At 37.9% G+C, this 144179-nt stretch overlaps 1 protein-coding gene across 1 annotated transcript; it reads left to right on the top strand.

The window, feature by feature from the left end:
* The first annotated feature begins 54904 nt into the window (after positions 1-54904).
* CHD6 (chromodomain helicase DNA binding protein 6) lies at positions 54905-142264 on the top strand. The gene is given in 39 exon segments (XM_087959048.1): positions 54905-55005; positions 63470-63519; positions 67402-67529; positions 69309-69364; positions 80886-81403; positions 90631-90778; positions 92969-93118; positions 94854-94919; positions 96383-96441; positions 96914-97031; positions 98822-98908; positions 100954-101088; positions 102353-102474; positions 103660-103903; positions 105892-106068; positions 106605-106748; positions 107506-107761; positions 108251-108461; positions 110267-110462; positions 111651-111815; positions 111969-112148; positions 113284-113394; positions 117378-117580; positions 117969-118168; positions 122133-122292; positions 123411-123500; positions 125212-125315; positions 126961-127090; positions 127969-128029; positions 128435-128489; positions 129628-129847; positions 132438-132646; positions 133571-135157; positions 137018-137166; positions 138309-138515; positions 139092-139458; positions 139461-139534; positions 141832-142014; positions 142094-142264. Coding segments are annotated over 36 exon segments (7290 nt in total). The 5' UTR covers positions 54905-55005; positions 63470-63519; positions 67402-67529; positions 69309-69331.
* Positions 142265-144179: the final 1915 nt, after the last annotated feature.

Here is a 144179-nt window from a genome sequence, read left to right as displayed (position 1 = left end):
ATCTGGTCACGTTGCCAACTTCAAAAGCTGATACAAAAATTTATACCACCAGATAAAAACTGCACCAATTATCACATTAAACAAGAGGAAAACCTTCTATGCACCAATTCCACCCCCGCTTTCTAAAATTTGGTAAACAACAAACTAAAAGACTCAAGGTCCATCCCACCCCCTGAAAGGACCTAATGGTAAAGACTGCAATGACAACGCTATTAAAGCCAACCTCTTTAACACATTCTTTGGCTCAGTATTTGTAAACAGCAATGGATCATGCTCAGTATTTCCTAGTCGAACCACAGACAACTACAATGATCTAATATATATCAATTTTACAGTATACAATGTTGAAAAAGCACTACGCAATCTAAAACCATCGCTATCTATTGGACCGGATGGAGTATGTGCCTACTTCTTAAAAAAGCTATCCACTGCCATAGCCGAACTTCTAAGCATAATCTTTGAAAAATCTTTCAGGACCAGCTCCTTGCCAAAACTATGGTTACAAGCCACAGTCATCCCCATCTTCAAAAAGGGAGACCCCAGCCTAGTTGAAAATTACAGACCAATCTCTTTATGCTGCGTCACCTGTAAAGTCATGGAATCAATTATTAACCAATCCATTATCCTCCACTTAAGAGACAAACAACCTACTCTCTAATAAACAATTTGGTTTCGGAAAAAAACTATCCTGCAATCTGCAACTCTTACATTGCAAAAACATATGGACTATACAACTTGATTAGGGCAAAGCAATAGACGCAATCTACATAGACTTCTGTAAAGCCTTTGATTCAGTGGTACACGACAAACTACTCATAAAACTAAAATCTTATGGTATCTCTGGAGACCTGCATAACTGGATAGAACATTCCTGTCAAACAGACAACAAATGGTCAAAACTGGGTGCGTCTTATCAAATTCTGTACCTGTCAACAGTGGTGTCCCCCAAGGCAGTGTTCTAGGACCAACTCTCTTCATATTCTACATAAATTACCTCTGTGATCATATTAAGAGCAACTGCGTTCTCTTCGCTGACGATGTAAAGCTATTCAACACCACAGACAATACTGCTACCCTTCAAAAAGACCTCGACTATGTATCAGAATAGTCAAACAAATGGCAACTTCAAATCTCAACAAATAGATGCTGTCTTACATATTGGCAAAAAAAATCAGAAAATAAAATACAGGCTGAATAGTCAAGACCTTGTTGATGATCCAAACTCTGTCAAGGATCTTGGAGTACTCATCTCTAATGATCTAAGTGCTGGAGCCCACTGTAACTACACAGCCAAAAAGGCATTAAGAGTTGTTAACCTAATCTTACGTAGCGTTTTCTCTGGTAATATTACACCACTAACTAGAGTATACAAAACATTTGCTAGACCAATACTCAAATGCAGCTCATCAGTCTGGAACTCACATTACGTATCTGATATTAACACGGTTGAGAAAGTCCAGAAATATTTCACAAGAATTCTCCACTCCTCTTCTCATTGCAGAATACCTTATGCCACCAGACTTGAAACTCTAGACCTAGAAAACCTAGAATGACGCCTTCAGTCCGATCTAAGTATAGTATATAAAATCATACATTGCAATGTCCTACCTGTCAATGAATACTTCAGCTTTCACCATAACAACACAAGAGCAAACAATAGATACAAACTCAAGGTTAATCGCACCAAACTTGATTGCAGGAAATACGACTTCAGAAACAGAGTGGTCAATGTCTGGAATACTTTACCTGACTCTGTGGTTTCTTCCCCAAGCCTCAAAAACTTTAACCTTAGACTTTCTACTATTGACCTCATCCCTTTCCTAAGAGGTCTGTAGGGGGCGTGCATAAGCGCACCAATGTGCCTACCGTCCCTGTCCTATTGTTTCTTTTATTTTTCTTATATGTATCCATGTATTCATAACTATGTTTTTACTTATACCTATTATCTTGTAAGCAATTGACAAACCAAATAAAATAAATAAATAAATAAAATAAATAGCACAGCATGTGAATCTAATAGTTGTGGATTTATCCACTAAGCCATGCTTAAACTATGGCTCAGTACAAGATGAGCCTCTTGATGCATCAGGTCTGTATGAAAGTTCCCTTTTTATTTTTTCTGGATCCCCCTCTGACTCAAAATTGGGGTTTTGAAATAGAAAATTCACAAAATTTATAAATAAGCAAAAATTTGCAAAATAATTGTTATTATAACTCAAACAATATCCTTCCCAGAAAGAGGAGGGAAAGGAACTCGCCACTAGTGTAATCTAACCCCATCCTCCAGAAATGTGGATTGCAGCTTCTAGTTATCAACTTCTGGCTTACTAGGATATATAAAACCAGGATTAAGCATAGACGATTCTTCTATCACTAACATATGGGACTTTCTTATTTGTTTGTTTTTATTCTTTCTCTGTTTCTTTAATCACAAAACAAGAAGAAGTTATGGAGAAGAAATCTGAATTTTTGGCTGATATATCACAATATGCCTGAACTACATGGAGATCAGAATATTCAATTAACCAATTTTATCTTGGTTAATTAGAACCAAAGCTGAATTTTTCAAGTAGTTTATCAACCAAATGGATTCTTGCTTTTAAATTTTATTTTTAATTGTAAGCACATATGCATTTATTGAGAACTATGTCATTGTATTCAATGGGTCATACTTCTTCAGTGTGTTTAGTATCTCAGAATTAGTCAATATCTGTATTAGCCTCCAGAACAATTGAGAATTGCATGGATTTCTGGAAGTGAAAGCAAAAGGAACTGAAGTAGATTTCTGGATAGCCAATGCCCAATACTTTCATCAGCTAGAATGACAAAATGAACTCCATTTAGTTATCTTAAGTATGTTTGGATAGTTGCCACAACAAAGTTCAAGAATTCTTTCCAAGATCTATCTATCTATCTATCTATCTATCTATCTATCTATCTATCTATCTATCTATCTATCATCTATCTATCTATCTATCTATCGGCTATATACAGTCCCCTTAAGAACTGCAAAGCTTCTGAATATGTGGAATGCAAGGTATTTAGATGAAATAATAAAATTAGGCTGAAATGCATATAGTATTAAATTTTTCAGCAATTTTTACTTACCATAGAGAAACATATACTAAATACAGTATCTCAAATAGACAGATCTCTAAATGTAATTTACATTTTTATTTTCAGTAGCCCTTTATTAAGGGATAAATTCTGCAAATCAAGTGGTCCAGTATATGACCATTTTTCAGGACAGATATATAAATTTAACTGAATATTTGAAGCTATATCATTCCAAATCTTAGACCCAACTCTGATTGTGCCCCGTGTTATGCATTATGCATGCCTATCATATAAGATGCTTCCTTGTTTTCTGACTAAAGTAATGTTAAATCCCAAAGAGGAATAATTTCAGTGATTTTCTAAGATTTATTTTGAGGTTCCAAGCTGTCTGGCTCTATTCACATGATGCACAGACTAGCCAACCATATTTCAGCCAATCATCTTATGTAAATTCAAGTCATGTAGTCATTTATGTTTCAGTATTATGCAAACCCAGAAAATTGAGTTATTGAGTAAACCATGATTCAGTTGACCACGGGAAAGCATCTTGTGCAAATATAGCTTTTCAGGGCAACCTTTGGCATAATTGTCTGCTTTCTGGCCAAACCATCCTGATGCATGATGTGGGGCTGCAAATGACTTTAGGTTGTGTCATACAGTAAAACCAGCTCTTCACATATCACCTTCCAGGAAACCTTAACCATAAGGGATATGGATCTAATCCAGGTTCCAGTATTAAACAGGTTTTATGATCCTGTCCGCTTCCTCAGGAATCGCAGGATCAAACAATTCCCAGGTAACATAATAAAACCATGTTTTGGTCAACTTGTCCAGACTACCAAGTCAAAGTATAATTCATAGTAGAACAATTTTAAATTGTTTTCTGGAAATGCTAGGAAATGTATACAAGTCACATAAGTATTCTGAACATTTTCAAGCAAATCCAGACTGCCTTCAACTATATTCACTTTGGCTATATTCACATGACATACTTATGGTTAACTTAAACATACCTTAGTTGTCCCACTTCTCGGGAATGGCACAACATATGGAGCCATTGGTGAGAAGCTACAACCTTATATGCTGGCCATTAACGGAGAAGAAAAAAAAAAGAAGAAATCCTATAGAGGAATTAAAGACAGAGTAGGCTACATAAGAGGAAAACAGTGCTGTATTATAGTATAGAAATAATAGTAGTAGAATGCAGAGGTCTCCAACCTTGGCAACTTTAAGACTTGTGGACTTCAAGTCCCAGAATTCATCAGCCAGCTTTGCTAGCTGAGGAATTCTGGGAGTTGAAGTCCACAAGTCTTAAAGTTGCCAAGGTTGGAGACCCCTGGATAGAGAACATTGTAAATGTATGATAGTAATAGAATTGGAGTATAGGATAAGATAGAGGCAATAGGAAGCATTCACAGGTAATCCTTGACTTACGACCACATTTGGAACTAGAATGTTCATCGCTAAGCAATGCCATTAAGTGACTCACCATGAGTTCATACCTCATTTTACAACTTTTTTTGCCACGATCATTAAGAGAATCGCCTGGTTATTAAGTGAATGCAGCTTCCTCCATTGACTTTGCTTGTCAGAAAATAGTTGGGAAGGTTGCAAATGGAGATCACATGATCCTGGGACACTGCAACCATAATAAACACACACCAGTTAATCAGTGTCCAAATTGTGATCATCTGATCACAGGGATGCTGCAATGTAAGTAAAAGAACTGATCATAAATCCATTTTTTCAAAGGTGTTATAACTTCAAATGGTTACTAAACTAACTTTCATAAGTTGAAGACTATCTGCATAAAATATCCACCCAACCTTTATAGAGAGTATATATATAAAAATCAACCTATCTAGAATCCAGTGCTTTCATGGCTCTTTTGAGTCTAGATCAACCAAATCAGGTACAGTTTGCTTGACACATCAGATAAAAAGCATATCCTATACAAAAAAGATCATTAATTTCTCACTTGAACAGAAAATAATTAAAATTCAGATGAAATTGGAGTAACCTAAGTTAACCTATTAATAGGAAGAATTAGAAGAGTCTGTTTTAGAAGAAAGCTGCAAGGAGATATTAATTATTAATTGCATAGAAAAATAGGGAGGGCAGACAATGTGGAAATTTCATTAGTTTAATAACTATAGCAAGTCAAAAACAAACCAACACAATAATCCCTAAGTGGTAAAAACTCTCAACTCTCTTTGTGTCTATCTGCTATCTGCTATATCCTAGGCCCATGATGGTGAACCTATAGTACGCGTACCTGAAGTGGCACGCAGAACCATCTCTCCGGGCATGCCAGCCGTTGCCCGTTGCTCTTCCGGGTTCCGGCACACGCATATTATTTGGAAACATCTGGTTTTGGTAAAAACATTAGAATGTTTATAAAGAAATAAAGCAATAGAAGCAGAATTGGTGGTGTGAAATGAAAAATATGTTTGTCAACATTAGGAAAAGCATCTTCCAAGGGTTATTCATTATCAAGCTTATGATATGTAGTCCTCAGATTACAACAATTGAGCCTAAAATTTTGGTTGTAGCTCACTGCCATTTTTTCAATGGTTGTTAAATAACTGTGATCGTTAAGTAAAACACATGGTCATAAATTCAAACCCTAATCTTATCCAATGGGTATTTTGTGCTCACAAAACACATGACTACGGGATGTTGCAACCAGTCATAAATGTGTGCTGGTTGCCAAGCATCTGAAATGCAATCATGTGATTGCAGAGGTGGTATGAAAGTCATAACTTTGAGGACAGGATGTAACTCATTTTTTAAAGTCCATCATAATTTTGGTCATTAAGCAACTGGTCCAAGTCGAGGATTAGCTATATTTGTCATTGCTACGATCCAGCTTTCAGGGATTTTAAACAAATTGTGGCTATCCGACAGTAAAAACTGCTAATAAAATGACACATCTGCTTTATACAGATAATCTGAAAGCTCATGGAAAATCAGAAATTGAAATCCTATTCACTGACAAATACTGTAAGTATTTTAGCACAGGTATATCAATGAAATGAGTCCTTAGAGAAATATACTACAATAGGAATAAATAAGAAGTGAATAGTCGTGGAATTGAAATGCCTAATGGCCAAAGCACCAGGAGATATTGACATGAAGCCTACAAGTATCTGGGCATTTTTCAGTTAGATAACATCAAGCATGGACAAGTTAAAGGTGTGATTAGTTAAGAATAGATCCAAATAGCAAGAAAGATGCTAAAGACAAAATTGGATGGTGGAAACATCATCAAAGCCATCAATACCTGAGCCATACCTATGACATGATACACAGATGGATACAATGTAAACTGAACAGTTTGGAGTGAAAAACAATAAAACTGATCAGTATTCACTATACATTACATCTCCGTAGTGATATTGATAGATTATATCTGCACTGCAGAAATGGAGACAGAGTTTTACTTCAAATCAAACAGTCAAAGAAAAGAAGTATGCATTGTCTGATTGGCCAAGAGTAAGCATTGATGTGAATTAAAATTGGGAACTTACTGAAGGTACAAGAAACAGAACATAAATATTTATTTATTTATTAAGTTTGTTTGCCGCCCATCTCATCATGACTTTGGATAGCTTGAAATCATATTGAAATAAAGTAATAAAACCATGAACGGAATGCTGGCAAGGAAAAATATTACATGGTCAATTTCAGCTAAAAACTGGCCGCTGTGATTTCACATATTAGTGTACAGAAAAGTTTACATTCTGCAAGATATCTGTAACACCATAAAACATTAACATCTGCATATCCCATTCTTGGGAAGGAGTTGATAGGACAAAAATGCCAAATCTAGTCTGAACATCTGGCTGTGTGATGTACCATAATAATTGGATAGCTGGTCATACAGTCAGCCAGAGATTTAGATTGGATATGGCATTTTTATCATTTTACATTGTTGTTTATAATAATAGTAATATATTAAAGTTGTATGCTGTCCAACTCTCAATGATTCTGGGCAATCACAACACTCAAAGCAATTGCAGTAAAATCAATAAAAAATAAAGATAAAAGATGGCAAGTGTAACAATGTGAGGGGTTTAATTTTCCTAGATAAAGACCCAAGTCTTCATAGCTGTTCTAAATAAGAACAGAGTGGGGCCATATGGAATTCAGGGATCAACATTACCAGAAGTCAGGTGATGAAGCAGGAAAGTGTCTTCTGAACCCTTGAGAAATGGCCTGAAGACTTCAATACAGTGACTAGGAAGTCACACAGTAATTTGAAATAGTTATTTACTTAGAGCAAGTATAAAAATATTGGAAGGCAAAATATGGAACATCTTTCTTCACGAAAGCCATCCTGCATGGATAAAAGGAACCCACTGGAAAAATTCAGATACCATCCATATGTAATACAGGTAGTCCTCGACTTATAATTATCCATTTAGTAACTGTTTGAAATTACAACGACACTGAAAAAGTAACTTATAACCATTTTTCACATTTATGACCATTAGCGCATCCCAATGGTCACATCATCAAAATTTGGACACTTGGCAACTGACGTATATTTACGACAGAGTCATATGTTTATCTTTTGCAAACTTTTGAGAAGCAAAGTCAATGCGGCAGCCAGATTCACTTTACAACTACGTTACTATCTGAATAACTGCAATTATTCACTTAACAACTGTGGCATGAAAAGTCATAAAATGGAGCAAAACTTAACTGTCTTGCTTAGCAAATTTTGGTCTTAGTTGTGGTCATAAGTCAGGGACTACCTGTAACAAAAATGGACTTCAGCACTTTTATCTTTTTAGGAAGCCTACACCAAGTAGAACAATTATTTGAACTAAGTTTTCCAGGAAAATTTATTAAAATTAGTACAAAACCTTGTTTCAGTTTTGATACTGGCTGAAATCATTTTTCATTCCCTGGACATTTGATGTTTCATGCTGCTCTATGCTATAGATACAAAGTGCTGAACAATATTTAGTTAATATAATAATTTTCCTAGAGCAATAGAAAGATTAACCTATATTGAAGCATGTAAACTACTGAGCCTAAATAATGTTTATTATTTAGGCTCAGTAGTTTACATGTTTTAATATAGGTTAATCTTTGTATTGCTCTAGGAGAGCTATATTATATTAATTAAATATAGTTCAGCACTTTGTACCTATAGCATAGAAAAGTTAAAATAAGTAACAAAATCTCTTTCTATTCTTTGCAACTTCCTTGCCTTAAATTTCTACAGTGAGACTACATCAACATTAGCCATTAAACAGTAGGTGGGATTAAGAACTTCTCCCTCTTCAGCGTCAAATTAGCATCTCTCTAGAGTTGAATAAGATTTATATTCACAAGAGAAGCCTGCAAGAATTGTTAGATTATTTCCAAAAATAAATTACAATCATTTTAAAAAAGGAATTTCAAAGAAATCCAGACCATGCCAATCCTACAGATGCAAGGGACTATTTGATAACCGTAAAAGAAGGAAAAATAATTATTGCAACAGAATAGCAGCATGGTCTGATCTTCATTAAAATGAATAAGACAAGTTAATACTGTTAAAATAAATGAAAAACTTTTAATTTTTAATATTTTGAATATTCTGTCATGTTTTTGCCAAGGGTAGTAGTGTACCTTATTCTGAGATGTTATTATCTTTCATTTGTAGTGGATTATGATAAAGAATTTTAGTTAGAAGAATAGAAAGAATGCAATGCAGATTCATTTAGAACTTTGATCTCCCTCAGTCTGAGATTTTTGGAAATGTTAATTCTTTGAATTCATAGCCAGCATGGGTATCATTAGAGCAAGCCTTACACCAAGTCATCTCTGTGCAAGCAGCATTTGCACAATGTATAACTGTACTTAATATGATTTACTCACTCAGTCACTTAGATTTATGACTCATTAAATTATACATTAGCTACATGGGATTGATTCACATAACAAACTAGGTTAACAGTATAGCTCAGTAGCTTATCATTCACTGTTGTGTAAATTAATGTGTATGTCAACTTTTCCTAACTCGACAAACTCCAGAGATATATTTGATTGACGCATCTCAAAATTGTTTACAAAATAGACAATGGTTGGAAAGCTGAAAGTGCATCAGTTTGAAGAAGTTGGTTTACCAACAACAAAAAGGCACTTTTAAGGAGTCCTTCCACCCTATAAATCTGCCCAGATTTGTAATGCTACATCACTGTTCCATTGCACATAGTAAATGTGATGCAAACTGGACTCTAGCATATACTCATAGAGTATATGTATCATTCTCTATATACAGATGTTTGACATGAATCTATTCAACTAGTGCCACCAGCAATTTGATCTTATTTCCCAAGGAGTAATACCCCAACCATAGTTGGCATATGAAGACAAAAAAAATGATAAAAGGTATAAAATCTAGTTCAAATTTTCCAGGAATTAATATATTTTATAGAATGATTCCAATAGTATTTTAATTGTAGGGTCTAATTGATCACTGATAGAATTGATATTAAATTATGTTAGGAAAAAAAGGAGTTAGTGTTGGTTCAGGATGTATTTTATACATTTCCACTGCAGCCATAATTACTCAACAGAATTTTTAGTGGAGGTGGGGAGGAAAGAGAGCAGCTCTGCGGATGAACAGCTTGTAAAGGATAGTCGTGTTCGGCGGCTCTTTAAAGCAAGGCAACTTGACATCCTCGGAGTACCACACCGGATTCCTACTTCGCAGGCACCAAAGAAAAATCTGCAGCGTCCACTTCGGAGGTTGCACGTCCCACCTCCAGACGGTGTTTTAAATGCAGGAAATTTCACATCCGGGAAACGAAAAGCGAGCAAAGACGTGGAATGCAAAAGGGAGAGAGGTCCCCCCCCCTTCTCCTCCCTCCCTTCTTTTCTAATGCTATTTGAAGTAAGTAAACCTCCCCCCCGCCGTTGATTGGGGGTGGGGAATCTATCTTCTCCTTCCGAGCTGTGAGAAAGTTGCATCCACAGTTGGCTCAGGTGCCAGAGGCAGAGAGGGAAGGGGAGAGAAGCACCGGGACTGCGGATCCGGGAAGCACCAGGAATTGTTGGGGAGGTGTTGGGGACGGAGGGGGGCGGTGGAGGAAATTGCACGGCTTCTGCCACAGCCAATCCCGGCAGCGATCACATCAATGCAAATAGGAGCACAATGGAGCTGGCAATAAGCACACTGCAGCCAAGCTTGGAGCGGGTTGCGTTTGGCTGACGGGCCGCCGCTCCAATGGCAGGAGCTGGGGGTCTACGGGTAACCAGTGGCGGCGATGTGGGGGCGTGCCGGTGTCAGGCTAGGCTGTCCTTGCAGGGTGTCTGGGCTAAACTTCACCAAATAATAGCTGTTTGTATTTTGGCTGCTGCAGGAGCCATTTTAGGTAAGTTGTGCTCTGAACTTTTTATTGGCGCGCCGTGCGCTCGCCAGGAGCGCTCAGGGTGCACCAGCCCGGCTGGCTATGAATGAACTCGGGCTGCCCGGCCAAAGCCGGCAAGGCGCTAAGAGCCAAAGAGCCGGCGGTCAGTCGGTCGGTCGGCCGGCCGGCCAGCCAGGCGGCCTCAGCTCGGCGTGGGAAGGGGCATGCCGAGCGCTTAATTCTCCTCTCCGGCACTGTCATGGCGTTGGGGAGGCTCTGCCCTTGGGAGCGGACCTTCGGGCCCTGGGCGTCAGGGAGGGGATGGCTCATGTGATGCCCTCTGCGCAGATTTGCTCAGCGGGAGAAGAGAAGGAGGAGGATGCCCGCCTGGACCCAGCGAGCGGTGATGCCCCTGGCGGCGCCAACCTCCTCTCTGAAAAGAATGAGACTTCGGAGGTGGGGGATGGGGAGGGAAGACGATCCGCAGCTCCTCCCTTGGTCGTTCTCCGGGCAGGCGGGCGGAGGGCTACGGCTGCGACGGCTCCCGATGACCCTCTCACCCCCAGAAGTTCTCTGCGCCTGCCCACTGTTTTGCATGGGTGGCGATAAGGAGGATGCGCCGTGCAAGCCCAGCTGCGCCTCCCTTGAGTCTGGTCCCACGCACTGCAGTTTGCTTTCTCTCCCTCCCCGCTTCCCCCTCCCCCCTTTCAAGGCGCTCTTGGCACACGCGCGCTCACACAGACACACAAACACAAGAGTCCTGCCCACCTGCCTCGGTTGCAGATCCATCCACACAGACCGTCCGTCCATGAGTCATGTGCATTCCTGCAACCATGACCAAGTTTGGTGCAATTTGGGGGCTAGAGAGAGAGAGATTTAGCATCGGAAGAGAGTTGGAAACCCCCGTCCGCACCTCTCTCTGCATTGTTTTGTGTGCTCTCCAGCGGCATTGCCATCTTCTGCGTTATGCTACCGAGAGCTGGTGTTGTTATTTTGTAATACGGTTTGCAGATATTTGCACATTTTGAAAAAACAAAGTCGAGGTACTAGTACTCCCGAGACTTTCAGGGCGAAAGAGCAAATTGGGATCCTGGGTGTTCTTGAATAAACTACTGTGGTGCAGTGCTGGATTGTGAGACATTCCATGATAACCTCCTGTCTGGTGTCCTCCAGACATGGGAGATCCCAGAATCCCCAGCCAGTGCAGCTGTTGCCCATGCTGGTTGGAAATTTTTAGAGTTCTAGCCTCAGAATATCTATTGAGGACCATGTTCATTAAACATCCCACAATTTATGGACATTCCACACAATACACATGAACCTGTGTATAGCTTTGTGCAGGGAAAAAACCGGTAGACTTGGAAAATGACCTTGGGAACTAGTAGTTTGTATAGTATGGATGTAACGTGATGGAGTATTGAAGTAGCCTTTAGTTGAGTTAAAAATGTTTCCCAATCACCTTTTTGGGAATCTACACTAAGTGAGTATTCCAAACAATGATTTGGGAAATATTGCTGATACAAAAAAACCCCAAAACCCCAAATTAACAGATATTAATTGTGTATAATAAAAGCTGTGGTTTTAAGATACTTTATACTTTTACAGTTTTGTATTGTAACATTGCAGCAGGCTACACAATTTAAAATCTACAAAATAATCTATCTCAGGGTTTCTTTATACACAGAGCAAGCAAGGACATTTTCTAATGCTGAAATGATTAGCAAACGGAAACTAAACTGCTAATGAAAGCAATTAATGAGTAGGGCTTTCTGCAATAGCAGCTGTGGATAAAAATGTGATCATTGCCACATCATAGGTTCCTCCTCTTTTGTTGGGTGCAAATCAGACATAGAATGTTCGGGACTTTGCAGTGGTAATTCAAGGTACAGAAAGCGTAACAAGTCTCATTAAAGTAACTTCTCATTCATTCTATTTCTGCTGTTTCCTAGTGAACCTGTAGTTGAATTACAAAGCTTTAATCATCATGTTGGTGATTTCTTTGGAAATTATTTATTTCTTATTCTAGGTACTTTTTCTGATAGAGTAGTATTGATCAATAAGTTGGCCTAAACAGTATAGGAAGTCAAGAGGTAAGCCTGCATGCTAATAATATAAAGAGAAGGAATATAATAAATCATACAAGTTACAGTTTGTGAAACCATTTTCATGTAAACTGAAACATTTTCTCTGCAGTGATTTGACTTTCTGACAATTGTTTGATATCTTAAAATTGGAAAGATAGGAAACTGATGAGGCATTTTATATTTATGAGATTGCTGGTTGGATTATTGGGCAAAATAGAGCTGGTATAGTAGGTTGAATAAACTGGACATGCTACAATATTGGATCTTTAACCTACTGATCTGTTGGAAGGCTAAAATCGGACTCTTATAATCATGTATGTTATGGTGAATGTCTTGGAGAACATTTAGTTGACATATTTAAATTAAATATGGGATAAAATCAATCAGTATTTATTAGCCTATAATGTTTCTAAACTATTACTAAAAGATTGAACCAAATTCTTAGTATCTCACTATGTTGTCTCCTTTCCTATTTCGAGGCATTGTGACTTCAATCTGTTTTCTTAAGCAGCCTAGTTCACATATAGATTTTTCAGACTGTTTTATGATTTTCTAGGCAAAACTATAGAAGTGCAATTTCCTGGTGGTCTCCTGTCTAACAAGGTCTGACCCTGCTTAGCTTTTGGGGATCACTCAGAATTTGCTAATATTGTTGATCAAAACTGGATAAGAATATTAACTATTGTTTTAGTTGATGGTGCTCTAGTGACATTCTAGTGATGGCATTTTAATATTGCAGGCAGATATATTGAAATAATTTCTGAGATTATGATATACTACATGTAATACTAATATAATACAAAATTATTTTTGTTTAATACATTGCTATTAAGATCATCCTTTGATGATCTTAATATGATTAAGATATGATTTGCCTTTACTCACTGTATTTCTGTACTACTTTTAGGACTCTAGAAGGAATTCATTAATGTGAGGAAGAATCATCTCACATTAGCAGCTTCCTTGTCCTACCCCCACCCATATGATGTCATGTGCAATCTCAAAAACTACCCCATAGGACTTAAACTTCTCCAAAACAGAATTTGAGTGTACTTAAACGGTGGGAAATCCTCTTCCTATTGATAAATGCAAATTTTTGACAAAAAAATGCTATTGAACATCACACATAGTCTTTGGATTAATTCTCTGACATGCAAAGCAGCCATGGCATATTTGCTTGGAAACGAAACAAAAAACAATGTTTACCGTAGTTGTGCTTTTTGTACAATCGGTGGATATAAATCTAGTTTTCATGATTTTGCCAGTATTTTAAGTATTGATTATTATGCTGTCATTTTTAATAGATTAAAGCCAGAAGTGAAACTATGCATTGATTGAGCTTATTTCAGTATCATATAATTATAGGATTATAGAGTTTAAAGGGACCATAAGAATAGTCTAGTCCAGCCTTCTGCAACATACAGAAAAACTGTTTAACTCATTCATAAAAGGTGGCTGGCTTCTTCTTAAACATTTCCAGAGATGAACCCTTTAGTAGAGTATTCCATTGTTGTATGTATAGATTTTAATTATCAGGAAGTTTTCCCTTATATTTAAATCAAATCTAGGTAGCTGCAACTTATACATGTCATTTCTGTTTCTGTTGCCATAGAAAACAGTTCACAATATCTTTCCTGGAGCTTCCTATTATGCACTTTAATACAGCTAACATTTCTCCCTTGTCATCTTAATGGACATTCAAGGTCCTTCAGCGGACCATCAGAGATATCTTTTTTGTCCTTCTTTTGAACCATCTTCTACTTGTCAACATTCTGTAAGGGGATGCCTGAAGTTGTATGCCAGCTGTGATCTCACCAATGCCAACTGGAAAGAAATAATGATTTCCAGTGGTTCTTTTGATGCTCCCCAGAGCTGCATTAGCCCTTTTAGCAGCTGCCTGACACTACTAGTTCATGTTTAGCTTGTTGTCAATAACTTCACCAAAGTCTGTCTCAGAATTAGGCTTTTCAAGCCATGAATATACATATATCCCTCATTTTTTACCCCCAGATGTAATACCTTACATACTTCCCTGTTAAGAAACATCTTGTTCCTTTCAGCCTAGTCTTCCAACCTGCCAAGATTAGGCTACAATTTTGTTTTGTCATCCTGAGTATTCTAGATTTTCTAATGTTATGTCATTCATAAATTTGGTAAACAGTCCATCAGTGCCATCAGTCAAGTAGCTAATAAAAATGTTGAATAATACCGCCCTAAAAATTTATCCCTGTGGAATCTCATTAATTCCTACTTCACTTAACTGCACTTATTAGTGAGAACGCCTGTAGGACTTTGTCAGGAGGTTTGCTGAAATCAAGATTGATTATATCCACAGTATTCGCCTTGTCCACTAGAATAATTACTAAATCAAGAAGGAGACAACGATTGTATTATCTGATTTATTTTTTTACAAAGCCATGTTGGTTCTTAGTAATAATAGCATGGCTTTCAAATTTCTTACAGATGGCTTGCTTTTTTACAGGGCTCCAACATTTTTGCAGGTTTCATATTAGGGTCATTGGTCAATAATACCTGAATCTTCTTTTCTCCCATGAGCTGTTCGGAGCATCCAGAAGTGAGAGGTGCTTCAGTCTCTTCTGGAAAGGCTGGGCTTAAAACTCCGGGACGCTCCTCCTCCTCCACGGGACACCTCCTCAGCGTCCCCCAGTTTTAGCTCAGCCTTCATGGTAAGAGCTTGTGCACTCCCTGACTGGAACGGTTTCTGATTCAGCTAGTCAAGATTCAGGTTTGCTCTTGGGTTAATTCGGCTTGCAAATTTTTCCCCCTATTAATCTGGTGATTTCAAGGCTTGTGGCTCTATTAGGTTATCACCCCGATCAGTTGAGAGCAGCTCTTTGTGACTGGTGGAGCCTGCCACTTCGCAGGCCGTCTGAGATGGCCGCTTCAGGCAATTAGCCTATCTAATTCCCTGATCGTCTTATCTCTGCGATCTTGGTGGAGCGCTCGCAGCCGCGGCTCACTTCTCCTTACAGGATCATTTGTCTGACATTTTGGAGAGTCAGCAGCAGCGGCTCGTTAAACTGCTCAGACATTTAACATCGGAGTTTCTGCCTTCCCGCTGGCTTCAAATTCACGCCTAAATATTACAGGCGCCATTCCCCGCTGGTTTCCCTTCTTGGGGACCGGGCCAAGTACTTTCCCACTCCACTTTCCTGGGATTATTTCTCTCTTAGCCTGCTGGCGTTGGATAAGCAGGCTAGTCCTTAAACAGGAATTGCTTTTGGATCGTTATATTGGAGCGAAGCCTCAAGTGCCATTTCAAACAGCGGGACGTTTTTGACAGGAAAGGATCCATCCAGGACCTGTATAGCTGGTTTCCCTTGTTGGGGACCAGGGATCCTGAATATTTCTTGCTTGGAGCGCTTGGGGGGGTTTCCCTTGCTGGGGACCCTTAGATACTGTTTCCCATATATACGGGCTTACATATAGATATAGGCATATGTATATATATATGTGTTTGTATACAGATATATATATGTAAACTTACACTCCTGCAGAAGCGCCCTACTTTCAACCACAGGGGTAGGCACCACCCCTAAGTAGTAGTAGTAGTAGTAGTAGTAGTAGTAATTAATAATAATAATAATAATAATAATAATAATAATAATAATAATAATTAATAATAATAATTAATAATAATAATAATAATTATTAATAATAATAATAATAATTAATAATAATAATAATAATAATAATAATAATAATAATAATAATAATAATAATAATAATGGTTAGAGACACGAGATTCAGTCCTCCACAATGGAAGGTGACAATGTCCAAGACAAATAAGTCCCGAGATAAGTCAGTGGGCCCCAAAAAGGCCTCTAAGGCGGCGGATAAGGATGCTCATAGACGGCACCAAGCCTTGGAAAGGCAGTGGCAGAAATGGGCCAGGGAGGCGGACAAAATGGCTATGACACAACAATCGGATCAGGGCCCAAGTACATTGTTGGGGCTCTTGGACTTATCCACCCAGCCCAGACAGGCTATTTCTGGACAGCCTCCCATAGGCATATCTCCTCCAATGAGCACTGCCCGGCGAATCCCAGAGGCAACCTTCACCCCTATAGCCGCCGGTTTAAGACAGGAGGAGGGATTACCTGAGACAATTCCCATCGAAATGAGGCAATGGATGGAGATAGCCATACAAAAGGGCATTGCGGCTGGAGTTCAGCAATCCATCCGGACCAGACACTTTTCGGCTACTTCGGAAGCGGGATCCCTGTCTGCTCGATCCTTTGCGCATATGGGACATCATCAAACTCAAGTATTCCCAAATATCCCTGACATACCAGCCCAGGGTCTTCGGGAGGAGGTAGAATTAGATGACCAGGATGTTCCCATGGAGGTGGGGTCGATCCGTCAGATAGACTTGGGATTGTCAGAGGCTGACCCACTAGAACGAGGAATGTCGGATGACGAAGGCCTCATTCCGGACCAACCTACCTTTTCTGGCCTTTTTCGTCTGCACCTCTTTAAATCTTTACTGTTCAAAGCAAAGAACACCGCTAAACTAGGCACATCAAGCCCTCATCCATTGTGAACAGGGTCTCAGGATGAATCCGAGGATCTAATATTCTCACAACCGGCTAATGAGGCAGAAACTATTCCTGTCCCTCATATGTTTGCTGAATTAGTACAAAATCAATGAGCATCAGCAGCATCCTACCCAGTCCCAACAGGGTACGATAAACGATATTATAATTTGGCACCAGAGTTTTCAAATTTTCTCAAAACGCCGGAGGTGGATGAGCCCACTGTGGCACTGGCCTCTTCTTCAACCTTTTCCAACGAGGCCGAGGAAGCCCTGAGACCGGAGGAAAAGAGAGCAGAATTGGCACGCCGTAGGGCACATGTTTCTGATGCCTGGGCCATTAGGGCAGCTACAGCTGCGTCCTTTTTTACACGGTCCTCCCTACGATGGCTCTTCCACTTGAGGGATATATTGCCGGTGTCAAATGTCAGAGCCCACCAGGACATTGCTAAGATTATTGCAGCGGCAGAATTCTCCACCGACGTCACATTTAATGCAGTCAAATTCTCGTCTAGAGCCATAGCATCTCATATATTAGCATGGAGACTGCTATGGCTCAGACATTGGTAGGCGGATACCAAGCATAAATGCAAGCTCACATCAGCCCCAATATCGGGGGATAAATTATTTGGCAGTGTCTTGGAGCCCCTGCTTATTGAGAATAGAAACAAGAAAAAAGTGCTTCCCCCTTTTTCAGAGGTCTGAAAACAACACCCCAGTCGTTTCGGAGGGGTTCCTTTCAGCCCTACTATCAAGGCCCATCCGTTCCCAGATCGCAAAAAACATCAGGCTACAGACCCAGTTTTAGACAGGATAGGTCAGAATCTTCCGACAGAGGTCAGCGGGGAGGCCAAAACAGAAGAAACCCCAGAGGTACCAGAGGCCGATTTTTTCAACGCCCCAAGTGAGTCCTTGACAGCAGCTCCCATTGGAGGGTGGCTAAAATTGTTTGCTGATCACCTCTGATGCGTGGGTCAGGGAGTCTGTTAGGTTTGGTTTGGCGCTAGAGTTTCAATGCTCCCCTCCGAACTTTTTCATTAGGAGGTCTAATGAGAGACCCCATTAAGAGAGCGTTGATGCAGGAGGCTATCAATCATCTTCTGCATATTCGGGCCATTAGAGAGGTCCCATCTGAACAACGGGGTCAAGGCTGTTACTCTCTATTGTTTTTGGTCCCAAAGAGCTCGGGGGGCTGGAGGGCAATTCTAGACCTCAAACGTCTGAACAGATGATTGGTTTATCGAAAATTCAAAATGACTACTCTCCAGTCCATTCTGCTCAGCATCAGAGAGAACGATGTCCTGACTTCTATAGATCTGACAGAAGCTTATCTACATATACCAATTAGACCTGCTCACTACAAATACCTTAGATTTTGTTATTGTGATCAGCACTACGAATATATCGCCCTACCATTCGGTCTGGCTTCGGCCCCTAGGACTTTTACCAAGGTCCTAGCGGCTTTGGCTGCCTCCCTCAGGATCAAATCTATTCGTTCACAATGTTATCTGGATGATATTTTAATTTTGTCATCTTCCTGACATCAAGCAAATTTGGGAGCTCAACAAGGTGTTAACCGCACTTACAACTGGCCCGTTTGAGCCTTTAAGAACCGCTAGTCTCAAATTCCTGACATATAAGGTGGTCTTCTTAATTGCAATCACATTAGCAAGGAGGAATTCCGAGTTGGCAGCATTGTCGATGAGAAAGAACCTGTGCGTGTTTCATGCGGACAGAGTGGTTCTCAGATTGGATCCATCGTTCATCCCTAAAGTAAATTCAGCCTTCCACAGAGCGCAGGAGTTGGTGCTTCCAAATTTTTGTCCGAAACCATCTCATAGACTGGAGCATCAATGGCATCGACTTAACGTTCGAAGGGTGTTAAGCATCTATCTAGACCGCACGGCGGCTTTTCGAAAATCTGAGGCTCTATTCCTATCCTTCAACCCATCCACTTTAGGACACAGGGTGTCGTCGACGACCATTGGTAGATGGTTGAGAGCCACCATAGCTAAAAGTTACGAATGCCAGTCCATTTCAGTTCCTAAGGGCATTACAGCCCACTCGACAAGGAGTGCGGCAACATCAGCAGCATGGGCCACTCGGGCTTCCATAGACGAAATCTGCAGAGCGGCAATTTGGGCTTCACCATCGCCCTTTGTCAGAAATTATAAAATTGATGTCTACGCCTCAGCGGACGCTTCATTTGGCAGAAGAGTCCTGCAGAGGGTCCGTAGAGTTTAGGAGTGGATTTCAATCCAGACGGAATCCCTTCCTAAGGACAGGCCAAGCTTTGGTATGTCCCACTTCTGGATGCTCTGAACAGCTCATGGGAGAAAGGGCGTTAGTACTTACCTGATATGCCCGTTCTCTGTGAGCTGTGAAGAGCATCCAGCCCCACCCATTTCTTTCCGTCTGGTGGGGTTCCGTTCCGGTCAGGGATCTAGATTAGGTGATGAATCCCGGACTTTGGCACTCAGTCTTCGCAAAACTGGGGGACGCTGAGGAGGTGTCCCGTGGAGGAGGAGGAGCATCATGGAGTTTTAAGCCCAGCCTTTCCAGAAGAGACTGGAGCACCTCCCACTTCTGGATGCTCTTCACAGCTCACAGAGAACGGGCGTATCAGGTAAGTACCAACGCCCTTTTTTTCTTTCTTTCCTGTAGAAGGTCACATTTGCTCCTCTTAAATCTGTTCACCACTTCCCAGTTGTCAGGACCAGTCAAAGTAATTGACAGAAATCCTGATAAACAGTTCCTTTATAATTCTAAAATGAATGTATTTAGAACCTAGAAACATGGACATTCAAATTAGCTATAAGTTATTTTCCTATATTTTTATGGACAGACACTCTCCTTTAATATCATTTCAAAATGCAACTACTTAGATATCATATTACCATATTACAGCAATACATCCATGATTTTCCAGATGAAATTCAGTATATGATAGCTTTATAAGACATTTAATGAATAAGTAAATCTCTATATAATTACTTCATTGATAGCTTTAAAGTACTTGGGCTCCTGTTTGATCGGTGATAAAAGAATGTATACAAACTGGTATGGAATTTTGCTAAAAAGCTTCTTACCTCTATTTGAACATTTTTATTAAAAAGTCCTATGGAAGCTATTCTTGGCAAAATTATTTAACTTTATACTTTACTTTAGAGATTAGTCTTGCTTTGTTCCAGCTTAATTAGACAGTTGCCAGTTTCATTACATATATGAATCAGTACAAGTTGTCTGCAGCATTTTCACAACTTGGGTTTAGAAACCTCAATTAAAAAATGCTGTAGAAAAGAGGAGAGGGAAGATTTGGATGAAGTAGAGTTTGTACAATGAGGCAGATCAGGGAATAGGTTTGAGCCTATCTGCAGCTCCAGATTTAATTTGGCATAGAGGATGAGAGGTCTTGCCATTGCAAAGAAACCTGAAGTCCAGTAACTCAGCAGAATCAAGAGGCATTAAAACCTGCCCCTCAAGGTTATAAATATATAGGTTACAAATAAAGGAACTGTATTTTCTCCCACCAAAATGAACTAAAAAATCTTAAAACATAATAAGGCACAGAGGAATGGAACTTGCTTCTGTGCAGAAATGCACATTTAAATATTGTTATGCGAGTCTTATATTATCAACTAAATAGTTTTGGAAATTTAGCTAAAATTATTTCAAGGATATTGTCATGGTCGCTCAATGGCTTTCTTGTCTTTTTTGTGTGTGTGCTACTCCTAAGGTTTTAAGCTCATTTATTTCTTAAAGCATGTGTGTAACTACCCATCTTTCAACCAACTCTGGGAGGCTCCCAATCAAAGTGTATGAAATATGTATTTTAAGATGTATTCATGCAAGATCAGTAATGAAAGTAGAACTACTACTTCAATGTGATTTGGAAATCAACTGCTAATTAAGCTGCTTTCTACTTACTACAAAGTTGCTGCAAGATTATTGGTGTTAAGGTGAATGAGAATTGCACATCTGTACATTTGATTGTGTACAATCTTTATTTGGGCACATCTCATTTGTCTCAATAAAATTTGCATTGGAAATATTCCAGATAAACTGTGATTTTATTGTATCTCTTAATTTATATTAGAAGAGAATATGTGTAGTTCAGGATTGAATTATGGAGTCCTAGATGCTCCCTGAACAATTGTTTGCATGCAGCAGAGGTGGTATTCAGCTGGTTCTGACCAGTTCTGGAGAACCGGTAGGTAGTGGAAATTTTGAGTAGTTCAGAGAACCAGCAAACACCACCTCTGACTGGTCCCGCCCCCATCTATTCTCTGCCTGCTAAGTCCCAGCTGATCGGCTGGGTCTTCTTTCGTTGCCCTGCACTGGAGAATGGAGCTGGAAAGCAGGTTAGTGGGGTGGGGAGGGAATGGGATTTTGCAATAATCTTCCCCCAGGAATGGGGAAGGAATGAGGATTTTGCAGTATCCTTCCCCTGGAGTGGGGAGGGAATGGAGATTTTATTGTATCCTTCCCCTGCCATGCCCACCAAACCACGCCATGACCACCAAGCCATGCTGACAGAACTGGTAGTAAAAATTTTTTTGAATCCCACCACTAGCATGCAGACATTTCATTTACCTGACTAGGTGACATCATCAATGCACTGATTACTTATGCACTCCACTATTAGTTTACATAAGAATTGCAGAGACTGTGTTTTTCTCTAGTTATGTTAGCAGTGTGAGCCAGTTGTTCCTATCTTATATGAATGTCATGCTGTACCTAACATTCTTAACATTTTCTACCAATTCTAATAGTAGCTTTACAATTGGCTGTTAAGGTCAGGATCTAAAAAAATGTTTATTTGTTAGTAATGGTTTTTTTCCTTGCCTTATTAGTCAATTATTCTACAATTTTCTATTGGATAGGAAGTTCACCTTTGAATAGTTCTGAATCATTTCAAAATACAAGTGGGTCATTGTTTACAATGCTCATCAATGCAAAAATACAATTCTTTACTTATAGAAAGCTATCATATCAGGAGTAAACAAAATTTTATCTCTCCTTTCAATATTTTGTTGATTTATTTATTTTCATTTTCTGCGTCACATTTATATGGGCACTCACCTTACACAAAGTGATTCTAGGCAGATTTAAAGAAAACTATTAAAAATGTATTGCAAACCAATTAAACACAAATAAAACAGTAAACAAAAATAAAACCCAAGTGGGAGATTATTACACATAATATAGCCAGAGTAATTTGCCAGGTAAGTAGTCAGAATAGTTTTGGATTGAATTTAGAATAAGGAAATCAGCTTCATACATTCATATTTTAGATGAAGCATTCTCAGGTGTTGCAAATCAATAGCATCCTTAAACCCAGAATAAAACCAAGCAGGCATTTTGCCTATCAGCATTGAATTTATTTTAGTCCAAAAGAAAACTGAAGAGGCAGGACCTTATGCTGTTTTAACAATCCTAATGGAAAGGTGCTAAATAACCTTCACCTTTAGCCCCTGTTAAAATGAGAAAATTAGTTAAAAATTCATACGCTGCACTCAGTTACATTTTCAGGCATTTTGTTTGGTTTAACTAGCTTTCAGAATATCCAACTTTCAAAAATTCCTTATCAGCATTCATGTAGGAATCCAATTTTTGGTATTTATTATAGATGGCTGTCTAGCTCTTTCTTGAAGACATTCATTCAAGAAAGGCAACCCTCTTTCTAACTAAATGCTTCCACGATACAACACTGTTTAACAAGATCCAGGTGCTGGGCAAGGGACATAGGGGAATTTTGATGGACCTGAATGGGGAAGAGGCATCAGGATGGAGTCAGTGGAGAAACAAGCCTAGTGGTTCAGGCTGTGGCTCCCCGAGCAACTCTCACAGTGCTGACAGCTACTACCTTTGGAGCTGACACCTGTCCTGTTGCCCTAACTCCTCCCCAGGCAGGCCTGGCAAGCTCCCTTTGTCAGTTGAGACTCTGCCACTTTACTGTGTTCACTGTGCCTTTGCCTGGATCTCGGGATAACAGTGGAAAGACTACCTGTACCCAGTACCCTATTTTGTCCTCTTAAGACTTGGTTCCTAGTGTTCTAATCCTTATTCTTCTCTGCATCTGTTCCAGTTTGTCTACTAAGTGTACTCTAAGTATACTGCTGATTAGGATTAAAGAGAGCTGATCACTGTTTGCCTTCTTTGACTTGTCAGAGGAGAATGGGCTCTTCTGTACCAGAATTAACACAACTCTTTCTCTTTGCTGAATATCAGAAGAGCACACCTAAGCTGTACATTCTTTTTGTAGTTATACAAACGTTGACTTAAATTGTTGAAAAATCATTTGTCTATCAGTAAAATCCATCCTGCATTATTCCAAGAAGAGTTAAAATGCTGTGAGGAATGTCTTATATAAAGACATATTGCTCACCAACATTCAAGACTCAAGTGGAATTTCTTCAAAACTCCAAATGACAAGAGAAGGAGCTAGATCACTGTCACAAACTCGACAGCTTCTACAAAGTGTGACAGAGGAAGCAAATTAGATGAGTTTGAGGAATGGATCTGAGAAGAGGAATTATTTTATTTTTCATTTTAAATAGAATTTGCTCTGTAATTAGTACAGCTTCATTAAAGAAAGTAAGCTTCCTTGATCACAGTTAAATTAATCAAATGCAGGGAATATAGTCAAAGTCATTTTAAGTAGGCTATGCTTTAAACTAAGTAGAACCTATTATTCTGGCTAGTACAAATGTAACCCAGTTTTCCACAACCTGTGTGCATCCAGGATTAATTGCATATAAAACAATCAGGCATGAAAAACTTGTTTAAAAGAACACTTCAAGATTCAAGCTGCACCTTTATCCCAAAACTTCCTACAAATAAGACATGCATTTTTGGCAGAGGTTCTAAAATTACCTCAGGTTTGTTCATCTGTCTCCAAAAGAGTTTCTCATTCTGTATAATATATGTTTTGAATTGTGCACCTGTAAATCTTTATGAATCTTTTTATGATATAGATGGAAAACATTAAAAGTGAGAAATATTGCAACTTTTGAAAAATCAGTTAAAAATAATGAAGAATTTGGTTCTGTGCTCATCAAAATATATATATTAAGAATAAAACTCTGAGATGAATACTATAGAGTATAATATAAAACTAAATATACAGCAGCTGAAAGAATGCAGTATTTATAAAAATGCATATTTCTAAACATGGTAAAACAATTTAGTACAGAACAAGTAGCACGCTGTAAAAATGGTATAAAGGCAATTTTTCAATAATAGCAATAGCATTTAGACATATACTGCTTCTTAGTGCTTTACAGCCCTCTAAGTGGTTTACAGAGTCAGCTTATTGCCCCCAACAATTTGGGTGAGGATGGAAGGAAAGGATGGAAGGCTGAGTCAACCTTGAGCCTGGTGAGATTTGAACTGTCAAATTGCAGTCAGCCAGCAGTCAGCAAAAGTAGCCTGCAGTACCGCATTCTAACCACTGCACCACCGCAGATAGTTTAAATAAAATTCTCCTTTCTCAGTTGTACGGGTCGGAGAATCCAAAGCGTGGGCTGTCTCCTGCTTCCTTGCTTAAAGACAGCGTCAATCAAAGTTTAGTCCAGCCCCCTTTCCACTGTGCATGTCCAGTTTTTGACTCCGTCTTCATGCAAAGAGGACACAAGGAGAGAGTGCTCAGAAAGAAAGATAGAAAATATAGTAATAACGCTTTGGATTCTTCGAGAAAAAAAGAGAAAGAGTGAAACAGTCAGCAAACCATGAGTAAATGAAAGAGCCGGGATCTCATACCAAGCCGGGAAAGCCCCACATAGTTGCTTGGTGCTTAAAAGGGCAAGCGGCAGCAGCCTCAGTAAGAGCGGGAGGGCTCTTGATCGGCTAGCAGAGAAAGAGGGCTAATTAACGGACCCGTGGCCATCCCATAGCTGCGAGGTGAAGAGGAAGCAGGGAGGATCAGCAGACTGCTGTAAAACGGCAAGGAGAACCTTTAAAACAGCCAGGAGCCACACAAAGTCCCCAGCGTTCCCTTAGTAGGAGCAAACTCAGTCAAAGGCTGAGCGAGCTCCCAAAACAGCTACTCAGGAGAAAGGGAGGCTAGAGTCCATACTCGGCCCAGGCTGAGCATACGTGCATTCTGCTGAACCCCAGCGAGGGCAAAGCTGCCGAAAGAGCAAGGGGAGATATGGCTGATTTTTCTGAAACGGAGGCAGGTCCAGAAGAATAGGAATCCCCTGGCCCCAGCCCAGTCAGAGAGCAAAGCACAAAGGGACCCAGAGAGGCTGGGAGATCTTTGGAAAGGCCTCTCAGCAGAGTGTCCAAGGCAGACGAGAGAGAGAGAGGCATTAAGGGGGCAAAAGGCCATTGAGAAGTGCTTCTCAAGGGCTGAAAAGGTGGCAGAGAAGAATGGAAATTCCTGCACTCGGAAAGGCGGGGGGCACTCCCTAGTGATCATGCAAGAAGCAGAGCGATTGGGCCGCTGGGAGGAGACACACCTATTGATCAGGGTAGAACACATATCAGGAGTGGAAAACGTTCAGGTAGATTGGCTCAGCAAAACAATGGTCGACCACTCAGAGTGGTGCCTACACCCAGACCTGTTCAGGGAACTGTTGCACAGATTTGGGACAGCAGTCCTGGACCTATTTGCAACTCCAGCAAATGCCCAACTCCTGAGATTCTACTCAAGATTCCCAACACAGGGAGCGGAAGGAACCAATGCGCTCCGAGGAGCATGGCCAAGGGATTGCTCTACGCATTTCCTCCATTTCCGTTGGTACCAAGGGTAATCGAGAGTGATAGAAGAGGGGGCAGAGGTTTTAATGGGAGCACCTCATTGGCCCAGGAGGTCTTGGTACACGGATCTGGTAGATCTGTCGGTATCCAGACCAGGACAAGGAGTTGGCCCACCCTCAGGACAATTAGCTTGGGTACATCCCATGTTTTGGATTCTCCGACCTGTACAACTGAGAAAGAGCGTTGGTCTTACCTAGTTGTATGGGAGGAGAATCCAAATCCCACCCTTAGTTAGTCCCGAGCATGGAATGGTGAAGAAAGAGCACCAAGAACTCTCCAAGTCAATCATCAGCCTTCATCAAAAACTGGGCATGCACAGTGGAAAGGGGGCTGGACTAAACTTTGTTTGACTCCATCTTTAAGCAAGGAAGCAGGAGACAGCCCACGCTTTGGATTCTCCTGTACAACTAGAAGATGTGTTTCAGGTAAGACCAACGCTCTGTCTCTGTGTAACCTTCAATTGGTCCAAATAGTGCATCTAAGAGCATTTTTTTTTTTAATCAATGTACCTAAAATATTCTGATTTAAACAATGTGTGCAAATTCTGGCATCCATTAGTCCTGCATAATTAAAATTTCAAGGATCTTTACATCTCTTATATTTGCAAAGTGGTGACCACTGCAGCATTGCCAGTCAGCTGTGGTCATGTGATCATGTTTTCCAATGCTCCCTGCCAACTTCCCACAGGCAAAGTCAATGGGGAAGCCAGCTCCTGTTTCCACTGCTTTTTTTGCCTTTTTGGGGGGTTCATTCTGTTTTTTTGTTTAAGTAAGGAAATATCTTAAATATCTGTTTAAGTAAGGGAAGATGACTCAATAGGTCATGGATTATCTAGTTACTTTTAATAATCTTTAGATAACCTCTCATTATTTGCAGATGCCTAGTGAGGAAGTTTCTCATTAGAAAAAAAATTGTGTTGTTTTTTTTTTGTGAAGAATGGTTTTATACAGTTCATGAGTAGGATCAAGGAGGTTTCCTTGTGGTTATAGTAATCCAGCATATCTGGGTGGTGCCAGGCTGAAGAAAACTTATATGAAATTATCTAATCCATTTTTAAAGAGTTTATAATTTATAGCGGATCATACATTATTGCCTTTTGTATAACTTATAGTAGATCATACATTATTATTATTGCACAATCAGCCAGATTTTTAGACTGGATTTAGCATTTCTATCTACCTATCCTCCCAAAGACTTAGGTAGATGTTATGGTTAGATGATATAACCTGGGGACACAGAATAGAAGGAAAAAAACTGGAGAAGATAAACAAAATACAAAAACCTCCAAATGAAAGTAGAGCAACTGTGGCAAAATAATGCAAAGGTAATACCAATAGTAACAGGTACGTTTGGTACAATCCCAAAGTTACTAGAGCATCATCTGAACACCATTGGTAGTGATAAAATCACCACCACTCAATTGTAAAAAGCAGCTTTACTTGGAACAGCTTACATCTTGCAATGATATCTTTAACACCATGAAACTACAAAAACTACATCTGGGAAGGACTCAATAGGTTGATAACAGTGTCAAATCCAGACTAAATATCTGGCTGACTGACACACACACACACTACTATATGAAATCATAGCTTTCTTTAGCTGGTTTTGGGCCTTCATTCGCATCAAGTTCTTCCCAAGATGAACTTTATTAGAATGAAATACATTAAGTTGTAATTTATTGGCATAGGATATATGTACATCCAAGCATTGTGGTGGCATTTTATAATTAACAGATGCACATGTTATCAATGTGCAGATTTTCTAAGTGCGTCCAAGATTTTTTTGGTATGACAGCCGGTGTGCTCATAACCGCTAGGTGGTTTATGCCATACTCTTTCAACTTTGATTTTCAGATCTTGATACTTTGTGATTTTCTTCAATTCTTTATCTTCTATTGTACTATCTCCTGATATTGTTGTATCAGCTATCCACACTTCGCTCCTTTCAACCAGTTAAATCTGGTGTCTTTTGTGCCAAGACTTTTACCAATTTGTATTCAGAAATCCCACAATATTTTAATCTGCTCATTTTCAACTACTGTTTCAACTGTATGTTCCCACCAAATTTTTATTACTGGCATATGCAATTTTTTAGAGATATTCCAGTGAATCATTTTGGCAAATGCTATGATATAGTCAGTCTGTGCGATCTTGAGCAGAATATATGATCCACTGTTTCTTGTTTCTTTGCATAACTTGCACTATGAATCATTGATGATTTTTCAGTTCTGATGTTGATTGCATTAATTCATATAGCTTATTCTTGAACCACCACAATCAACCCTTTGGCTTTTTTTAATGTTCCAGTTATAAGACATTGCCAGGTTTTATCCACTTTTTCTCGATCTTTTGTAGAAATTGACCGTGTAAGATCTTTCGTTTCCAGCATTCTGTTTGTGCTTTATTACATTGTTGTTATTAAAGTTTCTAGGCTGCCCAACCCCAGAACAACTATGGGTATTTTTACAAAATTAAAACACATTTTATTAAAAAGACAACATTTATCCAGGGGAGAAACATTCTCTAAGGCAGGGGTCACCAACCTTTTGGACCTCAGGGATCACCAAACCCATAATTTTAAATCCCGGTACCACTAACCGGTTCTGTGGGCGTGGCCTAATTTGGGGGTGTTGCTTGGTGGTCATGTGACTGGCTGGGCATGGCTTGTATGTAAATATTATAAATATTTATATAAATATTGAATTTTTTTATAAAAAAAGAGCAACTTTTACCCAAAATCAGGCAAAGCAGGCAGGCAGATTGAGTTGCTCACAGATTCACTTAGAGATCTGTGTTTCTGCCATCGGCTAGCTCAGTCCGCACTGCTTCAGTCCTAAGGAAGGTTCGGCTCATCTAAAGATTAGCTAGAAAGCAAGAAATCCAACAATTTCCTGCTTTCTAGCTAATCTAAATCTCCCAGCACAGCAGAACAGCTGATGGTTGGAAAAAGGAATACTAGCAATTTAGCAGGCAAGTTTGCTGGGTAAGGAGTGAGTGGGTGGGGAGGGTTCCTGCGGGCCATGTGGGCGGCGCAGCCTTGTGTTCCTGCACAGCCTGGATTAATTGCTTTGGGGGGAGTGCTTTGGGGGGGACACATTTCTCTGCAGACCACCAAAATTTTCTCATGGCCCACCAGTGGTCCCCGGCTCTAAGGGTTATTTTTCCACATCAGCCTCAAGTTAAAGGAATCCCCAAACATAATAATGCTAACCTAAAGATACGTCTTCTGAAGATATCTGTACTGAACATATTATTTGTCCTTTGGCATAACTGTGATGTTATGAGTAAGAAAAATAATCTACTTTTTTCTTACTGTGCACAATTTTTAGAATTTTTTTTCATGCTCTAAACTACTTTGTTCTCTTAAGTTAAAAAGTCTTATATGCTCTTAGACTTTCATATATGAAATAATTTCCAAATATGTCATCACTTCTATTTTCCATTTGTCTGAATCCTTTCCAGTTCATTATGTCCTTTTGGAAATTAGATGACTGGAACTGTACAGTGTATTTGTCATCTAGTCACTTCAACAAGTTTGTGTAAGAACTTTTCAGGCATAATCCTTTTTTTGCTGTTTTTAGAATCTGCTATCCCCATAAACATAAAAGTTATAAAACCAAATGAGATGTGTCATATATCTATTTGCTTCAGTGTGCATAATTTTTGTTTTTAAATAATTGTACAAGATTCACTGAGTGATTACTATCTAAATAAAAATGAAATGTGTGGTCATTTTTTTTCTTTTTGGTTTCCCAGTAAGTTCCCCAGTAAGTTTTCCTTACCTCTCTCTTACTACATTTGTTTGAAAATGCTGATTTCATGAGAGGCATTTTTGCTGGGACTACGGCAAATAAGAACTAGCTAAACTCCTATATTTTATCTGGAATTAATTATGAATCAGTGTCAAAGTTTTTTAGTCTTCTCTCGTTCAGAACTGTTTTAACGCATGGGCCTGATGGACACTTGCCCGTGGGCCCCATGAGCATAGGGGCCCCATACTAATCTGTGTATGTTAACCCTTCAATGCACCTTGTATCATAAATACAGCAACATATTTGTTGGAAGTGCCAATAAAGTAAATATATGTTTAATTTTATTGACCATTTACATTTTTATTCCTGTGAGTAGTTGTCACAGGGGCCCCAATACATTGCTTTGCCCAGGGGCCATAATGCAGTTAAAGTGGCCCTGCCTTCTCTAGCCTAGTGTACTGCATGGATGTTAGACTGTAACTCATAGAAGTGGGAGCCTGCTGTTATGTACAATTAAAATACAGTATTCTGTAATTAAATGTCTGGCTTTCTGATATGCTTGATTGTAAGTTGAAATATGCTCCAGTTATTTAAATTTTCTTTCCTCCTATTGAGCTGCAACAAATATACTTTTGACATTTCTTTGTTGGAGATGGAAATTAAAATATATGGAAGACTGGGCTACCTGAGACTTATGACTCATTGTCTGGAGCATGGTTCTCTGCTAAGTGATAAAGCAGCAGAGTTCAGTTCAGTTAATGGGAAGATTGCTGACTATTTTTTTATACACGTAGTCCTTGACTTACAAACCACAAATGAGCCTGGAACTTCTGTCACTAAGCAAGTGATCATGCAGTTGTTAAGTGAATCTAGCTTCCTCCATTGAGTTTGCTTGTCAGAAGCCATCTGAGAAGGTTGGAAAATGGCAATCACGTGATCTTGGCTGCTGCACCTGTCGTAAATATATACCAGTTGCCAAGCAACTGGGTTTTGATCACATGACTGCAAGGATGCTGTGATGGTTGCAAATACAAGAACCAGTCAAAACTCATTTTTCCAGCACCATTATAACTTCAAACAGTTGTTAAATGAAGGTCAAAAGTCAAAGATTACATGTACCTGACTATACTTGACTGTTTTACTGTACAAATGGAGTTGGGGAAAAGGAATGGAGGAAATGTTACTACTGGAAGAAAACCTGAAAAAAATGAAAATATGCTAAGGAGATACCTTAGAAATACTCTCTGTTTGAGGTAGTTTATCTTTTGTATAGAAAGGGGAAAAATTATGTAGGGACATGTTTACGTACTGTACATATCATTATTGATATGTACAGTATGTATATTGTATATCATCCATTGTGGTCCTAGTTCATTGCTGGTTGTCTGGTGAGAAGTGTGTTATAAAAGTAATATAGTAGGAATTTTAAACTGTGTTTGCAAGATATTACTGCTTTTCCACATCTAACAACAATTTATTATCATACTACACCAGCGGTCGCCAACTGGTGGGCCATGGAAAATTTTTGGTGGGCCACAGAAGAAAATGCCCCCAAAAGCAATTAATCTGGGCCACACAGTTCTTGCACCTCCCAGATCTCCGAGGGACCCCGGAGTCAGGCCCCTGAGATGCAAACGCCAACCAGCTCCTACACTCGGTGGCGGCGGCAACAGCAGTCCCCTCCCCTAGCGCCCGCTGTCAGCTCTTCCCCATTAGTTCTGTAGCTTTGAATTGCTCCCAACTCTCTCTCTTTCCTCCCCCCCACCCACGTGCAGGAAAGGAAAGGGAGACAGAGCCGTGCACAGCTCTCCCCTTTTCCAGCCCTTGCTGCCTCTCCCAACATCGAAGCCTCGGAAACGCAGGTAAAGCCGCCGCAGCAGTAGCATCTTGAGTTGCCTTAGCATGCTCGGTTAGTTAAGAATTGCCCTACCCAGAGAAGGAAGTGGTGCTCGAGGAGGAGGAGGCAGTAGTGGAGAAGCAAGCAATTCAGGGCGCTACCGCTGTGGTGGCTTTGCTTGCGTTTCTGAGGCTTCGATTTTGGGAGAGGCAGCAAGGGCCGGAAAAGGGGAGAGCTGTGCACGGCTCCGTCTTCCTTTCCTTTCTGCCTGCATGGGCGGGGGTGGAGGAGGAAAGAGAGAGAGCCCGGAGCAGTTCAAAGCTAGAAAACTAATGGGGAAAGCTGACAGCGGGTGCTAGGGGAGGGGACTGCTGTTGCCGCCGCCACCGGGTGTAGGAGCTGGTTGGCGTTTGCATCTCAGGGGCCTGACTCCGGGGTCCCTCGGAGAGCTGGGAGGCGCAAGAACTGTGCAGCCCAGATTAATTGCTTTTGGGGGCATTTCTTCTGTAGCCCACCAAAAATTTTCCATGGCCCACCAGTTGGCGACCACTGGTGTAGTATGATAATAAATTGTTGTTAGATGTCGCTGTGTGTGGGAGCATGCATCTCAGGGACCTGAGCCGGGAGGCACGGGAACTGCAAGTGGGAGCATTTGATGATTTCGAAGAAATCCTGGAACATGGTAGATTGGCGTTTTGTAGGTCTCCATGAGAGAGTGAGCTTTTTTCGTCTCCTTTCCTCCCCTGGTAATGCGAGATATGCTTTCTCTCTCCCCCCCACCCCCAAATAATCACTGGCTGTGGCTGGGTTTGGCAGCAAAGTGCTAAAGCGAGCGAAGTGCCCCCAGGGACACCTTTCCTTGCCTGTCTCCAGGTGACACTGGAAGAGCCCCCCCCCAGCTTTTCCTCAGCTGCAGATCTGAGCCTCTCAATCCTCCACCCGGCATCTGAAAGGAGCTCCCACTTTCTCTCCCTCCCCTCCCCCAATTAATCACCAAGAGCGGCAGTCCTTCTGCAGGCAGATACCTGCTGAGAAGCCCCCGGAGTGGCAGCCAAGGGGTGCTGCCCCCCAAGGAGAGCAAAGCCCCCTTTCTGCCTCTGCTTCTCTCAGTGGCAATTGCCCCGAGGCACCTCAGCTCAGACACACACACACACACCGCCCACTCTTCTGTCTCTTTGGAAGGTGCCAGGTGGGGGGAGGCTTCCAGCCCGGAATGTTTTATTTTGTTATCATTAAGCATTTACATTCTTGTTATAATTAAATAAGTGTGTCTCTGTGTGTGTGTGTATCTTGTGTGTGTATGTATATATATGTATGTATGTATGTTTGTGTATATATGTATGTATGTATGTATGTATGTATGTATGTATGGTATTCAGCTTTGTTCGGGTATTTTCCCACGTCATTATAGTTGTGCTTTTAAAGTTGCAGCAACGTTTCGGCAGAATCTCACCTGCCATCATCAGGCTTCTGTATTGTGTTTGTCTATAATGACATGGGAAAATACCCGAACAAAGCTGAATACCATACATGTAAGTACCCGTGAAAACTTAAGAAAACACACACACACACACATATATGATTTATATTTAACATAACAAATATATTAAATATATTAGCTTTTTAAAAAAATTCATTTTAGTGGTCCTTGGGATTTAAAAGTATGAGTTTGGTGGTCCCTGAGATTCAAAAGGTTGGCGACCCCTGTACTACACAATAGAACAAATACAGTTAGTGCTTGATTTGTGACCATTTAATCATAGTTGCAGCAACTTGTGGTCACATGATCATTTGTGACCTTCCCAGCTAACTTCTGAGAAGTGAAGTTGATGAGAGAAACTGGATTTGCTTAATAACCATGTACTTTTCTTAACAACTGTGTTGCTTTTCTTAACAACCATGGTAAAAATGACTATAAAATTGGGTCTAATTATTGAGGACTCACTTAACAACTGCATTATTTAATGCCCAAAATTCCAGAATCCAATTGTAATTGTAAATCATAGATTACTGGCATATTGAAGGAAATGTCAGTTTTTTTAAAGTTATTAGGATGACTAAAATTGTTGATAGTACAAATTTACTTATGTAATGTAACCAGATTGAAAAGGGCCATTAAATGTGGACAAGTTGCATAATGTAGCTTCTTCAGCTGGACCAGCATTATCCCTGAAATAGATTTCCTGAAATATAAGAGAATATCTTCAAAGACATAATGATAATTAAGTCAAAACAAAACTTAATTTAGTATGATTAAGCTAATTAAGCAGATGCGATGAAAATGAAAATTATGGTCAGATATGATTATAAAATATAGTATGAAAACAAAGACTTCTGTTAAGTAATCATGTGAGATTAAAGAAGTAGCACTGATTTTTTTAAATGTTTTATTTTTTAAAAAAACTTTACAATACCTTTTAAAAACAATTTTAAACAGAACTGATTTTTCATTGCCAGTTTTCAATGTCATTAACTGAATCTTGAATGATACTGTAGTCCATTTCTGCCTGGGAATTGCAAGAAAGCAAAATACTGGCCCAGTTTTTTGTAGCCAAATTATAAAACACTGGAACTTTCTTCCATTTATGCAACAAGATCTTACTGGCTTTTTAAAATGCTATTGATTAATGATAGAGCAGTTGTTGATACATTTTAAATTTTCCTGGGTTTTCCACAAACTTGCTTTTTTTTTTTTGTCTTCACAGAGCTTCTCTTTAGAATGACATCTTCTCCACTGAGTCAACGGGAGAATCCAGGTTGGGTAGTCTCTAGCCTTGTTGCTCTACAAACAGAGTTGAATTCTGAGGACACACCTCCCTGGTAACGTCCCCTGTTCTTCAACTCAATCTCAGCTCGTTCAGACAGCCCTAAAAGGGCTTTGAATCATTTGAGTTTTAGAAGAATGATACTACTCCCTGGATTTTCCTGGCGTGTTGGATTTTTGACAGCTGTCCAACTTAGTTGGCTCAGCCGCTTTTTGTTTTTCGCGCCTTTTTATTTTCACACCCTTTATTTTTCCTTTTAATTTTAATTTTTTCCTTTCAGTTTATTGACTGGTTTTTATTGGTCTTTTTGTGGATTGTGGACCTAGAGTGCCCCTAGACAGCCCGTGTTGCCCAGGCTGGGACCGGAGTCATTGTCTGATACTTCGGTCTGACTGAGGTTTTTTTTGACAGCTGCGGCAGCTGCAAACTGCTTAGGACTGTCATTTCGAGTGCAGCTATCTCTGGTCCTGCTCTCGACCAGGCTTGCTTTTTTGGGGAGTTTGATTTGGATATCATGTCCAGATCAGTTTAACAGCTCCTCAGAGCATGACTACACTATTTTAATCCTATGACGGGAGCATTATTTATTTGTTTACTGTATAATAATTTTTAAAATGAGAAATATACATTGCTCAAAAAAAATAAAGGGAACACAAAAATAAGACATCCTAGATCTGAATGAATGAAATATTCTTATTAAATACTTTGTTCATTACATAGTTGAACGTGCTGACAACAAAATCGCACAAAAATTATTAATGGAAATCAAATTTAGCAACCCATGGAGGTCTGGATTTGGAGTTACACTCAAAATTAAAGTGGAAAAAAACACTACAGGCTGATCCAACGTTGATGCAATGTCCTTAAAACAAGTCAAAATGAGGCTCAGTAGTGTGTGTGGGGCCTCCACGTGCCTGTATGACCTCCCTACAATGCCTGGGCATGCGCCTGATGAGGTGGCGGATGGTCTCCTGAGGGATCTCCTCCCACACCTGGACTAAAGCATCCCCCAACTCCTGGACAGTCAGTGGTGCAACGTGGCGTTGGTGGATGGAGCGAGACATGATGTCCCAGATGTGCTCAATTGGATTCAAGTCTGGGGAACGGGCGGGCCAGTCCATAGCATCAGTGCCTTTGTCTTGCAGGAACTGCTGACACACTCCAGCCACATGAGGTCTAGCATCGTCTTGCATTAGGAGGAACCCAGGGCCAACCGCACCAGCATATGGTTTCACAAGGGGTCTGAAGATCTCATCTCGGTACCTAATGGCAGTCAGGCTACCTCTGGCAAGCACATGGAGGGCTGTGCGGCCCCCTAAAGAAATGCCACCCCACACCATTACTGACCCACTGCCAAACCAGTCATGCTGGAGGATGTTGCAGGCAGCAGAACGTTCTCCATGGTGTCTCCAGACCCTGTCACGTCTGTCACATGTGCTCAGTGTGAACCTGCTTTCATCTGTGAAGAGCACAGGGCGCCAGTGGCGAATTTGCTAATCTTGGTGTTCTCTAGCAAATGCCAAACGTCCTGCACGGTGTTGGGGTGTAAGCACAACCCCCACCTGTGGATGTTGGGCCTTCATACCATCCTCATGGAGTCTGTTTCTGACCGTTTGAGCAGCCACATGCACATTTGTGGCCTGCTGGAGGTCATTTTGCAGGGCTCTGGCAGTGCTCCTCCTGCCCCTCCTTGCACAGAGGCGGAGGTAGCAGTCCTGATGCTGGGTTGTTGCCCTCCTACAGCCTCCTCCACGTCTCCTGATGTACTGGCCTGTCTCCTGGTAGCGCCTCCATGCTCTGGCCACTACGCTGACAGACACAGCAAACCTTCTTGCCACAGCTCGCATTGATGTGCCATCCTGGATGAGCTGCACTACCTGAGCCACTTGTGTGGGTTGTAGACTCCGTCTCATGCTACCACTAGAGTGAAAGCACCGCCAGCATTCAAAAGTGACCAAACCATCAGCCAGAAAGCATAGGAACTGAGAAGTGGTCTGTGGTCACCACCTGCAGAACCACTCCTTTATTGGGGATGTCTTGCTAACTGCCTATGCTTTCCACCTGTTGTCTATTCCATTTGCACAACAGCATGTGAAATTGATTGTTAATCAGTATTGCTACCTAAGTGGACAGTTTGATTTCACAGAAGTGTGATTGACTTGGAGTTACATTGTGTTATTTAAGTGTTCCCTTTATTTTTTTTGAGCAGTGTAGTAAAGTACTGCCCTTTAATTGAAATTTTAATGGCAAATATATATATTAGAAATGTACAAATTGATTTAATTGATTTTGTTCCTGCATTTAAAATATTGACTGCCATGGTTCAAAAGTATATTTCTGTAAGCTTTCTTGCATCTAGACCATGGGTGTCAAACTCCATGGCGTCATGTGACATATCGTGACGTATTATAACATTTTTTGCCTTTGCTGAGCTGGGATGGGTGTGGCCTGCATGTGACGCATCTGGCCGGCGAACTGCCTGATTGATGCCCCTGGTCTAGACAAATGGTGGTAGGAGAAGGAGCGATTGTACAAAAACATTGTGAACAGCTAAGAGATCAGTATCCTTAATTATTGAAAGAAAGCGGCATTGGTCTTACCTGATACGCCCTTTCTCAATGAATCGACAGGAGAATCCAGTTTGGGTAATAACCCAGTCTGAAAACCAACAAGACAAGAGACTACCCAATCTGGATTCTCCTGTCAATACAGTGGAGAATATGCATGACAGTGTCATGCTGGTGTAAAAAAATAGTTATGCTTCTAATGAAGAAATTGAAAATGAAACATGTTTATAATGAATTCAAAATTAAGAGACAATAGGATTTTATTTTCTATTTTTTTGAATTATACACTTGCAACTTTCAGAATAACAGTAAACTGATGTTATATACATACATACATACATACATACATACATACATACATACATACATATATATTTATTTCTTAAGTTTTCGTGGGTACTTACATGTATAGTATTCAGCTTTGTTCAGGTATTTTCCCACGTCATTATAGTTGTGCTTTTAAAGTTGTAGCAACGTTTCGGCAGAATCTCATCTGCCATCATCAGGCTTCTGTATTGTGTTCGTCAAACTACTGGTGTCTGAAGCAACCCTGCCAAGTCAGGAGCTAAATTGTAAATTTTTCTGTCATAACCAGTAGGACTGGAATAAGTGTCTGTGGAGGTCCACTGTTGTCGGACCATGTCCACAAACATCTTAGGAAACGGTATGATATCTGTCTCTGCAATTGGTTCTGAGAAAATTAAGTCATCCAACATGCGGTGTTTTTGGCCTTGAACAAGGACTTGAAAAGATGCGGGCAGAACAGTCCAGTGAATGTGAGCTGTTCCGGAGGTAGCCCTTCATCCTCTAACATAGTCTTGTCTAGCTGGCCCCCTGCCTCCGATGGGGAGGAATCTGTGTCCTCAGATGAGACTGGAAAGTAAGAATCCTGACCTCTGCAAGTTCTCCCATGTATTGCATGGGGTGAGGTGGCATCTGAAACTCCGGAAGATTTCCCATCGGGTGCATGGCTTGGAGTGGTACCTGGAAGTCAGGGAGGTCCGCTCTGTGTTGCATGGGTGGAGATTGCCCCTGGTGTTGGAAGGGGCCTGCAATCTGGGACTTTTTTTTTTTTTTTTTTTTAAATAAATTTTATTAAATTTACAATTAAAAACATATCGACATTACATACACAAAAGGAAAAAAAACAAAAAAAGAACACTCGGTCTTACAAACTGGAAAGAAAAGAGAAGAGGAGATGTAAAAGAAAGAAAGAAACAAAGGAAGAGAAAGAGAAAAAAGAAAAAAAAAGATGCGTTTAAAAACAGACAATATCCTTTTTGACAGTCTGCAAGATCCAATTCTCCTACCTTAATTTGAATACACACATCTTATCGATATCTATGCTTAAATTACCCATTGTCCATTAAGCAGTTTATCTCTGGACTAACCAATTATACCAAGAGTTCCAATTATCGTAAAATGTTGAAGCCTCTTTGTTTTTAAGTGCTATAGTTAATTTATCCATTTCTGCACAATCACATATTTTCTGGATGACCATTTGTTCTGTAGGTGCATAGGGTGATTTCCAACACTGGGCAAACGCTAATCTGGCTGCAGTTAGGATATGAATTGTTACATATTTCATCTTTTTGGGTAAATGTTTATCAGAGATCCCTAGTAGGAAGAACTCTGGTTTGTATTCGATTTGTTCTTTGGTTATCTCCTCCAACCATTTTCTGATTTTTGCCAATATTTCTGGGTTTCTTTGCAAGACCACCACATATGAAAGTAGGTTCCTTCTATGCTTTTACATTTCCAGCATTTTGGACTCGTGTTTGGGTTCATTTTCGCCAACCTCGAAGGGGGCAAGTGCCATCTATAAAACATTTTGTATGTATTTTCTTTATATGCTGCCGATTTTGTAATCTTAATATTTCTGTTCCAAATCTTTTCCCATTCTGATAATGTAATACTTCTTCCGACATTCCTGCTCCAGGCTATCATGTTCCCTTTGACTATCTCTTGTTCTAATTCTACTTCCAGTAAGTATTTATAGAATTTGGATATGTTCTTTTGTTTGATCCTAGTAAAATTTTATCTAAATACTGCAGTTTGTTATAAATTCCAAAGTCTTTTATATCTTGTTTGTATCTGCTATGGATTTGTATATATAACCACTGATCAATTTTAAATCCCTGTTCCTGTAGTTCTTGTCGAGTTTTTAATTTCCCTTGCGGATCTAATAAATCTTTATATTTAATCATTTTTGTTATGTCCAAATTATTGGGATGTACCATTGCCTCCATTGTTGATAGCCAGATCGAATTTTTAGATAGTGTTTTTGCATATTTTTTTCCAATTAATTAATAATGAGTCCCTAATGAGGTGTCTATGAAAGTAAGACTGCTTGGGTTTCCCCACTTCCCATAAGAAGGCATGCCACCCTCTCTGGAGGTCATGCCCTTCTAATGCTAAAATTCTTTTGTTAAGTAAGTTCACCCAGTCTTTTATCCATAATAAGATAGCTGCCGAATAATATAATTCCCAATTTGGAAGGGCTAGACCCCTCTACTTTTCGCATCTTGTAAGGCCTTTACATTGATCCTGGGTTTTTCCCCTGCCAAATAAATTTAAGTGTGATCTTATTTAATTCTTCAAAAATTTTTGACAACTTAATTGGGATTGTCTGGAATAAATAAAGAAATTTTGGTAATATATTCATTTTAATCGAGGCAATCCTGCCCAATAAGGAAAGCTGCAACTTATTCCAGGATTCTAAATCTTTCTTTGTTTGTTGAAGTAGTTTATCATAATTGTTCTCTTTGAGTGATTTACCTTGTGGTGTTAACCATATTCCTAAATATTTGACCCTTTTTGTTACCTGTATCCCCATCATTGTTTCTAATTCTTCCTTCTGGTTTTCTGTTAAATTTTTGGTCATTAATTTCGTCTTTTTCTATTAATTTTTAATCCTGCCACTGTGCCAAATTGTTCTAATTCTTTTATTAGATTATAACCTTTTTCCATGGGTTCCTCCAAAAAGAAAACCATATCGTCAGCAAACGCTTGTAGTTTATATTCTTCTGATTTGACCCTCACTCCTCTAATTTCAGAGTTTTGTCTAACCCGTGTTAAGAGTGATTCTAGGGCAAAAATGAAAAGAAGAGGTGAGAGAGGGCAGCCCTGTCTGACACCTTTTTCTATATTTATTGGATCTGTTTGTTCGCCATTGATTAGTATATTAGCCTGTTGTGTGTTGTAAATAGTTGTTATAATGTTTTCAAATTTGGTGCCAAGACTCATATTGTAAATTTTTGAATTAAAAAGTGCCAATTTAAGTTATCAAATGCTTTCTCAGCATCTAAAAACATGAGTGCGGATTGTTTCTCCGGGTGGGCTTCATAATATTCTAGGACATCGATAACGGTTCTTAAATTGTTCTTTATTTGTCGGGACGGAAGAAATCCATTTTGATCTTCGTGTATATGTGGATTTAAAGCTTGTTTTACTCTATTAGCTATGATAGAAGTAAACAATTTATAATCGGCATTTAAAAGTGAAATCGGTCTGTAGTTGTTGATGTATCTATGATCTGCATCCTCCTTCGGGATTAGCGAAATCAGCGCCCCCCCTCCACGAGTCCGGCATCTTGGCTGCCAGAAGTACCTCATTAAACACTTCCAGCATCAGTGGTCCTACTAGTTCCAATATTGCTTTATATAGTTCTGCCGGAATCCCATCTGGTCCTGGAGATTTGTTATTACTTTGATTCTCCATTGCTGACTTCAATTCAGACCATGTAATATCTTTATTCAATAACTCTATCCATTCCTCTCCAATTACCTTGTCATTCGTCTCCTCTAAATAAGTTCTTATTTTATCTTCATTAACTTCCTCCTTTTTATATAATCTTTGAAAATAGTTGTAAATGATATCTTTTTTCTTCTCTATCTCATGTTGTAAGACATCTTTCTCATCCATTAGTTGGTGTATCAATCTCTTTTCTTTCACTTTTTTAAGTTTATGGGATAGCCATCTTCCTGGTTTATTTGCATGCTCAAAATAATTTTTTTTGGACCTTTTCAAGTTAATTTCTATTTTATCTTGTTCAAGTAAGTTCAATTTATGTTTAATTGTTATTAACTGATTTTGTGTTCTCTGGTTTTTAGGGGATTTTTTGAAGTTGTATTTCTAATTCTTTAATTTGTTGTTGGAATTTATTTTGTTGGGCATGTATTCTTTTATTTCTCATGGCATTATAGGAGATTGTTGTTCCTCTTATAATTGCCTTCATTGTATCCCAAATATTTTGTTTCGTGGTTGCTTCATTATTATTTTCTTTTAGAAAATAATTTAATTCCTCTTTCAGCTTCTTAATGTACCCTTCTTCGTTTATTAACTGAGTATTTAGTGTCCATCTTTTCTTTGTTTTTCTCCTATCTCTCCAAATTAGTTGTATTGGGTTGTGGTCGGCCCATTCATTTGGTAGGATTTTAATTTCTTTTATTTCATTGGCCAATTCCCCATCCATCCAGGCCATATCTATTCTGGTCCAGATTTTGTGTGGATTTGAATAATATGTGAACTGTTTCTCTTCTGGGTTTAGTTTTCTCCATAAGTCTATTAAGTTTAATTCTTTCATCATGTCCTTACAGGGCATAGAAAATTCTCTTTTCCCTTTCTTGTTCTTATTCACATTACTATGGTCTTTTTGATGATCAGCAATGGAGTTGAAGTCGCCTATCATGCAGATATTCCTTTTTTCGAAACCTATTATTCTCTGATGAAGATCTTTAAAAAATTTCCCTTGTTCTTCATTTGGCGCGTAGATTGCTACCAATAAAAATGTGATATGATTAATCCAAATTTGTATAACCAGAGTTCTTCCTTCCGGATCCGACCAGATTAGTTCTGCTTTTACATCATCTTTCACAAATATTGCAATTCCTTTCTTTTTATGTTTGTCTGCTGGTGCTGTAAAAAGTTTTCCAAGTTTCGGGCAAATTAAATATCTTTCATCCTTTTTCCTAATGTGTGTTTCTTGTAGGCATATTATGTCGGCGTTTTGTCTAATTAATTTAGTTAATATCCTTTTCCTTTTAGATGTTGAATTTAAACCATTTATATTAATGGAGAGGAGTTTCTTTCCTATCTCCATTTATCTAGGTCTGTTTAGTTTTTTGTCTAGTGATGATTCGGTTTTCTTCTTGCTGTTGTTGTGAGATTGGTTCTTCTCTCCCTGGGACTTTACCTGGCAGGTATGTTGTACACCCGCAGCGATGCCATGTCTAAATGCTTCCGACATCCAAAACCTCATAGATGGGGGAATATCCTGAAGTAGGAATTCCTCTGCACAGAGCCCTGCTGTAGTTGGGGTAGTTGGGCTTCAGGCACTAGCCTGGGTCTCTTAGTTTGGTGAGCTACCTGCCCTGTTGGCAACATAGAAACAGGGAAAACCGAACGACAGCTGAGCTAAAACTGGGGACAAGCGGCAAGGAGGGTCCTCACTTTGATCAGGCAGACGGAAGATTAGCATGGCCTGGATGCTTGGAACAACTTACTAGAGAAAGGAAGCCTGACTTTCATTTAGAACAGCACTTATATCTTCTCTAGGTCACAATATTTTTCTTTGATTTATTAAAATTACATTTGACTTTTTTAAAAAGGCTTAGTAATTTGGGGGTTACATAGAAGAGAATATGTGCAGATCAGAGTTTAATTGCTAGCACTGATGATGTTATGTAATTGGGAAATGAAACATCTCAAAAAATAACCAGGAGTCAGAGAGCATCATAGTCCCCACAGAAAAAAACCTATATGAAACTATGTAAATTATAACAAAAGGGGGAAAACAAGAAATAGAGAAAAAACATGAATTAAAACACATACTTTGTGTCTTTCTGTCTACCTATCTATGCACTCCAATTTAAAGACAGATACTATCAAAGATATCAAACATTTATTCAATTTTTTCAATGTTGTGATTCAATTTTTAAATCATGAATTCAATCTAGATCAGGGGTGCCAAATTGATGGCACAGTCTATGTCAACCCCAGCTCCGCGAAACATCACGTGACGGCAACTTGACGTGGTGAGTTTGACACCCATGACCTAGACCATACTGAATCATACTGTTTGGTCTTGCTTCTTAGCTGATTCAAAAGCTGAAAGTTAACAAATTTAATTAAGTCAATACAATACTTTAAGAGCCTGGAGTAAAAGTACTGTTCCATGAATATATCAGCCTTTTGCCTGAATCCCAGTGCAAGATATCAACAGTTCTTCCTATTTAGTATATTATATATATGCTAACAGTATTATCCTTTCTAAACAACTGACTTAAAGCAAGCACCTGAATTTCACAGCCAGATCAAATGATAAAAAAACTAATAGTTCCACTCGGAAAGTGTTATTTATTATATATTCTCAATAATTTTATGGGGCACTTGACAACTGGTCATCCGTGTGAATGGTCTGCCAAACACAATCACATGACTGGGGCCACTGGGGTGGCAGGAACTCCAAGGTTACTATAATTCAGTTGACCAAATGGTCATTGCTCAAGGACTATCTGTACATACCTTTACCAGTTGGGTAGACAAAAGAACCGTTCAACTATTGATATAAATGTAGTCAATAACTAATTAAAAAATCATGATGATAAAGTAAAATCATACATAGCCATTTAGTATCATGTTATAATCTGATCAGAATGGTTCTTACATTTCTGGCTATAATAAACTACCTATCAGCACCAACATAAAAAGGTATTTCAATTCTTGAATAAATCAATTTATTCTAGACCAGTAGTTCCCAAATTTTTTCAGTTCACCGCCCCCTTGGTGCTGCAAACTCATCCTCAGTGCCCCCCACCCAGAGGTGGGATTCAAATTTCCGTGAGCATGACCTAATTTGAGGGCGTGGTTTGCTGGTCACGTGACTGGGTGGGCGTGGCTTGCTGGTCACATGACTGGCTGGCATGGCTTGCTGGCTGGGCATGGCTTGCTGGTCACATTATGAGCTAGGTGTGGTTTGGTGGTCATGTGACTGGGTGGGCATGGCCAGGTAACTGGCAAACCAAATACAAGTGGTCCTCACTTAATGGCTGGTTGCTTAGCAAGTATTCTAATTTATGACTGGCCTCCCCAGAGCTACTTGACCTGTTTTTGGAGTTTTAACAGCCATGCACACACACACACACAAACACATACACACACACACTCCCTTCTAACCCTGCTGGAGCAGGTCATTGCACTAGAATCAGCAAAGCATCTCTGATTAGATTCTAGTAGTGAATAGAATCTAAACAGAGATGATTTGCTGATTCTTGATTTGTTTCATTTGTATTTCTTTATTTTATGTCGCTGAATTGCATTGACATGTGTGTCCCTTCTTGTGCACAGCCCAGAAGCTTTTGTGATTCTTTGCAGCAAAAATTACTGACTTTGCTCTACTTTTCAAACGTGCTGCCACTGCCACGTTCTAGGTGCTGGCCCCACAGGTCCACCCCATTGAGCCCACTGCACCGGAGGGACTTGCCCAAGCAAGTCCAAGCAAAGCGGTGCACCAAGTCAACGGGGTGAGCCTGAGAGAGGGAAAGAGAGAGAGAGAAAAGAAAGAGAGAGAAAAAGAGAGAAGGAAGAAAGAGAAAAGGGAAAGAACGATAAAGGGACAGACAAAAAAAGGGGGGATGGAAGAAAGGGACAGAAAAAAAGAAATAAAGGAGGGAGGAGAAAGATAATGAGATATCTATTCTAGTCCAATCACCTGCTCCAGCAGGATTAGAAGGGAGTGTGTGAGTATGTGTTCTTGTAATTTATCAGTACTTTGGTTTTGCCTTCTTCAGAACTGGCAATGTAATACATTGGGGAAAAGTATTTTTTTAGGGTGGAGATCTGGTCCAATGCATCCTTCAGTGGTTCCTGCTCCCTTACCAGAGGGCGAGCAGGGGCGACTCTCCAAGGAGGGTTCACGTCCCCTTGCCAGTTCTTCGTTCCCTCCATTGGTGGCAGTCACGAGCCATGGATCAGGGATGCTTGTACAGGGAACCCCAGAGGATTACCATCACCACTGATGCCAGTCTCTATGGTTGGGGGGCCAACTTGGGAGCCCAGGTCACCCAGGGGAGGTGGTCACAAGAGGAGCTCGCCCACAACATAAATTGGCTAGAGCTCAGGGCTACCTGCTTAGCGCTCAAGGATCTAAAGCAAGAGGTGGTGGGGAGACATGTGCTTCTCCTCATGGACAATGTGGCTATCAAGGCCCACATAAACAGGCAGGGGGGCACACGCTCCAGATCTCTAATGCAGGAAGCAACTCAACTGTGCAGGTGGGCGGAGAGAAACCTGTTGTCCCTATGAGCAGAACATATCTCGGGAGTATCCAACGTGCAGGCAGACTGGTTGAGCAGGGCCACAGTCGACCAGTCAGAATGGCGACTGCATCCCAGTCTATTCCAGGAGATGATGGAACGCTTCGGCCACCCAATTCTGGATCTCTTTGCATCACCAGAGAACACGCACCTCCCGAGGTTCTTTGCTCGATTCCCTGCCCGAGGAGCAGAAGGGGTCAATGCTGTCCGATGCAGGTGGCCCCAGGGACTATTGTATGCCTTCCCCCCTTCCCCTGATTCTGGGGGCAATCAGGAAAGTACTGATAGAAAGGGCGGAAGTTCTGTTGGTAGCCCCTTACTGGCCCAGGCGTCCTTGGTTCACCGACCTGATGGGCCTGTCAGTCGCCAGACCCTGGACAATTCCCTTGCACAAGATCTCCCTCAGCCAGGGCCCGATCGAGCACCCAGATCCAGCCTGGTTTCGGTTGACCATCTGGCGCTTGAGCGGGGGATCCTGAAATGGGAGAAGTTTTCCACAAAGGTCATTCAAACCATCCAGGCGGCCAGAAGACCTTCCATGACCAGGATATATAACGCAACGTGGAAGATTTTCTGCAGTTGGTCTGCCTTCGCCTTCTCATGTGCAAGGTATCATTCTTGGCCATTACCTCAGCCAGGTGTATTTCAGAGTTGGCCTTATCCATCAGGAAGGATCTGTGCGTATTCCATGCAGACAGGATGGTTCTGCAGTTGGACCCTACCTTCCTGACCAAGTTGAACTCCTTATTCCATCGTTCACAGGAGTTGATTTTGCCTAATTTCTCTCCTGAGCCTACCCATGCACTAGAGAAAAAATTGCCCACCTTGGACGTTAGGAGGGCCCTCCGTATTTACATTAAAAGAACTTCGTTTAGGAGGACAGAAGCCCTGTTTGTTTCCTTTCAGCCATCAACTTTTGGTCGCAGGGTGACACCTTCCACAGTAGGTCGCTAGCTCAGAGCCTGCATTGCAAAGGCCTATGAGTTACAGAGCCTTCCTGTGTCCAGGAGGATCACAGAGCACTCAACCAGAAGTGCAGCGACCACCGCAGCCTGGGCAACGCAGGCATCGATACTGGACATTTGTAGAGCTGCGACCTGGTCATCAGTGACCCCATTTATAAGACATTACAAAATTGACTCCTTTGCCTCAGCGGAGGTGTCCTTTGGAAGACAAGTCCTGCAGGGTGTGCATGTAGAGGTGGGGACTTCCGACCAATCCAGCTCCCACCCGTAGGACAGCCATCAGCCAGCTTTGGTATGTCCCATCCTGGATTCTCCCTTCAGCTCAGTGGAGAAGGGCCATTGGTCCTACCTGAATGTTTCTTCTTGGGAAGCTGAAGGGAGAATCCAGTCCCACCCTGTATTCTGTCTGGTCGGAATAGGGAGGAAATGTCCCCTTTTTCGTAGTATCAATGAACTATCTGTTTGAAGACAAGGAGCAGCTGAATTCGCTTCAACGTCGTTCAGAACTGGGGACCGTTACCAGGGGGTGTGTCCTCAGTTTTTCAACTCGGTCTGCAGAGCAAGGAGACTAGAGACTACCCCCATCCTGCATTCTCCCTTCGGCTCCCCGAGAAGAAGCGTTCAGGTAGGACCAACGCCCCTTTCCTCCAAGGGGCCACTAATTTAAGATTTTCAGTGGTCCATAAATACCCCATCTGGGATCTAAATAATGTTCTCACAGCACTCACCAAACCACCGTTTGAACCCTTGAGAACTAGCAGCCTCCACCTTCTAACCTATAAGTGGTTTTCCTTGTGGCTATAACTTCCTCAAGGAGAATATCCGAGATGGCTGTCCTGTCGGTGAGGGAGGACCTTTGTGTCTTCCACTCAGATAAGTTGGTTCTTCACCTAGACCCGGCTTTCATCCCCAAAGCCAATTCCTCTTTCCATTGGGCACAGGAGTTGATTCTCCCCAATTTCTGCCCAAGGCCGGCTCATGCCTTAGAGAGGCAACGGCATTCATTAGATGTGCGAACGTGTACTTCAATGGTATCAAAAATAAAAAAGGGGCTGTGAAAGCATATCACACTTTGCTTTTAAGGTTGTAGTATATTAACTGAGGAAATCAAATCTCATATCTAACAACCAAATGAAACAAAACATTGGAGGCCCAGTCTTTCAGGAGAATCCACATATTCTTATCAAGAGACAGCCCTGATTTTCAAGGCAGTACTGTAGGAGAGGTTCCTTTGTACTTTTACATAATGTAGAGCAGATAAAGTATTAACATAATTTATACTGGATCAGTTTTGTAGGAATCCTGGCTTTATTTTCTGCATTTGTTTTACTTGTAACTTCTTCATCTTTGTATGCCTTTAAACAGTAAAAATATTAGAATCTCCTTTTCCCCCTCCCCTAAAATTCATTTATTTATTTAAAAGAGACACTTTCTACTGGAGCAAGAGTTCTACTGGAGCCTTATACAACATTTTTCACTGTTTAGCTGGTGGTTTGTTTTCTAATTGATAGAAATCACTGCATCCTTTCAAAAGAAGGTGACATATAAAGGAAGAGATTGTGGTTTATCGGCTTTGTAGGGGGTTTGGACCACATCTTCCTGCTGATTCTTGCTTTGTGATTCTTGTTTCTGAGGCAGTGAAGTAAAAACATAACAAACTTGAGTTTTTGCTTTGCCGCACAAGCATTTCAGCTTGAATTCCTACATTACTTTCAGTACACTTTACTCCCTTCCCCCCTCCCCCACCTTCTGCTCAGCAGCTGCATTGTAGACATACAGAGAACTTACTGCAGGATTTGTGGTGCAGTCTGCTTCTTTCATATTTGAAGGCAATGGATTATCTCTCTTAACACCGTAAAATGCACCTGCCCCCCTCCTTTCAAACATTTTGGTGAATTCCAGGGAAGGGAAGGAGACATTTCTCAGTGGAATTGCTTCATATGGCTGGCTGCATCTTTCACAGCAAATCTCTTTCTCCCACTCCTCTTTAGACCACAGGAATGTTGTTGTTTGAGTTCCCTCTGGATTGCACCACAGATACTTTGCTTTAATATTGCAGCCCTTTTTGCTAGCCAAGATGCATCTAACTAAGCACCCATAGCTGTGAACAAAAGCTGATAAGGTTGGCTTTTCTTGTAGGCTGCCAGTGCTTTATCTCTGCATCTTTGCTTACTTCAGGGAATCATAGAAGGGCGCTTGATAAAAGAAACAAGACAGGTGGTAATGCTTCTAGGCATATATATTAATTAACAATCTGATTACATCTCCAGAACATCTTCTCTCACAGCCTGCAGGCTTCCATTAAACTACTAACCTGACCCAATTTCTGTTCAATCTGTAGTTTGAGATTGGGCATATTGTATAATACAATGGACTGTATAGAGCCGTGATGGCAAACCTATGGCATGCATGCCACAGGTGGCATGCAGAGCCAATTGTGCGGGCACGTGAGCCCCAGCCAAACATAACTGCACTGCGCATGCGCACACCTCCCAGCTGATTTTCGGCCCCTTTGAGGCCGTTTTCCCCTCCCGAAGGCTCGAGAGAAAGCCTCTGCAGCCTCGGGAGGCTGAAAAATGGGCCTTCTGGAAGTGCTGAAATGGGCCCGTTTTCAACCTCCCATGGCTCTCTATGCATCTGGCTTCTTTCCTCCCATCTTTTAATTGAAAATTATTATGTTTTATATATTATTTATTATATTATTATGTTTTAATGTTTACTGTTTTTTAATGGTTGTAAGCTGCCCAGAGTCACCTCTAGGCAAGATGGGTGGCTCACAATTCTAATAAGTTTTTTAAAAACCCCATAATTTCAAGAATATAAAAATATTTCTGCCATTGCCAGAGCAATAATTGAATATGGTTATTAATAAATATACTAACAGAGTAAAAGAAACCCACCATTATTATCATCTAAGGGCCATTTTCTGTGGCAGTTGTTCTTAAACTTTTTTGAGGATCTTGTGAAAATGTCAGATCCGTCTTCAGTAAAATGTGTTTAAATGCATAAAACAGCACATAAATTGATTGCAAAGGAAATCAATTGTGTTTGAACTGTTAAATAACAAATACATAATATAGTAAGATGTGGTTCTTTATTAATCCATTATTTGAATAACAATATTCTTTTATGGTATAATAATTATACCATAAACATTTAGTGGAGCTAACAAACTTTTAACTTCACTAAAGTTAACACATATTTTTGGCGCCTAGAGACAATAAATTTCATTGTTGCCATATACATAATTGAAAAAAGAGCTGCATTTTAGTTAGAGGTTACTGAAAATAAAGTTATAATTTTTCCATATCCAAATTTATATACCCTTAGGGTTTCTGTACCGCAGGAACTGTAATTATATCTGTATGATATCCAGATTTTGCTGTATAATATCCAGTTAAAATGGCAATATTTGAGAGGCAAAGCTTTTCTTTGTGTTATTCTGTTATAAGATAGCAGAGCCTTTGTGTAGCTAATGGGAAAACTCTCGTGGAAGAAGCTGAACAAATTTTAAAGTTTGTTGAGTCCCAGTTAACCTTGATGAATGGAAAGATTTAAATGAAATGTTTCATAGTCCTAAGTTGTAGATTTTTTAAAAACAGCCTAGTTCTTTGGCTAGTTCTTTGAATTATGCCAATAATCTTAGAAGTCAGAATAAGAAGGAATTCATGTACTCAATAAGCATTGTTGGTGTACAGATTACAATTCCATACTTTTCTTAAACAAAAATCCCAAATAGTGCACAAGAGATGTAGCTAACCATCCCTCTCCAGAGCTAGATGTTTAGTCCTCAGAAAAGGCAGATAGTGACTGCCATATTAAATTAACTGATCAAAGATTCATCTGGCCTCAGTAACTCTTGGGCATGCTGGAATAAAGTTAGATCTCAGACTATAATCTAGCAATGTAATGTCTTCCAATAGATGGATTTGTATTTTAAATCAATACTATCTAGAAAGAATTGCTTTCTGTCTTGTCTTGATTAAACTTCAGTTCATTAGTCTGCCTCCTGCCCATAATCACCTCTAGACAGCCTGGTTACATGATGACAAATTAAAGAAAATTCAAAATCACAAACAAAGAAAAAATTAAACTAATGAAACAGAGAGAGAGAGAAGACTTGAATCTGGATTTTTCTGATCATAATCCAGCATTTTAATCATTATACCTTGCTAGTTAAAATAAGAGTGTAACTACAATCCAGCATTTTAATCATTATACCTTGCTAGTTGTTTTAAAATAAGAGTGTAACTACATGAATGCTGCTATCAGATTTAAGATGGAAGAATAAAAAATTGAACACTTGTTTTACCGTTAATGTCTTTACATTCATAATATCACTTGTATCCAAGGTGATATTGGAAGCAATTATTGGAATTTTTCCAATAAATATACTGATTTGTCTTGCATATTACTTGTATTATTACATTCAGCTTGCTGGTATAAGTCTTTCTGTTATTATTTTTATCAGATATGTAATTGAACGCATTTTGAGAAGTGTTAAATCTAGAATCAATCTCAGTTATTAGGCACTATAGTTTTCTACAATAATACATCATACAAAGTGTCCACCCAGTGGTCCATACAGGGATTAGAAATGTTCCATGGTAAACTGATTAGTTTTGAAAGTAAGACAACAATATGGCAGAAAAAGTAAGAAATATTGGCCGAGGAAGCATGTAATGAACAAATGAAAAAGTAGAAAAGAGGTAGGCATAAAGCAAAACATATCATGTTTCCAAGAGAAATAGAAATGTTGGTTTGGATATGTGAAGCATGTTAATCCAGAATTTTTTTAAGGGGGGGATTATCGTGTGATGTGAATCTAGCCATTGTATTTGTAAAACATGGTTTATTATTTGTATCATGCAAACTAAGTTAACTGTAGTTGATTTAAACAAATTACCATCATAGTATGCTGTGTGTATTCAGGCACTTATACTGTGATAATACTTTATTCATAAGATTTTGTAAAGGTCAAGAAAAATTCTGGAGGTAATGTAGTAATGAAGATAAAGAAACATTGACTACATTATTGCAAAATTCTAACCCTTAATTTTTTTTAGTAATGACTTAGTTTGCAATTATTGTCAGATATAATTGGTGGCTTCATATAATGACAATGTACCATGAAGTTGGTATTGACTCTTAACAACCATATAGATTTTATTGAAAATTACTTGTCCCCAACCTGGTCCTTCAGGTCTTCCATCAGTGCACCCATTATGCTATTACTTGAGGCCATTTACCTTGCTGCAGATCATCCTCCCCATCATCCTCTCCTCTCCTCTTTCCATCATTCTCTTCTTCCCTCCCCTCCCAATCTCTCCTTTGTAACACAGTTTTTGTTCCTGGCTTCTAAGGGTTATATTTTAACTGCTTATGTCTAAAGCATATGCAAATATATTGATTTGTGACCACAGCCTACAAAAGTTTTGTATTTGTAGAGACAAAACAGGATATATTTTTTTATCTTTATAAGTAGTTAGATAAAGAATAATATATAATTGTGCAACAAATACACAAAGACAGTCAAAATCACTCAAAATGATTCAGAAATTAGATTTTCTAGATATGTGGCTATACTGCAAATCACTTTCTCAAAGAAGCCCACAGATATAGTCACTCATCATGTTTTTGTTATATTGTCCTTAATAATGATGTTCAAAATCCAGTGAATGGGATGTGCACTGAGTTGGGGCATAACCATAGTGTATAATTAGTTTTGTCAATCAGAAATGATACTGTCACATTCTAAGAAAATTGAAACTTTAGAATAATGCTATGTTATTTGCCCTGGAGAATAAAGATTTTCTAAACCCTGTTTGTTACCAATATGTGAAAACTATAGTTTATATCCGAATTATTGCTGTCAGAACAGTGGCTTGCTAAAGCAAATCACATTATTGTTTTACAACCATACTTCTGCTATATACTTCTGCTATAATGCCATTACTGCCTGGCAGGTATCTGAGAGTATAGATGTGGTTGTGGTCTTACTGGAACATGTTTTTATAGGGGTGGTGGTGAACACAAGGGTGAGGGTAAAAGTCTGTTTGCTTATCTTGGCATAGTGATATACAGTTATATTAGGAAAAGTTTTAATTTTGATTGAATTAAATTGTGATTCAAAATTAAGAGAATAAAATAGATTTTTAGAAAAGATTTTATTTTCTCTTTAAAATATCTTTGAATTGGCATCCTTCAGTCTCAAGAGACTATGGTATCGTGCTCTGAAAAGAGGTCCTAAAACAGCATCTAGTGTGGCTAAAAAGGCCAATTAGAGAGCGGCAATCCCTTCCACACTGAGGAAGATAAAGTCCGTCTCCTGTCCAGCCCCCGGATTTCACTGGTTCCGGGACTGCCTCTTTGCCTCAGCCTGCTGAATGAGTGTCTCTTCAAATTGAAGAAGGCCATGCTGCATTTTTAGCCTCCAAGCTGAACGATGAGAGGTCCCAGTGTTGATGTCCATTCCTAAGGCCTTTAGATCCTTCTTGCAGATATCCTTATATTGCAGCTGTGGTCACAACATGCCGAAGCCAGTGTAGACATCACTGTTTCAATACTATATACATGCTAGAAATTTCAGCACATTCCAAGTGGCAGCTGAATTGTGCTATTTGGAACTTTGTTATGCCAGGTTTTCCCATCACCTGGCAAAATATCTTTAGAGCATTTTTAAATCACTGTCCATGATGCTTGTGGCAACTCTAAAACATGCATCCTGACAGCTTGTTTTTATATGTATGTATGTATGTATGTATGTATGTATGTATGTATGTATGTGTATGTATGTATGTATGTATGTATGTATGTATGTATGTATGTATGTATAAATATATAAATATAAATAAAAACAGGCATTCAATAGGGGAAACGTTTAATGCTAAAATTCTGAGAATACAGTTATGTTACAGGTAGTCCTTGACTTACGACCACAATTGAGCCCAAAATTTATGTTGTTAAATGAAACATTTGTTAAGTGAGTTTGCCCAATTTTATGATCCTTCTTGCCACGGTTATTAAATGAATCAGTATAAGGGGTAGTACAATATTATGTGGAGAGTTAAAAAAATCAGTATCAGAAGGAAGAGGCCATTTTTCTTTAAAATATGATAGCAATTAACCTACCTTGACCAATTCTTTGCCCTCTAACAAAAAGAACTGGAATTCTACTTTATTATTGTAGGTTATAATACAGGTAGTTCTCAACTTACAACAGTTCATTTAGTGACTGTTCAAAGTTTCAACGGCACTGAAAAAAGTGATTTATGACTGTTTTTTACACACCATTCCCATGGTCATGTGATCAAAAATCAGACACTTGGCAACTGGCTCATATTTATGATGGGTGCAGTGTCTGGGTTCATGTGGTCACCTTTTGCAACCTTCTGACAAGCACGTCAATGAGGAAGCTAGATTTACTTAACAACTGTGTCACTAACTTGACAACTACGATGATTCACTTAAACAACTGTGACAAGAAAGATTGTAAAATGGAGCAAAACTCAATGTTTCACTTAGCAACAGAAATGTTGGGCTCATTTGTGGTCGTAAATCAAGGACTACCTGTAATAGAATCTGGAAAGCCTGACAGAGATTTTCTCTTTCTCCCTTTGTAGTAAAGGAAATAAAGGAGTGCAATCTTGATTTTTTTCCCTCCCTCCCTCCCTCCAGTCTATCTGTCCTAAGTTGATGTTTATACAATAGTTGTTGAATTCCATATTTAAGGCCATCTCTCTATTGCTCTATGGATGGCATCCAGGGAATCTTAGCACTGAAGATTAGATTGGGAAATTAAGAAAATATTAACAATATTTCCCTAATGGAAATATCCATAAAGTCACCAGGAAGTAGTTCATTTATTATCTTTCCTTACTACTGCAATTATAAGACCCTAGTTTGTACTCAAAAAGAATATAAAATATTCAAAGTGCAATTACAGTACATGGGCTATCTATTGTATAAACAGAAACAATCACAATTAAGTCTAAAACTGAAGCAATTTCTAAAGCTATCATAGGATAATATTAAAAGCTCTGTAGAAGACGACCTCTTGTCTTAACTTGTTTCTGGATGTTAGGTAAATTTGACTTCCAGAGAAAGGGTGTTCAATAACATGAGGGCTTCTTGGCTCCTGATCTCAGCCCCCCTGATTTCATGGAATCACCAACTGTTTTTCTTAGAACTTTTATGTCACACTTTGAGAGAAATGATTTTGGAGGTACCACACTGCCATACAGAATAAAAACAGCACTTTAAATTGCTCTCAGAAATCTCTTTGCAATCAATGTAAGGACATAATATAACAAAAATGAACTCTTGGCCCTGTTTGTAGATGGGTACATGCTTTGTACCAGCTGCAGTTTCAGGCAGTCTTAAAAGCAGTCGCATGCAGAGCACATTGCAGTAATCCAGCCAAGTGTTAATCAGATGAGTTTTTCTTGCAAGATCCTTGCAATCTAAGTGTTACATTTGAAACTGGATAGAGGTTCTCCTGGCCACAGTCATTTGCCCTTCCAGCTGTGAGTGTCCACTGGTTGGAGACTAGTACACAGAAATAGTGCCTTTCTTTCCAGAGGCAGTACTAGAGATGACAAAGAACTTCTATGAACAACCAGCGACTCCATCTTACTCAGTTTCAACTTCAACCTGTTTCTTCCCATCTAGATCCCAACAGCTTCCAGACACTAGGACAAGACTTTGACTGCATCATTTCTGTGATCCGGGTGGCCATGTACAACTGGGAATCATCAGTATATTGATGTTGCTACGCTCTGAACTGATGGATGACTTCTCTGAGTGGCTTCATGTAGATATAAAAAGTAGGAAGGAGAAAACCAAGTTCTGTTGCATTGGATCAGTTTTTCCTTCTCTACAGCCATTGACTAGAACTATCCATTGAGGAAGGAGTGGAATCATTGGACACAGTGCCTTGCATATGGTCTGAAAGGATACCATAGTTGATGGTATTGAAGACTACCGAGTGATCTGGTAGGACCAGAAGGTTTATCTTTCCCCCATTGAGGTTCCAGTAAAGGTCATCAATCAACAAGCAGTTATTGCCCTTAATCCTGACTGAAAGTGACCCATACATTTCTCTATATAACATCTCATCAGACCCTGAACATCTGCCCCTAAAAGAAAAGGGTTGGAGACAGGGTGATAGTTGTCCCATAGAAGTTAAGTTTATCTAGATGTTAATACTTTTTAAAATACTTTTGTATATGTAGTAATTCACCATCAAATTTTCTTTAATGTTAGTGCCAGTTAGCATAAACTAAAAATGTAAAGTTTCTGGACATTTTGAAGCCCGGAAAAAATATATTAGTTTTTCTTCAGAACAGCATTTCATATTGATAGAGAGCAGTTTTGTTTAGTTCTAAAGAATTTCAGATAACTGGACTGATAGTAATTGATACATTAAAATGGTGTTCTTACTCTGTGATAACTTGTAGTACAGTTTTTATTTGCTATGATGTGTATATTTAGCCATTATAATTTGCAAACTATATTTTGTAGGTTTAGTGCAGTTTGTTAGTCAATCCAATTACAGCTATTCAACAAATCATGTTTTAAGCAAGTATTGAAATTATTTTTATTTGGTCAGGGAACCTAATTACTTCTTTATTTTGAGAATAAATAAAAAGCTCACCATTTCAATATGATAAATTTATAATTTTTTTCCTCTTATGTGTTCTTTTCTTAACTTTGAAAAAGGCTGGTGACTGTTAATTATTGTGTTATGGCTGCCATTTATTCAGAGGACCAGTTTTCCTGAGCAATTAATTTTTTATTTAAGAATACTATTATATGAAGAGATAATATACAGATTGTCCTTGACTTACAATCACAAGTGAGACTGGAATTTGTGTCACTTAGCAATGTGGTTATAGAGCATGATGTCATGTGACTACATCGCTTAGTGATGGCAGTCATGGCATTCCCCATTGCCATCATTAATCAAATTCCAGCCATCATTAGCTGAGGACCTACCTCAATTTAAGTCATTTCAGATCCCAAAGGTGCTTTTTCAAGAGGCAACTGGACTTTCTGGGGTTTTCTTTGAAGACGTTTTGTTTCTCATCCTAGAAGCTTCTTCAGCTCTGAGCTGAAGAAGCTTCTTGGATGAGAAGCGAAACATCTTCAAACAAAGCTTGAGCTACAGTAGGGCAAGCAGCTCCAGATGTGTGCAGTTCTGGGGCTGCTTGCCTTGTGAGTGCATTGCCAACCCACAAGGAAGTACAGGGTGACTATAAGGACAGAGATGGGGGAAGAATACGCAAATAGGCTTGGGGTTGGAGCTAAGGGTTGGGGTTGCAAAGAAAAAGCCTGAAATTGCTTGTCTTGTCTCTGAATTTTCTCAGTCATCCAGGTCATGGTTGTGCCAGAGGTACTTTTTCAAGAGGCAACGGGACTTTCTGAGCCACAATATTGCACAAAGTTTCAGCCACCTCTGGAAACCTCAACCACCCCAGCTCAGCTCAGCAATGTGACATAAAAGTGGGTTTTTGTCATAAAGAGTTTTTGGGGGCTGCACAAAGCCCCTGAACTGTAGTGCATTGGGAAGGCTTGATCCAGCAGCGTAGTGCAAAGCTACAACTGCCCCGGGAAGCCATAGCCACCCCTACCATCCTGCACTCTTAATCCCCTGCCACTCCGTGATCACCCCACCACCCTAGCTGACCTTCACCATCTTATTGCTACCACTGCTGCTGAGGTGTGCCTGGTGTGCCTGGTAAGGCAGCTTCTGGGCATGCAAGGCCATCTTCTCCAGGGTTTGTGAGAAAACCACCATGTACCACTTGGGGAAGAAATATTGTGTGCTCAGAAGCTGCCTTGCACAGGACCAGGCCGGGATGCTTGGTCAGCAGTGGAAACAAGAAGATGCTGAAAGTCAACTAGTATAGTAGGGGTTACAGAGTGCAGGGAGATAAAAGAACATATATGGGGAAGGAATAGGCAGGTGGGAGAAGTTGAAACATTCCCTGAGGTCTTAAGTGTGAGCAGGCTGCCAAGGGCCTGAGTTTTATTACATGACCATGGGGGTCCAGTGACAGCCATAACATACCCTTAATTGGTTGTAAGTCTGTTCAGTGAAACTATAACATTGGTCATTGAACAAACGTAAGTCAGTTACTACCCATAGACATAACTTGCTTGATTTCAATTATCAGAATTTCATGTATATTTATAAACTGTCAGCTTTTTAAAAAGAGGATGATATTCCTCTCCTCATAAACTAATTGTCTCGTTTTCCGTTCCTCTTTTAACTCTTACAGAGTCAATTCCTTTTTTGCCCTACCTACTACAAACTTTTCTTAATTTTCTGCCCCTCCTTTCTTATAAGAAAGTATCCAAGTAACTCTACTGATTTTAGTAGAATGCAAGTAATGAACCAATTTATTCTAAAGCAAATCATGGCTTAGCACAAAATGTGCTAAGTTTGTTTTTAGCCCAAAGCACTAGCTGAGATGCCACTAATTTACTCAGCTTTAGAAGGGTGAATGTATGTCTCATTCAGTTTTCTTTTATGTGCAAATATAGCTTGCACTCTTAGCATTTTTAAATTTCTTTCTCTATTGCCATTTTAGAAGACGTTATTTTTCAAGGTCCCTTTCACTGCTTATCACTTCTTCTTCTACCTGCATTTTTGCCAAATGAAATGCTAGAGAGCACAGTATTTTCTTGGCTGACATGAATGTTTGTGTACCCATTAGCTCTGAATCTGTTTAAATTAGCACTTCTATTTTTCAAGGACACATATGCTGGAATGTCTGATAATCTCATTATCTGCTTTTTATTTGGCCTTCTGTCTCTGAATCTTTCACTGGCTACATTATCATAATGTACAATACTTGCCCTGTTTAACTGAATTATATATATATATATATATATATTCAGCTCTGTTGTCATAAGTAAAGGCTACAAAACATATTTGTAAAATATGGGAAGTAAAGTATAATGTTGACACTTAGTCACATGATAAATTTATGCAGGGATAACCTCTGTTTGAAAACTATACATTTTATTTTGGAATTCATCAGGGATACTATTTTTTATAATAATTTTACTAAACATTACAGTTAAAAAGATAAAAACTAATACAAATTAAAAAATAAAAGAATAAAAAGAAAAGTGCAGAAAAAAAAGAAAATATAGAGAAAAAGAAAGAAATATATAAAGAAATAACTTCCTCCTTCACCACAAGTATAAACAGTTGCAGTAAGTTATCAGCTCCTCTTAAAACATAACTAATGATCTCTTCAAGGATATTCATTCTTTAGGACAACTTAAAGAAAACATCTTTTCATTTCGAATTTGGCCTGGATACTTCTACAACAATGAAATTATTAACAGCATTGAGATGTTTTGGGGACATTTATTTATTTATTTGCAATATTTATATTATATTTAAGCATGTCTATAGGACTCCTGAGTCTATAGCATTGTCTGATGGAGAAAATCTGGGACCAGTGTGAATAGTATCTGTTCTAAAGTAAATAGATTTTTACTGATTCAGAATTATTTTTCTCTATACTATATGTGATGTGTCTCTGAAGATTCCCTGGGGAATGGAAACTGAAATGTTGTTAGAGAAAGAAGCAATAGTGAAGGAGGATTGTAAAATAATTTTTTAAAAAATAATTTAAGTAAAGGCGCTGATTTAAGAATGGTTTCTTTTTAGTTGGTAAAAAAAATGATTTGGGATGCAAATAAAATTTCTATTAGAAGTTGTTTTATACAACATAATAGAGAACTTAAAAAGAAGTCAAGAGAAAAAACAAGCTATTTTAAATTAAATAAAGAAAAAAGAGAACTAATAAATTATCCAGAGAAGATACATATTTCTCAACAAATTAAGTTTTTACCACAGTAATTATCTATGTTAACAGGTCATTGACCATGCCACCATTGCTATGGCTATCCCAGCTTTCAGCGAAGGATTCTTGACAGACGTTTTCGTGTTCTGAAAAATATTAAAACATCCTTCTCCCCCCCCACCAGACTTCCTCAGGGTGGGCCTAGACTCGCAGTCCAACAAGAGAGGATGTTCACAGGTAATTATACCAATGTCCCTTCTCCGTTAGGCAGCTGTGAGAATCTAGTGTGGGGCTCACCAAAGTCGGCATGTCCCCTGGGAAGGTTAGGTCTGGTCCTCATCCGCCTGCTCTGATACAACCCTCTGGAGCACCCGTCTGCCAAAAGCCGCAGACGTGAACGGTAATGATGGATAAACAGGAAAGGAGATGACCAGGTGGCAGCCCGGCAAATCTCCTCAATAGAAGCTTGAGTAGCCCAAGCTGCTATTGTGGTTGCACTCCTAGTGGAGTGAATTGTTCATCTACTGGGCACAGGGAGACCCTGAGTTTCGTAAGCTGATGCTGTGCAGGATCGAATCTACCTGTCCATAGTTGAAGGGGAAATCTTGTTTCCTAACGAAGCCGGTTGAAAGGAATCAGAGAGATTCTGTCTTTCGGAACAAAGAAGTCCTTTTAGCATAAATCTTCAATGTCCTGCAAACATCCAGAGCATGCCATTTCTTCTCCAGTTCATGAGTTGAGTTAGGACAAAAATCTGGTAATACCAGTTCCTGCGCTCTGTGGAACAAAGAGTTAATTTTCAGAACAAAAGTGAAATCAAGTCTCAGAACCACCCTGTTATGGTGAAAGATGCAAAGATCTGCCCTAACAGAGAGTGCTGCCAGTTCCGAAACCCTTCTAGCTGACGTGATGGCCACCAAGAAGGCTACCTTAATAGTCATGAAACGCAAGCCAATAGTTCTTAGTGGCTTGAAGGGAGTTCCTGTAAGAATCTGTAGGACTTTGGAGAGGTCCTAGGTAGGGTACCTGTGGACAACCGGAGGACATAGATTCGATGCCCCTCTGAGAAATCTGTGGACTAAAGGATGGTGAGCAATAGATTCCAATGACCCCATGGATAAGACAGAAGACAAAGCTGCTATCTGTCTGTGAAGTGTATTAAGCGACAGTCCCTTGTCCAACCCGTCCTGCAGAAATTCAATAATGTCCCCAATAGAGGCCTCCATGGTCAAACAACTAGTCTCATTGCACCAAGTGCAGAAGGTCCTCCAAGTTGCACCATAAATGCATTTGATAGAAGCCTTTCTAGATGCCTCTATAGCAGGGGTCCCCAACCGCCGGTCCGCGGACCGGTACCGGGCCGCGGAACAAGCCTTACCGGGCCGCTGGTTGCTGGCGCCGCCATCTTTTTGGTAAAAAAGCAATTTTTCGTCAAAAAGATGGCGGCGCCAGCGCTCGGTGAGCTTTTCCGGGTAGAAAGCCATTTCTACCCGAAAAGGCTCACCAGAGCGCTAGCGCCGCTTTTGACGAAAAATCACTTCCGGTGACGTCACCGGAAGTGATTTTCGTCAAAAAGATGGCGGCGCCCAGCTGACGCCGGAACCGGGCCGCGGCGCCCAGCTGACGCCGGAACCGGGCCGCGGCGTCGAAAAGGTTGGGGATCCCTGCTCTATAGTATCTATGACTCTAGCAGAGAAACTGTCCTTACTTAATGATCCCCACACTAGACTCTCTCGCAGTCCAACGAGACAGGACGTTCACAGGTAATTATACCAACGTCCCTTTCTCAACAAATTAAGCTTTTACCACAGTAAACAGCAAGATTAATGTTAACAGCAAGAGAAATGGACATAAAAGTGAATTATGCAAATCAAAAAATTTTGTGCAAATAAACCAGGAAAATGGTTAGCATACAAATTACGAAAAGAACAAGAAAAGAAAATGATACTGAAATTATAAGGAGATACTGTATTAATGGACAGTACAGGCATTAAAAACATTCATCAATGTTATTCTCATTTTGTATAAAGACCTGACGTTTCTTTAGAGAAAATAGATGAATATCTAAAGAAACGAAATTTACCAAGCATTGCAGAGGAACTGTGATATATTATGAATGAATCTATAATAAAAAGGGAAGTTTCTGAAGCTATAAAAAAGAACTAAACTAGGAAATGATCCTGGAACAGATGGATTATCAGGTAGTTATTATACAAATTTTGAGAATGAACTTTTACAGCCTTTATAAAACATGATGAATATCTACAAGTAGGAAAAATGCAAAGTGTTTGAAAGAGGCAATATTGCATTAAAGAGGAGCAAGATTTCATTTTAACAACAAACTGAATATTACTGAATAATAACTACAAGTTGTAACTATTATTATTTTTAAATAATTTTTATTAAACAATTTTTCTCATATACAACATCATTTCCATTCATTGCAACGCTTCCATGACAGTACATATACTTTTACATAAATCTTAACTATTTGTACATTTATCTATATTCCTTAATCTATCTCTGTTGTAACTTTAGCTGACAGATGGAAAATAATTTTTCAAGAATTTATTCATGAGGATTGAAGTGTTTTTTAATCAGAAATACCTTGGATATTTTGGAATACTTGGAACAACATAATGAAAAACAAACTGCATTGATCTTAGATGAAGAAAAGGCCTTTGACAATTTGAACTGAGTTTTCTTATATAAGGTTCTGGAAGATAGGAATTTTAGAGAAAATTTCATAAAATGGATAATAATTATTAATGGAGATTTAACAAATCCCTATGAGATACAAAAGGAATAAGACAAGGATGCTCACTGTCCTAACTCTTCTTTATTTTGGAATGGAATAGAATACTTTATTTGGCTGTGTAGCCACTCAGTGTAAATGCAGAGCAATAGACCCATCATCATCATCATCATAACAATGAATGGTAAAAAGATAAGGATAATAATAATACTTCACATACAATATAGGTAAATATACTTAGACATAACACAGTATTATTGTGAGAATTAAGTGTTCAGTAGAATGATGATACTCATTCTTTCCAGGAAATATTGAATGTTCATGAAATACTGAATAGAGATTTCGAAATGAGAGTTATAGTAGTAAAGATGAAAAACTAAATTTATAACAAGGGTCCTTGCAAGAGACTTGGTGTTTGTTCTTGAAGATCCTTTAAAAGGATTTGAAATATTAATGGGCAAATTACTATGTTTTGAGATTAATAAACAAGACAAATGTAAAAATAGAAGACCAACAGAATTGATAAAGGTAAAATACTCGGGTACCCTGACAAATAAGAGTCAGTTTGATCTAGTATTTCAGGCATCAGGCTAGAAACCAGGAATCTGTCAGCTCTAGTCCAGTCTGAGGCATGAAAGTCAGATAGGTGACTTTGGGCCAGTCACTCTCAGTCTACCATGTCAGGCTCAGGTGAAAAACCGGTTGGTCAGTTCCTTGGTTGATCTGAAAAACCTAGCCCAGGCCCCACATTTGCAGGAAAAGTACTAGGAAGAAAAAGAAAAAATATATGGCACATGTGAACTGTACATTACTTCAAAACAATCACGTTAAGGTATGGAATGAAGTTTAAAAAGATACTTTACAATTGGAGAAACTACAGTTGTCATTATTAGGGAGAATTTCAGTGATAAAAATGAAGTCTTACCAGAATGATGTTTTTGTTTCAAAAAAATACTTGTTGTGACAATTGATGCACCATTTAAACAATGACAGAAGAAGAAAAAACATGAGCTATAAAGTGCTTCAAAATGTAGAGGACTGGGTTTATCTGATTTGAAATTGCATTTCAGTTTGGGTTGGATGCTGAGAAACAGGTTTTTGGAGTTAGAAAAACATGATCTGAGACTTGGGTAGCAAGGATATTTGTGGTATGACAAAGTCAAGGTCACTGTGGATTTTAAAAGCCATTATGTTAGGTGTAACATGTTGAGAATATATAGATGCAAACCTAGATTGCACCCAAAAATATATCTGTGGCTGTCACCACAAGGAGCATGTGATAGATGAGAAATAATAAGCAAGCATAAATGGTTAACTTGTGAAATATTAGAATTTTGTCAAAGGGAGAGTAAAATAAAATTAAGAGAACTGAGGGCAAAGAGATATAATTATCAATGGTTTTCTTACAATTCTTAGATTTAAAGTACATAAAAGAACTTTTGTTTGAAATAGAATTGTGAACAAATAATGAACATGTAATTGTTAACATATATACACATTTATTGAAATTTGAAACAAGAATAAGTGAAAGAACCTGAAATTACACATGTTTCATTCCCCAACTAGGTAACATAATTTGTACTAGCACTTTTATTACCCATTGAATAATAAAATGTCTGCAAGAAAACAACCAAGCTCAGACAGCACTAAAGACACCATAGTTCAATCCTGAGCTACAAATATTCTCTTCTATATGTTAAAAAACTGTATAAATTTTTCATTATATAATATAAATTTTTGCAAAATTTTTCATTATATAATATAAACGGAACAATGGGAAAATATGTAGCTGAAAAGGTTGAAATTCACATTATGTATCAGTGTATAAAAACTCTTTAAGATTATAATATAACCCAATTTATTCCTGCAATTTCTCCAGCAGGCCCAACAAGATGTAGGGTCAAATGGTCCCAACAACTTGATCAGAAGGTGAGGAGAACCCTATCAGAGGACAATGTTCAAAAACTCCACTCAGCCTTTATTACACTTTTGTTCAATGTGTCATGCTTAGGAAATAACAATTAATCAAAGAGAATAGTATAACAGGCAAATGATTATCAGCAATAGTAATAAAGAAGGACTACCTAGGATATATTCAATTGATTATTACACTTATTTGGAAACATTTTTGTTCATGTGGGAGGTAGCTTTTTGCCTGAATTACTGCTTGCAAGAAGATTTTGTTGCTTATTTTATAAAATGCTTAGTCAATTTTTAAGAAATATCTATATAAAAATATCCTTGAGAGAAGCATAAAATCATTTCCAAGAAAGTAATCAACCAGCCAACCAACCAATCAATCAAAGCTTTTGTGAGAACCTTCTGATGTTCATAAGGTAATCATTTAGAAAATTGGGTAGTCTCATTTGAGATTAAACAGAGAAATTTTATTATTTGGATACTTAAATCGAGAGAAAGAATTTCAGCATATCTATTTGTAAAAGCCCAGAGATGATCAGATGCATGAAATTGGTGTGCTGGAAAGTTCTGCAGGCAAGAATAGGACCAGATAGTAAACTTGTAGATAATAAGAAATTCTTCACTCCTCATTGTTATTACTTTGCAGTTATTTGTAACTACTTTTATTAGTAGCTATAATCTGAAAAGTGACCATTGGCCATTCATATTAATTGACTGCTGGTTATGTAGTAGGAATTATGAATTACATGGTACATTGTATATATAGTATTTCTAACCATGCTAAAATCTATATGCGTAAATTTTCAGAGGTGAGGCTGTTGCAGCAGATACATGATACTTGTTTATAGTATGTTTCTGTACTGTTTTGCAGCTCAGAGAAGGGTTTCCCAAACAATTTGCAATATATTAAAAATACATAAAATAATTTAAGTGTTATAAGCATGTAATTGTAAGCTGCCCAGGGTCACTTGGTTGAGATGGACAGCTATAAAAATTGAATATAAATATTGAGAACAAACATGCAAGACAAAGAATATAGGGAACCTAGAGATGCCTGAAAACCACGTGAAGTAAAGTCACTATAAATTCAACTAATTCGAAAGGAATTTTAATATCTGGATTCTTTCCTTGAGAAAGGCCTGTCTTCAGTTGGTTCAATAAAAATCAGGGCTTCCTTGTGCTTTGGGCATCAATGAATTAATAAATTATTAATATTCTTTCACAAGTTAACAGTACTAAAAATTAAGTTGGGATAATAAGGTGATTAAGGAGATACCAGTCATGCAGAAAAAAATAGAGCAAGAAAACTGACTATAATAAGAAAGGAGATTAAAAGTTAGATTTTGCTTCCAGGCTATAGGAGGAAAAGGATGATTAGATATTTAACGAAAGGTAATTCTATTTAGTCGCATTGCTGATATACAGTATATCTAGTATGTCTCTGACTACAGTTCTTAGGAATATTAACAATAGAATGCTCCTGCTTGTGGGCCTCTTAAAGGCATCTCATTGGCCATCTAGGGACAGACTGTTGAACAAAAGCATTATTCAAGTGGTGTACACTGATCTTTGCAAATGAACTTTTTTTTTATAAACCGTGAATTGAGGGAAAACCAGTTTTGTGAGTTTGCAGCAGAAACTGGCTATACACAGTGCTGATTAGTTAGGACTCCATGAACAAATAGTCCCTTCTTGTTGCAATTTGCAGCTTTTAAAAACCTGTGTATGTTTTTTTTTTTTAAAAAAAAGTTGATGCATTAGAATTTAACTGCATAAGTGTTCACTAATACTTTTTAAAAAAATCACTGAACAATAGGCAGGAGCAATACTTAAAGCTGAAGCCACATTTTACATTTCTCTCAAAGGTTTCTGCCAATTGTTTAGCAGAGTTTTGAGATAGTTAAGTTCACCTCATGTGGTGGGGTTGCCACTTTTTATTATAGATTAGCTTGAATACCTTTGTTTTTATGTTAGAGCTACCTATCCTATTCATTTGAAGCTTCATATTATCATTTTGAATGGATTCAAATAGGTTACTTGCAGCTTAATAGAAGACCACATGCTTTGTATGCAGAAAGTCCTGAATTCAAATCATGAAATTGCTAGTTGAAAAAGAATAACGTACAACAAGGAAGCTGTGGAACAGAAGGGCCCAGCCTAAGTCATTTTGATGTCTGTGGCAGAACAGTAAATTCCACTCATTTATCTCTTTGTAAATCAAATTGTGTAGCACCTAAAACCAACCTTGCTATTTGGGTACATTTATTAAAAATCCCTATTTCAGCTTTCCACGTTCAAGTATAAGAATAAAAGCAGCCTTCTACCTCCAGCTATTCATTATATTCTAAATGAGTCACAATTTTGCATCTGCCCTTTTTGAACAAATAAAATGCCAGTTAAATTCTCTATTTTGTGCATTATTGAACTTTTAAATTATCTGCATAGACATGATAGTTGCACATTTCCAACAGATACTATTTTAGAAAGTAGCCCAGAATATTAATCATGCAGATTTTTTTTAGAGTAAAATATAATTTAGTCAAAAGAGATTTTAATTATTTTGCTCAGTGAATTTGCAAACTTCTCTCATTCATTGCACATGTTTCAGAAATAGCTGATAATCAACTGATTATTATGCTATTTTTTTTTCTACATTGTAGGACTATGTATATTTTGCTTTGCTTTGGAACAATTGTAAACATTTGTACACATGGGTATATTTTTTACATGGACTTTAAAAAAAATAGAAGTGCCTTGGATATAATTTGTAATCAAGTTATTTTATCCAATCGACTCCATTAGGTCTTTTGTAGTAGTGAAACCCCCCCACACACATCTGCTGATCCAATAAAAGGTACATGAGTGGCAGAATTTTCTTACATCATGAGATTAGTAAGGGGTACTTGAATGGTTTACAATGGTTCTTGGTCCAAGTTTGCTTTTTACCTAATAGAGCCATTACATTGGAATCTCTAAAATAAAATGCTAGACCTCTATATAATGCTAAATTACCTTTCTTGATCTTCAAGTGTTTCTGAGTTCATGCTGTACTGTGAATATTGTAACCTTGTTTCAGCTTGATTTTCAAGAGAGTAGTTTCAAGAGAGATTTATTCCAGGAAACTGAGAAAATAACATTCCTGCTCCAGAAATGTTTTTCCTAAATTTGGTGTATCCATCTTTCTTTAGCTTTCTTGAGATATTAGTTCCATTGCTAGTTGCCCATTTTCAAATTAAAATGGCAGTAGCAATTCCCAAATTATGTATGCATGGTGTAATTTGTCCTGTGCAAAAGCACCACTAATTAGTTGCCCTACTATCCTTGTGAAGTTCTTTGTTGCATGGCTTTTGCCACAATAGTAAATCACTATGCATCAAGAAAGCAGAAGACACAAAACATGTTTTAGTGCTCATGGGAAAAACCCAACCCAACTATAATCTGGAGGTCAAAACACTGGGAAGGCAAGCACTGCATCTCTGTCTAGGCAACGGGCTGATTTTAGAGGATTTGTGATGTTTTTTCAGAAGCTGTAATCACTTGCAAATAATAATAGTTTACTAATTATTACTAATGAATTACTACTAATACTAATAGTTTTTACTAATGCTTAGGGATTATCTACACAGATTTGCAAGCTAGGTTAAAAAAAATAAAATTGTAATAAAGCAAATCATTTGCAGGGTCTAGGCTCTTTTTTAGTCAGCTGTGATGAAGCATTCTGTCTTTGGTATAAGAAAGATTTGATTTATCACTGATTTATACATCATTTCACATGTCCTCTGTTTTGTTTTTATATTTAGAGAGGCAACTGTGATAACTCTCCTTCTTTTTCTTGTATTGTCTTGCTTGTAATAGGAAAAAAATAATAAGATTATTTTACGTCTCTTGTAGGATATTGAAATAAAAATGGAGGAGCTCTTACTTTGAAATGTTCACATTCTTTGGTTTCCAATTTTTGAACTGAACAAGTTCCTTCATTCCTCTCCTCAAAAAAAGGCAATGTATTGCTCCTGGAAAAGGCAAGTGCATTTTCTTTTTGTGCTGCTAGGGTGGATGGAAAATAGTCTCGTGCTGTGCTTTGACTGGGTTTGTCTTCATATTTTCTAATTCTTTTTACAATTAAAAGCTATCCAATTGACTAATTTCACTGTTTGGGGGTAGCAGTCAGCATGGATTATTATCACTCTACCTTCTTGTTTGTTAATTTATGGACCCAGCAGCTCAAGGCAGGGTACAAGTGTTCCCTTTTCCCCACAATAGTACTGTTGGGTAGATTGGGCCAAAAAGCAATAATGCTATGGATGAGCATAGATTTAAAGTGTCTCTCTCAAGTGCTTGTCCAATACCTTAATCATTACACCACAGAGAAGCAACAATTTCAGCAACTTGTTTTTTGGGAGTCTGCCTGTCTGATCTGTGCAAACATAGGAAAAAGCCATGCATTCTTATTTTTTCTGCTGGACCTGAGTTGCTTGTATTGTGCCTGTAATACTTATATTAGGGGTGTTGCCTGCTGCTTAACCTGTATATAAATAATCTTAATGTTACAACTATAAAGTAAAAAATACTACACTGCAAATATGATGGTCTACAAAATAGAAAATTCTGCACTTAAAAGTATTCTGAAAACTCAACATCTAGAAGACCTGAATATACACATCAAAGCTGAATAAATGAATCAGAACAGCAGGAAAGTTTTTGAATTTTAAAATGCAAGCCAAAATTTATGATAATCACCACCAGTACATGGTAACTAAAGCTAAACAAACTAATCAAAAACAACATTGGTTGATGTGTATATGTGCTCTGTGTATGATCTTGTATTTTGTTGATATTTAGTTTCTGTATAGATTCAAAAATGCAAACAATTTAACTGTCATGAAATTTCTGAATTACTTGTGGGATAGGAGCTCTATACATTTCCTCCCAATACATAACATCGGTGGATTCTGAGGGGAAAGGGCTCCTCGGGAAAGCAGAAGCTAACTTTTGTATGACTTTTATATTTAGCCCTTTCTTTTAAGATAATTCTCTTTCAACTGAGTGTCCTCCAATGTAGTGATTTTAGCACCCAGATCTGCATTCCAATCTCTCAGTCACAGTAGAGGAATTAGGAATTCTGTACATGCTTATTTATTTTTCTGTCTCATTTCCATAGAAGAGCACTAGTGGTGAGATATCCTTATGGATAACAATGTTTTTAACAGGAATAATAAATTATGGTAATTTGAATACCTTAAGAACTGAAAAGGTATTGCCTTTATTTATAAACTAGAGCTGTTTGTCAATATCTCTGACACTGTACAGTAGTGTTATCTTGTATTCAGCAATTTATTTATAGTGCATTCCCAATTATATCTGTTCAGCACTAAGCGTTTCTACATTTAATAGGACTTGTTGCCCAACAAATGTGGTTAAGACATAGCTGTTTGTTTGTTTTTAAAACCACAATTCTGCTTTTACTCCAGGGTCTAAAGTGTTCATTCTCTTTCTCCAGATGAACCTGTCCCATCAGCGAAAGGAATAAATTGGATTTCTATCACCACAAAAAAACAATATTGTCCTTTGATATTTTAAAAGCTAATAAATACTTTGAAAGGTTATGTCACAATAAACCAGCAAATCTTTTAAGGTGACACAGGAACTTTGTTATTTATGTTCTAGCAGCTCATCTTGCACGGATAATATTTTTATGAAGTGAACAGTAGCACCTTTGAAAGAGCATTATAGTAAAAGACTTCCCAGATTGATCTTCTGTGTTTGAATTTCCGGAATGAGTTTTGTTTTATATTTTGCAGAAATAATATATACCCCAAAATTGATGATAATGAAAATACAGAAGAAAGAAAAACAGGTTGGTAAAGCTCACTTTTTGCAAAAATAGATATGTGTAACATTCCTTGGTATGTTGTAGTTCAGCAGTTAGTACCATAATTTCTACTTGAATAGGAGAGAAAAAGAAATACACTTAGTCCTTGAATTATGACCATTCACTTAATGGTATTTCTAGTTATGATGGTCTTGGAAAAAGTGACGACCTGTACTCATACATATGACCATCACTCAATCCCCATGGTCACTTGATTGCAGTTTGGATGCTTAGCATCCAGTTTGCATTTTTAGTTGGTTGCGTCATCCTGCAGTCCCTTGATAATGATTTGAAACTTTTTTTGCCAATTTCCGGCAAAAAATGTCCACCAGGGAAGTTGAATTAACTTAATGAACATGTGATTTACTTAATGACTACCATAAAAATTGTTGTAAAATGAGGTGTCACTTACGATATCAGTGACTTAATGATGGAACTTCCAGTCCCATAAGTAAGTTGTACCTGTACCTCTCTTTATTTGTTTGATTATGTGAGTCTTTCTGTTGGAAACTGTAAGATGTCTAACTGAACCTAAGTTTCTTGTGAATAGAAATTATATTATTATTTTTCCTAAGTTAGAATTTGAGGAGTTTGAAATGTGCCTTTGAACTTCAGAGGAACATCAAGTCAACCCATGATTTGCTGCTACTAATCTTCAAAGCTCAATGTAGGACATAGTAGAACTACATTTCTTGTTAAGTAGGACAAACAGACGTGTATCTTTCTTCACAAATGCACGACGTGGGGATGTTTATTTGTCGATTGGCAGGATACTAGTGAATGCTATGGGAAATTTTTTTCCTTGAATCTCCTTTCTCAGTGATGTTGCTTTTATTCTTTGGCAGCCTACCACTGAGTTGGTTTCCAAGATAAAGGCAGTAGTGGCTGTAAGAAATAGAAGGGAAAGAGGAAGCTAAGTGTTCCATGAAGGCCACAGAGTAACCCCTTATGTTCTTTCTCTATAGTTTGTATAATAAATTGCCAAGCAATCCTTATAATAGCAGAGGAACTGCTTTATGTCATGTAGCAGATTGTAGCAAATGTATTCTGAAGGAGAATCTGCATTGCTGCCCTTTGTGAGAGTTTCCTTTTATGCATTACAGCAGTTTTACTAAGATTTATGCTTTACCTTGGAAGTCTATTTTTTCTGTAAAATACTGAAGCCTTTGATAGAACTGTATTTATATCACCTCCTTTTCTTTGGTAATAATTTCTAGTGAAGTGACTTGGAGCATACAATGATGAGCTGTGAAATATATCTTCTCTAAACTGCATTATTCTGGAAGGAGAGAGGAAGCATGTTAAAAATGCAACCACAGATGGGAAATATTTGTGCTTTACCATGTGCAATAGTCAAAATTACTTTCCAGCCCTTTGTCTTTTCTTGACCCTTTTTCACTTCGTAAATATCCTTTGGATATCTGTTTCATCAGATGTTTAAGTGAATAGGTCTAGAGATAGAGTGCACCTTGTCAAACAAATTTGTAGATTTATGACTTTTAATAATTTTTAACTGAGTGCTTTTATTTAATCTGTGTAGTATTGAGAGTTAGCTTGATACAACTCGTAATGATGGCATATTAGACTATAAAACAACATTGGGTTCTCTGGTTTGATTCTGAGAAATTAAAATAGCTTTGATGCCCTGTTAAACCTGTTCCAAATATAGATTGATACTTGCAGTGTTTAATACACTTGAGAAGAATATCAAAAAGTGGCAAGTAAATATATTTACTTGTCTGTTATCCATGTCTGTCCTAGCAAGGGCTAGTTTTAAACATTTGTTGTTTTCTTTAATTTTTTTCCTCCTTTTTCTAGAAGTGGATGAAAGAAGGGATGGTTTAAAGAAACTTAGGGTAAGAAGTTCCTAGATGGAATTAGCATATTAATTTAAAAACATTGAATTAGCTCTCTTGAACTACATTATAAATCTCTAAATAAATAAATAAATTCCTTATATGGTTAAGTTCTCAAGACTTGTTTCCCCAGAAGCTGGTGACTGCAGACATCTTGACAAGTTTACATCTATTTTGGATTTTTATTCTAATTTGCAAACCTGACAACTACATTCAGATTCATGTTGTGTTGCTACACTGCCCAATTTTTAGATAAGGCAGGAGACATTTTCTGAAACAGCAGTGGAAGCAAATATAAGACAATAAGGTTGATTTGAGTGGCTTATTTTAGCATTGAAGATGCAAACTGCTTTTTAAATCAAGAACAGTTTCTTACTTTAAAACTTAAGTCAATAAAATAAGAACCAATGTTCTACCTGCTTTTGGGTTGGTTGTCTTCTGCATATGCATTTTCTTCTTTTTCCAAGTTAGCTGTGCAAATTGCTGTTGGTGAAAGGCATGTAGAAAAAAAGCTGAATGATAGACTCAGCATCCTTTCTCCCTTGATATGTGCAGTGTTAAATCTACAAGTTAAATATCTGTTGGGATTGCATGGTGCTCCATGGCCTGTGGTAAGCCAGTCATATTTCTGTTATGCTTGGTGGATTAATTACATTTTAGTGACCTCTTTTGAAGTGCTTTTCAAAACTGCCTAAGGAGGTCTATCTACTTTACAAATACACAGGCAAATGGTTAAAGAAATAGGGCACATTTTTAAAGTCTACTTATCTTGAGTTTGTCTTTAAAGTGCAGTACTCGCATAGTGTTTACACAATTTCTGATGGGAAGCACAGATCTTTGGTCCTACTATGGATGCTCTTGAATTCCTGATAACATCCTCTACCAAACTTATGAACTGTTGTATATATTTTGCATCAGTAGTAGCACATGGGCTCTTTGCTTAAACAGAACATTGTTTCAGAATATTCTAAACTAGCAGTCCCCTTATTAACATGTTAATTTGAAATAATAGCTTGTTCAACAAATATAATGTTAAGTAGACCTGTTCTTCTAGCTAAGGTGGAATATTTATAATATATATCAAAGTCCCCATAAGAAAGAGAAAGGAGAAGTGAGAAGGAGAAAAAAGAAGAAAAATATGCTAACTAGTCATGAATAAAGTTAGCGTATCATATTCCAACTGAGTGCTCTGGGTTAGGCTCTCTCAGCTCCATCCATCTCACAGGGTTGCTGTTTTTTTTTAAAAAAATTTTTTATTGGTTTTTAAGACAAACATAGACAAAGAAAACATAAAAACATCAAGCCATCTTCCATATATATACACACAGTGTGTCGGTTGGTTTACAAATTGTTTTATGCTTCCATTTTGTAGTCTTCAATTACAATTACATTGTATATATTCTCATATTTTCAATCAAATATTAAATACATTAATATTGTTAATCAATCATTTGACTATACTTTTATTCATTCATGTTTTACGAAATAATCCATATTTTACTTAATTTGTCTTATGACAGTTCATATTATCATCTCAAATCTATCCTACAATCATTTTGTAGATATAATAAGAAAAAATACATCTTTATATATTTATTATTTTCTAAGAATTTACATATTTCATTACCATATTTTATTGTCTAACCATTGATAGAATAGATCCCAAATTTTATGAAATTGTTTATCATCTTGTTCTCTGATTTCAAATGTCAATCTACTCATTTCAGCACATTCCAATATTTTCTTAATGATTTCCTCCTGTAGTGGTATTTTCTCATTTTTCCAATTTTTGGCAAATACAATCCTAGCCGCTGTTAATACATTTACAATCAGGTATTTCAATTTTTTACTATATATTTCAGGTAAAATTCCCAATAAAAATATTTCTGGTTTCAAGTCTATATGCTTTTTTGTTATTTTTTCTAACCACGTGTGGATTTTAGTCCAATATTTTTTGGCATCCGCACAAGTCCACCACATATGGTAATATGAGCCAGGTATCTGATGACATTTCCAACATTTTTCAGATTTGTTCTTGAACATTCTTGCTATTCTTGTTTGGGGAAAATGCCACCTGTAAAACATCTTATACAAATTTTCTTTATATGCTGTTGACATTGTCATTTTATAATTTTGAGACCACAATTTTTGCCATTTCTCTAGATCAATCCCATATCCAAAATTCTTCCCCCAAGCAATCATAGTTTCTTTAACTTGTTCTTCTAGTTTAATTTCTAATAAATATCCATACAATTTTTTAATAACCTTTTCATCAGTACCTGTCAAAATCTTATCTAAGTCAGTCAGTTTATTCTGTTTTAGAATCTTTGTCATACCTTGAATGTATTTACGCATATAAAAACCAATTCATCTTTATACCTTGTTCCTCTAATTTTTGCATAGATTTAAGTTCACCCTTTTCATTCAATATTTCACCATATCTAACTGTTTGTTCCTTTTTATATATTATAGGATAAGAAAATGCTTCAATAGTCGATAGCCAGACTGGAATTTTCAAATAACATTGCCTTTTAGTCTTCTCCCAGTTTAACCACAGAGACTCCCGTATATAATGTCTTCAAAAATACCCCTGTGTCTTAGTTCTTTTATACCATAAAAAAGCATGCCACCCCAACAACAGATCATGTCCTTCTAATGTCAACAATCTAGTATTTCTTAATGTTATCCATTCCTTAACCCACATCAAATTTGTAGCTTGGTAATATAACTCCCAATTAGGCAAACCAAATCCTCCTCTTATTCTGGCATCTTGCAAAAGTTTTAACTTTATTCTCGCTTTCTTACCTTGCCATATATATTTCAACACAATTTTATTTAAATCTTCAAAATAATCTTTTCCAAGCCTAACTGGAATTGTTTGGAACAAATATAAAATTCTGGGTAGTATATTCCTCTTGATTGTTGATATTCTCCCTATTAATGACAGTTGTAAATTTTCCCATTTCGCCAAATCTAGCGCTATCTGCTGCTTAAGTTTGATATAATTATTCTCTTTTAGGGTTGCTGTTATGGAGAAAGTAGGAGGAGGAAGGAGCATTATGTATGTTCACCACTTTGACTTACCTATAAAATAATAAAGGCAGAATGTAAAAAATATATAATCAATCAATACAAATCCCATAGATAAATTGCATACTGTATTTGAAGAGACATTTAGATGTTATTGTAATTGGAAAGAACTAATAATTTGAATGGCTTCTAACTACATTAGACAGTACTAACTACATGTAGTTCAGCATTTATAGTTCTACTCCTGGCATCTTTACTTTTTCTTTCTTGAAGGAAGCCTGAAATACTTTGGAATGTGAGCCAAATTCGTAGAATCTGATTGTTAAAGAATCTCTATAGTGATATAATATAAATGTGAGTAGATCTGCCACAAGGGCGGTTTTTTTTTGTTTATACAAACAAATTTACAAAAAAAAAATTCACATGCTCTTTATTTAGAAAAGTATTTTAAACAGCATAAGAGTCATGGTGGCGCAATGGTTAGAATGCGGTACTGCAGGCTGCTTCTGCTGACTGCCAGCTGCCTGCAATTTAGCAGTTCAAATCTCGCTAGGCTCAAGGTTGACTCAGCCTTCTGTCCTTCCGAGGTTGGTAAAATGAGGACCCAGATTGTTGGGGGAAATATGCTGACACTGTAAACTGTTTAGAGAGGACTGTAAAGCACTGCGACGTGGTATATAAGTCTAAGTGCTATTGCTATTGCTATATCCAGAACAGAAAATAAGCAAGCATAAAAAAAGTAAAAGAGAGAAAGAACTGTAACAGTAGATAAAACAGAACTTTTAATGACACATTTAATTAACTTAATTATTTTTATATTCATCAGATTTTAAGGAAAATATTTAAAGGGCTATAATTTTTAGATATGGGCATAACTTTATTATTAAACTTTTATGATGCTCAACTCTATCATGACTCTAAACAGCAAGCAGTATGAGACTGAGCCATATAAAAGCAATTTATGCATGCAATCATGGATTGATTATATGCCATCAAGTCATTTTAGACTCTTAGATTTTTCTCCATGGTGAACAATTATGTATACTACTATAGAAATAGACTTAACTAAGTAAAATTTATTTCCCAATAGGGTTGTGCTGTGTAAAATTAATTCAGCCATTAATTTGTCTTTTAAATTACTGATGTCCATATACAATCATGTAAAATTAACAAAAAATAGCGTTTCCTAAATCAAGGAGAATTAATAATGCAACAGGAACATAGCAATTGAGACTTGGTAGGAATAATACAAATACATATTCATAGGGTAACCTGTAAGCACAGAAGGAACTTTCATTATGAACATGTGCAGGAATACTCTTACTCTGACTTTTAATAGAAATAAGGTGAGCAGTCTTGCAGTATATTAGATTATTGGCTGATTTGATCCAATAATGCAGCAACTGAATGGAAATAGCTTTCAGAGTTACAAATAAGAATTTTGATAATGTTTCATTATAATGCCAATGGTGTTCAAGTGGTGCTCCAGTTGTTTTGGGATTGCACCCAAGGTGCCTACTGTATTACTATTGGTACTACATTTGCTTTATTTTGCCACAGTCATTCTATTTTTATTTGCAGATCTTTGTATTTTATTTATCTTCTCCATTCTTTCTCTTCTATTTTACTGTATCCAGGTACTGCCACATTCTCTATCCAGACTTTTTTAGCCTTTCTTATCAACAATAATTAAGTCTAGGTTGTTATGTGGCAGGTGTCTTGTCAATTTGAATTTTAAACTCACAGAGTACTTTAGCTTCTTCATTTTCTATGACTTTCCTATTTTATGGTCCGTCAAGTTCTTGCTTGCAGGCAAATGATATTTCTTGCAGATCTTCCAGTGTTACTACTTTGTTGTGCTGTTGTTTGCAATCATTCTGTGCAATCTTCCTGTAGCAGCTAACTAGGTGGTCCACTGCTTCTTCAGCTTCCATGCAGAGGCAGCACTTGCTGTGGTTGTTGTCTTCTTAATTCTGGCTTTCCATGCATTTGTTCTTAAGTGCAGCCAGAATTAGCCCCTCTGTCTTTTTTCCAACTTTTCTGCTGTTGGCCATTGCCAGGTCTTGCTATTATTTGCTTTGCCTGCTATGTTCTTTAACGTACTGGTCATGTAATGCTTTGTCTTCCTATATCTTTTTTCTCCATTTGATCTTTCTTGTAGACCACTTTGGCCTGTCCAGTACTCAGTAAGCCTTCCTGGTAGGTATACTGGTATACTAGCTTTAGGACATCTTCACTATCCTTCAGATATTTTTCCAACGTCCTTTTTTCATAAAAAAGCAAAGTGTGTGTGTGTGTGTGTGTGTGTGTAAGTTTGTGTGTGTGTGTGATATGTATATATATATATGTGTTTGTATATTATCACAATTATATGTACACAGGGGTGGGATTCAACCGGTGTTACTACTGGTTCAGTGACTATGTTTTGCCTGACACGCGCTGCACGTGTATATAAAAAAAACATCAGCTGTGCCGCCCGGACATCTGAAAAGCGTTGCGCACGAGTGTGCAGCATTCGAAAAGCCACGTTTTTCCTGCTTTTCTAACCTCAGCTGTGCTGCACAAAGCAGCTGAGGTTGAAAAAGCAGGAAATAAAGGACAGGTAAGAGCCCGGGCGAGCGGGTGGGCCAAACAGCAGCAGACACAGAACCGGTTTGGTGTCTGCTGCTCTTCAGAGCTACTGGTTCTATAGAACCAGGCAGAACAGGTAGCATCCCACCCCTGTATATACACACATATACATACATATATTACACACAAACACATGTACAATATATGCTTGTCACACACTGCATTCCTTTTAATATTGTCATGACAAAGAATAAAATGTGATCTTCCTGATTGCTATGTCATTTAGTATTGTTCCTGTGAACTTCTTATTAATCACAATGTCTGCCATCATTCTGGATACCAAGGTCTCACCTGGGCTGTAACTTTGACCCAGCAGAAGTTATTGGCAGTATGTAGAGAAATGATTTTTTTCTGTAGGGGGAGCATTGGCTTACCGGTTAAAAGACACTGAGCTGATCAGCTGGAAAGCTGACAGCCCAGGTTTGAGATTTGAGTGCGATGCAATGGGGGGAGCTCCCTTTACTTGCCCCAGTTCCTGCTTATCTAGTAGTTCGAAAACATCATGCAAATGCAAGTAGATAAATAGGTGGGGTGAGGTAATAGAATTTTGTGCGCCTTGGCGTATAGTCATGCTGACCATATGACCATGGAAGTGTCTTTGGACAATTCAGGCTCCCTTGGCTATGAAACAGAGATGAGCAGTGCCCCCTATAGAGGGAGTCCTTGACTTACAACAGTTCATTCAAAATTACAACAGCACTGAAAAAAAGTGACATGACCGTTTTTCACACTTAACACTGTTGCAACATGGTCCGATGATTTACATTCGGATACTTGAAAACATTTATGACGATTACAGTGTCCCAGAGTCATGTAATCCTCTTTTGCAACTTTCTGACTACCAAAGTCCACAGGGAAACCAGATTCACTTAACAACCAGGTTCTAATTTAAGAACTGTACTTAATGTGGGGGGGAGAGTAATAAAATGGGGCAAAACTCACTTAACAAATTTCTCACTTAGCAACATAAATTTTGGGCTCAATTGTGGTCGTAAGTTGTTGGAAATGACTGGAGAGAGGAAATCTTTACTCTAATATTGTTAAATACATTCAAGAACAGCATTACTTATTTTTTACTTAGTCCTGTTTTTAAAATTCATTTTGTGATTTTCTACTACTTGGGATATAATTTGCATGATCAATTTTAAAAAAAATTAAATTTCAGTTAAAGGGTTTACATACCACACTAAGCCATAAACCATGACTTGCAAATCATTGTGGGTGGGTTCACCTGAACCTTAAAGTCAGAAGCAAATCAGTCTTTTCACAGTTTGGCATAGCAACTTGGGCTGAAACTGTTTTTGAAAAGTGCATGTTTTTCTATAGTCCTCACTTAGTGACCAGAATTGGGACCAGCAACTGCATTGTTAAGCATCATGGTTGCTACATAGAAAATCATCTGACTACAACTGTGATGTCCCGGGGCATGGCACAAAGGCAACACAGCCAGAATAATAAGTAGGGATCTCTTTGTTAGCTCCAACTTTGCCCCCAATGTCCCGGTTATCTTACGGTTTGTAGAAAAACTCTCCCGGGAACCTGCAATCTTTGACTACAGATATTCCAGTCCAAAACGTTATAAACAGAAAACTTTAAACTATGAATTCAGCAAGACAAAATAAGGTAATAAATCTGGCAGGGCAAGATAAGGAGTTCCAGAAGTGAAGTAACACGGCAGTAAGTCAAACCAGTTGGGAGGATGCCAGGAACTCACATAATAGCAGCCAACATGAGATAAACACAACAGTTTGTTTCCGACAAACGCCCCTCCCAGACTGCCTCTCCTTTAAACTCCCTTCTCAGGTGTGCCTTGTGAAGGGAATCAGGGCCCTTTCCTCCCTCGTAAGCCACGCAACCCATGTTGCTCTCGTCTGTTCTTCCTGCGTGCTCTCGGATGAAGAGGGCCTTGGTCTTCCTTTGAACCCCCTCTCCCTTGTTCTACCTCTTCACTGCTCTCCCCAGCCTGACTTTGCCCTTCCCCAGTTTCCTCTACAGCCAACAGAACCTATTTCTTGTTCCAAGTCAGCTGTTTGTCTTCCTCCTCGGATTCAGACTCAGACAGGGCATGACAGCAACAAGCTTACAACATCACTTTCTATTTGGTTGTTAAATGAATCACTTAACAGTTTTTTATTGCTGCACTAAGTAGTACACTTTTACTTCTGCGTTCTCCATTAACTGCTTTTCAGGAACTGATTGTAAAGCACATGAACAATGATCTTATGCTTCAGGATGCTATAAATGCAATGATTGGTCACAAAACTGTGTTTTGTTTTGTTTTTACAACTTTGTAACTTTGAGTGGTTGCTGGATGGGGGAGTGAGTAAGGTAAGTGAGGATACAGAATATCAGAGTTGGAAGGGACCTTGGAAGTCTTCTAGTCCAATTCCCTGCTCAAGCAGGAGATCCTATTCAATTCTGGACAAATGGCTGACTTAAAAACCTCCAGCGATGGAATACACACAACTTCTGGAGGCACGCCATTCTACTGGTTAATTGTCCTCACTGTCAGGAGGTTAGATCTCTCCTTGCTAAGTTTCTATCCGTTACGTCTTGTCCTGCCCACAGGTGTTTGTCCTAAGCCCATCTTCAGAGAACTTCTCTCTAGCCCAGATTATCAGAATAATCTTGATTTCAGTGAGATTTTTGTTCACGTTTTGTTTAAAAATAAATTCTTAAGTTGAAAGCCAGCATTTTTCAGCACTTATATAAACAAAGGAGTAGACAACATTCTCCACAGAATGTGTGTCAAAACTGATACATTCAGTTTCCAAATAAAAGCAAAGGTGCTAACTACAAAACCGATAATCACATATGCTAAAAGAGACACAGAAATTTTCATCTTCACAAAACAAACCTATTGCTTTAAAGTGGCTCTTAATTTAACTACATTGAGATAATACTTTATTTTCCTTTCCTTATGCAACATTACAACCACCAAGACAGACCACTTTGACTAGATTGTTAAAGGTTTTTTGGATTCAGGTCATAGAGCTCCTTGATACAGTTTACGAAAGCAACACAGCGATTGGGAAAAGATTTAAATGATCACAAGTATGAATAAATGATGAAATTCTTCTGAAATGTAGTATTGGTTAAAATATAGAGTACTGCATTTTTTAAAGTATTGATGGAAGTTGAGCCATGTCTTTTACCATAATACCAAATTCATGTTTTAGATTTTGCTTAATACTTCTTATATGTAGTGGATTTTTGAGTGGATTTTTAAAGTTCTTGCTAACATTGAAACAGGGTGGAGGATGGAAATAGGCTAACAACAAATATGCACAGATAGTCCTTGTTTATCATTGTCTATTTAGTGACAGTTTGCAATTATGACAATGATGAAAAAGTAATTATATGAGAAATCCTTGCATTTGCAGGTCTATAAAGCAAAGGAAAGCTGAAGTAAAATTATAAGACTAGTTGCAATTTCACTTAGTGACTACTTCGCTAAACTGCCAGTTCTAGTTATGATTGCTAAACAAGGTCTTTGTTTATGGGCATAACTTGTAGTCTTTCATTAAATTCCAAATGTTATTCCTCTACCATTGTAAATGGGCAAGAAGTTACATCTTATATAACATCTTCCAGTGTTTAATTAGAATCCTGAATTGGGCAATTCATAAACTTTTTAATATGCAAGTAACACCAATTCTTTTTCAGGAAAATCTGGCATACATGTTTATTAGTTCCTGCTGTGAAGCAGTGAAAGCTGTTGAGAAATGGATGTTATTCTCATATATCCTCATCTCACAAATTTTAGGACTAGACAAAGTAGTGAGCTAAGTAGTCTGACATTGGAAGGTATATCCTGGAGTTAAGATAGAGTACTGATTGAAGCATTCCATTATCATATTTCAAAATAATATTTGTGAAACAGCTTTTTGAAAAATAACGCTCCCATAAAGAATGTCTCTTTGTAAGCTGCTAAATAATTCTATTTAAATGATATTTATTTCTCCTCTTTTTTTAAAAAAAATATATAGCTGCCAAATTTTAAAGTATTGACTCATTCCCCAATGTCTGATGCCTCCATCACCTTTGAATGCAAGCCACAGTCCCCTTTTGATGGAAGTCCAGATCAGGAAGATTTGAGTGACTTGGTGACAATCTCTGACTTGGCCAGTGTGAGCCTGGCCCATAAGGACCATCAAAATGTGCTGTCTGTGGAGGTACCCAGTGAGATTGTGCAGAATATGATAACCTGCCATAATGGGATGCAGGACAATGGGGTTGGGGGTACTGGAGTAAAAAAGAAACGAAAGAAAAAAGAGCTGGGGCAGCAAGAGCTGGGCCACGAGAGAGAAGTAAAACCAAAGAGGAAAAGAGAACCTAAGGAACCAAAAGATCCCCAGAAGCCCAAGGAGCCCAAAAAGCCCAAGGAGCCCAAGCAGGAAGGGGCCAAGAAACCCAGGAAGCCTCGGGAGCCTAAAGTCCCAAAGGAGTCCAAAGAGAAGAAGAACATCTTAGAGACTTCCTCCAAAGCCAAGCCCAAGAAATCCAGGTTGGTATGGCTCTGCATGCCTTTATGTGTCAAATTGCTCATTTAGCTGCTTATCTGGCAGTAGTTTTCTTTTGGTGGACGTGATGAGTCTTTACTGTTACAGCTGAATTTACCCCAGAAGAGCATTAGTGCAACATCTTTGAATTAAGCTTGGCTAGGAAGTTTTGTTGGTGCATTTTTCTGTTCCTTTGGGAGAGTTTCCAGAATTCCAGTGCCTGGGAAAATTCTTCCAGAGGATAATTGAATAGAGAAACTCTTCCATTGTACATACATATACATATATAAATAAGGAACCTTTTGAAATATAGTAGCTATGAGTTATAATGCAAAGTTAGAAGGTTATTTCATGCATTTTCATACTAGATTGCTATACTACTAGAATATATATTTGCAGTGTATGTTCCAGGATCTGAATATTAGAAGCATATGAGTACCTTTCACAAAATTCATAGATACTACCACAATTACATTAATTGTTATTAATTTGGAATCATATAACTTCCATTTTGATGTAGCTGCTAAAGCTCCTTTTATGTTTTTCTCCCTGTGAGGGGGATTAAATGGAATTTTAATGGAATTATAGTATTGCTTTTCAACTTCATTTCCTCTAAGTTGCTGATTTAGTTAGACACAGTGCTATGGAAATTGTTTGTGATGATGGCTTGGTTGATTATCAGCTGGGAAAAAAAATCTGATTGGCTCTGCCCATGGAGGGCAAGGGGTATGATCATGTGGGTGGTGATGTTAGCATGCAAGTGCCATGATTTGATAACAAGATTGCAACACTCAAGTACATAAAATACACATGCATGATGATATCATTGCATGTGTGTAATCATTTTAGTATCAACATGGTTATCTGTGGCTGTGCCTTAAATTGTAAGATGGTCCATGCATAGCATGTTCTACCAGAGAATAAGTCCTAAGTTCTGTAGATATGAAAGTGATCTAATTCTATTTTGATTGACTTGGCAATAATACCTTGTGTTGAATGCTACATATAAGGATTTGAACAGAATAGATAAATATAATTGTATTTGTGATCAGTAACTGGATTCTCTAAAGCTTGCTTTTCTGTGAGATCCTTTTGCATAATGATTTTAAAGTCTAAGTGGGACACAAAAGTTAGCCTATTTGCTCAACATCATTCTCTTATCAAATTTGGTAAAAATTGAATAAGACAGATTGTAGTCCTACAGTTACTTGGTGACAGAATCAGAGATAAAACCCAGTTTCCCAATGTAGTTGTGATGCAGTTTCTTTTAGAATGAGTGTTTCATAAACTTCCAAAATGATATGGACCTCCTTTATATTTTTAGTGGTATTAAGCCATGATAGAGAAAAGTATACGCCTTCATATTACATTTCTGGGTATGTAAACTGGTTGTTTATTTATGAAATAGTTGTCGATTTTGAGAGAAACTCATATAACTCATAGTTGTCTCAAATCTTTGCTGCTTGGCCTCCCTTTTACTGATTGTAGATATTCGTAGAGCTGATAACTTGTTGCATTTATGTTATTTGTATGATTAAAATAAAAATATAATGCTGGATTTGACAAGGATTACTAATTTGTGCTGGTAAAATTTTAAGCCTCATAAGCACGTATACAGATATTTCTTGTAACAGTATTAATGTGTATCACTTAAATGAAAAAAAATGTTGTCTACTGTAGCTGATAATAATTACTTCTATAGTAGTGGCCCCAATTGTTTTGGGCACCAGGGACCGGTTCTGTGGAGAAAGGTTTTTCCGTGGACCAGAGGGGGCGTGGTTTCATGTGCTGCCTGCCTCCTGTGGATGGGGGCTTCGCTTATTTGCATGGCCCAGTTTCTGGCATGCTGCAGCCCATTGGCGGTCCATGGACTGGGGGTTGGGGACCCCTATTCTATACAACAGTTTTTATGGAAATTCAGCATGTATTCCACAAAAGAAAAATCATGCTATTGTGAGAGTGGAATTGAAAGAGGTTTGAAAGCACACAGTGTAGGTTTAAGTATGAAACTAAACCATATCAACTGCGTAACATTCCTGAAATCAAAAAGTTGTCATGACTCTCATCATGAATAATGTTCAGCCCAACTCAATTGCAGAAGTCAGCTAGATTAGTTGGGGCAGGAAATATTAGGCTGTCCTTAGCATGCTCTACATACACCCCTGTGCTGAACCAATTGATATTGGCATCTATCTGGAGAAATTTAACTGAGCAGCAATTCAGGCCAAAGGGTAGTATTTTCAAATCTTCGGTAAGGGGCAGAACCGAGAAAAAATAAATGATTCTGGAAAAGGGTATTGGAACTTGTTTGTATCTTTATTACAGCATTTTCTTCACAGAGCTCTCCAGGTTGCTACATCAGTGGCCTTTTCTTGCTGTGAGGCCCTCTGGCCTTCTTACTAAGATGTGACCGGCACCACATTATAAATACCATCTGAAGTTTATGGAAAACAAAGTGAATTTGGTTAATCTTGAAGAGGCTCTGTGGAAGAAATATGCTCAGCCACATGTATTTATAATGGTTTCTCTTCTAACCATATAAAAATATACTAAGAATGTTAAAAAAAAATCTTATTGTACTAGCTTATTAAATGCTTGTCAATGAGCCTTAAGATTGCTGCAAATCTTGCCCCTGATGTCTGTGGGCAATTTGCTAATGACAAACTGATCACTGTTGCTATTTCAGGATTGAGGAACCAGGATTCATGTCCATTGATTCCTTCACAAAACATGTTCAAAAGTACATAGTTGTGGAATGTTGCTTCCAAAATGTCAAAATAAAATGTATGCAAATAGAGCCATTGCTGCAAATTCTATAAGCATTTGGTAATTGTGGCATAATCTCCTCTAAATCATTTCTAATCAGAGTGAGCTTCAACATCTATCAATGGAATGGTTGCTAATTGTAACTACAGAACCAATGTCTGGGGACTTATTACAAAATTGAAAGCACCAGCAGCACTGCACTTCCACAGCTTCTAATGCAATTAGAAGTATGTCATCTGCTCACACCTGCCCTAGAAAGTTACATTACAGGAGTTATTCTTTATATATTTGAAGCAAATACCATAGCATGTTCTATAAAACTGCAACATAAAGATCTGATGTGAAAATAATATCAAAACACATATATTGCCTTTTATGAAACAAGATGCAAAACTATACTTCTGATTAAAATGCAGGATATGAAAGTTGAATTTTCTGCAATACTTGTGAGTATTTTACTGTTAATTTCTTCATCAGTCAGTGCTCTTCTGTTTCTTGTTTGATATAAATGCTGGTATCAGATATCTGAAACCAAACAAATGTAAATATGTCCTCTGTGCTTTGCAGATATTGATGCACTAGCACAATCATCATTGCTAAACAAAGGATATTAGACTCTTATTTTCTTTTATTTAATATGAAAGTGAGCTATGTTTTGGGTGATGTTGAAGAAGACACATTTAAAACTAGACATTCATCTGAGAAGCACTGTAGAAAACTGAACTGGCATGATTATGTACTCAGGTTGTATGTATAGAAGATCCCTTTTCTTTAATACATATTTTATGAATGAAATACTGTCAATGAACTGTCATACAGAAGTTTATGAACTTGCAGTTGATCTCTGATCAGGAGGAGATGAAAGTTTCACCAGTTGAAGATAACATTAAGCTTGCAAGGGAAATTGATTTGACTAACATAAAGACTGAGTATCAAGAAGGGAACATTGTCACATACAAGACAGTTACTGGAAAACTGATTATTCGAGGCATAAAGGATGAAAGGATGAAATGCCTAATGGTTGAGGCACTTGGTATAAATCCACATTGAACACTGAATGTTCTTTGGAATGGTAAATAGACTTGGATGGTAAGATAAAAATATTGAACCGAAAGTGCTTTTTCAAAAGGCAACTAGACTTGGATGAGAAGTGAAACGTCTTCAAGCAAAAAAAAATCCAAAGTCTAGTTGCCTTTTGAAAAAGCACCTTTGGGAAAATCATGACTGAGAATCTCCATAAACATAAAATATTGAACCTTTGTACAATTAGGGAGGATTCCTTGCAGATTTGAATTATACAATGAATTATTGGGATTCTACTGGTTCGGACCAGTTCTATAAAACCAGTTGTTATGATTCTGCGCAGTTCGGAGAACCAGCAAATTGGGCCCCTGGCTGGCCCCATCCTTCTCCATCCGCCCCTCCTCTCCCCGTCCAGTCAGTCCTTACCGTGCATGCGTGATATTGTGCGCATGCCCGACATTGCTGACTGCATTCTCCCCCGCCCAGTCATTCTTTAAGGTATTCCTTTCCCCCCCTCCTGACGATCAGCTGTTGCGATGATCAGCTGTGCCGTGATCCCTCTCGCTGTCTTAATGCTTTGCCCAGGAGGCTTCCCTGAGGTCCAGGAGACAAAAAGGGTGTGGGAGGGGTGTGGGGGGGGGGAGCAGTGCCCCTCCCCCTGCTCCATTTTTTTGCCTTCCTGGGCCCCAGGGAAGCCTTCTGGGAGTAAAAATGCACCCCCCAGGAGGCTTCCCTGAGGCCCAGGAGGCAAAAAAAGGGGGGGTGCTACAAAAAAAAAAAAAGCCACGCTCACCCAGTCGCATGGTCACGCCCACCTAGCCTTGCCTACCAAACCAGTTGTTAAAAAATTTGAATCCCACCCCTGCTTCCAGACTGTAAATTTTTTGCATATTTGCAGAGCTTATTTATAAATGTGTAAGTACATACCCCAGAGAACCAGTATGGTCTCAGGCTTCTCACACAGCAGTTAATACGCAGCTGCTATTGTATATGAAGCTGCTACAAGGCTTTCCTTTTTAACTTGCTAAATCTACATCCATGTAAATTATAACTAAAGCAGCCAATTTTCATATCACTGATGAGTTTTTAGGTTTCACAGCACTGGACCTGACTTTCTGAGAAAAACAAGGTGTTCATTCAGTATGGCTACAAAACAGCAGACTGTTGGCAGCAGTTTGCAAGTAACCTCTTCCCAGACCATCACCCATTGTATTCAGAATGCGTGAAAACTAATGCTTTTCCCAGTTTTTTCCCAAGGAACATCAAATAGGATGACAAATAGATATAGATCAACCATGAATCTTTTGCAGAAGTGCTGCACATCAGTGATTAAAAAATAAATTGCAATTTACAGGCGATGTGTACCCTATCAGAGTGATAAATATTGGAGTATTTAGATTATTTCAATTAGATTTATTCTAGCTACCTTTTTTACAATATACACAACTGTTAGACATTTTTTTCAGAAACAAAATAGAAAAGTACTCCATAGTTAAAAGTCTTTGTTCTCTCCCCACTGGATTTTTTTTTTTTTTTGCATCCTGAAGAAAATATTGTAACTAACTTTTACTTCCATTTATGAAGATGGATAATGGAATCTCACTCATCAGATAATCTGTAATCCAATTAGCATAGTTCTCCCTCGATCCTAATTCTTTTTGAAAAGCACTCAAGTGAGTTAAATCACTTGTCTATTATATTCATAATTTCCCAGTCACCTTTCCCCAAACTCTCTTCGTTTGTTTAAACTATCCCATTTTCTGTTGCACAGTTACAACATGTCATCTTTTCTGAGTAATTTACTTCTATGTGGAATTTAAGAAGATTCGTGAATTTGGTCACTGCTAGCTTCTGAATCCTCATTTTTAAAAAATAGTTGGGTAAAAAAAGTATCTCCCCTAATATCAGTTTAGAAGAAAATGTTTATTTTCACCTGTAGTTATTTGCTGAATTTACTTATTTTCTATTCATACTTGTTACATTTATATTCTGCCTTTCATTCAGAAACTCAGGGATGAGCAAGTATGGAGTGTCTTAATCAAATAATATGTGGATGTAGGCAAAGCTTCTTCTAGAAATGGTCACACAAGAAATGGTATGAAACTATATGTATGAAATATCAATGAGTTTGGTTTATGCATTCGTTAGGATTTTTTAAATGGCTTGTTTAATAAGCCATATTGCTAGGTCATAATGGATAGGCTTGTACTTGATACTAAGCCAAAGAACAAATAACTATATTATGGCATAATATAGTCCTTGGTATTCTCTAAGCTTAGTTGTTTACATGAAGATGTTTCATTACCCAGCTAGGTAACATCATCAGTGCTAGAAAGGAGTGAGGTTTGCTTTTTATTAGGATTGTAGGAAGCTAAATAAAACATTGGCTTGATTGCAGTTTGGCTAAAAGATGAATCCAGCTATGGCATTGCCATAGTAGCTGCCAACCTAGAACTTCCCACTGGTGTGTATATAGCTATACTTGTCTGGCATGCGATACTGAAATCTGCACTAGATTTCATAACTTAAATGGTTAGAATTATTTAAACGTATAAACATCCATTTATATAATCATTTCCAATATTTTCTTGGATTACTTTCTCAATTTGATATTGTAGATCAAAGTTACTTTCTTTGTATCTTGACTTTTTTGTTCTTTTTTATTTTATAAAAAAAGGGATTTACATGCTCTTGTAAGAGAACACTCCTGTTTTATTATTGTAACATACCATTGTTATTTATGATCATATTATAACTAAATAATGTTTCAGTAAAGAGATGGAGAGATAGACATACCTGAAAGAGTAGACAGTATTATGGTGAAGATTGGTAGCCAGACGGTGAATCTTGGTCTTCATAGATTAGAACCAGAAAGAACTAAAATTACAATTAAAGGGAAAGAACACTTAATTTCAGCTTGCTAATACAGAATGTAGCAAAATATTTTAACATAGGGACATATTGAAAGATATTTGGGGACAGTGGATCAAAAGTTAATTTTAAGAATGTTTGCTATAATAGATAGTGATATTATGGGAGAGGAACAAGTTTTACCCTACAAGACAGAAATTGTTATAAAGACTGAATATAATATAAAATGTAAAAATATATTTCATAAACATGACAGGTTACAAAAATGATCTTTAGAAAAAATGAAACCTGCTGGTGTCTTAATACAGGTAGTCTTTGACTTATGATCACTTTTTTAGCAACTGTTTAAAGCAGAGGTGGAATTCAGCAGGTTCTGACCAGTTCTGGAGAACCAGTAGCGGAAATTTTGAGTAATTCGGAGAACCAGCAAATACCACCTCTGACTGGAGATTTTACAGTATTCTTCCCCTGCCACGCCCACCAAGCTACACTCACAGAACTGGTGGTAAAAAAAAATTGAATCCCACTACTGGGAGTTATGATGGTGCTGAAAAAAGTGATTTTCAATCGGTCCTTGTACTTAAATTGTCGCAGTGTCCCCATCATCACATGATCAAAATTTGGATGATTGGCAACTGGTATGTAATTACAACTGTTGTGGTGTCCCAGACTCATGTAATCACCATTTGTTATATTTCCAGGCAGCTTCCGACAAAGTCAATGGAAAGAGCTGGCTAGTGTTCACTTAAAGACCATATGATTCATTTAATAACTGTGATAATTCACTTAATGACAGTGGCAAAAAAGATTGTAAAATCAGGTATGCCTCAATTAATAGCTGCATCATTTAGCAATGGAATTTCTGGCCTGGATGTCAGTAAAAGTCAAGAACTACCTGTAATTAAAAGGGATATATAAACAACAGATCAGTAGAGTGACTTTCCTATAGTATATTGGATTTACAACAATTTTGTGAGAAGAAACAAAAAAAGGAAAAGAAATCAAATTCTAGGACATTTAGGACAATAAATTTGAAGGTTGTTAAAAGGGTAGAAATATAAAGTTGGTTTACTTGGTTAGGGTTAAAATACTGTATATATGTTGCTATCACTGATAACCCTTAATTAACTTTGCTGACAAAAACTGAATAAAGAGATTTTAAAGTTTTGTTTATAGGTAAGAAATGAGATATGAAGGAAACATTTCTTGTATTTTAGGAGAAGGTGATTAGTAAATTGTTTATATTTGTTCTGATGGAGGAGGAAGTTAGTTCTTTCTGTTCTTTTTCTTTATTATGCAGTATTCTTGTTTTTTCTTTCTATTTTTCTTTCAATTCTTTTTCTTTTTTCCACTTTCTATTTTTTTCTTTCGGTTTGTTTCTTTTGGTTTGTGTTACCTTTTAGCTTTTTAATTGTAACATTGAATAAAAATATTGGAAAATTGACTAAATACTTATTTGAAAGATAAAGCTGCAATTCTCTAATATTTCACATCTTAAATATACTACTATAGTTGCTGTTATCCATTAATCTTATTATTATTATTATATACAAATGATATTATTATACACAAATAATCCATTTATGTAATTGATGCTGCATCAGAAATATATAAAAAGAGGTCCCAAGTCTGCATGCTTCTTCTGGAAATCTTGGGTGCTGCTCCAAAATCCTTCAAAGCTATTAGTTAACCATCAGTTAATTTTAATACAAGGTAAATGTAAATGAAACAAAATCAAATTTAATTTTGCCTTGGCCCTACATATTACTTTTTGGAATGTAGCCCATGGTACACTATTCAATGGCCAAGTGTGGCTTTCAGCCAAGAAAATTACACACCTCTACTTTATATCATTTAAGAAGACGTCTGCCTTCCCTTATGAGCTGTAGAATTGGACTCATTACAGGTGAGAATAATAAGAAGAAAAAGATTCCCAATTATATTCCACATGATTATGTTAATAATGTGGTACTCATAACAATTATTTTTAGTTTGCCTGGTTACTTATAAGTGCAAAGTTTTTTCAATTAAGTGGAACAAGGGGACAATGTAAATAGAGAAACTTGCATACGAATGCAATATTTTAACAGGGCCTGTATTTTTGCTGAATGTCTTAGATTAATAAGCAATTTCTGCAGTCAGAATAGTTTTGGTTGTGAACTTGTACATGTCATATCTTTATATGTGTTTTGTTTGCAGAGGATCAGAAATAATAGTTATGTGAAATAATTTCCTTAAAAGAAACTTGACTGGAAATCAAAGAGAGCAGCCTAAAGTGCTTTAAGTCCTTTTTTTCAGACTAAAATTTTATTTATTTGAATATGTATTGCTCAGTGTTGGAGAGAGTAATCCCTTTGCCTTTAAAATGGTGTTTGGGTAAGCAGAGTGCAGTAGAAAGAGAACCCTCATAAAGACATTGCTTCTTTTTGGTATTTTGAATTTGGCTAATGACTTTCTGAAAAAAACAGAAAAAAAGATTGTCATGGGTAGTTTTGGGGTAAAATATGAATGACAGATACTGAGTTCAATGATACTTACTGTGATACTATAATGCTGACATTTGTACCTGCAGTATGGAGCAAGGACCAACTCCTGTTGAAAAGAAGAAGAAAGGAAAAAGGAAAAACGACACGTCACTTGATAGTTTAGAATTGGATCAAGGCCTCCTTTCATTGTCTGGACAAAACCTTGAGGAATCTGTTGAATCAGTTGACAGTCAGGTATACTTGAATGTTGAATCTTTATGGACATGAAACAATCTAGTGTTGCTACAATTTTCTCTCATGAGTACAACAAGCAGTTTATGTTTTGTTAGTTCCTATTATACTTTGGTTCTGATTGTTAGGGTCCCATCAAGATGTACCTGTATGTTAGCTTATGCATAGAACTGTAAGTGTGGAAAGTTGTCAAATTGTAGTCATTCAAATAAGGCCTTTAAAAACAAAAATGTAAGATTGTTTCTAGACACAGTTTAGCGCTTCTACCACACCCATCCGCCAATTTATACATTAGCAACAGCAACAGCACTTAGACTTAAATATTGCTTCACAGTGCTTTAGAGCCCTCTCTAAGCGTTTTACAGAGTCAGCATATTGCTCCCAACAATCTAGGTTCTCGGAAGGATGGAAGGCTGAGTCAACCTTGAGCCGGTCAGGATTGAATTGCAGCCTGCAATACTGCATTCTAACCACTGTGCCACCGTGGCTCTAATTGCCTTTAGTTGCCTAAACTTTTTATCACAGATTGGTGAGGATCTCATCAAAAAAATTAAATCATAATTTTCTTGACATATTCTCTTTCCTCTCACCAATCTTCCACTCTATACTTCTTTTGCAATTCTGTCTTCATTCCTTCTCTATTTTTTATATTTTCCCTCTTAAGCACAATTTTGACTTGAACTGCAAGATGAGCAGCATATAAATTTAATAAATAATAATGACTACCTTAATCCGCGATACAATAATTTTCATATGCTTGTTGCATTATTGAGCTTTGCAGCACATCATTCAGTTTAATGTGTGCACATTTTCATGTTCCCAATCAACAGACCTCTGTTGGCCGCAAGCATTCCATAAATTCACAAAACAATCAAAGGAACATCACACATCTTTTGGTAGGAGTATGTTCACTGCTCACTGTATGTATGAATTCTTTATTGGCCAAGTGTGATTAGGCACACAAGAAATTTGTCTTGTTGCATATGCTTTCAGTGTAAACCATTAGAGAGCATTTCACCAAGGCAGCCATTGGCTGCACCATCTTGACTCAAAGTATTATCCTGACTTACAATCATGTGAATGGTCTGTCACAGATAAAGTATAATAAAGACATCCCTTCACGTTGCTTTAGTTCACCTATCACTCTAAGGTACATTGAAGTTGCTTTTGCTTAGCATCATATATGAACCTAGCCCAAAGTGATTAATAACTTTAACATTTTATTTGACTTAGGCCATTGATGCAGAGCATGTCAGTTTGCAATATTTGGTTGTGATTTCTCCAGGGTTGAATCATGAAGTAATCAAACAGACAAGGGAGAACTATCGGATTCACCGGTATTGATCAGAAAGAGCTGAAGTTAGGCAGGAGAGGCACTCCATAGGGAATTTTCTGAAAGTGTTACATTAAAAGAATAGTTCATGTAAAGAGAACCGTCTGAAAGTGATTTCTGAATTGAGCAGTGTGTTTACTTAAAAAATATATGCAGTATGCAGGAGCAGCAAGTGGTTCAAATATGACGCCAGGAAAGACTGAAAGTGGGCAAAAACAAATTTCTTCTCTTTCAGAATTTAGATAAATTGGCAGGCAATTTTTAGGATTGGCAGTTTTCTCCCTTTCTTTCCTTGCTATCCAAAACTGCCTAGGGGGTTGGCAAAATATTCTAGGACCAGGTGGTGATGGAATAGAAATGTAATTTATTATGAAAAATGATCAAACAAAGTAGGAAGACACACACACACACACACACACACACACACACACACACACACACACACACACAGAGTGCTGAGATTTGTATTCATTTCCTGCTATATGTCTTAACTTGTCTATGCCTTGGCTTATGTTGATGTATTGTTTAGGGCTTTTCAGCATGCATTAAACTAGTACATAGCAGGATGCTCTCTCCATTGTTTGAAAGAAAGATCGCCTTAATTGATTTGGCATCATATTTATTCTTGGGGTGGGATGTTCAAACTTTTGAAGTGAGAAGCTAAATCATATGTCTGTGGTTTACAACATTTGGTTTAGTTCAGGCTTACTGGTGCCCTAACTTTTCACTTAGTTGGCAATATATTGGCCAAATCTAAGCAATGTGTGTTTCTTTGTATAACCTGGACAAGTGGTGGATTTCAGTTAAGCAGTATTGTATATATCTCTTCTACCATGTTTGAGTCTGTGTTTGCTGTGCAGAAGCGCCGTTCTGGACGCCAGGTAAAGCGTAGGAAGTACAATGAAGACTTGGATTTCAAGGTGGTTGATGATGATGGTGAAACAATAGCTGTATTGGGTGCTGGCCGAGCTTCTGCACTTTCTGCATCTACCTTGGCTTGGCAAGCAGAGGTATGGCTGGGACAATTGGGGAAAAAAACTTAGTTTCATTTAGAAAATCCACTTGCCTGTGAACTCATGGCACAGTATACATGTGACATCGTGTTTGCAGCAATTTGAAAATAATTACATATCTTGAGTAAAACCAATGGGTTTTTTTTAAAACTGAATTCTTGTAGAGTGCATTCATTTGTTATAAATTCCCAATCGAGCATATCACATTCTGGTGATACACCAGAAAAATGCAGCATTAACCTTTTTCTGTAATTTTAAATTATTCTAAATAAGTGAATCATTTAATTGATTATTTTCTGTCATTTGGAATGTAATAATATATACATATACACAAAAACAATTCTTATTTAATTTACTACTAAATAAGTATTTCCCAAATGAAATTCTAATCTGATTTTGATTTATCTGTATTTCTTTCATTTTAGAACATTTCTTATAGTAGTCCTTTATATTTAATTATAAACAAGGATTGATAATTGTGATAGTCAAAACAGCATAAAAATGACTTAAGAGTCAGTATGGTGTAGTAGTTAAGGCATCCCCCTGGGAACTGGGAGACTCTTAAGTAGTGGTCCCACCTTAGGCACAAAGTTAACTGGGTGACTCTAGACCAGTTTTTCTCTTAGGAAACAGGCAATGGCAAATCATTCCAAAATTTTGCCAAGAAAACTGCAGGAACTTGTCCAAGCACTCACCAGGACTCAACACTGACACAATAGCACATCCCCCATACCAGCAGTGGGATCCTACCTGTTCCACCACCGTTTTGGTGATGGTGTGCGTGCACCTAACGCACACACTCAGCTTTCCCCACACCAGCTGAGGCCTGCAGCGCCAATTAGCTGAGAGGATAAAGAAGAGAAAAGTGCTCTCAGCTGATTGTCCTAGGCTTTTTTTCTTCCTCTCAGCTGATCGTGGGAGGCTTTTTTTACTACCGGTTCGGCTGAACTGGTAGCAACCACCACTGCCCTGTACCTTATTTATTTATTAGATTTTATCCTGCCTTTATTACTTTATAGGTAACTCAAGGAGGTGAACATATATACTGTAAAACTCTGTCCTCCTCCTATTTTCCCCCACAAGAATAATCCTCTCAGGGGTGTTGGCCTGGAAGAGATGCAGAGAAAGTGTGCAAGTAACAGAAGTACATATGTAAACTAAATTCAGTTCTTAAACTGATAGCTTGTTTTCAGTTATTGCCTGTAGTAATATTCAGGCACTCTCATCCACTTTATCTGCCACTTTCTTTTTATATGAGAATATATATAAGATCATTAGACTAGACAAGACCGGAATAGAATTGTACATCATATATAAGTAGTCAGCATGATCTACCATTAATGACCGTTAGTTCAGTGTCTGTTTAAAGTTACAGTGGTACCGAACAAGGAGACTTACAGCTGATCCTCAAAGTTGTGGCTATCACACTATCCTGATGGTGATGTGATTGTGATTTGGGTACTTCACAAACAGCTCACAATTACGATGGTCACAACATCCTGCAGTTACATAACTGAATTTAACAACCATCCATCAAAGTCAGTGGGGAAACTATCAAGAGGTAAATTGCAATCATGTGATTTTTCATGACAAGAAGTATCCTTTCTATTAATTCCAAGGGATGTCTTAAAATGCTGAAGGCTTAACTTTTAACATACATTGCTTTAAAACACTAAATTCCACAACCACATCTGGGCAGCTAAACTTCCTTCTTTTGGTCTCTGTTCCATAGGAACCTCCTGAGGACGATGCCAACATAATTGAGAAAATTCTTGCCTCCAGGATGGTGCAGAAGGAGGTGAGAGCCTTCCTTCTCCTCGGAGCCCTTTCAGTTCCTTTATGAGTTATTTTTCTATTGGAAAGAAAGAATATCATTGATTGTGTTAAATTATAACAATTGGTATGAGAAGAAGATGCTGTAAATTATTTACTTTATCATAATTTGTCTCCTACAGTAATATGATAATGAAATAGTAGGACTATTATGTTCGGAGCGTAGCTTCTTCATGCAGTGAATGAATAGTCTGGAGTCTGGTAGTCCTGTTGGAAACAGAGGCAAGGATTCAGTTTGAAGCTCAAGGCAGAGGGATATTGTTCTCTGTTTGCCTAGAGTGGGTACTTAAATTCAGAACGCAACTGATGGCAAAATTGTGGCTCAAAAGTTGCCCTCGCCCCCTCGCCAGTTCTGGTATGTAAGTGGGTGTTTAGATCTGAAATATATTCTCTGCTGCCATGGTTTATTGAGAGAAAAATTCTGTTATCAATTGGCTGTATTATATTGGTAAATAGAGTGAAAACAGGATGAAAATAAGTTTAATATAATAAAGTTGGTGCTTGTGCATGGGTGTGAGTGTCCAATTTTGATGGAAGCCTGGGTAGAATCAAACCGCCCTGATAAAAGCCAATTGATAAATCTGCTCTCTTTTTCCACATGCTACTTAGGTTTGTAACTTAATGCAGCCACAATGAAGTAGCTTCTACACTTTTCTGTATTTTATTTTAATCTATTTTGCTTTATGAAAGAGTCTTGAAGGTCAGATATTTGCCCATTGTTTTATAATCTTGAATGAGCCAATAATTTTATTTCAAAATGGATTTAGACCTTTTCTCGTGGTCAGTTCAGCTTTTCTTGTAATTACTGCATAAAAAGCATATGGAAAAAAATTATTATACGAACATCTCAGGTATTGCTTTGCTATTTCTTATTCCTGAGAGATTTGAATGACTTGGCTTAATACTTGTAAGGAATGGGATTATCATTTGTTTTCCCTATTTACTTCTGCTTTTTTTGCCAAGTGGATTTTAATATTTTTCCAGTCATACTTGAACATCATACCTATGGAATCTTATATTTGTTACATTACAAAGTAGTTTATTCAAGTAAGCTACCATTGGCTGTGGAGTGTGGTCCTCACCTAGCCTCAGTTTTATCCAAATGATGCCGACTTAGCATTAGTGGCTATAATGGATATATTTAAACTGGACGTTTTTAATCTGATGTTTTTATTGTTCTTATTATTTTAAAAAGTTTTCAGTAGTTTTAATTGTAATGTGTTTTTTTAATTGTAAGCTGCCCAGAGTCATTGATTGAGATGGGCAGCTATAGAAATTGATTGAATGGATGGATGGATGGATAAATAAATAAATAGAGAAACTGAGAAATATATAAATAAAAATAGATAAATATAGATGCTAAGCATTAATGGGTATAATATATCTATATAATTAAACAAACAAACAAACAAATAATTGTTGTTCCAGATTTATCCTGGAGGAGCAACTTATGAACAGGAAGAGTTCTATGTAAAGTACCGCAATTTGTACGTATAGCATGTGTTTGTCTTATCAATGTGCTACGTACTGTCCTGTTTTGGATGTCCAAAACATATAAAGTAGCATCTATTTCTTCATACTAGAAGTTGACTAATTTGTCAAATTTGATTTTGCTCAATTTCATATTTTTCTAACTTTAAATTCCTTTTACCTGATTTCTGCAACACTTTTTCTAATATTTGAATTTTTGTATTTTTCCCCCTCAATTGATATCTTTGGGGAAACACTAGTAATTAATACATCACATTTTTATGCATACTTCTGCCAGAATATGCTTATTTGGTTGCATTTTTAACATTTTAAACATGACATTAACTGTAAATTACAGTTCAGCTTTTGGAAAGATATAAATGCAATTGCATATTTGAAGGAAGTGAGATTTGGATAAGTTTGTGTTAAAATGCCAATCATGTACTTATCTTCTTAATAATTTGAATGATACTCTTCATTAATTTATAGTTCTTATTTGCACTGTAAATGGGCCACCATGGAGGAGCTAGAAAAAGATCCCCGGATCTCCCAGAAGATTAAACGCTTTCGCAATAAACAGGCCCAAATGAAGCACATTTTCACTGAGGTCAGTAATGAATTTTCCTGGTTGATTTTATGTTCTTTTTCAGAATATATATGTGTATACATATAAGCAGGAATAGGAATTGGTGCAGATAATACATTTAAATTAATAGATGATGATGATGATGGCCTAGATGGATAAAAGTACAAAATTATTGTGCCTCTGCCAGGAGAAAACAGGAATAGAAAGGCAACATGATGGCATGTTGCATGTTGCCAGTCAACAGATACCTGAGAAGCTTGTTTTTAGAGTGCTCTTTTTCTAACTATCATGTCATCATGTGTGATGCTATTGTGGAAGTATTGTGGAATTAGAATGGAGGAGGTTAGTTTTCTCCTGAGTTAGAGATAAATAATTGATGTCCTGTTCATTCATTAGGGTAATTTCAAGCTTATCATAATAGATATTTATATTACTTGACAGCTCAAGATGAATACTCAATGAGAATATTGGTGTTTTTGTTTGATAGTTGCTTCCAACCAGCATCTTGAAAAAGAAATAACTGTTGGCATAAAACTCACGCTTTCCATACAGGTAGTCCTTGGCTTCTGTCCATTTATTCAGCAACCATTCAAACTTATGGTGGCACTGAAAGAATGGACTGATACTCAAAGTTGTAGCAATTGTAGCATCCCCATCACATGATAACATTCCAGGAGCTTGGTTGCTCAGCTTGTGATCAGGATGATGCAGACACCATAGCTGTTCCTTCCCAGCTTCCCTCAAGCAAAGTCAATGTGGAAGCTGGCTGCAAAGGTCTCAAGTTGCTCCAGTAAATTGTTCTAGCCTGCAGCACCTTCCTACCTGCTCACAGCCTCCCAGGCCCTCCTTGGGTTCTCCCAAATCACATGCAACCTGTACTGGACCTCCCCAACCTTCCCTGGCCTCCCCCATTTCTCAGGGGCGCCACTGTATTTCTTTCCTGGGATTCCAGGACTGCCAGGATTGCCATAGCTATGCTATCCAGTTACATGACATGGTGCTTGACAAACATATCACTTAGTGACAGCAATCCTGGCCCCAATTTCCATGATAACTCAAGGACTACCTATAGGAAATTATAGTTTCATTCTCCAAAATTAAGCATTTTTCTAATTGCAAGGTATGGGGAACTAGTTGGGAAAAGGTTAGAAGTGGAAATAAGTTGCAAATTCTCTGCTTGAAGAAGAAAAATAAAGTCTTCTCAGCTGGACTATTTGCATGCTATCCACCCGTATATTCTTCAGAGATCCCAACACAGCTCCAGATTCCAAAGTATGTCCTTTTGTGTTATGTAACCATCATCCCACTGATATCTTTTTTCTTATATTTAGTTTTATTTATTTTTGGTGGGAAGTAGTGGAGCATTTGGAAGAGTTGAGTTTCTGCCTTTACACTTTTATTCTAGATATAAGCAGAATTCACAGTTTTACAAGAGAAAATAAGGAAGTTTGGGTGGAATTGTTTTTCTAATATTTATTGGTCTTCACACATCTTATTTTAAAGATTGCAACTGAGGTATGTAAGGAAAAAAGCTGCCAAAGCTTTTATTTCTATAAGAAAGTCGAGGAAAGAACCTGCTAAAGAGCTGTTTTGCCTGCAACACTATTAAAAATAAAATGAAATTATTTGACAGTAAAAATTGCTTCCTTCCTGCTAGTTCAGGAGGCCCAAACGCTTGCTTCGGTCAGCCTATATGACTTTCTTGTTTCAACATCTGACGTGAATTAATAACTTGAGAAACTGATTTTTTTTTCCTGGCTAGGCCTAACATGACTTAATGCATATCTGCTATTTGGTTCTTATTTTGCCAGCCTGATGAAGATCTATTCAATCCAGACTATGTGGAAGTTGATAGAATTCTAGAAGTGGCTCACACAAAGGACTCCGAAACTGGGGAGGTAGATGTTGTTCTCACCATGATTGTTATTTGCAATTCACATTCCCCACCCTCTTGATTTTCATGGCTGACCCTCAGTCTGGGAAGCAGAAGGAGTTTCTTAGGAAAACACAGTGATACAATTCCCCCCCATCTGTCTCTTAATTGCCAAGAGTTTTTCAGCTAAGTAATTGTGAGCGTCCATGCGAGGTATACTGCTGATTCAGCAAGCTTGGTGCTGGAAATAAGAGATTACTGAAATGTAGTCATTGTGTGAGTCCAAGATGGAGTTTCTGTAGGACAGTTTTTCTCAAAATTTACAGTTAAGGCTAGACAGCCTTATAGCAGTACAGTACAGGCTAGACAAGCTAAATGTCTGAAATCTCTGTAATCATGTGCGTATTTAAATTGCAACTATAAAAAGCAGCATCCTTTTTTTCCTTCTTAATAACCCATACTCAAATATAGTCTAGAAAGGGACTTTTCCTTTGAACTGCATAGGTTTCTTGGAAGAGATGTAGTGCCTTATAGCTTTGGTTTAGAGCTGGTAAGATCAGCACAGTTATGGTATAGGTGTTCTGCTTCATGAAAAAGTGACAGAGTTTAGGCAGAGCCCACTCCAAGCTTGAGAGGTAAATTCCTTACCTGGCTTTAAAAAAACTCAGATTTTTTTTTTAATTTCTCATGCTTCAGAGCTCTGCCCCACAACATAGTACCTTGGGTATAGTCCTTGGCATCTTCCAGGCTCCAGGCTCCAGGCTCCATCTGACTGAGAATAGACCATAGTAGTATCAACTTTGTAAATAGAGAGTTCCAACTCCCCTCGAGTGATGATGGCTATAAGATGCTCACCACATTTTAAATGGGCCTTAAATCTCCACAGTTGTCAACACATGCATCATAAGTTTTGCATGCAGTAAACCTCAGATTCAGTTAAGTTGGGTAGACATGACCACATCTGGACTGCAAAAATCCAAATGACTACTAGATGGTAGCTTATACATTTGTGCATCTTTTTGTTGCCATTTAGCAACCAGTTGCATTTTTGCAGCCCAGTTGCTTCAGCATTAGAGAAGCCTCCTGATGTGAAAATATAGTCAGTCAATATAGTCAATATTCCTGTACCTAAAAAAAAGAATGGAATCAACATAAAATCTTTTAGTGAAAATCAGATAGTAAGAGACTATAGAGAAACCTTCTATTTTTTAACAAATGCCCTAAACCTTTCTGGATTAATTAAAATGATATATTGGTTTAATTCTTACAGTTTACCTAGGTATAAATGATAACGCATTATTCAGTTATCACTTCACATTTTGAATTATGTGATCATGAACCTTTGTATATCTATAAGAAAATATTATTCTACTAGTAACACAACAGTTAGAAATGAGGTATGGAAATAATTTTTACATGGTGACAAAATTGTGGATGTATTTTTCCTCCCCCCATGTACTTATGTAATTGTACAGTGTACAGGATCTTAAAAATTAGTGGTAAGTGAGAGTATTGATACTAAATCATCCCTCTCTTCCAAGGCCTATGGAAATGCCATGGAACATCCATATATTTGAAAATTCATATTTCTGCTCCCTGCCTTTCATGATAAATCAATTATTTCTATTAAGAAAAAAGAACTGAAGATAAAACATAGGTTATTGATTAACAAATGATGACTAAATGTTTTATGAGGTTTTTTTTAAAACATTCACATTAAAAAGTACACTTGGAAGTTGATGTCCACTTTTTGTGGAGAAAGATTGACTAATTAATTAAAAGTATATGCTGCCCATCTTTCAGTCGAAAATGACTCTGGAATGATAAAAGGTTTGTTTTATATAAAGCTTTTCCTTTTCTTTGGAAGCATGTGATAGTTGGCTCTAAAGTTGTATTCATGATCATATCAGTCATGGTTACACCCCTGCATACATCATATGTTTCAGCTTATCAAATGATCTTGTCATTATCTTCCAGATTATGTTTCCTCAAAGAGTTCCGTTATTTGTTCTTTGTCACTTTTTGCTTTGAGCCTTCACTAATTGTCCTTTTGTTGTTCCTGGATTGTAGGAGGTGACTCACTACCTGGTGAAGTGGTGCTCCTTACCCTATGAAGAAAGTACTTGGGAACTTGAGGAGGATGTTGATCCTGGGAAGATTAAAGAGTTTGAATTTATCCAAATTCCACCAGAACTTAAATCCTTGGTAAAAAATAAATTAAGCCTTAATTTTGATGGGGAAAAGAACTGATAGTTATGCATGAAATAAACATTAATTAAAGAATATTGTGGTTCAACATAATTTCCTCTTTCAGATCGTTTATTTGGCAATGGTTTTTTAAAAATCTATTTATTAGCTTCCTTTGAGTATTATTTTCAAGCCACTGATGTATTTACTTAATTGTCATGTTTCCAACCCATAGCTTATTGATCACTGCACTGGGTCATATGTTTTACTGAAATGTAACATTTTATTTATTTGTTTGTTTATACACCACTGCACCTCCTTAGGGCTCACTTTGGTTTTCTAATAATATATAATTAACATAGTGATAACCCAATAAAGACAAAGATACAAACCAAAAATCCAAAAATTAGTCCATCTAAACAATTGAAAAGACAACTATTTCTGGAAGGTAACTAAAATTGAGGCTTGTGTAATTTATAGTGGGAGGCCACTCCAGATGCCTGACACCGCTACAAAAACAGTGCCTCTATGCCTCAGCCTCCTCCACTTCCCAAAAGCAGGGAACCACCTGCTATTTTTCCTGGCAAGATAGAAAAGCTCTGGCTGATTCAAGAGCTGAATGCTTGAAGATAGCTTTATGTCAAGCCATAAATGATTTTAGTACCAATACAGTATTTAAAAAGCCAGTATAGACTCTGCAGCAAATTCATAATTAATATGAGCAGTGACTACTAGAAATATACTGGTCTGTTGCAGTTTGGACCATATGAAGATTCAAGAGCTCTTTAAAGGCAGTCCTATATAGAACTGATTGCAGTAGTCTAAATGATCAGAAATGAGTCAGAACAGCGAAGTCCTTGTGGATTCATCTATATCCTGGAAGGCAATCCAGTCTATTACATTATTCCCGAAGGTCTACTTGATGGATCTTTGAGGTTTACTTGTCATCGTTTCCCCCTCTCTACTACAGTACAAAGACCATATCATTATTTTTAGACAATATATATGATGAGTAGCTGCTATTCTTATGTTTTGCTGATAAATATTCATGTATTATAGAGAGAGCAAGAGAATATAGCTGAGATCAAATTTCATATTCTGGTAAATTGGTGGTGATGGAGGTTGTAGTATATCTACAATGATACTCTACATACTCATCATTTTTCAAATAGGTCTATTGACTCAAACTGGTCAGGGACTCTCCTGATCAGTACAATTTCTTCCCTGCTTGCTTCCTCTCATCCTTCCTCCCACCCTCCCTAATTTGTTTTTTATATCTTAGGAGCGTCCTGCCTCAGAGACTTGGCAAAAGCTAGAGAAGTCTCGGGACTATAAGAACAATAACCAATTGCGGGAATACCAGCTGGAGGGAATGAATTGGCTGCTTTTTAACTGGTATAATAGGTGAGTTGCAAGTAGGCATTTCCAGTGGGGATAATAATTTGACAAATTATTCCTGAAATCCTGGAAATAGTTTCTGGTTTGCCTTATTAATTCCTTTCTGGATCACACCCTGCCTGTGGGTGTAGGTGTGGGTGCACATCTTTACATACATTTTAAAACTATTTTAACCATTTCGGACAATACATGTGAAAGTGAAAACCATGAAATTTGGGAAGTTAACTCAGCATTTTGTACATATGAAGTTGCTATATATTTTAGGCCTACCATATTTACCTGAAAAGATATTTACATTGAGTTTAATGCTCCTCTGCCCAAAGGAAGAGTAGATAGAAAAAATATATATAAACTCCGATAAAATTCCTCTGGATTGCGCAAGATCTGTTGAACCAAGGGTCCCATCTCCAGCCAGAACTAGACATGGAGCTTTTCCTGTCTCCTGTGAATGTATGTGCATGTCACACTTGTGTGTGATTTATGGGTGTGTGTTTATATACTTGTCAAATCCATATTCCAAAAAAAAAAAGACAAGGGAAGGGAAAAAAGGATACTAGCTGAATGAGTAATGTCTAATTAAAATTAATTCATTGTAAAATAAGATGTCCCATTTATAAAATTAATTGATCTCTCATTGGCATTTACCAACCATTTATTTTACCATACACAAACAACTCTCACATGCAAAAACACATTATACACACATTACCTTCCCTCCTTTCAGCAGAAACTCCCCCCAAAAAGGACAAAAAAGCAGGCTGGAGATGAGTTAAGGAGAAGGGATAGCTGCACTGGACAGGGAAGGAAAGAGGAACGGGAGAACAAAACTGGATGTGAATGAGGCGAAGGAAAGAGGTAACTGGATAAGGAAGGGAAAAATTGAGAAAGAAGCCTTGCTTAGGAACTGCAAAAGGGTTACATTCTCAAGATGAATAGACTCTTCAAGAAAAAGCTAATTTTCCATATGTGCTAATATGCATTGTTCATTACCACAGAGTGTGGAAATAAATCCCAAGAACAAAGAAGGTTGTTTTAAATTAGGCAGAGTGAATAAAAAGTTGGTTAAAAGAACTTCGCTAGGCAATATGTTGTGCCAGTGTTAGTCTGCAGGGGAATTCACCCATTGGTAAAGGAATCATTTTCAGAAGGGCTTCCAAAGTTTTGTAATGGCTGTTTGTGGTATTTCCATAGGAAGAACTGCATTCTGGCTGATGAAATGGGTTTGGGGAAGACAATCCAGTCCATTACATTCCTCTCTGAGATCTATCTGATGGGTCTTCGAGGTCCATTTCTCATCATTGCTCCTCTTTCTACCATCACCAACTGGGAGCGAGAATTCCGCACTTGGACCGAGATGAACGCCATTGTGTACCATGGCAGCCAGATAAGCCGCCAGATGATCCAGCAATATGAGATGGTTTATCGGGATACACAGGTTTGTGCCATTGTATATATCTTAAGGAACTTTTTTTCCTGTTTGTTTTCAGCCTTGGGAATATAATCTGCAGAGTGGAGTGGGGAAAATTGATTAAAAATAAAGCTTTTGAGAAGGGACAGCGGGGACACTAAATGTAGAGGTAACAAGAAAGGCCAACTTGTATTTAGGCATTTCTTAGCTAAGTAGCATCCCATGTTTGAAAATAAAGATTCAGGATGTTTCTTCACCATTTTTAAAGTCAAACACACTACAGGTAACCCTCAGGTTAAAATGGCAATTGATACCAGGACTGCAGTCATTAAGCAATGTGGCTGTAAAGTATGGTGTCGTGTGATTGCATCACTTAGTAACACAAATGCAGTTTGTTATTCCAGGTTGAGTTCCAGTTGTTAATGTGACCCAAGACATGTGGGTATTTAAATAGGAAGCGAATGGAGTTCCATGTAAAAACAGTGGGGGTACTGTTGTGGCTTGTTGCAGGGGGTAGGAAGGATCTGGGAGGCTTGACACAGGGTGCACCCAAGTCTGAGGAGGGAGAGTTGTGCAAGCTCAGCAAGGCCAGAGAAGGAAGGCAAGGAGTGCATGGAAGTGCAGGGAAGTGCAGGGAAGCCTGGGAAGGAGGCTGTAAGGTGCATGGGAGTGCAGGGAGACTGGGGAAGGAGACTACTGGTATGTATGTGTACGGGACCTCAAGGAGGCTGGAGAAAGAGCATCCTGGGTGCATGTGAATGCAGGGTGGTGTAGGGAAGAGAACACAGGGTGCAGGAAAAGTAGAGTGGTGGTGAGTACATTTCAGTGAGCGATGGGGGGGGGAGAATACCATGTGCATGCATGTTAATGAAGTTGGAAAGAAGGGTTTGGAAAGTACATGTGTATGAGCAAAAGGGGAATGCATGTGTGTGAGCGGAGAAAGGCTAAGGGGGATTTCCAAAGTGACGTGACTTGTGGGAAGTTTGCAGGGAAGATCACAAGTGGCAATCATGTAACCATGGGACAATGCAACCAGTGATAAGTGCAACCATTGCCTACATTTTGGTTACGTGAGCACAGGGGTGCTGCAGTGATCAGAACTTCGAGGACTGGTTGTAAGTCCCTTAGTTCAATGCTTTCATAATTTTGAACAGTTGCTGAACAAATGGTCGTAACATGAGGACTACCTATACAGAAAACCAGAGTGGCACACTACAACATGGAAACCTTAAGGAAAAATATATTTGTGTGGATTGGTTGCCTTTGGTTGTAGGTCTGGATTCACATTGCATTTCTTTGGATTTTCTGCATGTGGACAGATATGCTTAGAGGATCCCAGAATTATACCACTATAATTTAAATGTTGAATATTTGTACGAATAAGAAAATGGTCATGGCTAATTAATAGCACAGGTGGTCCTCATTTAACAACCCTAATTTTCATCAGCAAATCTGCAGCTAAGCAAAGTAGTCATTAAGCAAAACATGTGACTGCCCTGCTTAGTTGTTACAGTTCTGGTTACAGGTGTTAGGTGAATCACCCATGAGAGATATCACATGACCACAACTTGCAACTTCCTCCATTGGAAGTGGCTCTTCATTGACTTTTCTTATTAGAAGCCAGCTGGGAACATTGCAAATGGTAATTATGTGTTTGTGTGACACTGCAACTTTAGTAAATGTGTAATGGTTGCCCAGTACCCAAATTGCAAACATGTGAGCATGAGCAAGTATCAAGGACTGGTTATAAGTCATTTTTTTCCAGCACTAGCATTACTTTGAACAATCACTAAATGAATGATCATTAAGTGAGGACTTACCTGTATTGTGAAGTAGATCCATAACCTTAAGTTTAAGTAAAACATGTAAATCTCCTTTTGATGCATTTGTTTCAGTCGCCATGTAGTTTGTTGCACTATTCAGAACATCTACCAGGAATGCAATCATAACTGATCAGCACTAATTGCTATCTAGGAATGTAAATTCCAACTTATTTTTTATAATATCATCCTTAGGGTATTCCTCTTCCTGGGCTCTTCAAATTCCATGTAGTTATTACCACCTTTGAGATGATCCTGGCAGATTGTCCAGAGCTGAAGAAGATCCACTGGCGTTGTGTGATTATTGATGAGGCCCATCGACTCAAGAACAGGAACTGCAAATTACTGGAAGGATTAAAGCTCATGTATCTGGTGAGAATTTTCCAAATGTTATATCTGAAACATATGAAAGATATTGCAGGCATATGTGCATATAGGAAATGTATTCATTTCTTTAATATTTCTTAAACGTCTGTAATTATACGTTACAGTTTCTCATTGTTCTGTGGCTTCAAAAATATAACAGAAAATGTTCATTGTACAGTAGTTTTCTGCTAGCTAAATATTTCTTCTACTGTGTGCATACTTGAGCCATAGAAACTGAAGATTTTTGTATGGTTTTCAATTTTAATAATAGTTAAATCTAATGGCCTGTGAATGCTGCTTACAGTTAAGTGACTTGAAATACAGAAAGGTTTCCTGTAAGCTGTCTAGCTGTTGAGCAGAATATCTGCTGGCTTTAAAGATGTAAAAAGAGTCCCAGGCTTCTATAACTGAAAACAATATTTTGACTTGCAGTGTGATCTATACTCAACAAAAATATTGCAAAATGTTTGGAAATAAAGCCTAATCCTATCCTGTTCTTTCTCTAACTTGACTATTATGATATGTCCTTGAATGGTAAACAGGAACACAAAGTGCTGTTGACTGGGACACCCCTGCAGAACTCAGTGGAGGAGCTCTTCAGCCTACTGAACTTCTTGGAACCACAGCAGTTCCCATCAGAGACGGCCTTTCTTGAGGAGTTTGGGGATCTCAAAACAGAGGAACAGGTAAACAAGAAAACAGTTTAGTAAATTCTCCACAGATGAAGGTTTCCTATGGTTTTTGCCTGAGGAAATTGGGGTTGGGTGGGTGGGTGGGGGTTGATAGTTCCTTGCAGATTAACTTAAGTTGTCTACTGAGTAAGCATTTGGCTACCCAGTGGCAAAAGGGTATAGAAATAAACAGGGCAAAAGGGTTGCCCAAACTATGGTGTGACCGTACTTTTTTGGATAAAATACATCTCTCTTATTGTTTTTGTATTCTAATGTGTACTCTTTTTTAAAAAGGAGAACACAATGCAGAAAACTCAAACATTCATTATACACAAACATATCCTCAAATTCTTCATATACAAATGTTGTCTTTCTTACCAAAATATTTCTGGACATGTGCAACCATATTGAAAACCATTTGTAACTTACTTGCCAACAAACTTAATTCACCAAGGTTTTCATTTTTCACATATCACCGGATATTTAGGTATATATGCATTTATACTCATGTTCTCCAAAGGTGCCTTTGATAATCTGTTGCATGGTGTTGCCCTAATATGATTACTTTCTTGCTGAAACTAGGAGCAGGAAAACAAATAGAACAGTTACATGGTGTTGCCCTAATATGATAATCTTAGAATTTGAGCAGTTACATATTCCCTCAATATACTAGCCCTGGCATCACTGAGAATTGTTTTCTGTGTTACTTTCATGAATTATTGGGAAAGTGTTATATATGGTATTTGTAGGTTGTATTTTTTAATCTTGGCAGGTGAAGAAACTCCAGTCTCTCTTAAAACCCATGATGCTGCGACGGCTGAAGGATGATGTGGAGAAGAACCTAGCACCTAAACAGGAGACCATCATTGAAGTAGAGCTGACCAACATCCAGAAGAAATACTATCGAGCCATCCTGGAGAAAAATTTTAGCTTTCTATCCAAGGGTGCTAACCAGCATAATATGCCCAACCTCATCAATACTATGATGGAGTTGCGCAAGTGCTGCAATCACCCCTACCTCATTAATGGTAAGAGGTAGGGCTGGAAGTTGGGCACTCCAGCCCACTTAACGTATGATGGGGAAATAATGGTGCTTCAATTTTCCATTTGCCCATCGATAGTCAGGAATGCTTTGCTTACTTTTCTTTGCTACCTTCCTAGTTAGTTGATGATGGTAGCATTATGATTGCTTTTATTTATTTTCACTTGGAAAGCCTCTTAACAGTAACAAATGTCACTTAGCTGCGTACTTAGCTGAAAGATTGTGGATGAATCAAAGATGGAGGACGCTGATATGTGTGTATAGAATGTACATTTCATAAGAATGTATGTTTCATAAAGGGATTAAAAACTAGCACTTGCATTTACTTTGTATTTTTCACAAAGCCACCGTAAAAATAAGGAATAGCACCAGAGGTTTTCTGCTAGAATGTTGTATGATAGGATTGCTTTTCATATTGGTTATGAAACTTAATTCCTACTGATTTCCCCCCCCCCCCTCTCTATTTCTGGGTTAGGAGCAGAGGAAAAGATCTTAGAAGATTTCCGTAAAACCCACAACTCAGAAGCTCCCGATTTCCAGTTGCAGGCAATGATCCAGGCAGCAGGCAAGCTGGTGCTGATTGATAAGTTACTGCCAAAGCTGATAGCAGGCGGGCACAAGGTGTTGATCTTCTCCCAGATGGTGCGCTGCCTTGATATCCTGGAGGATTATCTCATCCAGCGGCGGTCAGTACAGCTCAGAAGCTTATACACAAAAGAGCAACATTTGGATCAATTCTAGGCAGTTATTTGGCTATAAGTTCATTTGGCTATATGTATCTTCTAGTGCCTCTGTATATACTATTTTCTTCTCATTGTCTTAGATTCTTTCACCTCCTTGTTGTTTTTTTTCTCTTTTCTCTCTATTTTATTTCTCTCTGCATGCTGTTTCACTCTTTGCCCATTTTTATACTTTGCAGAAGAAATGTATTTTCCAAACATATGTAAGGATTATATTGAAAAAAATGTTGAACTGAAATATTTCTCCAGCTCTTTGTAAACGTAATTAGTTGCAAGACTACTTTTGGAATACTGATACCATCCAGCATATGTCTTTATAGAAGGAGCATGCTGCAGCTCAGAGATCAATCAAATTGTCAATGTATTCATTAGAACTGCAGGATTGCCTCCCCACTTCCGCTTGCCAATTATTTGGTGGCAACATTGTCCTTTCCATGTTAGTCATTTTGCAAATCATTAAAATAAAATCCTGCCATAAATAGCAACCAATCCTCAAGAAAAATAGGATTTGTAGTGCTATGCAGAAGCTGTAGATTAACTTGAATGACACTCATATAGCATTGCAGAGAAGAGAATAGCCCTATGGACTAGGCACATTTGCTAGTTTCACAGCATCTACCTCTCTTATGAATGACTTTGAAGCAGGGGTGGGTTTCTACCGGTTCTGTCCACCTCTGTAGAACCGGTAGCTCTGAAGAGCAGCAGACATAGAACTGGTTCTATGTCTGCTGATGTTTTTGCCTGCCCACCCACCCGGGCTCTTACCTCATCTTTATTTCCTGATTTTTCAACTCAGCTGCCGAATGAGGCACAGCTGCAGTTAGAAAAGCAAGAAAAGAGGGCTGTTTCAAAGGCTGCTTCTCTGCAGGCAGCTGCTGATGACGATTTATAGGCTCGCAGCCTGCAGGGAAGCTCCTAAATCCCAAACCGGTAGTCAACCTTGTCGTATCCCACCCCTGCTTTGAAGTATGTCCAGTCTTCCTTTCAGTTTGGAAAGGAAGTGGAAAAACGTAGAGAGGAAGTTGAAGGAAAGGAACCAAGATTTAGAAAAACCTATCATATTACTGAATGCCTTTGACTTTCAGATGCTGTACGTCAGTTTTTCGGAGAGAGCATTTTATCTATGCTTGAATATTTATACTCACAGATAAAAAATAGATTTCCATCAGGTACCATTCATACAGCTAGTCAGGTAGCAAACTAGTAACATTATTCTTGTAGACTTCGATATCAATCAAGACTGAGAAACATCTAGTTGTTTGTTTTATGATATCTGACAAGCTGAGAAATACTTTTCCAAATGCATAGTATAATATAATCTTTGGATTTCAACCATGCATCATTTCACAATATCTTTGGCATTTTTGTGAAAAGTGGAGACTGATTATTGATACCTTTATCATCTAGATTAGCCTTCTTCTGCATTTATCAGATATATTTGGATTGCAACTTTTGCTTTCTTAATGACCATCAGTCATTAAGTTATGCTAGACTAGGGCTGTCAAATTTCCAGCGCACAGGCCAGGTGTGTCATATGCTGGCCATGCCCAGTTTAGCAAAGGAGAACAAAGTCTTGATACGTCACATGATGCTGCTGTGACAACGTGAGTTTGACACCCTTGTGCTAGACTAAGGGTAATTGAATCAATGTATTACTATCCCAAAGCTGTATTGCTAATGTGAGTAGACAGAAGCAGGGTTTCTTAGTCTGTGTTATTTCTAAAATGCTACATGAACTTCCATTTATACAGATATACTTATGAGCGTATTGATGGCCGGGTTCGTGGGAATTTACGTCAGGCTGCAATCGATCGCTTCTGCAAGCCAGATTCAGACCGTTTTGTTTTCTTGCTCTGCACAAGGGCAGGAGGGCTAGGCATCAATCTTACTGCTGCTGATACCTGCATCATCTTTGACTCAGACTGGAATCCACAGAATGATCTGCAGGTATTTGAGAGATGAGAACAGATGGCCCAAGGCATGGACCACATTAACAGAGTGCCTCTTCCAGTTTTATATGTACAGGCATTTAATTTGTTTTATGTTGTTACTCAGATTGATATGCCACTTCTGTAAGGAGATTCTGAACAGCTTATAATATCCTTAGAGTAATAAGATTAAAAAGCATAAAAATACAAAACAGCAAAGAACAACAAACACCTAAGGCATATTGTTTCAACTAGAATAAAAGGTATACAATATACACCAGAAGTATCTGTTAAATCTAAATGTTTGATTAATCAAAAAGTAGAATTATGCATGCATAAAAATATACATTAAGTGTCCTGAACTTGCATGATGTTCAGAAAACCAAACCTAAAGTGCCCTGTTGCATTGCAGGTGACAGCTAATGAGAGAAACTACCAAGAAAGAATTTAAGTGTCCTGTTAATTACACTTGCTATAGGATTACTATGTTTCTGGAGTGCCATATTTTTGCATCCACAATAAAGGACATAGATCCTCCTTCTTGGACACTTTCCAGCTCTATGAAAGAAACTATATCTTTGTATAGAGGAAGGGGTGAGAGGACATGTCCAACCTCAATTTTGTCTTTCAAATTATGATTATATGATAAAAGTTATTTGAACATTCAGTTGGATCATATTTTGATTATTTAATTGATTATTTAGCATGGATTAATTTAACTACAGTTGTTTTTGTTTCATAGTTCATATTAGGGCCCTTAGCCTGATAGCTAATCTTCATTGGCTCAGTTCAGATGTTGTGAATCCTTATTGGGAAGTAGTTTAAATATTTTAAGTGAGAAGTAAACATTGTCAGATCTTTACCGATATCTACCCTTCAGAAGCCTTGACTCTGTCTCTCCCAAGAACTCCAGAAGTTATCAAGTTATAATTTTAAATATGCTAGATGAGGGAATTATTGTCCTACTATACTTAATTTTAAATTTTAATTAAATGATCTTTAGTTTTGTCCTGACCCCACCTATTTTTTAGAATATGGCTTCTACTGTGCCACTGAAAAAATGGAATGATACTGGTGAAGGCATGAGTGGGGGATGATTATTTAGATGATGGAATGAGTGGGAGATATTCTTCCTGAGGAAACGTAATATTCCCCTCACCCCAGTTCTGCCAACTCTACTTTGAGTGATGTCTTTCTCCTCCTGTAGGCTCAGGCTCGCTGTCATCGAATAGGGCAAAGCAAGGCAGTTAAAGTCTATCGCCTCATCACCAGAAATTCCTATGAACGAGAGATGTTTGACAAGGCCAGCTTGAAACTAGGATTAGACAAGGCAGTGTTGCAGGATATCAACCGCAAGGGAAGCAACAATGGGGTAAGGGTATCCTATACAGGCAAGACCTAGAGGTCTTCTAATCTTTATTCCCCTTCCTCCTTAGATTTTCATGTCAACTTATGTCTGGAAGTTGTCATGAGTTCCTGTCTTTTTTCCCATTCTGGAATCAATCAGTCTGTCTGTTTCTGGAAGGTGCAGCAGCTCTCCAAGATGGAGGTTGAAGACTTATTGCGAAAAGGTGCTTACGGGGCTTTAATGGATGAGGAAGATGAAGGGTCCAAATTCTGTGAAGAAGACATCGATCAAATCCTGCAACGTAGGACCCAGACCATCACTATTCAAACTGAAGGGAAAGGCTCCACATTTTCCAAGGTTGGTTGTGTGCTATGGGGACAAAACCATCTAAGTTTATTGTGGGAAATTGTTTTGTTTTTTGTTTTTATTAACTACATGCAGAAAACAGCATGATAGGAGACTACACCTTATTGTTGCTTTGTACAAGTCCTATTGGTATTAGTTAGCCATTTCCCCCCAAACCAGAGATATAATTCTCCTCATGTTGAATTCCGCCTTCCATCAGTCGGAACCAGTTAATCATGAGGGATAATGGGAGTTACAGTCCTACAACATCTAGAAGGCTATCTGATCCATTCCTTATGTAAAGATATTTTTTTCTGCTTTCATATCCCATTGTATTCTTAACTTGATAGTATTATGTATCAATGAAAATACAATAATTTAGAAAGCAAATTTTAATCAGAATTATAAACTGATTGATTCATATTCTGTTGAGACTTGTCTAAACCTAACTTGTTGCAAAGAATGGAGAAGAATATTTTAACAGAGATGAAAAGCAATGGTTTCAAGCCATTGTCTTCTGCTTTCAGCCATGTTATCCATACTTACAAGATTCAAAAGTAGCTATAGGATCAAGGCTTTCATAAAAATAATAAAAGCAAGCAGCATGCCATTACAATGTGGCTTCAATTCATGTTATGATTGTGTGCAGGACGTAGCTTGAGTTGTGAAGGCACACAGTTGCCTTAATCATTTTCTCCTTGCTCATCCTCCCCTATGGATTTCTCTGATGAGGTTTTTGTTTAAGAATTCTTAATTTTCAGAGAAGTATTATGAGTTACAAACCAGCTGTTCTCATCTATGCCAGGGCAGCCTTTCCCAACTAATGGGAGTTGCTGGGACATCTAGAGGTCCATCCAGATTGGAGAATACTCTCTTAGGATCTGAACGCTTTTTTTTTACAGGATAAATCCAGTTACTGAATTTCAGTTCCTACTTGCCTCAGCCTATTGTGGGAATGTTTAGAGGTAATGGGAATTGTAGTCTACTAATATCTGGAGGGCAACAGGTTCTAGCAAATTCTTTTGGATGGTCTTTTTAAACATAATAGTTGGCTTGGCCAACTATTGGCCAACATAAGGTTTATGGGGATTTTGTTCTATTATTCTGTCAGTTACTGACAGAATTATTAATTTGCATTTACTCCCAGGCCAGCTTTGTTGCTTCAGGAAACAGAACTGACATTTCATTAGATGATCCCAACTTCTGGCAGAAATGGGCAAAAATAGCTGAACTGGATACTGATGCAAAGGATGAAAAGGTAATTATGATGTATTTACTCTGGAAACTTAAAATAAGTTGTATTCCCAAATTTACATTTTGTCAGAGCTGATTGCAAAAGGTTCCCCTAATTGCACATTGGTTAGGTTTAAAGGTTTTACTGAGGTTTTGGGGCGCTAATAGTATATGGTGAACCTATGGCATGTGTGCCAGATGTGGCACACAGAGGCCTCTTTGTGGGCACACATACCGTTGCTCCAGCTCAACTCCACTGCGCATGCATGCACACCTCCCGCCGGCCAGCTGGTCTTCGGATCTCTGCTGCGCATGTGGGGGGCACATGCATGTTGCATTTTGGGTATGCACGCGCATGCTTTGGGAACTCGATGCCAAAAAGATTCGCCATCACTGGTATATGGGATGAATGCAGAGTCTGTGTAGTTAACTTCTACAGGATAGCTAGACAATTGGAAAACATTATGCAACATTATTTTTGTTATAATGAGTCGTGGTATTTAGGAGGCTTGGTGGCGCAGTACCGTAGTTAGAATTCAGTATTGCAGGCTAATTCAGCTCATTGCCAGGAGTTCGATCCTGACTGGCTCAAGGTTGACTCAACCTTCTATCCTTCCGAGATCAGTAAAATGAGGAGCCAGATATGTTGACTTTGGGGGAAAATATGTTGATACTGTAAACTACTTAAAGAGAGCTGTAAAGCACTATGAAACCATATATAAGTTTAAGTGCTATTGCTATAAGACAACCAATGCAAGACTATTACAAGCATAAACATGGGAAGATTCTGAAATACCCATAATGGTTGGTGAAGATGATGGAATTACTATAGATGGCTAAATTGACTTGTCTGATTAAGAAAACGACAATGACTACTTTTATTAGTGACTAGAAATCCCTTATGGACTTTTTGATGAAGAAAGAAAAAAAATAAACTTCTGATTTATGGGGCTGATGATTAGAAAAGGTAAACTTTGAAAAGAAGGAAATTATGTAATCTTTGAGAGAGGGCAAAGCTAAGGAAACGCAAAGCCACTTCTTTATAATCTTGATAATCCTTTGTTTTTCTTAGTTTCTTTCTTTTTTATTTATTCACTATTTTTATTTATTTATTTTTTCTAAAATTTGTATTATTTTCATCTTGTTAAAAATTCTTTAATAAGAATTATAAAATCCTATTCATGCTATGTCACAGCTGTTCTGTTTAGGATTATAGCTACATAGCTACTTCCATATTGAATGTAAAATGTCTACTTAATACAATATTCCCTCAATCTACTTGCATAAAATCATTCAGAATAAGTTAAGAGTGTTTTTATTTAAAATCAGCAGGAAAAAAACATTTTAAAATGAAAAAAAATGTAACCACCTCAAGATAGATAGCAAAAGAAAAGGCAGTGATTGAATTTGGTGTTAACATTTTGAATGATGCTGGGTTGTATTTTAGAGCTGATCACTCAATACTATTTAAAATTGTAACTCCGTTTCTAAATTGAACCTAAAAAGCAATTTATCCTTATCTTCTACATGTAGCAATTTACATACTATGACAGCAAATCAAGGGATATTGTGGAAATGTAAAATTTTGGCATATGTAATTAAGTGGGTTTTTTTTGCTTTTGCAACATCTAGTTAAAGAAACAAACCACTACAATCCCATGCTGACAACAAGGACGAGACAGAAACTTTATTGATATATAAAAAATTAGGTTTCTCTAATATTTCGTGAAACATATTTAAAAACATGCTTTAGTTAGGTGAACATCTTTTAATTTCTGTTTTAATTTTTTTTTTGAAAATAGAAAGATACTTTGATTTAGGATTTTATATATCTAAAACAAACATGCTGGTGATGTTGGAGAGGTACAGCCCAAGCCAGGGAAAGTAGTCAAGCGGGGAATTTGTCTGGAATCCCTACATGGGCAGAAGAGGGTGAAATCTGACCCTCCTTTGAATGCTGTTGAACCTCGTCTAATCCAGATGCAAACCATCAGTCTGAAAGATTTTTGTGTGTAGCCTTGAGCAAGAAAACAGCTAATTGAACTCTGAATCTCATTCATTTGTGACAGGCAGCAAATGAGTGGTTCACTAGTAGTTTCTCCATTTGCAATCAGCTTGGAAAGAAATGAGTATTTTAATCTTTGGATCACAGTGGTCCAGTAGATTTGCATTATCTTTCTCCAACAGCAGTATGCAGATAGTCCTCAAGTTATGATTACAGCTGAGCCCAAAATTTATGTTGCTAAGTTAAGTGAATTTTGTTCCATTTTACAACAGTTCTTAACATAGTTGTTAAGTGAATCACTGTAATAGTTAATAGCACGGTTAAGTAAATCTGGTTTCCTCATTGAATGCTTGTTAGAAGGTCACAGAAAGTGATTACATGACCCCAGGACTTTGCAGCTGTCATAAATATTAGCCAGCTGCCAAGTGTCTGAATTTTGATCAGGTGAAAATGGGAATGGTGCAGTGGTTGTATTTGTGAAAAACAGTCATAAGTCACTTTAGTGCTGTTGTAACTTTGAATGCTCACTAAATAAATGGTTGTAAGTCAAGGCATATCTGTAATTTGTTTCAACTTAATACCTCAACATCACTCTTTTACTCTACACCAGGGCTGTCAAACTTGCAGCCCATGAGCTGGATATGTCACGCACTGGCTATGCACCCACCTGGTTTAGCAAAGGGGGGAAAAGTCTTGATATATCACGTGACGCTGCCATGACGACACGAGTTAGACACCCTGCTCTACACAGGGCCAGATGTAGGGCTGATTTATTCCCAAGGTGTCGACTTTTCTTTTATTTCTTTTTAAGCTTGTTTAGAAACAGAAAGCGGTTGCATTAAAGAGGAAAATCTACCACCTACTTCCTTTCCAGAGCTAAAATATGAGATTCCCTTTGAATAGCAGTGGGCTTTTGGTGTATCAGACTATTCCAACAATCAGAACCAATCTTTTTTAAACTAGAACCATAAAATTTAAAAAAAATGGACGCAGTGTATTTCGTGGAGACTCTTTTTTTATATACCTACAAAAATAAAATATTATAAAGGCTTCCTCTTTGTGCCCAATCATTTTGTTCACCTCTTCAGTTAAACAGCTGGTTTTCTCAATGCTAACTTCCTCTGGCAGAAGTTATGTCATTAAACCCTTGGGCTCCTACCTTGTAAATCTCCAGTACGGCAAAAGGAGCGTAGACAGCAGCACAAGGAAGATTGCTAAGCAACAGATCACAAAGGGCCTCCCCCCATATGTTGCTGTTAACAAAATTAAGAGTAACATGGCTTTGGTTAGAAATAATTGAAAATCAGTGTGATTGTTTAATGGGGAGGAGAAAAATGTAGTCTTTGTTTTGTCTGTATGTCTGGCAAAGTATAACTTTAACTGGTAACTGTATTTGCCAATTCATTTTCGTTCCAGCTGTTAAATTTTAAATGTTTATAATAAAAGAGATATTATTGTTTGTTTCTTTTAAAAAAAGGATTAATCAAGCTGATGCTTCAGAATCTAATTTTCAGCTTGTTGCCATTGTTTTCAGCCTTTTCTCCTGATGATCCTTATGTGGATGCAAATTTTAAGTTGATTAATAACTGTATAAGCAATTTTAAACTGATTGCCATCATGCCGCTTTATAATAGCTTTAAAAAAAAGAATACACACATTTCAAAGCCAGGTCAGGTTTTAGTGACAATAAACAGCTCATTTATTTTTCAAACTCAGCAAAACTATTTAATTTATATCACAAAGAGTTTAAAACTAATTTTTATAACAAGAATATTAAAACAATATATACCTTGAGATAAAGAAAAAGTATGTGAAATCAAGAATTTTGAAAACTTAAAAACATTATTAAGCAAAATTTGAATGTTCAGTCATATCTTAGATCAATGTATTATTGTATTAACCACTAGTATAAAAAACAAAATGTGTAGCTAAGCATGCTGAGCGGTTTGGGGTAAGATACAAAAGTTATGTATTTTTTTTTTGTTAACCTCCTCCCCCCTTAGGAGAGCCTAGTGATTGATAGGCCCCGTGTCCGTAAGCAAACCAAACACTACAACTCCTTTGAGGAAGATGAGCTGATGGAGTTCTCAGAGCTGGACAGTGACTCTGATGAGCGACCCACACGTTCACGGCGTCTCAATGAAAAAACACGTCGGTACTTAAGGGCAGAATGTTTTCGTGTGGAGAAAAATCTGCTTATATTTGGGTGTGTTTCTTTGTTAAACATATCTTGAATGTTCAATCCTGTATTATAGACAAGGATTATTGCAGTTCTTTTAAAAATTAGTAATATTTGGAATGTTGAAATCAGGGTAACATTCCAGTTCCTATAATTTTGCTACCTTTGGTACTTTCTTCCACTGCTATACATTAAAATTTGTGGGGTAATAGTTATTTTTTTATGGTAAACAGAGATCCTTTTAACTCCATTGCTGCTTCTTTTATCATTTTTTGCTAATTTTTGTTTCCTAATGTCCATATAACTTTTCTATTTTTTCAGTCTTGTAGTGATAAAACTAATGAGAAAGTAATTGTATCAACATTCTTCAGAAATTCTGATAGTCTTTGTATACTGTGCATCTGTTTTTCTCAAGCTGGGGACGTTGGAAAGACATTCTGACCCATGGCCGGTTTAAATGGCATCTCAATGAAAAAGATATGGAGATGATCTGCCGAGCACTGCTGGTCTACTGTGTTAGACATTATAAGGGAGATGAGAAGATTAAGAGTTTTATTTGGGATTTGATCACTCCAACAAAGGATGGACAAAACCAAGCCCTACAGAACCATTCAGGTACCAGAAATAAATTTTGTTGTGTTCTAAGCTTATTTCTTTAAGCTACTTAAAAAAAAATACAAATTGATTTATCTGATTAGTGAATCATACTTTTCTGAAAGATGAGACTTCTTCAATTGGAGAATATTTTTTAATCAGAGAATTTCAGATTTTGTTAATCCTGAAGATGTCCATCTATTTTTTTTTTCAAACTGAACTATTAAAATGCTTCTTAATGAAGTCCAAAATGTACATTCTGTATTTTATTTCTTTAACATTTATTATCACTTGTTTGACATTTATCTGCAACAACAGATATGTCCAGATAAAACAGCTTCTTATACAATCAAAGTGAATTGGATGCCTGTTCTATACTAAACACTCGAAATAATTTTCTGTAATAAGGTAAGAAATGGAAGAAAGATGAAAATAGGTAAAAGCAGGAAAATTACAAATGAATGATTATAATACCTGAACTCCCCATAAAATTCAACAATGAAATAAAATGATTACATGAGAAACTTATCATCCTGAAGCACTCAAAGATACCTTTTCAATTTTTTATTTTTATTCACAGCTTGTTAGATTTATATCATTTTTTTCTCTAGGAGCACAGGCCTTCTTTCATGATAATTTTCCCATAACAGTTCTCCTGTTAGATGGGCTGGGCTGAGAAATACTATCTCACGTGGATACCAGTGAGAGTATCCATGCCTGAAGATAAGATAGGGTCACCCAATCCTATTCCAGCAATCTTACTATTATATAACACTCCTCTGTAGGTTGATAGAGTTTTATTAGTAACATACAGATGTGCATTCCAGATGAAGTTTTAAGAGTGATTTTAGATCAGTTATTGTAATTACTTTCCACTTTTTGTTATGGTACCTTGACCACTATTGAGAGTGTATGCTTAGTGTGGAATCCCTAAATAAGTATTGTTGATTTATTGATTACTGCTATTTCTTCCCATTCCTGAACTAGTAGAAGTGGTTTAGGAAATAGCATTGCTTTCTTCAGCTAATATCAAGGTTTTGGAGTTCTGGAATCAACATCAGGCCCTATGATGGACTGAATATAGGCGAACAATTAGTTTTTGTTTGTACCCTATGCTCATTTCTGATTGATGGTGACTTCATTGCACGTGCATAATTCTCTTTTGACATTCATATTTCCAGGCAATTTGGCTTCATATTCTATAATCTGGGATTAATTATTTTTTGAGAAAAGAATTCCTTGTTTTTCCCCTTCGGTTTACTTAATATGTTGATAGTTATCTTTGTTTTGTTTACAATGTTTATGTACTCCTATATTAATGGCAACTGTATATATTTGTAGTAGGAGCAATATAGTATAATGTGGGGAGTGTTTCAGGAGGTGATATGGCTATATAATTACATTTTTCTTTGTATATTGACATGAAAAGTAGATTATTTCGCCAAATGAGAATCATTAATGTATTTTAGCATTGTACTGAGGGGAGAGAGGTTTTAATTTGGGTGCTCAAATCCCTATCAGTGGTTCACAGCCAAGAAAGTCTGATTAATTAATTAATAGATAAAGTCTGAGTCTAATTAATTAGGTTGATGACAAGAAAGCACTTAACATTACAGATCTTAGAAACTGAATCTGGGTAATTTAGGTATCATTTATCAATGACTAAATAAGGTGGGGCCTTCTATATGCCTTTGGTTTTCTTTGCAACTATCTCTTGACTCAAGAGGGAGGTTGCTATTCATTTAGAAGGTTTAGAAAGAAAATCAATGTTTTTGTTCTTCAGTATTTTGCCTCAGGGGATCCAAAGGAGCCTTTAAAAGTGCTTGGACCAGGATAGTGGCAGTACAACTCTCCTAGTGCTCCTGAAACTCATTTGCTTCAAAACCATTGGTTGTGCTATATGTATCTCACCTTGAAGACCATTTGGTGGATGTAGCTGATCCTGAATGAGGCTATTCAAGTAGCTGTGGCACACCTCAATGTACACATGGTACACCTCTAGTTTGATCTGGTTAATGGTGGGTTTTGGCTTCTAATTCCAGCTGCTGGTGGTCATCTATATAGCCTTACGTGGTTCAGGACCTAGGCATCTGTGGGACTGCCTTCTCAGGTTGTTTTTGCCTTTTCTCTTTTTAGGCAGGATTATCATGCTTCTTCTTTGATCAATACAACTATAGTATGGTTCTCTAGTCTCCTCCATAGTGCAATCATTTTTTATTGCTGTTGTTTGTAATTCTTTATATGCGGCTGAGTTGTTGGCAATTGTATGGCCTAAGAAATCAGTTAAAGAAACAGTACCTTTCTGGAATACCTGTGATAATCAGGAGAGGAGACACTTTTACAATAGTTATCTTCCATTTTAAACTATCAGTACCAGTTGGGGAGGAGAGATCAAGCCATTGGTTCTACATTATAGGATGCCACAGGGCTTGATTATTTTCTCCCCCCTCCCCCAATATGTTTAACATTCACATAAAGCCATTGAGGAAAGTCATCTGTCAACATGATATGCTGATGATATCCAGTTATATACCCTTGGCTGTGCAGGAGATGGCAATGGAGATTTTGTTCTGGCAGCTAAGGCTGTCACAATTTGGCCAGAGAGAAACAGGCTTAGGCTGAACCATAATATAACTATAGTATGAATTCATACATCAGTTTGGAGAAAATTCATCTCTTTATATGGTCAGGGGTGCATTTCTCTTGGCAGAACTGATTTGCAGTCTGTGGTTCTCTTTGACTCACATCTCCTGCTTAGAGTAACAAGTAGAGATTTGGCCAGGAGGGCCTTTAAACAATTATATCTTGTGCACCAGTGTTGACTATTCCTAGAATGGGAGGCTTTATTGATAAATCAATCATGCCCTTGTCATTTCATGTGTGAACTATTGCCACCAACTGGACATGAGTCTGCCTAATTAGAAATGGAAACTGATTGAAAGTGTAGTTTGGGGGATCCTAGGTTTCCTTTTGTGACACCTCTACTGTAGGAGTTGCATTGGCTACCAGTTTAGTGTCCAGTACAATTCAAGTTGGTAGTTGTTGCCTTTAATGTTCTATATGGCTTGAGGCCTAGGTATTTCTGAGACTGCCTGCTCCAGGTGGAATCTGCCCATCCAGTGAGATTGGGAAGAAAAAGTAAATTGCTCCTGCCTCTGAAGGAATATGGCCATGATGGACTCTGTGGTCAAGATTTCCCATCCTCTGAAACAGCCTATTCCCAACATAAGGTCAGATCCTTCCCACTTAAGTTTCCATAAAGCAATTAATACCTGGCTCTCCAAGAAGTCATTTGGGGGCAGGATGAAAGAATGATTCTGCCTCTGAGGATCTTGATTGGCACTGTTGATTGACTTGAGAGTGGGGTGATGATTGATTTTGATTACTTTTGGCTTTCCTTTTATTGTTTTTAATTTTCTGATTGGAGCAGCATAGAGGCCTAAGTAAACATTGTTGCTAAAGTAAAAGGATTCTGTCAATGAAATCCTTGGAGAATCTGTGTCTGAATTCAGTGGGGGTGGGGAGCAGGGAGGTGTATGTGTGTTTACATATGTATAATTACTAATAAATAAAGCAGTACAGTTTAATGCAGTTTTTCCTTGACAGTTTCTTGACATTCTGAAGAGCTAGGTGTTTATAATTTGAAGTTAGCAAAGAGGAATTCTACATTTATCTTTGTGATATTAAATTAAATTTTTGGAAACTTAACTGTATAATGTGTGGTCTACAAGTAACCCAGGAACTTTGTTATGATTATATGCCACTCCAATTACCAGATGTGGGCAAGAATTGTACATTTTTCCAATCCCGGGTTCTATTTGAATAATTAGATGTCTGGGATGGACTACAAAGAGAAGAATGTGTTTACTTTGTGCTCTGCCAGTTCCATTTACATCTGAACTATTTTTTCTGTTTTGATTTGCAATTATATAGACACACCCTGATTCAGCAGTGCTACTCATATGCTTTCCCTTGCCTGTTGCAGGATTATCAGCTCCAGTGCCAAGAGGAAGGAAGGGGAAGAAAACCAAAAGTCAAATGCTGCTACCCGAGATTAAGAATGCAGACTGGCTTACTACTTGCAACCCTGAAATCGTCCTACATGATGATAGCTACAAAAAGCATCTGAAACAACATTGCAATAAGTGAGCAAATGAAAGCATTACTTCTGGAACACTTATCTGATTTTCCCTCAGTTCTAAATTTGAAGCCAGTCTTGTAACTTAGAAGTGGCTCGTGAATTTGTGCTTGTATTTAAAAATTGGCTAACAAGTTCTAGAGAATAGGTGACAAATTGTTGTTTTTCTTTTTAACACACATTCTCTTCCATAACATATATATGGGACTAGGAAAACAATCCATGCATTTACAACCAAAACAAATTGACCCAGGTTTGGGGCAGGGCTTTCTAATTTATTTTATCTTTTCTCCATTTCTCTAAAAATTAAAAGGCATATTTACATGGAACAAATATTGTGAAAACCTTGTAGATATTTCTTAGGTTTTTATGATGCTCTGTGAGCCATTTTGCAATTTGAAAAATTTAGTAACTTCTCTTATGTGCAGAAGACATGATAGGAGTCTGTAATCTCCTATGCCCCAAATATAATTAAGATGCAGTGACATCTGCAGCAAACTATAGTGATGCCAAATTAATGACATAGATACAGTGATGTCACACAAATGTTGCCATTAAGTACTTACATCTCAACAACTGATGTAAGTACTATAAATTGCTCCTCATGAAGCAAGGATGTGGGGTGTTGGGGGAGGACATGTATCAGTAAGTAGATATTAAGAGATGTTAATAAGCACCATGCTTTTTGCAGGATCATATTATTCTTAATTTCATTGTTTATCGCGTCTAGTTCCTTATCATTTCCTGATCTCATGTATAGTTTTAAAATATTTTTATTCACACATTGGGTGGAATAGATTGTCTACTGCTATCGGCTGGTTTACTTACTTGGTTATTATTTACTATCACCCAGTAATCTTACAGCCAGTTGGATTTTTATGGGAATGAATTTCATGTACAAGTGAGCTATCTCTTACTTCTTATTCACCAATATCAGTTTTTTGAAGCTTTTCTTTTCTAGAAGAATGGCATTTGGTCCCTATGGTGCTAACTTTGAATGGCATAATAGCAGTTCCCGTTGTCAACAAACAAGGAAACACATCCTGTAAACTTAAAGTGGGTCTGGAAAGCATGTTGAAACTCAGATTTACTGTCTGAATTACCTTCTGCTTTTCCTTTTGGCAGAGTGCTGTTGAGAGTACGGATGCTCTATTACTTGAAAGCTGAAGTGCTGGGGGAGGCAGCTGATAAAGCCTTTGAAGGAATCCCTGCCAAGTATGTTACATTAGCCTTCTGGAGTTTTGCTTTATAATCTGTTGTGTTACACCCACAATATTGGAAGTATAGACAGCATGTACTTGGATTGCAGTTCTTGCATGTGCATAAGTTTTGCACACACACATACATATACACATACACACACACACTCATATTGTAAACATCCTCTTAGTTAAAAGAGAATAAATGAATGAATGAATACACATACACAGAGTTAAGAGCAAACTACGTGCATGTAGTCTATAGTATTTGACTGAGTTCATATATTGTATAAGTTATAATTGTTTAATTATGATGTGTTAGATTCAGACATTGCTAAGTGTTAAATAATGATTTACAGCCACAATGATGGGTTCAGATAACAAGCACAAAACCAAACAAACCACATTAAAATATAGCATGACGTATGAATTCAGTCTTTTTTAGCAGATTAAATAATATTGAACAAAAATAGTACTGCTTTGAAATTTACAAATAGTACTGTAATAAACAGTATTAATTTAATTTTACCTATTACCAAAGTATTTCAGGATTATAACAGAAAAGTTAACTGAACCAAATATAAACAAATTTGAATCATACCTATTGGTTTTCTTTTGAGTGAGAGTTGCCCCTTTCATAGTATAGCTTAGGTAGATGTGATTGATATATGAAAAAATGCTGAAATTCTATTGATTCAATGATTAGCATCAATATATACTTATTAGTTAATTATTAACCCCATCAGTTTCAATTAAAAATACCACCACTATCAACTGAAGCAACCTCTTTGAATTAAGTGGGTTCACAGATATTTATTTTACTTATTTATTATTTTATTTATTAAATTTGTTTGCTGTTCATTTTGTTGCAAAGAGACTGGGTGGCTTACAACATCAAAATAAAGCTATAAATATAGATATACAAATGTGTAAAATCACAATAAAATTATAATAAAATAAAAATTATAACTAAAACTAAAAGATGGGGAGAAAAGGAGTCGAATGTATGGGGGAGCGAAGGGGGGTTGCTATTAAATGATCAACCACCTCCAATGTGATACTCCCCCATAGGGGCTCCAAGCCAGCTGGCAGAGCCAGGTCTTCAAGTTTTTGTGAAAGGTCAAGAGAGGGGGAGCCAAACTTACTTTGGGGGCTAAATATTCCAAAGGGCTGGGGCCACGGAAGAGAAGGCTCTTTTCCTGATCCCCATCAGACAGAATTCCTTGACTGATGGGATCCACGGCATGTCTTCTCTGCCAGCATGGGTGCGGCAGCCTGTCCCATAGGGGTGAAATGGTTCCTCAAGTATGATCTGTGCAGTTCTTTAAAACATCTGTGACTTTTCCCCAAATTTTGCAGTTGACCTCAATGAGAAGAGTTGCAGCTATTTTAAAGAGTTAGATGGAGGTAGTTAGATGTTGGTAGATGTGCTCTGAAGCACCATTTAGAATGTAATTTGAAATGATGGCATACAATACAGTTTGAGTGTGATTATAAAAATACCCAGACTTTAAAATAGCCTTTAAAAGCCAAATGCTAGATTAATGAATAATTATCAGAGCTGGTAATACAGTACAGCTTTTTACAGTGGTTTCATATCATTGTTTTACACAGAGTTTCATCAAGTCCTTTTTCTTAACATTCTTTAAGGTAAACCTTTTATAAAATTAATTTAAACATGTGCCTAGCCCTGTATATGACTGTTGAAATATGCTTGTCCTTTGCAGAGATTTAGATTTCTTGCTGCCAGACATTGACTATGTGGAGATTCCTGTGGACTGGTGGAATGCTGATGCAGATAAATCCCTCCTCATTGGAGTTTTTAAACATGGTATTTCCTTTTATGTGGGATGGACCTTTCGTAGACATTCCTCTTGTATAAAATGCTTTGGAGGAAATACTGTACTTCATTACTGGTGCAAATGCAGCATTCCCTCCTGCCACCTCTCTTTTCAGGCTTCCATGAAAGCCTAAAAAAAGACATGCCAGTTTTAAGAGTTGTGCTGCTCTTGCACATCAGTATATATTAGATGCCTAAATACAGATCAAATTCTTTTCTGAGGGAACTCCAATGACTACCTGCTAGTGAATTGGATTTGTTAAATTTGTTGGACCTCTGAGGAAACACAAACAGTATGCTGCTGCAGCTCCTGTACCAAAGGAAAGGAAAGTAATAATATGTGATTATTAAGTAATAATATATAAAGTAATATAAAATTATATATAAAATTATAAAGTAATAATATGTGAGTATTATAGATTCAGATTGTGAAAAAGAATGTGTGAGTGATGCATTACATGGATTGTGATTTAATTTAAATACAGGTAGTCCTCACTTAGTCCATTTGTTCAGCAACCAGCAACTATGATGGTGCTGAACTAAGGGACTTATGATTGGGCTGTTCTGGTTGTTGAAGCTTCTTTGTGGTCATGTGAACAAAATTTGGCCAAATTCTCCCTCCCATTTATGAGTGCCTTTTTTGGCCCCTTGCCTACCTGCTGCTGCCAGTTGTCCTGCCACCTGGCTCTGCCTACTACTGCTATGTGCGCTGGCAAAGCAGTACTATACTGGCCAGGGCCTTCTTTCACATTGTCTTCTTTCATGTTACCTTTTTCCTTCTACTTGGGTCTTCTTTTTATGCTGCAAGTCAGGGCCTTCATTCAATGCTGGTGCAAAATAGGGAATCTTGTAGCTGAGGCCTTCTTTCAAATACCAGGCTTCTTTTGTTAATGAAGGCCCCAGGTGGGGTATGAACGTAAGCCCACCTGGTGTGCAAATGGATTTCTTGGATATAGCATGAATGGAAATCCTGGATGAGGTGCAAAAGGAGTCTCAGAAGGTCCCAGCTGGTGCAACAGTGATGTGTGATGTGACAGGTGTGGTGGGCAGGTATTGGGAACAGGTCTGGTTAGGAAAAAGGGCATAGGTGGAGGGGGTGGGGAGTTCAAGAGGAAGCAGTTTGCTATCTCACTGAGGCTAAGGACTGGGAGGAACCATCCTGGAATGGATTGGATTGGGATGGATCCGTTTCTAATGAACAGTGAGATTCAGTGTATAATGACAACCAAAATGGCTGGGATAGCCTTTGCTAAGTGATGTAGCCACTTGACATTCTTTTGAATTCGTGCTTTATGACCACATCACTTAGGAATGGAAATTCTAGTCCCAATTACTGCCGTTAACCAAGAACTAGCTCTACGTGTCTCTGCATCTCAAAAATATTTTTTAAATACAATATTTCATACATTTTCTTGTCTTACATGGTTGGCCTATGCTGAACACTACATGTTTGAAATCCTCTTTGGTTTCTTTAGGTTTTGGAGATTCACATATAAAATCAAAAATGGCACTGAATCCTATAAAGAAACTAGTCATTCTGCTTTTCCTTGCTTGTTTATGTGGTTGCTAAGGGAGTAGTGGTATGGCTTTAAGTTGTTCTTTGGCTAATACTGAACTGTTTTAATTATTTTATTAGGTTATGAACGGTACAATGCAATGCGAGCTGACCCAGCTCTGTGCTTTCTTGAGAAAGTCGGCATGCCAGATGAGAAACTGCTGTGTGCAGAGCAGAATGTCACTGATGGAGTACAGGATGCTCCAGAACAGTAAGTCAGACTGGGCAGGGAGAACCATCACAGGAATAGAGTTGTCTGAGAGTTTGTATTTCTAAAATAGTTAGCGCATTAGGGTATGTATAAAACCAAAAATGTTTTGTCTTGAATCCAAAACAACTACATTGTGTTTCAAAAGTTCTGCCAAACCTTTTTGGGTGGTCTATAGTTCAACAGCACAAGACCCTAGAACATGTTAGTTCTTCTTGGTTTGAATTGAAACTAAATCTAGAGGAATCATATGGCACAAGTCAGGCAATATTAGTGTACTTCTGGCCCCTCTCGACCGCCCCCCAACATGGCTTGTCCCCTGAGTGCTTACTTATCAATATTCCCAGTGCTTTACTTTTCCTGTCTCCCTATAGTTTCCACCATCACCAATGATCTTTTCATAGACAATTATTACTGATTCAGATTTTGTAATATGTATTGTATCTGTGTTCTAGTTACTCTTGTAATATGTCTAAAATGTTTTAATAGTATTTGATTTTTTAAATCCTCTGACAAACAAACATCCCTTGAAATACTGTTAGGACTTATAGTAAAATCTCCTTTACATAATTTCTCCTCTTTTCCATCTATTTACTTAGAGCTTTGCATACACATATAGAGCCGTAATCTTTGAAAATTAAATAGGAACAATTTTTAGTGTTTCTGTCACATTAAGACTGCAAAAACATGGGGATGGAATTGTGCTGCACTACATACAAGTTCCTAAATTTCTCTATAAAGCAGATGCATGTATATAGCAGAAGTAAAAGAGCCAACACAATTATTACCTCAGTGATATTTGCATTTGGAGAGCTTTATTAGAACGACTTGGACTTGCAAAGTTTCTACAAATTAATTTCATATTGGATTCTTTTCATCAGAGGAAATACAGACAAAGAAGAGAGCAGTGCAGATAGACTTGCTGGAATAGAGAAACAAGAGGTAAGTCCAAGGCACAAAGTGGATTGCTCGTTCTGTCTGTTTTCTGTTTTAAAGTTGTTCTGCAACTTGAAAAAAGGAAGTACCACCTTTAACAATTTTATTCTGGATCATATTGACCTTAAAATAGTTTTCAAGTAGATTCGCAGTAGTTCCTTTGCCACATACAAAAGTGATATAGATTGGATTTTTTCCTGTGTATTTTAAGAGATGTAGCCAGTTTTCTCAGCCCTGCATTCCCTAAAGGAATGAAGATTGCAGTTCCCAGACTTCCTACTCAGCATTTCTAATTTATAGAAATGAAATAATATATCAGTCCCTAAATATTACTTGTTTTGTGTGTTCAAATTTGTCCTAGGAGCCAGTATTTAAATTGCATTTTATTTATAGTAGCTTGTTTTTCCATAGGAAATTTCTGATACCTGTGGTCCAGTTCCTGAGAAGAAGGATGATAGTGTGGCAGGTGAGGCTGTGAATGTTCCTTGAAAACATAATTCAAATATCATTAGGGAAAAACTCAGTAATATCGGAGATATATTTCTCTAAATATTAGCTGCTTCTTTAGATGCTTTCATTTTTCTGTCCTTTGAATACTTAAAATTGTTTAGAACAGATGGTGATGTACAGCTGACCACAGCAGGCCATTTTAATAAATTGTTTGCGAAGTAGTTTGCAATTTAAGATCAAGTTTGCTTTATTCCATTTATGCATACCTATCTGTGCATTTTTTTTATCATTCACCTTCAGTTTTTGTTACTATTGTTATGAAAGAGACTGAGTAAAGCAAAATAAACAAAATAATGCTATCAAAGACTTGAATGGAGGCATTTGTTTTAGGCCATCTAGTCTAACCCCCCAAGAGATATCATCTATAAGAGATGGCTGCCTAAGTCTAGTTGGCCATTTCTACCAAAGGATAATTGACTCCATTGTGGAACTTCTATTGTTAAGGAATGTTTGAACATTGAAGGACTCAAAAAGAAATGTTGAGTGCCTGTCACAACCACAGAACTAAGCTAGTGCAAAGAATGATTATTGCCTTCAAGACATACTCAGCCATAAATAAATGAAGCATATTTTAGCTTGTGAAAACTTAGCCAGTTATAATTCTGTGTGTCAAGGGAATTCAGGAAATTGGGTTAATTGGGTTAAGTAAATCAGAGTTCATATGAATATGCTTCATCAAGCTATATATTCCAATATATATAAGTGAATAGAGCAGGGGTGTCAAAGTTAAGGCCTGCGGGCCAGATCTGGCCTGCAGGGTGCTTAGATGTGGCCTATGGAGCCGCCCTGGAAACAGTGAAGGACCGGCCTGTGGTGCCTCTGCCAGTGAAAATGTAGCTCAGGAGGGCCATGTACGGCCCTCCCGAGCTCCATTTTCACTGGCAGAGTGCTCCGGCCATCACAGGCACCCCCAACACGAGTGACCTCAAGCTGGCCACGCGAACCCTAGCCACACACCCCTAGCCCCCTGAGATCAAACACAGCCCTGATGCGGCTCTCAATGAAATTGAGTTTGACACCGCTGGAATAGAGGATGTCTGTGAAAGGATTCTTCAAGTTGTGTTAAATACTAATAACCTTGCTGATGTTTGAAGCCCAGGATGGCTCCAACCCAGACAAATCCAGTTGGCCTGTGTCATCTGCTCTCACAGCCAGACTTCGGCGTCTAGTCACTATCTATCAGCGTTGCAACCGCAAAGAATTGCCGTCTAGACCTGACGTTATTGGAACTTGTAAACATGGCTATTGGCTGCAAGAGGAAATGATTAGGAGAGCCAATGAAATGGATTCTATGAACAATGAAATACAAAAGAGGTAAACAGAGTAAACTGTAAAAATCGGCCTTAAGCTTATTTGGATATTGCTAATTCTGAACAACTGTCCCCTATTCTCTGGCTTGTCATTTTGATTGTAATCACACAGATACTACTGTACAATTAGATGTCTGAATTCATATTTTGACTTTAGATTTTGGTATAATGTAAATCCAAAATGTAGGCTGCACATGTTTTAATACATATATGCTTATTGTGATCCTCTGAAGTCACTTTCTGGCAAGTATTGGAAACTATTTTCCCTGTTTTGAACTTGAAAACATAGAATAGTCACTTGAACAGTTGCATGGGATTATTCTCCATTTTCTTAGCTTCAAACTTAATGAAACTCCAAGGATTACAGTCATGCTTAAAATTTGTGAACCCGTTTGTGTTTTCAATGTTTCTGTATAAGTATGACTTAAAACATGACCTGTTCTCCATACTAATCTTAGAACTAGATAACGAAAACTCAACTAAACAAATGAGTCAAAAGCATACTTGTTCATTTATTTAGGAAAATCCAAAAGTACATTTCGACATATGGAAAAGGTATGTGAAACTTTGCTTTTGATAATTGTATTGCCCCTTGGGCAATAACAACTGCAACTAAACATTTCTGATAACTCTTGATTAATCCTACATGTCAGTCAGTTTGGAGGAACTTTAGCCCATTCCTCTTTACAAAACAGCAACTCAGGGATTTTGGTGGACTTTTTTGCAGAAATGCTTGCATCAGATCCTTCCACAACTTTTTGCTAAGATTAAGGTCAGGACTTTCAGTCATTCTAAAATGTCTTCTGCTTTAACAATTCTTCAATCATGCAACTTATGTGTTTGGAGATTGTCTTGCTGCATGACATTTTCCTGTAGAATTTGCTAATACAATTCAGAATTCATGGTTCCACCAATGGTAGCAAGCTCTCCAAGTCCAGAGGCAGCAAAGCAGGCCAAAACCACAATACTGCCATTGCCATGTTTCATGAATGGGATAAGGATGCTAGATACAGGGTTTGGCTTTTGCCAAACAACACTTTTATTTCAAACCCAAATGTTCCACTTTGTTCTCATCTGTACAAAGACATTCTTCCAATAACTTTCTGGCTTATTCCTGTAGTTTTTCACAAACTGTAGTTGAACAGCAATGTTCTTTTTGGAGAATAGTGACTTTTTCCTTGCAACCTCTGCATTGCACATTATTACTGTTCAGTGTTTTCCTAATGGTTATTATCCTAGGGTTCTTTGAGGCCTCCGAGAATATTACATAGGAGTAATACTCTTGGAGTGATCTTGGTTGGTTGGCCACTCTTGGGGAGGATAACCATGGTGTTGAATTGTCTCTATTTGTATCTGTCTGACAGTGAACTGGTGGACTGAAAAGACTTTGGAAGCAGTTTGTAACTTTTTTCCAGTCTGGTGAGCATTAAGAAATGCTGGGGTTTTTTGGAGATCCTCAGAAATCTCATTTGTTCAACCATGATACATTTCCATATACCTGTGTTGTGAAGATCAGACTTTGAAAATGATTTCCCACAATTTTGTTCTTTAAAAGAAGATTCACATTTACAGCTGATTATCATCCCATTGATTGAAACATTTGACTCTTAATTTCTCCTTCTAATGAACTGATAATTCTAGAGGTTCTCATCTTTCTGCTACACACAAATATATAGCTTTGGATCATTTTTCTTGATATAATGAACATAAAATGTTTTAATTATTTCTTTAATTGGCTTCTCTTTATCTTTATCTGGAGAAAAGATCACATTTTATTATGCAGAAATATTGACAATTCAAAAAGGGGTTCACAAACTTTTAAGCACCACTATATTTGGCAAGGAAGGATCTAAATCATATAGGCCCAAGTCAGTTCTTCCTCGTTAGGCAGGATAAGCAGATTCTGTTGCACGATGCTGCAGTGGTGAACAACAGTACATATTATGAACTTTTCTAGGTTTCCCTTCAGGAAATATAAGAGTATTGGGTGCTGTTTCCTGAAGGTATTCTGAGGATGTTCAGTCAGCAGTGCCAAATGATACGTTCTCCAATAGCATTGTCTTGTAATAAATACAATGAATCTTTTCAGTAGATGAATTTGAAAAGAACTATAGGAATGTCAGAACCAAATGAGATTATTAATTTATTTTACATTAGTTGCCACAGTTGTTAGTTGTTAAACAAAAAAGAAACCTTAAGTTTTGTCCTCCTTCAGTCATGTAATACCTCCTTTGCTCATGGAAAGGGGAATGAGACACAGCAAGAGATTTCTGCACACAAATGGTTTTATAGAATAGGTACAAAATGCCTTTCTGATCAATATTTAAGGAAGAAACCTGATATTTATGTTTTAATAAACTGGGATTATACTGAGAAACTGGATTGTGACAGGGCCGTGTTCCTCATAATTGCTCGTACTAAGCTGTTTTCAACACATAGACTTCTTTCCTAATCAAAATTAATTCCAAACTGCAAACATGGAAGAATTTCTGGGAGTGGAATGATATATAAATACAATAAATAATAATAATTAAATCGTTGGGATGAAAATGCAATTTTTATATATTTATTTGTATTTCTCATGCATTCTTCAGATGGACCAGAAGAGAGCAAGCAGATTTCTATCGCACTGTATCTTCATTTGGGGTCATTTATGAGCCAGAAAAGAAAGTCTTTGATTGGACTCAATTCCGATCCATTTCACATTTGGAGAAGAAAACTGATGAAAGTTTAGAAAAATATTTCTATAACTTTGTTGCTATGTGTAAAAATGTTTGTCGGTTGCCCCACTGGAAAGACGATGGTGAGTAAGAAACATTCAAGGGTTGCTTTTGAGTGTTTCCAGCTTAAAATTTCTTTCATTCCATTTTTTATACTTTTATAATTATCATGGCTTCTGAGTATCTTCAAAGTATCTCTCTCTTTTGCTGTAAATACGCTTTCCTTCCATTTCAAAGAGTCCAATGTAGTTTCATCTTCAGATTGAAAGCTCTGAAATCTAAGTAGACCATTTATCACTAAGTGAGGCCTTGAAATGACCAAGGAGGCTAGGATTGAAGAGATTAGGACTCAGGCCCACTCTCACTCAAGGAAACTCACTTTTGGAGTGGTCACTTTTTCTCAGTATGACCTGCTTCACAGGATTGTTGTTGAGATTAAATTAAGGGGAGATCCCCAGATGTAGTGCTCTTAAAAGAGTGATATATCTGTCAATTATTTGAAAGCTTTTGTTTATGCATGGGGCCGGGGGAAGGGGAGAAAGGGGGGGGGAGAGGGTAGGGGGGGGGAGGGAAAGAGCCCCAAAGAGAAAAAAACCCCCCAACATCAACTTCCGGTTTTGTATGGGGGTTTTGCTGGGAGGCTGGACGTGATCTCACATGGGAAAACTATTGCAAAACAACTCATAACAGATGTTAGTCCCCTCTTTGTCTAGGCTGATGTGAACTGTAATGGCCCCAATATATGTAGCTGGGCATCCCAGGCTATAAGCTATCTTCCTTTTTCTGAACTATTTTTCCTCACTGTCATCTTATGCTATAGCTTTGAACACTAGAGTCATTATCAATTATTAGGGGACCCTTGAATTATTAGATATCCTGATACAGAAAATTTATTTCAGTTTGATTTAATTTAAAACTATTCTGCTACAGCATCTCCCTCCCCCCCTTACTCTCTCTAGCATATGTTTTGGTTTTATCTATTGTTCCTTTATATTCTATTTGTGTAGGCCCAACAGATCCCAATATTTATGTGGAACCCATCACAGAGGAACGTGCTGCAAGGACGCTGTATCGAATTGAACTCTTGCGGAAGATTCGTGAGCAAATATTGAGATGTCCACAGTTACATGAAAGGCTCAAACTTTGCCGCCCAAGCCTATACCTCCCTGTGTGGTGGGAATGTGGCAAACATGATCGGGATCTGCTAATTGGTACAGCAAAGCACGGACTGAATCGCACAGACTATTACATAATGAATGATCCACAGTTGTCGTTTCTGGATGCCTATAGAAATTATGCTCAGAATAAAAGGACAGGGGTCCTTGGAGAAGAACACTTGTGCTGTCACCACCAAGCAAATTCTAAACTATATTATTCATCTTTGTATAATCAAGCAGAAAGAAAGCAGGCACCTGCAGAGGCAGAAACAGATAACTGTGCTAAGTTAATGAACTCAGGGAATGATCTTTTGCAGGCAGAAAACATCTCTCAGGATGGCAGCTGTGAAAATTTCATGTCTAAGGTCCGAAGTATGATTTCCGCTAACTATGATGAGAGTTCTTTGCCTGACTCTTTGTCGTGCATGCTGTATGATGAAAAGGCCTGCAACAGTGAGCACAGTTCTTTTGCTCGTGACAGCCCTAGCTGCACAGATATCAGCAGCAATGCTACCAAAGTGGCAGAGGGGAAAACAGATGGGGATGAAGACCTCTCTAGCTGTGATGCTGAGACCATACGAGAGTCCACCTACTTGGATCATTTGCAGTTTGGCAGTGATCAGTTGGAAGGTCAACATATAGGACAGGAGCTTTCAGAGAAGGAGGCAAAGCCTTCTGAGAGTTTTGCTCAGGAAACCTGTAATGCCCTTCAGCATATGGAAAATCAGTATATTAGCCCAAAAGCAGTTCCGTTTGAAAGAGATGGTATGGAGAGTGTTCTGAGCATAGGGGTCTATGGTCCAAGTCTTCATAATTTTGATATTAAAGTACAACCTGAGAAGAGATTGATGGGCTTATTGCATGAAAAGAGTTTGGAGGAGAAATTAATGCAGAGTCAAAGCCATAGTGAAGAGGAGGAGGAAGAGGAGGAGGAAGAGGAAGAGGAAGATCATCTGGAAACCGTAGCTGACATTGGGAAAGATAGAGGAAAAGCCAAATGTAGCACACAGGAGGAACAGAAACACAATTCATGTATTCTCACCACTCTGGATACATTAATGGAAGAAAGGAATAAGGTCCTAGTTGAATCAGTCTCAAGTGAGCTGGCAGCATCCAAATATGATAGTGAGCCAGGGATGGGTGAGGATGATCAAGTTGAATGTGAAACCCTTGAGGAGCACACCCCAAGCTTGCAGGAGATTCAGACCTGTCATCACCACTACCACCACTCTGCAAGAAGCCAGGCTTCAGCAATTCAAGTGGAACTCCTGAAGTCACACCCGGTTTGCATGGAAGGAGACCTCTGGGGAGATGATTCTGAGGAGAAGAGAGAAAGTCCTATTACTCAATCTCTTTATGAGAGTGAAATAAAGAGAGAAGAAGAAGAGTGTGAGCACCAAGACCTAGACAAGAGGGATGGAATCCATCAAAATCAAGGTAGAATATTGTGAAGAAATATTTCAATTCTTTACATTTTTCAATTTGGGCACATGTTGGGCTAGAAATGTTCACATCAGTAAAGATGATGTTACAGCTTGACACTTTGAGGCATCATGGCTTCCCATTTATTGTTAATTAAAATAATCTAAAAGAGAAAAATAGAGATTAGCAAAAGGAGTTTTCTACTCCATTTTAAAAAAGGATGAGAAACTCATGTAGCTGTGATTGCTAATTAATTGTTGTAATTCTCTAGGATACTATTTAAAGCAATCATGAAAAAGTAAGTGCACCCCACGTAAGATTTTTCCTTTTTAAACATTAGTAGCCATGTCAATATTTTAATCATCATTCAAACAAAATATAAAGATGCAATTGGGAAAATACGAAAAAATGATTCACAATTATTTATTCAACAAAAAAATTAACAGATATACCAGTTCCTCCTGATTATAAGTAAGTATAAAGCCCTACATGATATAGAACAGTGGTGGCTAACCTTTTTGGGCTCCTGTGCCAAAAACTGTGCATGTTTGCATGCCAGCACCCAAAAGGCAATGTGTGCCCTCCCATGTCCCCTGCGCATGCGCGCACAATCCCCCACCGCCACCCTTTACCTGCACTGCACCTCCCAGCTGATTTTCGGCTTGTTTGAGGCCTTTTTCGGCCTCCAAGAGGCTTGAGGAAAGCTTCTGCAGGCTTTGCAGGCCAAAAAATGGGCCCGTTTTGTCACTTCCGGTGACAAGCCCCTGGGAGCCTGAAAAAGGCCTGAAACAGGCCGAAAATCAGCTGGGAGGTGCACGCATGCGCTGTGAGGTAAGTTTGCCTGTGGCTTGTGTGCCAGCACAAATGGCTCTGTGCCACCTGTGGCATGCATGCCATAGGTTCGCCATCACGGGTATAGAGCCTGGTTCCTTTAGGGATTCTCCCATATCTTCTGCCCAACTGGTTTAATTCTGCAAAGTTGGTGCACTTCAATTAAACAGTCATCTATTGGGACCCCAGGAAATGCACCTTTTCTATAGTAGCACCTGTCCTCTGGAAAAAGTTCTGCCCCTTGAAGACCTGGGTCTTCACCCAAGCCATTGGGGAAGGAAAGTTAGACCCATCATTTCATTCCATCTGGTTTGTTGTGCTTGCCATTTTTTATCTTTCTCTTTTATGTTTTACTGGTTTTATTGTAATTTCTTGGATTGCTGTGAGCCACCCAGAGATTTTTAAAATAGGTGGCATACAAGATTAAATAATGTTATTGTTTAATAGTAATAATTATGCCTTTGGCTCTACCTCTTATTGCCCCTTCAGCAGAAACAGGCTCAAGTAGGGGATTCTTATAATTGACTAGCACTCTCTGACATGGACTGGGAGGAATAATTTTTCCCATTTCTCTGTACAGAAGGTTTCCTGCTGTGTGATCTTTGAGTGTTTAGTTTTTCAGTTAACTATTAGCTACAGTGTCTAAAATCTGTTGTCAAGTTTGAAGAGTTCACTAAATTATTTGATGAATATTTTATTTTGTTTAGGAATGTTTCAGATCTGTAGTCTATTGCAGTGTTTACTGTTCATTTTATATTTTAAGTTCTAATCCATATTTAGACATTTTTCTGCATAACAGCACTGCCATTTGACTCAGACTTTCATCCTTCTGAGGTCAGTAAAATGAGGACCCAGATAAACTGCTTAGAGAGAGCTATAAAGCACTATGAAGCAGTATATGTCTAAGGGCTATTTTAGGAGTGAAGAAAGCCCCGAAACAGTGAATACTGCAACTGACATCAAAGTATATTTTATTTCGGTCATTTGTTGAGAGTCATTAATGTACAGTAGTAGTTTCAAGTCTACTTTTTTTTGTAATTTTAGATGGCTTTGAGAAGTTTTCTGAAGATGAAAGTAAGAGCTCGGCATTTGCTGTTCCTGGAGAGAGTGATGAACTTCATGATGTTCGGGCACCTACTATAGCTCAACTTTTACAGGAGAAGACACTCTACTCTTTCTCAGAGTGGCCCAAGGTAACTTTGTATTTTCAGTATGCATAAATAAAGGATTTAGATCAATGCTCAGTGAGAACTGAGAGTAACTTTCCATATCTTCTCAAGACGTTTTTTCCTCCCACATCAACAGTATCTGGAATTATATGGTTTGCCAGGTTTATCTTTTAGAGCATTTTCTAAGGAAGATAAATCAAGTGAAAAAATGGTGTCCTCCTCATTGGAAAAGAGGACTTATTTTAATGAGTCTTCAGCCATCTCAGGATTGTCTTGTTGACTGGATTCACAGATCATTCTAAACTGCAGAAACCATATTAAAATTTTCTTTATTTCTATACTTCATACAGGAAGGTGCCAATTAAAATGAAACTAACAATGTTTTCTACGTAGCTCTGATTTATTTCTGTAAATTGGACATTCTTCTGACATGCTACTTATGTTATACTCTGTTTTGATAGGCATGCATGTTACTTTCTACAGCTATTTGTGTGTTTTATTATGCAAAGTAAGATGTTTTGTATGTGTGATTCTAATGGCAAGCCATCATTTGGAGGGGGTCAGTCAAGTTCACAACTCTTTTCCTTTGTGAACGTATGTAGTACTAATTCCCTGTTTTTCATATTTATAAAGATTAGGTCATTTCTCCTTTGAAAAAAAATATTTTAAAGTACATATTATTTTTAAAAAGACAAGAAGAGATGTTCAGCTCATTTCATCATTGGCCATTCAATCAGTAAGATTTGGTGGCAATCTTCCTTCATAGTATCTACCATCTTTTCTTTTATTTGCCTCCCCAACTTGATTCCCTCGTCCTAAAATGCAATTCCAAGAGAGTATCATGTTGAAGAAACCTATCTTGTTGACTTCATAGATATAAACTAATAATCTCATACTTTTTTGTAACATGCCATCTCTTAAATGCATAGGTTCTTCATATGGTATGTACTGTATTCATAAGAGTGACTATGTGTCTGCATTCCCAGGCCTGGGACATGATAATATTCTTGATAAACAAAATAGCAAATGCACAGCTCAATCAACTTCTTAACATCCTATATGAAAAGAGTTCTAGGTTGAAAATGTTCACTAATTTTAGTTTTCCCACGCATTATGAGAGTATGCCAACATATACAACTGAACGAAGAATATCTATTATTTGACAGGATCGGGTGATCATTAACCGTATTGACAACATCTGTCATGCAATCTTAAAGGGAAAGTGGCCTTCTTCCAGTCAATCTTTTGACATACCATATATAATGCCCACTCCTGCCTTAGTCAGCAGTACTTGCAATAGGAGTGGCTATACTGAACCAGAAGTCTCTGAATCCAGTTTCAGCAATGGAGTGTTAGCTACACAGCTCCCAAAGGTAAGCTTGCATATTCATTCTATTAAAAGTTATTTGTATCATCTTTCAGATTTCTGTCTCTATAGAGAAAACTATTGCATATTTCCTGTTTCATTGTAATGTACTGATATATTTGGTGTATTAAGGTTATGTGGCAGGCAATGAAGACCATTAACATAAGCTCCCAGAGAGACCTCACTCACATTATTTATTAGTGGTCCAAATATCCAGTTAGTGATATAACTCCTTAGTGGGAAGTTGCATCTCTTTGATGTTTGTAGAAAAAAATTGAATGGGAGTTCCCTGAATATATTGGGAAAATATAAGATATGAATACTTTGTTAATTCTGCTTTTAATTTAAATTAAATTTGAATGTGACACTACCACTCTAGGGGAGATTGTTGCTTTCTTCAAGACAATTTTCTTAATATTTTCAGCAAAGGAGGGAATGATGGAGGAGCAGAAGTCAACTTTTCTAACTGTTACGGGCATGGAGACATCCCTTTTGTAAAGGGCTGCTATAGATTCTGTAGCTGTACATTATGTATACCGCTAATCATAAAAAGTGACCTTTCTGGCTCTGGTTTTAACCACAGGAAACTTTTCTGGCTCCCACCTTTGTCAAAGATGAATCCAAGCACCGGCAATCATATGAATTTGAAATGGAGAGAGATGCCAAGCACCGGAGTCTTGATCAGCTGGTAGCATCCCACTCCCATCCTTCAGCTGTATTAAATGGCTGGCGGGATACAGTAGATCTCTCAAGAGTGCCAGATGGAACTTCAGCAAGCAGCACTCCGTTTTCCATGAGCACAAATATACCTAAGCTAGGGACAATGAATGCTCTGCAGGGCTCCCTTGGCATGGACTTGTCTGGAATCCTTCAAGCAGGGCTTATTCATCCTGTCACGGGGCAGATTGTCAATGGAAGCTTAAGAAGAGATGATGCTGCTATCAGAAGACGACGGGTAGGAGAAAAAATGTGGAAGGGATTGACCTGATACTTTTGAAGGAGAGAAGCCTGCAGACAGGGCTGCCTGTGAGTACAAATCCCCATACTCATTTCTTATTTTCACTTTTCTTTGGACAATGGACCAAACTCCCAGTGGGCACTTGTTACAGCCTTTGGAGACGACAATTGCTGAAAGCTGCTTTGGAGACCTAGACTCAGCAGAAAGAGAAGCTCACTAGCAATAGTTTTAAAAAATCTATCATGATAAACAACTAAACCGTTCTGGCTTCCTGAATCAACTATCCCATAATCCCTACTATTGCACTCTTTCACAATCCTGGATGTGGAGACAGTACTTTTGGCCAATCTCACCTGTCTCCCTTTACAGAGAAAATTACTCTGTGTAAAATTTGGAGGAATACAATTGGAAACATTTCTTTTTGCTTCCAGCTTTCTTGCCTTTTTTGTAGCCAGTAGAGTGGCTGAAATGTAAGCTAAATTCACCATCAGAATGAAACTGGTGGTTTCAGAAGATAAGGTTATGTAGATCAAGGTTAAGCACCTAAATGAGAATTTAGGACAGTGGAGAAACGTAAAATCTCATGAATCCTGCTTTAATCACAGCTAATCTCCAGACATGAATCCTTATGTCTAGACACATTCTCAGTGCAAGATAAGATTAAGATACAGGGAATCAGCTCACATTAATCCATGATACAATATTTTTAGCCAAGCCTAATTTCCATCTAGTTCCATTTTTTTCTAGATGGTGATTTCCTTTCAATTCTCCAGTCTTTCTGCAGGTTGGATGATATTTCTTACTTAACTGCAGGGGTGGGATCCGACCGGTGTAACTGCCAGTTTGGTGATTTTACATTTTGTGCACATGTGTATATCGTCATCAGCTAGCTGCCTGGACAGCTGAGCAGTGCTGCGTGCAGGTTCACAGCGGTTGAAAAAGCACTTTTTCCTGCTTTTTCAACCATAGCTGTGTCACGTAAAGCAGCTCTGGTTGAAAGAGCAGGAAATAAAGGTCAGGTAAGAGCCCGGATGGGCGGGTGGGCCAAAACAGCAGCAGACATAGAACCGGTTCTATGTATGCTCTCTGTCTGCTGCTCTTCAGAACTACCAGTTCTACAGAGGTGGACAGAACCAGTAGTATCCCACCCCTGCTTAGCTGAGGCATCTCTTCCTGGAATAAAGACAAAAGAACAAAACCTAAAGGAGTGGGACTCCTTTCTTTTAGGAACTCACCTGAGGAGGTGGCAGTTGGCTGCTTTTGATTAGTTACTTCAAATTTGAATTTCCCAGGCTTTTCTGTAGGAGGGCAGCTGTGTTAGGTGTACGTTGTCAAAAAATCAGAAAAAGTCTGGTGGCATCTTCTCTAACATATTTTATTAAAAGTCACATGCTGTTGTTAGCTGCTGCTAATCAGAAATGAATTTCTTATTTTTTTTGCCAGACTTTCTTGGCAAAAGGTTCTAGAGGTTTAGCTTTGATGGATTTAATCTTGTAGCTGAACCGTGTGGATTATTTTCTCCTCTTTCAATGTCCTTTCTGATCATCACACTACCACATACCCAAAACAGGAGGATACGTCAAATAGAATTAGTAATTAACACAAATAAAGCAATCATATACTGTTTTATTGTAGTGCGATGTGATAGTCAAATCTTTTGAAAAACTGAAAAGTTTTATTATAAGCAGAACAACTCAGACAAATTAATCAAATAGCTCAAAAGTACTGTTCCTTGTTGCTTTGATGAAAGAGTCTAAGCCAATTATTGACAAGCAACACATAGCAATAGTAAAGTGTAGTAAATCTTTGGCCATCCCTCACATGTGAAAAAGGTCCTTCATTCTCAGTACCTTGATAGATTCCAGCGTAGCCAAGAATAACATATGCTTCCAGATTGGAGGAGAGGCGTGCGCCTATTTTCTTCCCATCTTCCCCAGACATGTTTTTCTTTCTCAGCTGCTACTGCTATCTTATTACACCATATCCCTATTCTGTGGATTTTTTCCTTTAGGTATTAAGTCCAATAAAAGCATTAAAGCAATTTGGTACTCTTGAAATGTGTCTTATTGCATTAAGAGCAAGTAATACATATAATAAATCTAAGAACAGTTGGGATCCTAATACTTCTGGGGCTTCAGTGGGGTCAAATAATAGCATTAAGCTGAAGTGAGAGAAGAGCTAATTTTCTGAAAGTTTCTATGTCAATCATTAACCCAGATTAAATAATGATAAATACAAAATTTGAAAGATTAAATCCCTCTTTCCTTACAAGCAATTGTAATTTATGCAGTAAAAATCTACATCTATACATTAGAATTTATATCTGAAGCATGCCTTTTTCTCTGTTTCTCCTTATGTTACTCAGGAAGATGAAGGTCAGACTGTAACAAGTAATTCTAATTCAGATGGGCCAGTTATAACTACCTCAAGTCAACAGACAGTTCCAGCTACTAATGTCCAGACAGATAAGATTGTTCCAAACAAGAGTCTTCTGGATTGGCTGAGACAGCAGTCTGATTACACCCTCGAAATCCCTGGCTTTGGCACAGTAAGTGCAAGTTTTGTATTCCAATGCTGGACAGTATTATTTGGGATTCACTCATATTCACTTTTTCTTTTCCTTTCAGAATTTTATAGAAAAGCCTAAACAGAGAAGGCAGCGTTGTAAAGATCCCAGTAAGCTAGACATAAATTCTCTCACTGGAGAGGAACGGGTGCCTGTGGTGCACAAGGGCACAGGGCGGAGGGTAAGTGGAAGCATTCTTACAAATAATGTAGTCTTTGGCTTGAGACAGTAGAGCTTTTTCTGCCTTTATTTTACACCATACCATTCCAATCAGTCAGTCAGTCCACAATCTGGAAATTTGATCTGGGTCTTCATCAGTCCATTTCCTTTTAGGGAAGGGAGTGTGCGGCTTTGCTCCGCATATGGAAGGCTTCTCATTGGGTGGTCGAATGCATCAAGAAAGACACCAACGCAAGTTCTATCTTGGGTGAGCTGCCCCGATCAGAATTAGGGGAACTCTTTTTATTAAGAACATACAAAAGAGGTGAGCTCCATCCAATCACTATGTTACATGCGTAGGAATGTTAGTGGATGTATAGTATCTTCCAATCACAATGCCATGGTCAATTTAAACTAGCAAACCAACGCCTGCATTTCAGTTAACTGCCCTTGTGACGTGTTAATGGCCTTGTTCCTAGTACCTGTTTTCAGCCTACGTGAGACCTGGCATGTACTGGAACTATTGAGGTTGCTCACGTGAGGCTTGGCACACAATGGAATTGGCCCATTACAGCATCTCCTCTGTTTTAGTTTTATATGGAGGAAATTCTTCTGGATCTTCGTCACTACCCATGCAAAAACTTGTGCGAACGCACACATCAGGGTCTTCTGAGGGTATGACTTTGTACAGAGGTTCTTTTTCCCAGAGGGCATTAACCTGTGCAATGGCGCGCTTTTCAGCTAATAAAGACAGACTATTGGAGATGGTACGAACAAATATTGGTAACACACATGGAAGAATAACGCATCCTGCAGCAATCATACCTATGAGAGCTACTATGGCTTGTAATCCTGGTAGTTTAGGGAACCAAGAACTAAAAATATTCTTAAAATCAATACCTTGCCATACTTGATTAGGATTGTAGGTTAATTGTTGCATCTCAGTTGTTAATTGTGCTACTACTTTGCCAACTTTGTCAATTTGAAGACAACAGTTCGTAAGATTGAACCTGCCACATACCCCTCCTTCTTTGGCTAGTATGTAGTCTAAAGCTAAACGATTTTGGTAGACAGCTGTCGTAATTTGTCCGTAGCAGTCGCTAGAGTGTTTAGAGCCTTGTCTATACGTTGACCTGCTAAATCTAAAACAGCTTGTAAACGAATAATTCTATTAATCATGTATATGGGGGTTCTGTACCCCCAGGACCCGTCTTGGGCCCAACTAGCAATGTTGTAGGTGCAGACTATTCTTTCTGAGGTCCAGGTGTCCCCTTCATATTCTGATTGACAGGGGAAACCTGCAAAGGCATTATCGGTGTTTCTTTTCCTGCGGGATAATGTATCATACACAGGGATGCCCAGTTTTTGCTTAATGGAGATCGGTAGGAGGAAAAAGGAAGGTCTTATCCACCCCAATACACATGACCCTTGCCAATCTGCTGGAAGGGACGGATAGGCTAGGTTACCACAAATCCAATACATGTTATTTGGAGCTGTCCAAATTTGGGAGGATGTTGTGTCATAGAGATAAGGTAGGAGGGAGGTGTTGAATTTGGCAGGTGTGGTGGTAGCATTGTCAGGTGCTGTCCAAGTCTGGTAGGAGTTATCCCATGTACCTAAGCAAAGGAGGTGTCCTACTGGAGTGGACCCATTTCGGGAAAAACAGTTTCTACCAATTAAGTTAGTGGTAATTGTCCAGATAAGTGGATCGGAAGCTATTCTAGCTGTTATGTTTCCTACAGAAGACATGTTATTAAACAGAGATGGCGAGGCTTCTAAGGCTTGCCACGGCCATTGTTCTCCTGTGGTGGTTCCCCACAGACAAAACAATTGGTTACTGCAAGTTGTTTTGCAATTTTTTCTGCCATATCCATGAACAAGTTTTTTGCAATAATGCTGGTATCAGGGGCTTTTTCTAATTTCCTTAAATTATTATATACTGACCAGCCTAATGATGTTTCCTTGCCTTCATAAATTATTTCAGTTTT

This window comes from Notechis scutatus, chromosome 3, assembly GCF_049901735.1.
Source record: "Notechis scutatus isolate UNSWTSFEM ecotype Mainland chromosome 3, rNotScu1.2, whole genome shotgun sequence".
NCBI classification, from domain to species: domain Eukaryota; kingdom Metazoa; phylum Chordata; class Lepidosauria; order Squamata; family Elapidae; genus Notechis; species Notechis scutatus.
Note: the sequence above shows the minus strand (reverse complement) of the source record. Positions and strands in the feature narration are given on the sequence as shown.